The following is a 144179-nucleotide window of genomic DNA, read 5'->3' as shown; positions in this document are numbered from 1 at the left end:
CCTCCTCTCACACATTTAAGGGTGGTATTTTATGTTGTACAGGTGCCGGATGTCAGTTTGTGGGTTGGAGTTCCACGCCTATTGCACTTGGTCAGTCAATACAGGAACAGTTAACGCTGTTTGTGGACGACGCTGGAGTTGTCATCCGATGATGTCCCATACGCGCTCGATTGGAGACAGATCTGGCGATGAGTAGGCCAAGACAACATGTCAACACTCTGTAGAGCATGTTGGGTTCAAAAATGGTTCAAATGGCTCTGAGCACTATGGGCTCAACATCTTAAGTCATAAGTCCCCTAGAACTCAGAACTACTTAAACCTAACTAACCTAAGGACATCACACACACCCATGCCCGAGGCAGGATTCGAACCTGCGACCGTAGCAGTCCCGCGGTTTCGGACTGCAGCGCCAGAACCGCACGGCCACCGCGGCCGGCCATGTTGGGTTGCAACAGTGGTATGTGGACAAGTGTTATCCCGTTGGGAAACATCCCTGGGCTTCCTGTTCGTGAATGGCAGCACAACAGATCGAATCCCCAGATCCACGTAGCAGCTTGCAGGCAGGGTGCCTGGGATAGCCACAGGAGTGCTCTTGCTTGCTGCCATGCAACATCGCACCTGTGACCGTAGCCCCAGGTGCAGGTCCAGTGTGTCTAACACGTAGACCGGCTGGTTGCAGGCCCCCAACTGGCCTCCTTCTAACCAACACATGACCATCACTGGCACCGAGACAGAACCAACTTTCACCAGAAAACACAAAAGGCATCCACTCTGCCCCCAAATCGCAAATGACGGTGGTTTGGGGCCAGGCGAATGTATGCTACAGGGCGCCTGGCTTTGACCTGTCCTTGAAGTAACTGACTTGTAACAGTTCGTTGTATCACTGCGGTGCCAACTGCTCCTCAAATTGGTGCTGCAGATGCAGTACGTTACGCCACAGCCATACACCGAATACGATTGTCTTCTCTCTCGGTAGTGCCATGAGGTCACCCCATGAGGCTTGTCTTCTTGCGACCGTACATTCTTGAGACCACCACTGCCATCAATCAGGTAGAGTGGCTACATTCCTGCCAAGTCTTCCTGCAGCACCGCAGGCGGAACGTACAGTTTCTCATCAAACGATCTCACTGAAACTGAGTGAGGTATTGATATAGAGGCCGGCCGGTGTGGCCGAGCGGTTCTAGGCGCTACAGACTGGATCCGCGCGACCGCTACGGTCGCAGGTTCGAATCCTGCCTCCGGCGTGGATGTGTGTGATGTCCTTAGGTTTAAGCAGTTCTAAGTTCTAGGGGACTGATGACCTCAGAAGTTAAGTCCCACAGTGCTCAGAGCCATTTGAACCATTTTTATTGATATAGGCGTCTTTATCATCTTCCGCAATCCGCGGTCGCGTTCTCGCTTCCCGAGCACAGGGTCCCCGGCGGGATCAGGGATTTTCACCTGCCTCGAGATGACTGGGTGTTTGTGTTGTCATCATCATTCACGAAGATGGCGAGTTTGTACTGAGCACAGATTGGGAATTTGTACAGGCGCTGATAACCGCGCAGTTGAGCGCCCCACAAACCAAACATCATCATCTTTATCATCTTAAAGCCATTCTTGACTAACATCAACTCACCACGTTCAGTCTCAAAGAGAACTAACGATCACGACTGCTAGATCGTTTATTTAAAGCAAACCTGATTTACATTGTCATAGTGACGCTACTAACGCCACTCTTACGCGACTGGCGCGAAATTTGAATAGATATGTTCTTTCAGATGTAGAAACATGCCTACCAAGTTTCCTTTGTGTCAAATGGTTCAAATGGCTCTGAGCACTATGAGACTTAACATCTGAGGTCATCAGTCCCCTCGAACTTAGAACTACTTAAACCTGACTAACCTAAGGACATCAAACACATCCATGCCCGAGGCAGGATTCGAACCTGCGACCGTAGCGGTCGCGCGGTTCCAGACTGAAGCGCCTAGAACCGCTCGGCCACCTCGGCCGGCTCCTTTGTGTCGCACAACTCCTTCTTGGTGTTGCGATTTCTTTCTGTCAGTATATTTTAAGATATGCTTCACCTTAATTGACGTTTATATATTCGCCCGTGAACCATGTAAAGTTGGTGAATTACCTCAAGGGCAAGAGGGGTCATAGGATGTGAGAGGAACTATGTTTCACTGTATCTTCCAGTAAAGACAACTCACAGACTTGTGCGGCTTGTACTGATCAGCTGTTGTGGTATAAATTTTGACATGGAAGTAACATGGATTCGTGAGTACGCATTATGGGGACGATCGTCTTAAAATGCAATGCATTTTTGTTGCAAGAAATATGAAATTAAATTAACGCTGGTTTAATACAACACAATGAGTAGAAGAAAAATTACGTTCAAAACATTTAGTAAACATTTATGGTCGTGCCTGATATTGCTAAATGCATTTAAATATAAGTTCAAATATCGTTGTTAATCAATAATCTACTCAAACAGACAACACAACATTTCCTCAGGCAGTTATAGTCACAACTCTGTGGTTGCCGAGGGCAGCAGCAATCTGAAACAGAGAACAATCGATAGAAAGTGTTTCGAATAGTGGCGACTTTTAACGATCCGTACTTGGGGGTCGGCGTCAAACATTCCGCGCTCTTACTTTAGCTAGTCTGTTGGGAGCTCATAACGTACCAATTCAAGTAGGTTACCAGTTAATAATAGTATCAGTATACGTGCGGCCAGAACTGCCGCCGCACATGGTGAAACATCCCCTTCGAAAAATTTTACAAATGACAGTGATGGAAAACCTCTACGTTATTTGATTTTCAAACAGCTGAGCAAAACTGAACGTACTCAGACATTCACTAACCTGACACACAATATTTTTAGCGCAATGCAATGTGACTTTCAATAATCCCTACAAAAGAATGGCCCTGACTAATAATAACCTCTACCTTTCATGAATCAGTTACCTCACAAAAATCTTCGTTACTCGAACTACTTCAATACAGCGAGCGCCAATACTGCCAGCTAAGTAAAAGATTCTAACTACTGAAGGCACTAACTACTGATAGGCATAGTTGGCAAATGAAAGATTTTGATAGAGAACAAACAATGTATTTACCTTAATAATATTCAAAAGTCATGTATATCAGTTCATGATATACAGTATTACAAATTTACTCTTTCTGATGGACACGCGTCCAGATCGTCCGCTCTCAGAATTCTGCCATCTCTCTCCTCACATTCACCACTGCTGGCGGCTCACCTCCAACTGCGCAACGCTACACGCTGTTCACATCCCAACTGCCCAACACTACAATAGCAAATATTCCAACAATTCAAACCAGCCACAGACTGCACACAGCACAGTCAGTGATTTTCATACAGAGCGCTACGTGGCGTTACCAACATAGAAACCTAAACAGCCTACTTACATAGCCCCCATGCTCCCCACAAAAATTTTACAAATGGTTTAGGGCAGTGGCCAATATTTCATAAAATTTTTCATAATTACCATAACAAAGATATAAAATGCACACACTTATTGATACACTTTTGGTCAAAAGCAAAGATTTTCTCACAGTCCATGAAGACAGTCCTGATCATTCATCACAGTATTAATTACAATTTTATGCACAGAGTCTGAGCAGTAAAAGAAAATGCACTCGCAAGTAGTGGATTTCCATGCAGTCTTGAAGAAGTGGTGTTGTCCTTCCAACAGAAAGACAGTGCCGACTCTTGACATGCAGACAGGTAATGGCCCACAACAGAGCAAACCCACAGCAGAGCCAGTCGACGTTTTGGAGAATATTGGTAGGTAGGTCATCACAGAGCAGACCCACTGTAGTCCTGGTAGAGAGTATGGTATTGGTGGGCCATCAAAGGTGCAGACCCACTGCAGTGCTTGTAGAGATGGCAAGCAGCCAACTGTTGCGACTGTGCAGGTGCACAATCACCATCGAAGAGTCTTGCGGACAATATATCAACCTACGTTTTTGTTCATATTCTCTTTCAAAATAAATATTTCTCATTGTGCAATACTCATTTTTGCCCAAATCTTTTTCATGTAACTTCTCAATGCATTCTTTCCCAATTCTTCATAGTTAGTTTCATATACAGTCTACGCCCTCTTAAGCTAACTTAAATCTACTGAGCTCAGGTACATAAACTAAGGGACGAGGCAATGCAGCAGCACAAAACAATTAACACAAACCGCAATGACAAAAAAAATGCAAATTGGCGAAGCAAGCAGCAGTATATCTAAATTAGCAAAGCAAATGCAACATTACAACTGATATGAACCAATGTGCAGCAACACGAAAAATAAATCAGTAGTAAAACTGGCTTAACAGAGTAATACAAAGTGAAATTCAGTAGCACTATGCCTGGCAAACAGCAGCAGAAAATGCAGTAATTTATATCTAAACATGACAAAGCAACAAGCAGAAAAAATAGTACACTAAAGACAACAATGCAGATAAAGAAAATGTCTATTCATAAAGACAACAATGCAGATAAAGAAAATGTCTATTCATATCTTAATGTCTATGTTATAAAAGTGGTGCACCACAACAACTTATTCTACAAAAAAAATTACCAAGTGCTTGAAAAGAAAATTATGTATGCAGTTACTGTTATTAGTCCCTTCTTATTGTTCTTTTCTTTCCAAATGCTCCTGTTTTGAAGAATGTGGATCATAAAATTATTATTTAACAAATTTGCTGACAGAAAGTGTTCACATTAGCAAATGCATTTAATTTAATTTTATAAATTTCCCATCAATTCATAAGCATTTCAGTAAGTAGCACAAAGTACGAGCTCCACAGTATAATCATATGTTTCCAAGTAATGAGCGTGTCGTATTTGTGATGCTTTCTACAAAGGAATGTCAATAGCGAGGTTAGTGGCCTCTTTTTCCTCCACCTAATGGCTTTTTCTCCAGGCGACTGGTGCAGCTGGGCGCCCACAACGCATTACATCGAAATCTCTTAGCTTCCTTACCCAAAAATTTATGACAGCAGTTTCCGCTACAGTGACAAGTCTCATATAAAAAAATTTCACAGTTCAAGAATTTGCATTACAAATGTGTAGAAACGAAATCCTATAAATATAACAGTGTCCAAAAAGTTTTCGTGATACATTCACGCATATACACACATTTCATAACTCAAAGTATGATTCTTGGTTTCCAACATCTTTTTCTCACAAATCAGAGTCCCTAACCACTACTCATTATTCATATACATATAAACACGTAACCACATTCCTCATACATGGTAGCATCAACTTATTGATCATAAACATACCTCAACAGCGTAATACATATCGTCATCGTAATAATAACATCATAACAGATCAATCACATCTCAAAATCGTCGCAGTTTCTTTCAATAATTTCAAAAACTTCAATAAAGTCATCTACCTCAAACATACTTAAAAAATCATGACTCCTTACCAAATACGACATTCAAAGCTCTCATAGTATCAAATGAATATGAACAGTTCACAAAGTACAGACAAAATACAATTCATAAGTTTGAAGTTATCCAGCTGTGTAATTGCGTAAGAATGTGTCACTGATGTAGTAAAAAAAAATCTTTATCTCTCACAGTTAAATGATCAGATAGCTGTGTAATTCTGTGTTACAGAAATATGGTACCATTGTGTAAAGTTGTATAAGCAAATATCATATTAGCTATGGCTCCTAGCCTCATCATCAACAAAAGTGAAATGCTTTGCGTATAGATATCGTAGTTATTATGCTTATTGCCGTGATGAAGAAAGTACTGTACTGTAACGTATTGTTGTGCTATGGAAAAGGCTGTCTCATTGCAGCTGTACCATAAAAGGTACTACCAAAACATGTTTTACTTTCCAGAATAATACAGAAAAATCGTGCAGAAGTAAAACAGATACACTGCAGAAGCAACAGTGTAAACTGTGTCACACATTAGTAGTGTCATGATATAATCATGCAGCTGTTGAAGAAACCAAATACTAAGTCATCTTTAATCTCACAGAAAGTACTTCAAATAAAGAATGTCTTTTCAAGTAAATCAAAATGTTGCATTAAAATCTCATTAGCAGTATATGTTCAAAGTAAGTAAGTATGTAAGCCTTATAGTCGTTACATAATCGTGCAACTAACAAGCAACAATGTACAGGAGGAGGAGATTAGTGTTTAACGTCCCGTCGACAACGAGGTCAGTAGAGACGGAGCACAAGCTCGGGTGGGGGAAGGATGGGGAAGGAAATCGGCCGTGCCCTTTCAAAGGAACCATCCCGGCATTTGCCTGAAGCGATTTAGGGAAATCACGGAAAACCTAAATCAGGATGGCCGGAGACGGGATTGAACCGTCGTCCTCCCGAATGCGAGTCCAGTGTGCTAACCACTGCGCCACCTCGCTCGGTAAACAATGTACAAACAACAACACTGTGTCGTCTGTTCACTATAACAATGCATTCGTAATTACTGTTTAAATATATTCGTTTGGTTTTTGACTAGATAGTTAACTTCAAACATTGTTGCATGTTAACAGTTTCTAAGTGTGACAAAGCGTACTAGTAACGTCAAGTGAAAAATTTTATGGCAAAGACTAAGTTAAAAAGCAGATTATCTTTCAATAAACGGTTTTACATGTAAAATGTGGTGTAAACCTTTACTCTTCCTAGTATGCAGAGTTTCAACTTCAACGCAATTATCATGTCGTATACGTCGGATTCTGTAAGGTCCATTGTAAACCAGAAAGAATTTGTGACTCAAGTGTTTCTTCTTATGTGACGATGAATGAGCTTTAATGAGAACTTTCTGACCAATGTATAGTTTCTTTGCATTTGCTTTGCTGTGTAGCTTTCTCCTTTTGTCTGCAGCAGAACTTATATTTTTAATAGCCAAATCAATTATGTTTTTGTGTCAAAGTTTACGTGTATTCAGAAAAGGTACAAGCTCTCTGATTCTGTTTGGTGCTTCTTCATTCTTCAGTAGAAGAATAGGTGATAACGCAGTGGAGTCATGAGGCATTTCATTCAGCACATTTTGAAATAAGTATAAATATTTGTCCCAATACTGATGCTTTCTGTGACAATAAAGTCTGCAAAGCTTATTGATTTCTTTCATAATCGGTTCAGACGGGTTACAATGTGGTGAGTACAATGAAATAAAAACAGGTTTGATTTTATGATTCCGAAGCATGCGTGACCAAACAGCAGATCTGAATTGCGGTCGGTTATCTGAAATGAATTTATTTACATGTCAAACTTCATGTAAGAAATTTTTAACAAAGGCATTGGATACAGACCGTTCAGTGGCTTTACGTAACGGTGTGGAAGAAACAAATTTTGAAGTAAGAAAACGTACGAAAATCCATTCGATGTTCTGACGAGGGGTCCCAAGAGATCAACACCAGCAAATTATTTTAATTTAGAAGGAATGATAGGAAACAACAGAGCATGATGTGTAATAGTAGATGGTTTAGCCTTTTGATAAAGTTTACAAATAGACAAGACTCTTCGAATTCTCTTTTCCATATTGTTAAAATAACAAGTCGTCCAAAGAATATGATAAATACTAAAAAAGAGATAGAGGGGCTGGCCAGTACTTACCTCAGCTCAGTACAGCCGATAGATACACAAAAAACAGAACCGAAAATTTATGTTCCTAGCTTTCGGAATAAATGTTCCTTCATCAGGGAGGAGGGAGGGGGAAGAAAGGAAAGTGGATTTAGTTACTCACAACCCAGGTTATGAAGCAACAGGGGAAGGAAAACAGGGAGGCTAGCAAGGATGGAGGCATGGTTGTCAGAGGGAAGCCAAAGATATTCTACGGTAAGTACCATGCCAGCTTCAAACCAAAGAGGATGCATACAGAAGTAAAGAGGTATATAGTATAAAGATAAACACAATTATGTAGGATGAAAAGATGCATGAATGGCTAAAGAGGAAAGGGAAAGAGGAGAAGACTGTAGAGTAAATGGGAGAGAGGTTGTTTAACGTAGGTTCAGTCCAGAGGGATGGTGGGATGAAAAGATGTGTTGGAGTGCAAGTTCCCATCTCCGCAGTTCAGAGGGACTGGTGTTGGGTGGGAGAAGCCAAATGGCACATACGGTGTAGCAGGTTCCTAGGTCCCTAGAATTATGCTGGAGGGCATTCTCCGCTACAGGGTATTGGACATCTCCTAGGCGGACAGTTCATCTGTGTCCGTTCATGCGCTCAGCCAGTTTAGTTGTTGTCATACCAATGTAAAAGGCTGTGCAGTGCAGGCATGTCAGCTGATAAATGACATGTGTAGTTTCACACGTGGCCCTGCCTTGAATTGTGTATGTTTTACCAGTAGCGGGGCTGGAGTAGGTGGTTGTGGGGGGATGCATGGGGCAGGTTTTGTAGTGGGGTCGGTTACAGGGGTATGAACTGCTGGGTAGAGAAGGTAGTCTGGGAATATTGTAGGGTTTAACAAGGATGTTACGGAGGTTAGGGGGGGCGACGAAAGGCAACTCTGGGTGGTGTGGGGAGAATTTTGTCAAGGGATGATCTCATTTCAGGGGTTGACTTGAGAAAGTCATATCCCTGGCAGAGTAATTTGTTGATGTATTCGAGGCCAGGATAATATTGGCTGACAAGTGGGATGCTTCTGTGTGGTCTGGGCGTAGGAACATTGTTGTTGGACGAGGAGGAATGTATTGCCCGGGAGATCTGTTTGTGGACAAGGTCTGCAGGATAATTGCGGGAGAGGAAAGCACTGGTCAGGTTATTGGTGTAATTGTTGAGGGATTCGTCACTGGAGCAGATACGTTTGCCACGAATACCTAGGCTGTAGGGAAGGGAGCGTTTGATGTGGAATGGATGGCAGCTATCAAAGTGAAGGTACAGTTGTTTGTTTGTGGGTTTGATATGGACAGAGGTGTGGATGTGAGCTTCAACAAGATCAAGGTCAACATCCAGGAAGGTGGCTTGGGTTTTGGAGAAGGTTCCCATAGCCGTTCTCCTGATTTCTTTGTAGGCCTGTCCTTCAAAAGTGAAGTAATTATGGGTGAGGATGAAGTTGGTAAGTGTGATAAGGAACAAGGTTTTTGGAAGATCTTCGGCTGGGTGTTGGGACAGGTAGTGCTCAAGGGCAGAGAGACCATAGGTATGTGGGATGTTTGTGTAAAGGGATGTAGCATCTATTGTGACAAGAAAGGTTTCAGGTGGAAGAGGAGTGGGAATGGATTTGAGGCGTTCTAGGAAGTGGTTTGAGTCTTTGATGTAGGATGGAATTCTGCGGGTGATAGGTTGGAGGTGTTGGTCTACCATAGCTGAGATACATTCTGTTGGGGCTTTGAAGCCTGCTACAATGGGACAGCCAGGATGGTTCTTTTTGTGGATTTTGGGTAATAGGTAGAAGGTAGGGGTACGTGGCTCAGGTGGAGTGACTAAGTCTGTGGAAGCCGTTGTGGGGCCTTGTGAGGGCCCTTGGATTTTTAGGATTTTCTGCAGCTCAGTCTGGATGGAGGGAATGGGATCCTGGGTAACAGCTTTGTAGGTTGAGGTGTCGGAGAGTTGACGCAGTCCTTCTGCCACATACTCCACACGGTCAAGTACCACAGTTGTGGAGCCTTTATCCACCGGAAGGATGACAATAGAGAGGTCTGTTTTCAGCTCCTAAATGGCACAGGATTCAGCTGGGGTGATGTTGGGGGTTGTTGGAATGTTCTTCGAGAAGGACTGGGAGGCAACACTGGATGTGAGGAATTCCTGAAATGTCTGCAAGGGATGGTTTTGGGGAAGGGGAGGAGGATCCCTTTGAGAAGGCGGTCGGAACTGTTCTAGACAAGGTTCAACACTGGGTCTAGTAATTGGGAGCTGTGTTTGGGTAGTGAAGTGATATTTCCAGTTGAGGTTCCGGGTGAATGAGAGGAGATCTTTAACCAGGGCAGTGTGGTTCAATTTAGGCGCAGGGCTAAAGGTTAAGCATTTTGATAGAACAGATGTCTGTGGAGGAGAGAGGGATCTGGATGAGAGGTTTAGAACTGAATTGGGACTGGTGATATGTGGCATTTGACTGTGGTTATAGTTGAGATTTGGTCTGTGTGTGGTATGTGCTGGTATGGGGAGATTGAGTAGGGTGGCTAGGCTAGATTTGTTGGCTATGAGGGGGGGTTTGATGAAGGTTCTGTTGTGGTTGATATTTGTGAGGGATAGGGACTCCACTTCTTAGGTGTTGCACTAGCACTGTGGATAGTTTTTTCAGGTGGTGTGTGGCATGGAACTCAAGTTTGCAGCTGGCTTCTAGGATGATGTTCTGAGTGTGTTCTGCAAGAAAGGGTTTGAGAGGTGGAGGACTTTGAAGAGAGATAGGAGCTGTTGGGAGTGGTGGTGACATGAAGTAGTGTAGAGATTCAGGACAAGTTGGGTAAGGGCTAAGGACTGAAGGTTCTGGAAGTCCAGGAGAGACTGGTGCAAGGAGGAATTGCTCCCAGAGATGGGAACTTTTATGGTAAGTCCTTTAGGGGTAATTCCAAAGGTTAAGCAGGACTCGAGGAAAAGTATGTGGGATTGCAGTTTGGCTATGGTGAATGCATGTTTCCGGAATGAATGTAAATAATGTGGTATAGGATTAGGGAACATAGTGGGTAACTGGTGGGTAGGGAAATTAAATAACTAAAGTTACAATAGTAATCATAAGAAGGAATAAAACACGGAAAGAAGGACGAGAAAGAATGAAATTGTGTTGGTAATGTTCAATACCAAAGGAAGACCACTAAATAAGAAAAATACGGAAGAAGTTGACCAGACCAAGCAAGTATGTCCAGATTTAGGGGAAAAGGACACACGTTGCTCAAAAACAGAGATAGCGAGTGGCGAAAATGAGCTTATTAACAAAATCGTCAGGAATGCAAAGTACCCATAGCTTGTCATCAAGAGCGCAGCGTTTGAAGAGTATGTTTTTTTCTAACCAGATAATAGTGCCAAATCTCTGTGTGTGTCTTTTCATGCCATTTACTTTTGATGTCTCAAAATCGGATCTTTATCTTGTTCATGAGCAATGTCCTTTAAAGATGTGATGATGAAGTTTTCAAAGGCGACTTTCTGAATGTAAAGAATACTGAAATTTTTTTCGAGATTGCCGCCCTGTGTGTTACTTTTCTCAATCCCAGCCGGTACGCGTGACAGTGCGTCCGCAACAATGTTCTCATTGCCGGGAATGTAGACTATTGTGACATGTAATTCTTGCAGAAACAATGCCCAACGTTTTAACTTGTCATGATTTAATTTTGAAGACATAAGAAATTGTAATGCACGATGATTACTGTATACTTTTACGTACTTACTAGGAAGAAAGAAACGGAATTTGTTAAATGCCCAAACGATAGGTAAAGCTTCTAATTCAGTAACGGAATAATTTTTTTCAGATTTTGTTAGCACTCGGCTAGCAAAAGCAATGGTTTTCTGAACAGTAGTGTCATTTTCTATGGCTTCTTGAAATAAATGGGCACCAAGACCGACTTTAGAAGAATCCGTGCTAAGGTAGAAATCTTGTGACAGATCTAGATGAGCTAGTATTGGAGCACTAAGCAGCGCTTCTTTCAAAGAACTGAATTCCAACTGTGCCTGTTCGTCCCAGTTCCAGATAGTATTTTTTTCCAGTGAGTGGTGTAACTAGAATTTTCATATTCAGAAAACGACGGTAAAAATTTACGAGACTTAGGAAACTGCGGACTTGTTTTTTTGTTGATGGAACTAGAATGGCTCTGATTGCTTCTAACTTTTCAGGATCCGGCCGAATGCCTTCAGAAGAAATAATATGTCCCAAAAACTTCACCTTTGACCTACCGAATTCAGACTTTTCCAAGTTAACTGTAATACCAGATTCTGCAAAAATACGTAACAAACTGTTGAGGATGCGGTTATGTTGTTCTCATGAGGCTTCTGCTATTAGAATATCGTCCACATATAAGGTGATGTGACGTTTTAAGAACTCAGGTAGTATGGAATTTATCCCACGAATGAATGCTGCGGAAGAAATTTTCAAACCAAAAGGAAGTTTCCGAAATTGATAACAAACGCCAAAACAAAGAAAAACTGTGTATTTTCTACATTCTGGATGAAGTTCGATCTGATAAAAGCTGGATTTGAGATCAATGGAAGACAATACTTTTACACCATTAACATTTTGAAGAAGTTCTTCCAACGTTTGCAGCCTGTCTGTTACAGGAATGATGATAGTATAGATTTGTCTCGAATCTAAGACAAGCCTGATAGATCCATTTTTCTTCTCAACAACATGTAATGGATCGTTGTATGAGCTTACTGCAAGCTCAATAATGCCCTCGTCAAGCATAGATTGTATTTCTGTTCTAACACGGTCCCTATAATGTGCCGGGATTACGTATGGCCTAAAACAAAATTTAGTATGCTCACGAACGCAAAATTGGTATTGAAATCCTTTGATTGTTCCTGTTTTGTGAGTAAAAACTGTGGAATGTGCTTGTAAAATCTCAAAAACATCCTACCTATCAGTGTCATTACAATTCTCAATTGTTTGAATTTTATTGTGAACTAACTCATTACAATCAAATACGCCGTCGATTCATCCGTCTCAATACTTGCAGAGTGATTGTTAGTGTCAAGTTCCATCGAAAGTTCCGAACTGTTGTCTAACAGGAGGTAAAGCCGATTAATTTCCTCGTCATGGTTTGAGAGCCAATCTTCAAATTTCAAAGTTATTGACTTACCTTCTTTCTCTAAACTTATTTCAGCATCGTGAAAGTGTAAGATTGGCTCTGAGCATAATGGGTCTTAACTTCTGAGGTCATCAGTCCCCTAGAACTTAGAATTGCTTAAACCTAACTAACCTAAGGACATCACACTTATCCATGCCCGATGCAGGATTCGAACCTGCGACCGTAGCGGTCGCGCGGTTCCAGACTGTAGCGCCTAGAACCGCTCGGACACCCCAGACGGCAAAGTTTAAGATTGCTTTGTATTCTTTCAAAAAGTCTACTACCAATATAATTTCTGTTGACAATAATCGAACGATAAGGAAGTTCATAGAGAAACTGTGGCTTTGACAAAAGAATTCTAAGTTGGTTTGTTGGCGTACAATTTTTCCAAAGATTGCACCTTGTAATTTAATCTTACGTAATGTAAGTGTGGGGCAATCGTTCGATTTGTTGTATTTGCTAAAGGCTGTTTCACTAATTACTGAAATGGGACTGCCAGTGTCAAGTACTGCCATAAATTTTACGTCATTTACTGTAATGTGAATTACAGGATATGCAATCTTGTTAAGTTTTACGTCGTGTTCCTGGAGTAAGATGTCCCTAATGTCTTCCATTTTTACGTAATTACTAGCCATGGCAGCTATGTCGTCAGCTTCATAAGTACGTTTCGTGGCTGCCAGCGGTGTGAGTCATAGCCTACTGTCTCTTTGTTGGTGCACGTCGTTATTGGGATTAGGAGACCTAACTTCTATAAATTCACCTTGTTGAGAGGGCCCTGCCCTGTTTGAATCCCACCAGTTCTGCTGAAATTCAGATCGGTCGTTATGTTTATATCGTCTGTCATCATGTCGGTAATTTCTGTAATTTCTTTCTTGTTCGTCATGTGGTGGAGAACTTCTCCCTGAGTCGTAGCTGCACGGTGGACCGTTGTGTCTGAAGTTATTCTGTCTCCCTTGATAATAATTATTTTGGTTCCCATATTGTCTGTTTCTCTGATTGTCTCTGTCATAGTCATTACCACGGAGAGGTGATCTTTCCCTGTGATTATTATTACTCTGCCAGTGGTTGTCATATGGGTGGTCTCTGTTTTGGTCACGATTTGCGTTGTAAGAATAGCCTTGTCGTGTCCAGGTATTGTTTCTGTCGTCACGGAATTGTGACGGATGTGACCTGTAATAATTGTTTTCTTGTTTTCGTGTCCCGCGACTGCCTGTGTCAATTTCTAATTCTTGTAAGAGTCCCTGAGAAGCCTCAATGTCGTCTTTGCAACGTCCTACCAAAATAATAAGTCTTAAATGTTCAGGCAATTTGATTAAGCAAATGCGGATGAGTTCTGAGGGGCTGTATGAATTTGACAGGTACTGATTCTTGTGCAACATGTCTTCAAAATATTTCACAAGACTGAAAAATTCAGATGGTTCGAAATGTTTCATCATTATGATGCTACGTTTTACTCGGTCTTGTGTAGCTTGAGACCAATATGCTCAGAGGAAGGCATGATAAAATTCTCCTTCACTGTGACAATCGTGAATGACCGATCGCATTCTTACAGCTGGTTCATTCTCTAAATAGCCACACATAAATTCTAATATGTGCTCTAATGACCAGTTGGGAGGAAAACAATGAGGGAATCGATAAAGTCACGCTTGTGGATGAATGTCGTTGCCAGAATTCTTAAATGTTTTGAATTTACGTGTAGTAATGAACAGCTTATAGTCAAAGTCATCATGTCGGCGAGTCGTATATCGGTCATTGTTACGTCGTGTCGGCGGTTCCATCTCAAAATTCGGTGCACCTTGCTAATTTCTTTCATAATTTCCGAAATGCCTTGTGTTGTGATTTTGTGGCTTTTCTGTGTTGGAGCGCGAGTCTCCTCTGAAATAGGTAATTCTTGTATTACTTGTGCCAACTGATCTTGTACTTCCCGGATTTCTCTTTTGTGTTGCGTATTAATTTGATTCTGATTTTGTTTGAATTTCTTAACTTGTTCATACGCTTCTGTGTCAGGCAAGGCTATGGGTCTTGTGTCATTCAGATCATCATCTACCTTTGTAGATAAGTTAGTGAACTGATCCGAAAGTTCGGCTACTTTCTCCGACAATGAACTGATTTCCTCAGTGTGTTTTTCTGAACCAAGTTTCAGAGTGTCCATTTGTGTTGAAAACGCATTTACTGTGTCATTTAAGTTTTCCCGAGTTTTTGAAAAAGTGTAACCAAATCGGTAGATGCAACTGAGTCAATTTTAGCTTGCAAGGTGTCGTGATTTTCATGAATAATAGTTTGCAGTTCCTTTATGGCTGCTAGGTGATTCTGTAATGCATTTTCATGACGCGAAAAAATAGGTTGGAAATGCTCACAAGGTTGTGCTTTTACGTCATTACAGACTTTTTGACATTTCGATTCGATTTTAAGTAGCTCAGCAGTTAAACCTTCACGTGTTTGTTCAAGCGTGGTGTCTAACATTTGAAGCTGTTGCTGTGTTTGTCTCTGGTGTTGTTCCATTGTGTGTAACTTTCGAAGATTTTGTTCCATTGTGTCTAACTTTCGAAGATTTTGTTCCATTGTGTCTAACTTTCGAAGATTTTGTTCCATTGTGTCTAACGTTTGAAGCTTTTGCCCCATTTGTTGCATTAATAGTAATAACAATGCACTAATGTCTGAAACATGTTCCTCAGTGCTATTCGGCAGTGCATTTGAACCGACAATATTCGCATTCTGAAAAGCAGAAAATGTGTCTTGACTTACTTGAGAAAACGGTGAGGACGTAAAACCTGAATCTACAGTATTTGCAAGATTGTGTCCTGTCATTTCGGAATCCTGAGGCGAGCTGTTGCGGACCGATCGATCGATAATGCTTCCCTGTTCACTAATTGTTTCACTGTCTACGCCATTTTTTGGCGCCCGCTCCATTTCCCTATGCACAATTACCAAATTACTACTTTGAATGTCTGTTAATTCATTACACGGTGGTGCTGATAAGCTAAGCTCCTCGTCACTATCATTTCTGAATTTACTTTGGAGCCTAGTGTTACGTTTTTCACACGCAATAATTATCACGTATTTCACACGATAACAAGAAAAGCGCAATCTAAAGAGCAAAAATAAGAAAACACATTAACATAGCACTGAGAATAATATCTAGTTAATTGCAAGCGCAGCTGCGAAATATTTGGTGCAAATCTACATGCAAGCCATAACTGTTTTATTGTACAACAATGAAAAACTACAACTACAAAGGAAATTCTCTCTACAATTACGCTCTAGCAATAAACAATACCTACACTAATTACACAAACTACAAGAAAACGTCAGAAGATTCCAGTGAGGTATCCTGGGCCAAGAGTCGACATATGAAACATCCCCTTAGAAAAATTTTATAAATGACAGTGCTGGAAAACCTCTACGTTATTTGATTTTCAAACAGCTGAGCAAAACTGAACGTACTCAGACATTGACTAAACTGACACACAATTTTTTTAGCGCAACGCAATCTGACTTTCAATAATCCCTACAAACGAATGGCCCTCACTAACAATAACCTATACCTTTCATGAATCACTTACCTTACAAAAATCTTCGTTACTCGAACTACTGCAATACAGCGAGCATCAATACTGCCAACTAAGTAAAAGATTCTAACTACTGAAGGCACTAGCTACTGATAGGCATAATCAGCAAATGAAAGATTTTAATAGAGAACAAACAATGTATTTACCTTAATAATATTCAAAAGTCATCATATGTATATCAGTTCACGATATACAGTATTACAAATTTACTCTTTCTGATGGAGACACGTCCAGGTCGTCCGCTCTCAAAATTCTGGCATCTCTCTCCCCACATCCACCACTGCTGGCGGCTCACTTCCAACTGAGCAAGGCTACGTGCTGTTCACATCCAACTGCCTAACACTACAATAGCAAATATTCCAACAATGCAAACCAGCCACAGACTGCACACAGCACACTCAGTGATTTTCATACAGAGCGCTACGTGGCGTTACCAACATAAAAATCTAAACAGCCTACTTACAAATGTCAGTATTTGCTCTAGAGTAAAAAAGGTTGACGACCACTGGTCTTGATAATCTAAGGCTTGGAAACGATCGTGGGCCTTTCTGTTAATCCTATACAGACCGTTTGCATCGGAACAATGGTACAGACTAATTTTCTGGCGCTTGCGCTGAGAGATGGCTGTTGCTAAAATTGTGGTTTTCCTTTTAGGAATAATGCTGGTCAAAAGACGAATTCCTCGTCTTGCCGAGCGGTTCTAGGCGATTCAGTCCGGAGCCGCGCTGCTGCTACGGTCGCAGGTTAGAATCCTGCCTCGGACATGGATGCGTGTAATGTCCTTAGGTTAGTTATGTTTAAGTAGTTCTAAGTTCTAGGGGACTGATGACCTCATATGTTAAGTCCCATAATGCTTAGAGCCATTTGAACCATTTTTTTCTTTCTTCGTCTTGTATAATGCGGCGTAGTCAAGCTGTTTGACAATAACTTTGGTTAGATGGTGATTTCTCCAACGCCGATAAACATTCCTCCAGCAAGGATTTATTTTCGCTCAGTCCTCTCCCTTAACTGAATGATTAGCGGGTCTGACTGCCATGCGGCGGGTCTAAGTTCGATCCCTGGCTGAGATTTTCCCTGCTTGGTGATGGAGTGTTGTGTTGCCCTCCTCAGCACTTCAGCGTCATCGTCACACAGCTGGCCCAATGTGGCGTGAACTGAAAAGATAGCATCTCGGTGGCCGAAATTCTGCAGGGGTTGGAGAGGGGTGAGGGGGGGAGGGGGGTGTTCCCGGCCACCACTGCTATATGATCTTTTAATTTCGTACGCTACATTTACGGTCCTGATATAAAATTCAGTCTTGTGGTGGGCCGTTAGAACTCCTTTGTGCCGCCAGTGCCTCTAATGCTGAAATTCGTTCTGACGACCTTGAATGAGAGGCTAAGAGAGATGACAAATTTAAAAAGAACACCATCACTGACCGATTTTGCGAAAACGCGTTTTCCATTGTTAACTTTAATTAGTGTGCATAATAATGCACATAATGACCATTAGGAAAAACTGTTTTAATTTCTGCCTGAAAGTCACATTTACAACCATTCGTTACAGCTACATCATCGTATGTAAGTGCGATAATTTTGTGTGGTATATCTTTGAACAAAGAATCATAACATTAAAAAACGTGTTGTTAGAGCATCTACATTACGCCCCTGAACTGATAAACCCTCTGAACCTTTGATATGGACGCTATTCTTTTCATAGCTCAGGACTAGTGCTAACTATGTATTTTTGGAAACATATGTTGTTTCATCTGTCGTTAGAGCAGCAAGCTCAGTTTGCTTTATTTCTTCCGAAATAACTTCGTGGCAAGTTTCCAACATATAGTCCAGCAGCTCGTTGTCGATGGATTTTGATATCTTCTATATATTCTCTCACTGTACTGTCTACATCAGAAATTAAATCCGTTAAACCGTAAAAGACACTTGACTATTTAAGTGTTTCTGTCTCGTCAAGTCCTCTCTCAGCCAGTTCAAAAGCACCACAGAAATTTATACAATCAATAACTCTAGAAAAGATATGCCTGCTTTTTTTCTACCTACCTACTGTGTTTAACTATGTCGGCATGGTAGGTGCGACTTAATATTGTTGTGATATTAGCTTTACCTGTACTATGATCAAGTAAGTTTTTTATATGTTTACGATTTCTACTTTTTTTTAAGTAATGCATTAATATGTCCTAAATCTTTCACTCCCCTTCTACGGCAAACATCACTATTCCCAAATACCGACATGGAAAGCGAACGTCAAACCCGCAGATCCAACTGTTTTCATAGAATGTCATACTAAATTTCTTCGTATTTCCTAAGCTGTGGATACTTTTATCCCTTTGGGAGTAACTTTGGCCCACCGTTTAGATTTCTTCTCGCTAAAATTACATCATTAATATGGACTGTACAAGAGTGTCAGCAGTTACAATGTGTGAAGAATGAAGTAGAAGGCTGAGGGATCCATGAAAAAATACCGCATTGACAGCAATGGACTCTATGTTGATCATAACGTAGTTAATAGTTACTTCTTCCTGGAAGGTTCACAACAGTTAATCTAAAAATACAGTGAATGTAGTTTTGCATTCTGTCGGTATTAGGAAATAAGGTGAGAATTTGTCATTTGTGTGAAGTACAGTTTAGATAATATAATTAACAAATCTTTAAAATGGTGCATATTTTTGCAAAATATGGAGTTACTTTGGCCTGGATCAAAGTAATCCCAAAATGGAGATGAAGTGATCCCAGAATTTGATGGCGATTCTGAAAGTTTTTATGACGTGCAAGATGATGCCCAGCACCACAAAATGTTGAAAGGTAAATCAGCAGTTGGACAGTATGCTACAGTTTTATACAACGAATATTCCAGAATTGCGACCGAGGTGAGTAGTGAGGCTGCTAAAGTAAACTATGTGAAACAAAAAGTCCCACTTCAAATGCAAGAGCAAAAAGATAAACTGTTGTACCCCTGGGAGGATTTGAAAAGATCTTCCACCCTTTGCTAATAGTTATCATTTTGTAGCACGTAACTTGAAAATGCGTTCGTCATTTGGTGAAATATGCTACACTTGTATATTTGCTGCATCACTTTCTGAATAAAGTTCAATACTCCCTGTTCTTGCCTTCAACGTGGTCCTGAACGTCTACTCTAGAGATAGTAATTGAGTTTACTTTTTCCCAACATTATATTACAACTTTTTCATGAAAAAATGTCTGACTGGGTCTAAGTAGTCCCGAGCGCAGTTAACGTTGGCCTACTTTTTTATGGTACCACAGCAACAAACGTGATATATTTTGTTTAACAGCTTTTTTAACTTATGGTGCAAATCTTTGACAATACTAGGAAACTGTATTTGTAATTCTCTCCTTTCTTTTCTTACGAAATATAAAAATACTATAACTCTACCAAAGTAACGCTTGTTTAAAGTGCTAGCTTTCTTGACTACCGTCTATAGCCTTTTGAGTTAAAGTTTTTTGTAGATCTACCTAACTCTTCAATTCTGACTTTCTCCTCCAAAGATCTACTGAAAAAGGGCCTCTTTAGCAGATCATATACAGAAGTCGCCATGTCGCTTGCAGATACTCTACGTGCACTTAAAAAAAAGTACACCAAAAGATACTTCTTCAGCGAACTCTACTGAAGTGTTGCTGCAATTTTAATGCGATATTTACAGTGTGCTGTGGCACATTAGCACAACATAGCAGGCCGCCTTTGGTTCTGTCGCCAGCTAAGCGACCTAATGCAGTTTTGTTTATTACCATCCTTTGCATCTCTTACGTGATACAGGAACTGTCATAATACCACACAGCATTTGCACAGCACAGTTCTATAAATTAATAGAATAAATATAAAGTCAACATTTTACAGTGTATTAAAAAATTATACAATGAACTAATGCAGTCGTCTAATAGATGCTATCTGAACAAGTATATAATGATTTGACGTACATGCAGTACATTTTGAGAAACACGTTTACCACATCATTTACAGTTAAAATAATATACAAATAAAATGTTAAATTTGCAGCGAGAACAGCGCAAATGAAATGACAATGAAGAAAATACTAGTATTTGTTAGTGAGTCAGGGATTCAAAATATTCCTCCATGTTATAAAAAGCATTCATTTAACAGGTATTTTTTAATTTTGACCAAAATTTTCACTCTTCTTCGATTCCCTTGATGCAAACTGGGAGAGCTTTATTCGGGTTTATTCCATAATGTCTCACATGTTTTTGAGTTTTTGGTTTTCATACTCTTTCTATGGGCAGATTATCACTGACATGTATATTGTAATTATGGAAATCTGAATTTATGTGTAAACTACTCAAGTAAGTTTTTATACATAGTGCACTTTTGAATATGTACGAAGATGGTACTGTAAGTACACTACTGGCCATTAAAATTGCTACACCAAGAAGAAATGCAGATGAACGGGTATTCATTGGACAAATATATTATACTAGAACTGACATGTGATTACATTTTCACGCAACCTTGTGTGAATGCTCTGAAAAGCTCATCATTTGCATATCACAGCATCTTCTTCCTGTCGGTTAAATTTCGCGTCTTTAGCACGTCATCTTGGTGGTGTAGCAATTTTAATGCCCAGTAGTGTATTAACATGGGTGGGTGTCGGCTCAGTCTGGTTTGTATGAAATGGTGCTCAAGTGCATTGCTCCCTGCATGACAGTGCCCGATGTCAACATGGTTCCAAAAGCCACGCGCCAAAATGAGATTTTTGCGGGGATTCATATCTCTGGTTCTATTCATCACAGAGATAAGAGATCAAGTATTTTGGATAGCCTTTGGTCTAGCGACCATTTGTATGAGGTCTGTTCAAACACATCCGGAACATTTGTAATTTAGCACCAATGGTGTATTGCAGCGAAACGCCATTGGCGTTCCTGGACACGTCTATGTTTAATGTGTAACTGCCGGAAGTTTCGTTGTTCTATGTCTGTTATTGTTCAGTGGTGTATTGACTAGACGTTTTGTCACACAGTATGCGAATTTCGAGATAGCAGAGTTAGAGGAACAACGCGTCTGCATTAAATTTGGCCAGACACACACCAAGTTGTACTTACCATAACGGTTTACCACCGACATATTAACATGGGTGGGTGTCGACTCAGTCAGGTTTGTGTGAAATGGCGCTCAAGTGCATTGATTCCTGCATGTCAGTGCCCGATGCCTACATGTTCCAAAAAGTCACGCGCCAAGATGCGATTTTTGAGCGGATTCATATATCTGGTTCTATTCATCACAGAGATAAGAGGTCAAGTATTTTTGATAGTCTTTGGTCTAGCGACCATTTGTACGAGGTCTGTTCAGAAAATTCCAGAACATTTGTAATTTAGCGCCAATGGTGTATTGCAACGAAACGCCGTTGGCATTCCAGCACACGTCTATGTTTAATGTTGTATGTCTGTTATTGTTCAGTGGCGTATTGACTAGACGTTGTGTCACACGGTATGCGAATTTCGAGAGAGCAGAGTTAGAGGGACAACGCGTCTGCGTTAAACTTGGCGAGAGACACACCAAATGATCCAGGAAGCCCAAGGCGATGAGTGCTTAAGTCGTACTCGGTGTTACGAATGATTCACACGATTTAAAAATGGCCAGACGGAAGTTAAAGACGACCTTCCTTCGACGTCTACCGATCACGCTCAGTGTCAGGAACGTCAACGAAGTTGTGCCTGCCAATCAAAGACTGACTGTCCGAGAGATTTCAGAAGAATCTAACATTTCAGTTGGATTATGTCATGAAATGCTGACACAGCATCTTGGAATGCATCGTATTTCCGGCAAGTTCGTCCCACGGCTCACGAGTCAGTACCAGAAAGACCTTCGACTAGCAATCTGGCAAGGGCTTTTGGAGCGCGCAAATGGGAACGAGATTTTCCTTAAAAGAATCATAACTGTTGATGAGACGTGGGTCTACAGTTATGGTGCTGAGACCAAGGTTCAGTCTTCACAATAGGTCGGAAAACATTTTACAAGAGCATAGAAGCTCGTCAGGTCAGGTCAAATATCGAAGCCATGCTGATAGTTTTCTTTGACTTTGAAGGATTAGTTCATCATGAATTCGTGCCAGAGGGACAAAATGTTAATCGATGGTATTATCGAGCCATGCTGCGACACCTGCGAGAAAATGTGAGAAGGGAACGGCCTGAAATGTGGCGAGAGAGTCCATCGCTCTCGTATCACGACAACGCATCCGCACATTCATCCCTGCTGGTACGCGGCTACTGCAGAAAAAAACTAAATCACTGTGCTGCCTCCCCTCCGTACTCTCCAGACTTGGCCCCAAAGGAAATTTCTTTTTATTTTCAAAGTTGAAAATCCCGTTGAAAGAACGAAGATTTGCAACGCTAGACGAGATAAAAGAAAATTCACAGACGGCGCTTCGAGTGATCCAGCAAGAGGCGTACAAGACTGCTCCCAGAAGTGGAAACGGCGTTGGAAGCGGTGAATCAATTGTGGAGGAAAGTAGTTCGAAGGAGACCATGCACAATAAAAAAAAGGTAACTGCAGAAAAATTTTGTGGACAAAGTTCCGGAATTTTTTGAACTCACCTCGTATATCTATCGGAAGAGCGATCTGGGTCAAAATTTAAACATTACTTACTTTCTCCAGCCCAGGCAGATTGAGTAAATCGGTTGGTTGTTTTGCATTAGGTGTGGTCTAGGGCGGACATTAGGCTGCTTATAACAGAGCCATTTGCTCATTGGTGGTGCACGAGTAAACACGGACAAATCATTATTTTTGTGTATGGAAAGCGCCAACTGTGGAAATGGCCACTTCTATTTCTCAGGGAACTTCGAAACATTTTCGTTATCATTATCCGTTACCGATATCCAGAGATACAAAGTTACCGTACTTACGCAGAAAACCACAACAACCGGTTTTTAGCCGTTTTTGCACCGTGGGCCGCAATGAGCTAATAACTAACCATAACAAATGGCTGAAACTTTAATTTAATTCTTTATACATCATCTAGAAACGCAATTTTCCGGGTTTGGGAAATCTGTACCCTTTATCGAGGTACAAAAGAAAAACCAAGATTTTTTGCATACCAAAAGTACTACATAGAAAAATGTTTAAATGTGTGTGAATTCCTAAGGGACCCAACTGCTGTCATCGGTCTCTAGACTTACACACTACTTAAACTAACTTATGCTAAGAACAAGTGTCCGGGGGAGGACTCGAACCTACAGCGGGAGGGGCTGCGCAATCCGTGACATGGCGCCTCAAATCGCGCGGCCACTCCACGCGGCTACCACTTCCGAAGATGGGAACTTCTATAGCTTCTATTCACGGTAAATCGTTGAAATTTTTACCATATCTTGTTAAAATGAAGTTCTCTAGGAACCCTGAAACTTTTTGCTACGTCATATCCGTTACCGAGATTCAAGGTTCAAAATCAAATGGTTCAAATGGCTCTAAGCACTATGGGACTTAACATCTGAGGTCATCAGTCCCCTATACTTAGAACTACTTAAACCGTACTAACCTAAGGACATCACACACATCCATGCCCGAGGCAGGATTCGAACCTGCAACCGTAGCAGCAGCGCGGTTCCGGGCTGAAGCGCCTAGAACTGCTCTGCCACCGCCGCCGGCTCCGTAGGTTCAAAGTTACTTAAGCACTTAAAATATGCACGTAATATCCGGTCTGCGGCGTAAATGTGGTTTTAACTGACGTAGCGAACATATGGCAAGGGCTATAGGGTCTTTTCATGGGATCTGAGATCGCCCAACTACATTTTTAGCCAGAACTTTGTTACTAAAAACTTCATGACGTGCTTTCTCCATATAAAGGCCTCTTTACACCTATACAAATATGACTGAAGTGGTGCTGCAGTGGCAAAAAAATGGACTATAAAGGATCTTAATATGCCTCAAAAAAGTTAAAATGACTGCCAGAAATTATGTAAAATTAGAAAGACTGAAAATGCAATATTTCAATATAATATTTCTAATAACACGTTCGCTCCTTTAAGACACTAGTTACAGACCGGGCTTTTTCGATGAACTGCGATCGATGAGCAAAGTATCCAGAAAAAATGTGAAACACACGATTTTGTGTTAATATTATTTTATGAATAGTAATTTGTTATTTATGTGTGTCAGGGTATATAAATAAACTCTCAAAACTATACTGACCTACAGAATTCGTTTTATATAAACAGTGAAAGTAAGAGAAAGAGCGTGAAAATGCTCCTATCGGAGCATAAAAAAGGCGAGTATGCTCCTCTTTAAAAGACTCTGAAAGGTGTGTGTGGAACCAGTCGCATCACTCCCACATTCCGCCTTCCCCACCAAAAATTTTGGCATCCGATCACATTCGCACTTGCTTGTGCTGAAAGAGAGTAGCAGAGAGAGACAGGGACAGTGGAACAGTGGAAGAGAGAGGATACACTGCTAATGAAACATAAGAGAGAGGAGACAGTGGTGGCGGGAGAGACAAAAGTGAAAGAGAAAGGGAGATGGATGACGACAACAGCCAAGGAGTGGGGAGATATTGATGGTCAATGACAGACAGTGGAAGTAAAAGAGAAAGAGGTGGATTGGGGTAGAAGCAGCTGGATCAAGAGAGAGATGAGACAATGGAAAGGAAAAATACAGATCCGTGTTTGGTTTGGACCCTCCCAGACTGGCGAACTTTATCCTGTAGGTGTAGGGGAGGCCGAATTTTGGACTGAAATTATTAACATGTTATAGTGAAAAATATAGGTTGGACCCCCTAGAACAATGGCAGTGGAAAAGTAAGACAAAATGAGACAGTGTAACAGAGAGGAGACATTGGCAGTGACTTTAAGAGGGAGATGCTGAGTATGAAGACTTAACTACAAAGAGGGATTAAGTAATAGTATTTATAAAAAATTGAATGTTCCGTGTTGATAGAGCCGAAATTTTTGGTGAGGAAGGCGAATGAGGATCGAGGCAGCTGGTTCCCCACTTGTCTGTCAAAGTCTTTTAAAGAGGAACATATTCCCTTTTTCTGTGCTCCGACAGGTGCCAAAGGTTCGCTAGGAATTTGTTGGGTGTCAAGGACACTCGGTTACGGACGTACTATAAACTTCGCTATTGACAAGTAAGGTGACTGTGTTCTTTATTTGTACAAATGTTTTCTACTCATTACTGACTTGATGGCAGTTCCATGTTAAGTTGCCATTTGAATGGCAGTAGTTGTTATTTCCTGAGCCCATTTGTGATAATAGGTAGCCATTCTTATTCCTAATGTTCTGAGTACCAAGTATTTTGACTAGGCCAGTGGCCTTGCCGCAGTGATAACACTGGTTCCCATCAGACCACCGAAATTAAACGCTGTCGGGCTTGGCTGTCACTTGAATGGGTGACGTTTCATGTCTGTTGGCAAGTGGGGTCCAGTCAGCCACTGTGAGGCAAACTGAGGGGCTAGTTGGCTGTGAAGTACCCGCTTCGGGTACGAAAGCTGTCGGTAACCAGGAGAGCGGTGAGAGAGAGAGAGAGAGAGAGAGAGAGAGAGAGAGTTAATTTGATTATACTGTGTTTTTTAAAAACTCTGGTGGTTATTATTTGAAAAGTTCTTTTTAAGCATCTGCCTGTATTTGAAAGTAATAATGCACATTATGTAACTGTTTGAAAAAGACAAATGTAAATGGCACCAATACATCTGAATTTGAGGGAATATTAACTTTTTAATTGTGGCATTCTCAACTGGCCACCGTGAGAATTCAGTCTGATACGTTTCTGTGTAAGTAATTACGTTCTGAAAATTCTTTTAATGGCCATATTTCGAGTGTATTGTATTGTATTGTGTGGCTGAATGTGAGAGGAGTATCTTGATTTTGATTTGTCAGTTCAAATGCTACATGATTAATAAAAAAAATCCTGAATATTGTACACCTCTGAACCCGGAACCACCACTCACCAACATAATAACAGAATTTTCAGTAGACGCAACCTGTGTTGCAATTCTAAACACTGAAACAGTTTATGACAGTTCAGCTGCTGATATTTTGCGACACTGATCTGACTTGAACAGAACTGAACCCACCCAGAAGAAAAAATTATCTACACCCCTCTCGATGACTGTGGCCTTTTCTTATTTTAAGAATTATTTGAAAATGGCCTCCCCCCCCCCTCCAATGAACCATGGACCTTGCCATTGGTGGGGAGGCTTGCGTGCCTCAGCGATACAGATAGCCGTACCGTAGGTGCAACCACAACGGAGGGGTATCTGTTGAGAGGCCAGACCAACATGTGGTTCCTGAAGAGGGCCAGCAGCCTTTTCAGTAGTTGCAAGGGCAACAGTCTGGATGATTGACTGATCTGGCCTTGTAACACTAACCAAAACGGCCTTCCTGTGCTGGTACTGTGAACGGCTGAAAGCAAGGGGAAACTACAGCCGTAATTTTTCCCGAGGGCATGCAGCTTTACTGTATGGTTAAATGATGATGGCGTCCTCTTGCGTAAAATATTCGGATCTCCGGACGGGGACTACTCAAGATGACGTTGTTATCAGGAGAAAGAAAACTGGCGTTCTACGGGTCGGAGTATGGAATGTCAGATCCCTTAATCGGACAGGTAGTTTAGAAAATTTAAAAAGGGAAATGGATAGGTTAAAGTTAGATATAGTCGGAATTAGTGAATTTCGGATGCGGGAGGAACAAGACTTTTGGTCAGGTGAATACAGGGTTATACATACAAAATCTAATAGGGGTAATGCAGAAGTAGGTTTAATAATGAGTAAAAATAGGAATGCGGGTAAGCTACAACAAACAGCATAGTGAACGCATTATTGTGGCCAAGATAGATACGAAGCCCACGCCTACCACAGTAGTACAAGTTTATATGCCAACTGGCTCCACAGGTGACGAAGAGATTGATGAAATGTATGATGAGATAAAAGAAATTATTCAGACAGTGAAGGGAGACGAAAATTTAATGGTCATCGGTGACCGGAATTCGATAGTAGAAAAAGGAAGAGAAGGAAACGTAGTAGGTGAATATGGAATGGGGGTAAGGAATGAAAGAGGAAGCCGCCTAGTAGAATTTTGCACAGGTCATAACTTAATCATAGCTAACACTTGGTTCAAGAATCATAAAAGAAGGTTGTGTACATGGAAGAAGCCTGGAGGTACTGGAAGGTTTCAGATAGATTATATAGTGGTACGACAGAGATTTAGGAACCAGGTTTTAAATTGTAAGTTATTTTCAGGGGCAGATGTGGACTCTGACCACAATCTACCTGCCCGATTAAGGGATCTGACATTCCTTGCTTCGACCCGTAGAACGCCAGTTTTCTTTCTCCTGATAACAACGTCCTCCTGAGTAGTCCCTGTCCGGAGATCCGAATGGGGGACTATTTTACCTCTGGAATATTTTACCCAAGAGGACGCCATCATCATTTAACCATACAGTAAAGCTGCACGCTCTCGGGAAAAATTATGGCTGTAGTTTCCCCTTGCTTTCAGCTGTACGCAGTACCAGCACAGCAAGGCCGTTTTGGTTAGTGTTACAAGGCCAGATCAGTCAATCATCCAGACTGTTGCCCCTGCAACTACTGAAGAGGCTGCTGCCCCTCTTCAGGAACCACACGTTTGTCTGGCCTCTCAACAGATACACCCCTCCGTTGTGGTTGCACCTACAGTACGGCTGTATCGCTGAGGCACGCAAGTCTTCCCACCAATGGCAAGGCCCATGGTTCATGGGAGGGGGAGGGGGGGAGGCCATTTTCACATAATTCTTAAAATGAGAAAAGGCCACGGTCATCGAGAGGGGTGTAGATAATTTTTTTGGTTATGAACTGTAGATTAAAACTGAAGAAACTGCAAAAAGGTGGGAATTTAAGGAGATGGGAACTGGATAAATTGACAGAACCAGAGGTTGTAGAGAGTTTCAGGGAGAGTATATACAGGGTCTGTACAAGGGCGATGTTCTTGAGGACAATATTATGGAAATGGAAGAGGATGTAGATGAAGATGAAACGGGAGATTTGATACTGCATGAAGAGTTTGATACAGCACTAAAGATCTAAGTCGAAACACCACCCCGGGAGTAGACAACATTCCATTAGAACTACTGATAGCCTTGGGAGAGCCAGCCCTGACAAAACTACCATCTGGTGAACAAGATGTATGATACAGACGAAATATCCTCAGACTTCAAGAAGAATACAATAATTCCAGTCCCAAAGAAAGCAGGTGTTAACAGATGTGAAAATTAACGAACAATCACTTTAATAAGCCACGGCTGCAAAATACTAACACGAATTTTTTACAGACGAATGGCAAAACTGGTAGAAGCCGACCTCTGGGAAGATCAGTTTGGATTCCGTATAAACGTTGGAACACGTGAGGCAATTCTGACCCTACGACTTATCTTAGAAGCTAGATTAAGAAAAGGCAAACCTACGTTTCTAGCATTTGTAGATTTACAGAAAGCTTTTGACAATGTTGACTGGAATACTCTCTTTCAAATTCTGAAGGTGGCAGGGGTAAAACACAGGGAGCGAAAGGCTATTTACAATTTGTACAGAAACCAGATGTCAGTTATAAGAGTCGAGGGGCATGAAAGGGAAGCAGTGGTTGGGAAGGGAGTGAGACAGGGTTGTAGCCTCTCCCCGATGTTATTCAATCTGTATATTGAGCAAGCAGTGAAGGAAACAAAAGAAAAATTCGGAGTAGGTATTAAAATCCATGGAAAGGAATAAAAACTTTGAGGTTCGCCGATGACATTGTAATTCTGTCAGAGACAGCAAAGGACTTGGAAGAGCAGTTGAACGGAATGGATAGTGTCTTGAAGGGAGGATATAAGATGAACATCAACAAAAGCAAAACAAGGATAATGGAATGTAGTTGAATTAAGTTGGGTGATGCTGAGGAAATTAGATTAGGAATTGAGACACTTAAAGTAGTAAAGGAGTTTTGCTATTTGGGGAGCAAAATAACTGATGATGGTCGAAGAAGAGAGGATATAAAATATAGACTGGCAATGTCAAGGAAAATGTTTCTGAAGAAGAGAAATTTGTTAACATTGAGTATTGATTTAAGTGTCAGGAAGTCGTTTCTGAAAGTATTTGTATGGAGTGTAGCCATGTATGGAAGTGAAACATGGACGATAAATAGTTTGGACAAGAAGAGAATAGAAGCTTTCGAAATGTGATGCTACAGAAGAATGCTGAAGATTAAATGGGTAGATCACATAACTAATGAGGAAGTATTGAACAGGATTGGGGAGAAGAGAAGTTTGTGGCACAACTTGACCAGAAGAAGGGATCGGTTGGTAGGACATGTTCTGAGGCATCAAGGGATCACCAATTTAGTACTGGAGGGCAGCGTGGAGGGCAAATATCGTAGAGAGAGACCAAGAGATGAATACTCTAAACAGATTCAGAAGGATGTAGGTTGCAATAGGTACTGGGAGATGAAGAAGCTTGCACAGGATAGAGTAGCATGGAGAGCTGTATCAAACCAGTCTCTGGACTGAAGACCACAACAACAATGTGAAAAAACCGTGTGAAGATATCTGCAGCCATTTCGTTAATGTTATGCACCATAAACTGGCGGATATCAGGCACTACTTGGGCTTCATTCACAGTGGCACTGACAACGGTCATCAGATACCGCAGCCGCCACCAGAGGTCGCCCGATAACATCGGCCGACAGCTTGGTCACAATACGTCCGGTCTTCTTTGCCAGTTTTTGGCGGGGGTCAAGAATGTTACTTTAGGATAAGACCTAGTCTATGTCTGAACTAGGTTAGGTTTTAACCTGCAAGAATGGGACGCGTCTATGCTTGGAGACTAGTGCTACAGTGCCGCGTTTGCTGTTAGAAAGATGCCGAATGGATGTGAATGAGCTATATCTGTCTCGAAAAGAACGTAGCGAATATTGTAGCTACACTCTGTCCTCAGTTATTCGAATTACCAGACAAGTTTTTCGAATATACGAGAGTCGTCCATAAAGTAAGCTCCGTTTCTGTTTCTATCCGCGGCAGCGCTACGACCGCAGTCCCGAGCATGCGCGGCTGTTACTCTGACTCAACGAGAAGACATGTACGCCATTTTCAGATCGCTGCTTCCTACGTGTGCTTTGTTGTGCTTCTTTATGATGTCAGCCGTAATTGGGAATGGCGCCGCGTGTCAATGGTTAGAAGATGGGTCAGACTGTTCAATGAAAGACGTGATCAAGTGCTTGATGAAGAACGAAATGGACGCCCGTCTTTGGTAACTAACGAACTACTGCAGAGAAGATTAAGCACAACCGTAAGTTTACACTTAGTGTCCTTGTTATGGAAGTTTCGCATATCTCACGATCATTAATTCATGAAATTGATACTGAAAAACTGAAATTTAGAAATCTTTGCTCATGCTGGGTGTGCAAAATTCTTATTGAACAACCAAAAAAACAACGGATGGGCAGTGCACTTCAGTTTTTGACATGCTACAAGGCGATTTTTTTCCCCTTGTGTAGTCGTTGGGTCCAAAAGATACATATCGAACGTGCGATCGGAAATCGAACATACGACTCCAGTGGCGCGTGTTATGAATATGTTTACGTTGGTCACTACAGCAACAACAAAAGAAGAGCGTTACAAAAATACTTTTAATTGCAAAAGGAGACGACTTACCTTACTCGTCGTCGGTGGAAGCCCATTACGGTGGTCTGGATGGATAATTTGGAAAAGTTGAACCATGTATTCTTCCTGATACCCGTTCGTTTTCCGCACTGTCCGCAATGCAATTGTAACGGTATTTCAGCACCGAAACTGCTCTTACAAAGTTTTACACGGTTCGCACCACCACATTCTACACAGTCCCTTCTTTCCTCGTCCAGTAGTACTCCATATTTGCGACAAAAAGTCGAACAAGTTTCTACACTGGATGTACATGGAATTAGATTCTTCCATGGGAGAGAATCTGCTGAAGAAACGTCAAGAACACTAGACATCCCACTCACTAACGGCATAAATCGACTGGTTTTCCCTAGAAACTCACAAATAATCCCCGGGGGTATGTACGGGAACACCGGAAAACAGATAAAAATGACGATCACAAATAATTGATCACAAAGCCCACCACTGGAGTCGCATGATCGATTTACGATCGCACGTTCGATATGTATCGTTTGGACCCAGCGACTTGGATAGGCAAACATTCGTGGAAATTATCGGTTGCCTAGCTCACTGCACAAGTAGCTGCATTAAGGACCCAGACTACCAGACGCCGATCTCGTCGCCACCGCTCCCCGGGTAAGTGCCGTCGCTCACCTTTGTCAACAAGAATCTGTTGGTATCACCTACGGTATGGTTCCGAGGCGCGCAAGTGTAAACTGCCGTGTGAACTGGGAAACTCAGCAGGAAGTCAGTGATGACGGCCATTGGCTCTCCAGAAGGCAGCCGTCGACTGTTTGTAACAGAACATAGCACAAAGTTACAGTATTCGGTAGACACGGGTGCTGACGTGTCAGTCTATCCATCTGCCTGTCCGCCACGTCGCAAATGTGATGATTGCCACCTTTTCGCGGCCAGTGGCTCCACAATAACAACGTATTGTCGTGTCACATTTGTTTTGAACTTGGGCCTGCGGCGCAAATTTGAATGGCAATTTGTCGTAGCAGATGTGGCACACCCCATACTTGGAGCGGATTTTTTATCATTTTATGGACTCCTGCCTGACCTCCGTCACCGACGCCTTCTTGACACTACTACCAACCTAGCAAGCCAAGGCCTGGAAGGCATATCAGTACGAGTGGTTACTGTGAATCTCTATTTATAGAGCTCCTCAGACAGTTCCCAGAGATCACATGCCAGGCTCCCACGCTGGCACCTGTGCAGCACTCGACAGTGAACTATATTTTGACTACACCTGGGCCATCACTACATGCTCGACCGCGCCGCTTGACCACCCCAGAAACTGAAGACAGTTGAGCAGCAATTCTCGTACTTGCTAGCACAAGGAATCTGCCGTCCCTCGATTAGTAGTTTGTCTCCTCTGCACGTGGTGCCAAAAAAGAATAACGGATGGCGTCCATGCGGCGACTACAGACAGCTCAATGCCAGAATCATCCCATATCGTTATCCAGTCCCGCATATCGAAGATTTTACTTTCAAATGTACATGGGAAGCGAATATTTTCTACGTTTGACTTAGTTCGTGCGTTTTACCAGATACCTGTGGCACCTGATGACGTTGCTAAGACTGCTGTCTGCACGCAGTGCGGACTCTTTGAATTTACCCGAATGCCTTTTGGACTTTGTAATGATGCCCAAACGTTTCAATGGTTCATGGATGAAGTGACACGTGACAGACTTCTGTTATGTGTATATTGACGACGTTTTGGTCGTGTCAAATTCAGAGGCAGAACACCTATCACACTTACGACAGATCTTCACTCGTTTACGTGCTCATCAACCCGTCGAAGTGTATTTTTGGAGCAGCTGAAGTACAGTTCCCTGGCTACAATCAACGCTCAAGGCATACTGCCATCACAGGAGAAAGTAGACGCTATACTGAATTTTCCCCAGCCTACGACGTTAAAGAATTACGAAGATTTCTTGGCATAACCAATTTTTACCGTCGATTCGTTCGCAATCATGCCTTCCTAGCTGCATCACTGAATAAGTTCTTGCAAGGTTCACCGAAGCCAAAACACGTACTCCAGTGGGACAGTGAGGCCGAGTTGACATTTAACAAGCTGAAGACTGCCATCGCAGAAGCTACATTGTTGGCGCACCTAGTTCCGCAAGCGCCTCTCGCCCTGATGGTCGACGCATCTGCAATTGCTATCGGTGCTGCACTGCAACAGCAAATAGACGGACACTGGCGGCCCTTAGCCTTTTTCAGTAAAAAGCTATCGCCATCTCAACAGAATTGGTCCACATATGATCGCGAACTGTATGCTGCATATGCTGCTATTAAGAAATTTCTTCACATGTTGGAAGGACAGCAGTTCACTCTCATCACAGACCATAAGTCACTAACATATGCTTTCCGCCAGCGAGAAGGCATCGCCACGTCAGCTGCGACAACCTTGACTATATCGGACAGTTCACTACCAATATTAGCCACGTTTAAGGAGAACTAAATGTGCCAGTTGATGCATTCCCCAGGATCGAAGACATCACTGAAGGAGTTGATTTTGAAGCTCTCGCCGTAGCGCAAACAATCTGATAGTGAGCTCCGAGATTTGTTGGTCCGATGTAAAGGAATTAAAAGACTCTCAAAGTGAGCAACAAAATACAGTACAATATTTAACGTCGCAGAATAGATCCACAAATGTTGAGTTCAAAAGAAAGATGAACAGGTTACTGAATCTTTAACTGACCAAAGCAATAAGATCAAAAAAGAATTTTTTATTTGGTTACATCGAAATGATAGGCAAGTGAATGAATCATTTAGGAACGAGTTAAAAAATGTAGTCCAAAACGTGAATGTAGAGAAATGAATGACGATCTGAAAATAGAATTAGGTAGGATTAAATCTATTATTATGAAAGAAATTCCGAAATGGAAAGAAAGTGTCAGGGCTCTTGTAAGTAATCTACAACAGGAGCTATCAGCGGTGCGTAATGACGTAAGCGAGATTCCGGCTGTAGTAACAATCAGTTTATTGCTTCGCCACAACATGACATTGTTGCAATGAAAGGAATCATATTAGGCCTTCACCTTGCGAAACACTAGCTACGAATACTCGAATATTTTATCATCAGCACTATTGCAAGAAATTCTATTAAAACACCGACCGTACAAGATTTTTGTTTCTGATAAGAAAGTAGAACCCTCACCCAGTCATGTTTAGAAAAAATTTTCGTGGTGTTTTTCCAAAATCATGGACCCACACTTAAAAGATACAGTTTATAATATCACACATACAAGGGGATGGAGCCCTACGGAGATTGACAATAATTTAGAATTGTGATTTTTATTAACGATGTGAGAGAGCTTTCCTGGCACAGTATTGGTCACTTGCAAAATGTGATGCATAGCCCAGAATACAATAGCAAACAGGGAACACTGCATAGGTATGTCGAGAAATACATAAAGTGGGAAATGCACTTGAGGAAAAAGTTGTTACATGCCTCAGAAACTGACATGGAACAGTTCGTGTCACTTGTAGATTTGATAAATCTACTACATGAGGACACAAAACCGTGTAATCATGGCAATGGGAATAATTGCAGTGAAGAAAAAGAACATTATAATAAACATAAAAACTGTCATAACCATAACCATGATGGCAAAGGAAAGGGAGGTCATCACCGCAGCAAAAAATTTTAGGCAAAACAATGTGAACGAAGTAATAATAGACCACTATTCAGTAAGAAGAGAAAGCATAACAATAGGTATATTCTATGAAATAATAATCATAACAATAGGGTAGGTTATTGGCACAGTCAGCAACAGCTTAATTGGCAACAGAATCCCAAGCCACAGAATACAAATCAACAAAATCCTAACTATGGTCAGAGTACTTGTAAAAGTGATCGTCAAAACTGGGGATCATCAAACCAACTAGTCTGATTAACTGAAGTAATTTAAAGTAATCCAGTAATTGCAACAAATTTGCAAAACTAATGTTGATCATGCTGTGCCCTGAGGCAAAGGTCAAGGAAGCTGTATGGGGGCAACACACTGAAACACATTAAGTTAATAAGGTGCAATGACAGAACTGATATACATGAGTTACTAGCAAATTCAAGCCCTTGTCTTGAATGGAACAATACAGTAGTTCATCCTGCCTTTGCTGCAACGGTAGGTAGAGTACCTACCATTGTAATTATTGACACAGATGCTTCGGTGAACACGGTTTCCCTGAATTTTTATAAACAAGTGTTTGAGAATAAAAGATCTCTTCCACTGCCAGTTCAAAATTGTCATGTAGAAGGAGCTATTGATGCTAAGTCCAAGAATGTTGGCTGGCAGACACAAGTAAAGATTGGAACAGTGACACAAGAATTGACCTCTCTGTAAGGAAATGTTTTGTAAAGACAGGCAGAAAGGAACTGGTACTGGATTTGATTGAAACAGAAACTAACAAATGGCAAATATTGTCAGAAAATGAAGATTAGCTTTACAGGGATTGAGGTGCCACACACAGGTAGCCCAGCTGAAGGTATCCAAATCTAAGTGAATAGCATTGACATGAGAGCATTAGAAAGTGTACTGCAAGATAAGGTAATTGAGTCTTAGTGTCTAACTGAGGATCAACAAAACAGACTCAGTAGCTTGCTATGTAAGCTGAGAAACCTGGTGTAGAAAAAAGAATGTTAAGATAGTTGGAATTCACTCGTTCAATACTGATATTTACTTATAAAAAGTTATTCTACTTTCTTTTCATTTAAAAAGAGTCCCCAGTATATGCTCTTGCATACTCTTCAAACATAAAATTGTATTTCTTTTCTTCAGTTATGAGACTGAATTGCTGGGCAGTACTTGTCTTCAGGCAGTGAATGTGCAGTACTAGCAACAGCCACTGTAACAGCTAACAGCTCTCTTTTGGAGCACCAATATTCTGTTAACATGCACATAGGAAGCACATCCCCATAGTTCTATCCCATATTTTATAAGTGGAAGCATTATCCAGTAGTACATTATTTTCACTATTTTATTAGATAATGTTTTGGATAATTGGCTATAATAATGTACTACTTATTTTCCTGTAAAAAAAATTTCAAAGTTTACCCATTAAACATTTTCATCCAAGCACAAACCAACATTGTCTGTACGTGTCATTTCCATATATTATCCTTTAAACTGTAAAATGAGGCTAAGCTGCAGACAAGCACAATTAAAAGACACTTAACACATAAGCTTAAGCTTTCAGACATAGCCTTCATCAGAGAAAGAGAAACGCAAACCATTCATTCATTCCCACAAGCAAGCACACCTGTTGCACACATCTCTCTCTCTCTCTCTCTCTCTCTCTCTCTCTCTCTCTCACACACACACACACACACACACACACACACACATACATATACATACACACACACAGCAATTTGGATGTGTGCATGAGGTGTGCTTGCTTGCATGAATGAATAGTCTGCGTTTCTCTTTGTCTGATGAAGGCTGTGGCCAAAAGCTCATGTGTAAGCATCTTAATTGTGCCTGTCTGCAACTGTAAGCTAAGTTGCTTGCCTTTAACTCTAGTGATGACGAAGAAATTGAAGAAACGTATGATGAAATAAAAGAAATTATTCAGATTGTGAAAGGAGACAAAAATTTAATAGTCATGGGTGACTGGAATTCGAGTGTAGGAAAAGGGAGAGAAGGAAACGTAGTAGGTGAATATGGACTGGGGCTAAGAAATGAAAGAGGAAGCCGCCTGGTAGAATTTTGCACAGAGCACAACTTAATCATAGCTAACACTTGGTTTAAGAATTATGATAGAAGGTTGTATACATGGAAGAACCCTGGAGATACTAAAAGGTATCAGATAGATTATATAATGGTAAGACAGAGATTTAGGAACCAGGTTTTAAATTGTAAGACATTTCCAGGGGCAGATGTGGACTCTGACCACAATCTATTGGTTATGACCTGTAGATTAAAACTGAAGAAACTGCAAAAAGGTGGGAATTTAAGGAGATGGGACCTGGATAAACTGAAAGAACCAGAGGTTGTACAGAGTTTCAGGGAGAGCATAAGGAAACAATTGACAGGAATGGGGGAAAGAAATACAGTAGAAGAGGAATGGGTAGCTTTGAGGGATGAAGTAGTGAAGGCAGCAGAGGATCAAGTAGGTAAAAAGACGAGGGCTAGTAGTAATCCTTGGGTAACAGAAGAAATATTGAATTTAATTGACGAAAGGAGAAAATATAAAAATGCAGTAAATGAAGCAGGCAAAAAGGAATACAAACGTCTCAAAAATGAGATCGACAGAAAGTGCAAAATGGCTAAGCAGGGATGGCTAGAGGACAAATGTAAGGATGTAGAGGCTTATCTCACTAGGGGTAAGATAGATACTGCCTACAGGAAAATTAAAGAGACCTTTGGAGATAAGAGAACCACTTGTATGAACATCAAGAGCTCAGATGGAAACCCAGTTCTAAGCAAAGAAGGGAAAGCAGAAAGGTGGAAGGAGTATATAGAGGGTCTATACAAGGGCGATGTACTTGAGGACAATATTATAGAAAGGGAAGAGGATGTAGATGAAGATGAAATGGGAGATACGATACTGCGTGAAGAGTTTGACAGAGCACTGAAAGACCTGAGTCGGAACAAGGCCCCCGGAGTAGACAACATTCCATTGGAACTACTGACGGCCTTGGGAGAGCCAGTCCTGACAAAACTCTACCATCTGGTGAGCAAGATGTATGAGGCAGGTGAAATACCCTCAGACTTCAAGAAGAATATAATAATTCCAATCCCAAAGAAAGCAGGTGTTGACAGATGTGAAAATTACCGAACAATCAGTTTAATAAGCCACAGCTGCAAAATACTAACATGAATTCTTTACAGACGAATGGAAAAACTAGTAGAAGCCAACCTCGGGGAAGATCAGTTTGGATTCCGTAGAAATACTGGAACACGTGAGGCAATACTGACCTTACGACTTATCTTAGAAGAAAGATTAAGGAAAGGCAAACCTACGTTTCTAGCATTTGTAGACTTAGAGAAAGCTTTTGACAATGTTGACTGGAATACTCTCTTTCAAATTCTAAGGGTGACAGGGGTAAAATACAGGGAGCGAAAGGCTATTTACAATTTGTACAGAAACCAGATGGCAGTAATAAGAGTCGAGGGACATGAAAGGGAAGCAGCGGTGGGGAAGGGAGTAAGACAGGGTTGTAGCCTCTCCCTGATGTTATTCAATCTGTATATTGAGCAAGCAGTAAAAGAAACAAAAGAAAATTTCGGAGTAGGTATTAAAATCCATGGAGAAGAAATAAAAACTTTGAGGTTTGCCGATTACATTGTAATTCTGTCAGAGACAGCAAAGGACTTGGAAGAGCAGTTGAACGGAATGGATGGTATCTTGAAGGGAGGATATAAGATGAACATCAACAAAAGCAAAACGAGGATAATGGAATGTAGTGGAATTAAGTCGGGTGATGCTGAGGGAATTAGATTAGGAAATGAGACACTTAAAGTAGTAAAGGACTTTTGCTATTTGGGGAGCAAAATAACTGATGATGGTCGAAGTAGAGAGGATATAAAATGTAGACTGGCAATGGCAAGGAAAGCGTTTCTGAAGAAGAGAAATTTGTTAACATCGAGTATAGATTTAAGTGTCAGGAAGTCATTTCTGAAAGTATTTGTATGGAGTGTAGCCATGTATGGAAGTGAAACATGGACGGTAAATAGTTTGGACAAGAAGAGAATAGAAGCTTTCGAAATGTGGTGCTACAGAAGAATGCTGAAGATTAGATGGGTAGATCACATAACTAATGAGGAAGTATTGAATAGGATTGGGGAGAAGAGAAGTTTGTGGCACAACTTGACCAGAAGTAGGGATCGGTTGGTAGGACATGTTCTGAGGCATCAAGGGACCACCAATTTAGTATTGGAGGGCAGCGTGGAGGGTAAAAATCGTAGGGGGAGACCAAGAGATGAATACACTAAGCAGATTCTGAAGGATGTAGGTTGCAGTAGGTACTGGGAGATGAAGAAGCTTGCACAGGATAGAGTAGCATGGAGAGCTGCATCAAACCAGTCTCAGGACTGAAGACCACAACAACAACAACAACAACAAGTATGATTTTGTAACATTCACTTTTAGGCCCCGATTAATAAAATATTTAGTCACTTCTGATGTCCCATGTGTAAAAAAATGTGTTATCTCCTCCTCATTACCACCGCCATAAAACAGTAGAAAAACATTTTAGATGTCACAGGAGCATTTGATCTCTTCATCCATGCATTGAACTTGGAAGAACAGAGCTTGCAACATCAGCACACATCACTCTAACTACTGTCTATGTACCTAATAAATCATAAACATTAGAAAACACATATTCGTTCATTGAATTTTTGTTACCTTTTAGAAAAACCAACAACCAATAGAAAAACTTCTTCACTGGTCAGAAAATATCAATCTGAATTTTAAGGTCATCCATATTACAGGTAAATATTTATGAATAAATCCCTTCCAAGGCCTAGAAGTGATCAACACGACATCACAGAACATATCTTTCATAATGTGCCACTTGGTGATAACTATTCACTGAACAAAATAAAAGACATTTCATGAGGTTTCAGAGTTATAGCCAGATGACAATGACATCTTGTCACAATATTTTGGCTGTCAACCAGGCAGGGATCATCAGGTGATTTTTATCTGGAAGTTGCTGGTGCATGTTGCTATGTTAATAACAAAAACATTGCTCCATTTGAAATGCATAGGTGTGTGCACACCACTGATATTTTATTTTATTCTGTGTACGTTTACTACAAGCCCACACATATGGACCTATATTTGAATGAGCCTATCTGCCATCACACTTCACGAACTATTGGCATCCTTCAAATCCTGGTGCTCTGGGCACACATTGTGGCTGATAGAGGCAGCCTTCAAAGGAGCTGGAACATCTACAATCAATGTTCAAAGCCCATTGGTAATCTTCACATCAGATAGCCATAGTTTTAATGAGATGTAAGCATGCTTACTCTTGAGATTGTAATATTTTGCTTTCAGGTTATCAGGATCAGAGGGGATGATTAAGCTGCAACCTGCACGTCGAACTTTCCTAAAAGCCAGACACGTACGGCGTGACTGAAGTGTTTTCTTCACACTGAAAAGGTTATTCCACTTAAAGTCTGATGAACAGCAAGAGGGATACCAATGTGTTACAAACATCTGCTGACATCTGAGCGAAGTACAGCAATTCCCTTAACAAACAAGCAGGTTGGTCATTGGGTAGCTGCTTCCTTGATAACTCAGGAAAGCAGACAAACACTTGAAGCAATGCCTAGCAGTGTAATTTGCTGGGGAATCACTATAAGTAGAAAATGCTGACAGGTGTCACAAAAAGGGACCAGCATGAGATTGATGTGGGAGTTCCTGGATTACACATCAGCTGCCACAAGAGTGGAAATTTTCACCCTGTACAAAGACAGGGATGTGCGGTCACACTGGCTCAATTGTTCATTGAATGGGATTGGATGCTGAGCCCACCAATGACAGAAACAATGCAATGGGAAATTCAGTATCCTGGAGGACAGAGTAGAGGACTATTTAACAAAACTGCCAAGCAAGAGCAGCTTTGGGTTATCAGTGGTCAATCAGTGAGAGAGACATTGTGTGATCAGTCAGTATAGTAAGTCAGAGATTGATCAGTCAGGGAGTCATTAATGCAGAGGGAGAAAATCTGACAGGAGGGCAGTGTCAGTGTGTTTGCTTTTAGGAGCATGTCAACCTATTGCAGACTCAATTTTCAGACTTGGGGTCAGATTCCTGCATTCATTCTGATATCTATCATCACTTTGTGACACACTCATTTTCTGCTCCATGTCAAAGAGATCTTCCATGTGATCCCATGCTCGCACCTTTAAGCACCCAGCCACATCTCCTTGTCCAATGCCACCCTCTAAATATTATGATAACATTGCTTCTGCAAGGTAATCTATGCAGCCTACAGACACCGAGGGCTAAACAACAATACAGCATCAGCCACTGTGCCACACTATATCTGAAAGGATTAACGCTGGAGGTCAGGCAGCATGGAAGAAGGAAGGAGTTAGTTATCCAAGGTGTTCCCTCACAGCTACAGAACATGGAAGATGAAAATTGCTAACTTTCAACCCACAGCTACAGACACACTGAGGGGTGATCGATGAGTTGCACTGACATCGCATCTGCTGCAACGTGCCTACAGGTAAAACTGACCCCATTACCGAGTCATGTCTATGCTCAGTCAAACTGGCCTCGAGTTTGTATTTGTATTGTTAATCCAATAAAAATAAAAAAATAAAAATTCCATGGACTAATTGTTCAATCAATTTGTTTTCCTTAGACCTCATTTTCAGTTACACAGTTAAATTCAGTTTAGTTTATAAAATCTGGCTCCCAGTATTGCATGATTTTCAGATCAATTCCAATTCACAAGATAAAAAGGAGAAAGAGCTCTTCAAGCCCAGTACTCCTCCTGTATGTGGGTAATACTCTGTTCAAATCAGGCAGCATCCTAACAAAACACTATGTTAAAGTAACCTTGCACTCACAAGGATCTTTACTCATCTCAGCACAGTAAAGAATGATCTCTGTTTGTGAAAGGCTGGAGTTAATAGAACACCAGGTCAGTCTGCTATACCTACATTGGTCAGACCATGTGCACAATACAAGGTAACAATGAGGTTCTTCCTGGAATACAATTGTTGAGGAATCTGTGGAATATATTATTAATTGTGATGGTGGTCTTCAATCTGATAACACATAGAACCCAGTGATTTCATTAATATCTTCACAGAGACAAAATTTTACACCTAATGTCATATCCAGTGGAAATTAATTTTATATTTTGAGCACTGAATTCTAACTAACTCTGCAAGCCCAAAACTGAACAGCAGACAACATGTAATATCAACATTATGTATGCACCTGTTTGCACTAGATGAGAAATATTTGACAGAAGGCTAACTCAATGAAGGAAAGTCATGCAGCAGTAACCTGTAAACAATACCAGCACCAAATTTTTGTATAAATGAAGTGACATGAACCAGGAATATCCAGTGTAAATATCACCTGCTGCTTCACTGTTAGCCAAAATATCATGACAAGGCATTGACACCATAAGGCTGCAATCCCAAAACTTCATGGAGTTATTCATCATGCTAGAAAAACTTCAAAACTCACAATAAAGTACCCAGCATTAAGTCCAAACCTGATGTGTGAAGTAAATTAATAAATCTCAGTCTTCTGCAGAAAATATACAATTCTTTTCCATCACACGTTAATTTTACTAGTGTACAACTTGTTCTTAATAAGAAGATAATTGGTAACAGTGCTTTTGGTACTTCTACTCTGCAAACCATTTTATGGTGTGTGGTAAGGGATACTTAATTTACCACTGTCTTTTCCTATTTACAGTTCCAGTTGCAGACAGTACACACAAAAGATGACTGTTGGTAAATCTCTTTGTGAACTTGAATCTCTGTGATTTTATGTTCATAGTCTTTCTTGCAAAATATCATGGAGGAAGCAAATACTGGTTGACTTTTACAAATATACATACATTAAAATTTTAGGGTGATCTGTACCATGATGCACATCATCTCTTGTTGTGCCTGCCACTGAGTTCAATGAAATGATGAACATCTTTGTGGCACTTTTATGCTTGCCAAACAAACATGTTCTGTGAATTTTCTCTTACCTCTGTCAGTACTTTTTAAGAACCACAGATGGGGTAATACTCAAGTAACAGTCAAACAATGGTTTTGTAAGCTACTTCTTTCAAGGGTTGACTACACATCCTGAAACTTCTTCCAGTCAGTTTCAGTCTGACAGCTGCCTTTCCTACAGTTTAATCAAATGTGGTTGTTCCTTCTTAAATCTTTCTCTGTTCTTGCTTCCAAGAGTTTAATGCATTGACTGCCATGCAGCCACAACAAGCAGTTCTGCAGCACCACCACCAGCCTAATGGCAGTCTGTGTGTTAATGGATGTGACTGCTTTCAGTGGTTGTTCAGCATTCTTGTATTCAAACAATGAAGGGTCTTTTCACCTGTTTGCATAATATAGTACATTTGTGCATATTGAGGAATAACTGCCAATCCCTCCTCCCCAAGTCTAGCTTAATATAGAAAGATATGGTTATAATAGAAGGAAACATTCCACGTAGGAAAAATATACCTAAAAACAAAGATGATGTGACTTACCAAATGAAAGTGCTGGCAGGTCGACAGACACACAAACAAACACAATCATACACACAAAATTCAAGCTTTCGCAACAAACTGTTGCCTCATCAGGAAAGAGGGAAGGAGAGGGAAAGACGAAAGGATGTGGGTTTTAAGGGAGAGGGTAAGGAGTCATTCCAGTCCCGGGAACGGAAAGACTTACCTTAGGGGGAAAAAGGGATGGGTATACACTCGCACACACACACATATCCATCCACACATAATTGGTGTCTGTATATGTGTGGATGGATATGTGTGTGTGTGCGAGTGTATACCCGTCCCTTTTTCCCCCTAAGGTAAGTCTTTCTGCTCCCGGGACTGGAATGACTCCTTACCCTCTCCCTTAAAACCCACATCCTTTCGTCTTTCCCTCTCCTTCCCTCTTTCCTGATGAGGCAACAGTTTGTTGCGAAAGCTTGAATTTTGTGTGTATGTTTGTGTTCGTTTGTGTGTCTGTCGACCTGCCAGCACTTTCATTTGGTAAGTCACATCATCTTTGTTTTTTGGTATACTTAATATAGAAAGACATGCAGAGGATACACTTCTTTACTTCTCCACAAAGTACAGTATCATTGCAAACAGTGTCACAGAGCTCCTGATTATATAGACCTAAACAGATGTACTGGAAACAGTAATGGTTTTCTAACAAATCTAAAGCTACTTTTACATCTGAAGAGTCATCCTCATTAAAAGTGATACCAGTATGCTTTGTGCATTTTGCAATAAACTTCTGTATCCAGTCACAAAGTTGTTCTGATATTCTGAACGCACTAATTTTGTTAATTAGGCAAGAGTGTGGAACAGGGCATCAATTTGAGTGATTATATCTACTATCTCCTTGGACAAACAGAAAGACCGGTAAATGAATGTTGGAAACTACTGTGCACTCCACTGCAGGACTAAAGATTCATTCTTGAAAGTGACCTGGGTTTCACACGATTGCTAATTGTGGAATGTATGTGTATTCAGGGAAAAGTATTTGTCTTAGTCTGCAGTAGTAACATTTTTATTTTTGCTACTGGCTACCAGTTTTTGTACATAGTACTATTATCACAAGGTCACCCTGCGAAAAAATTACAGTACATAGTTAAAATAATAATGTAAGAAATATTTACAACACATTTTCTTCATATAAAAGCAAACATATGGCGCATACTGGAACTTGGAATATATATAGGTAGCCCCGTATGCCTTTCACGCAGTTGTCTTGCTTGCTTCCCAAGTCAGTTTGTCAAAAACCAAAAGTAAAAGCCAATACTAATGTTTAAACAGATGCAAGTTGTAGCCAGCAGTTAATAAAACAGAGCATAAAAGAATTTCCACTGTTTATCCCAGAAGTGTCTAGTGTCCATGAGTATGCTAGAGCTTTCTGAGGTGCCCCATCATGTTTCCTCCATGCCTTGTCACAGTTCAACAATCCTTTGTGGCCATGACAACCATTCCTTATATACACTGTGCAGTTGTGAGAAGGTGTGTTCATGGGCTTTGGTATTAAGAGAAGGCCACAACATTAATTCATAAAATTGTGTCGTGCTGTATATGTTACCCTATTGCAACACTTTGACCCAATACTTACTGGATTAAAGTGGCAGAATAGGATAACATTCACAGCATGAAACCCCACGGAGGCAACTCCTCACAACTGCAAAGTACATACAAGAAGTGGTTGCCACGGCCATGGTGGGTTGATGAACTGCAACACAGCATGGAGGAAACACATTGCATCGTCGTTGAGAGCACAAGCATACACATGGATAATGCTGAGATAAACGTGTAACTGGAAATTTGGCCAAAGATCATCAAATGACAGTTACAGAGTAATGCTTAACTGTACTCTGCCACTATTCCCCCTGTAAGCTGGATATCATTTCAATAAAAATAATTTTGGCTTTTCAATGTGTAATGTCATTATTATGACTCCACTATCTTGATTGTATGGTTCATAATCATATAATAATGATGATAGGTTTGTGGGGTGCTCGACTGTGCAGTCATCAGTGCCCTTACAATGTCCCAATCTTTGCACAGTCCAATTTTAGCCACATTCATGAATGATGATGAAATGATGGTGCAACACAAACACCCAGCCCCCGGGCAGAGAAAATCACCAACTCGGCCAGGGAATGAAACCGAGACCCTGTGATCCAGAGGCAGCATTGCTAGCCACTAGATCACGAGGTGCAGACTATAATTATATAATATTTTATAGTGAAACCATACACAAACATGGAATGCAGATATGGCTATCTAGATTTGCTATTCTACTTTTAATGTTTTATTACAGTGGGGACTGGTTTCTTTGTTTTATGTGATCTTATAAATTTCATATCTTATTCTGTTTTTATTCTTCAGAACAAACTGAGAGCAATCCAAAAGGACAAATGGCTATGAGAGAAGTGTGACGTACATGGGAGTACCTATTCAATTGCCTCCTGAACAATATCAGCAAAATGAATAACATGAATATCTTTAAGGACACAGAGAAATACTGGAGAAAAATCCATTGTATTGCATAAATGAATTAAATGAGCACTGCAAAGAAAAATAAATAATGTGGTAAGAAGTAACCATCAGTCAAGTCAAAGAACAATAAAAATGTATGTATATAAATTTAAACAAAATGGAAATATTCATGTATTGTGCAAAAGAACTAAATACAGGGCTATTACAAACGATTGAAGCGATTTCATAAATTCACTGTAGCTCCATTCATTGACATATGGTCACGACACACTACAGATACGTAGAAAAACTCAAAGTTTTGTTCGGCTGAAGCCGCTCTTCAGGTTTCTGCCGCCAGAGCGCTCGAGAGTGCAGTGAGACAAAATGGTGACAGGAGCCAAGAAAGCGTATGTCATGCTTGAAATGCACTCACATCAGTCAGTTATAACAGTGCGACACTTCAGGATGAAGTTCAACAAAGATCCACCAACTGCTAACTCCAGTCGGCAATGGTATGCGCAGTTTAAAGCTTCTGGATGCCTCTGTAAGGGGAAATCAACAGGTCGGCCTGCAGTGAGCGAAGAAACGGTTGAACGCGTGCGGGCAAGTTTCATGCGTAGCCCGCGAAGTCGACGAATAAAGCAAGCAGGGAGCTAAACGTACCACAGCTGACGGTTTGGAAAATCTTACGGAAAAGGCTAAAGCAGAAGCCTTACCGTTTACAATTGCTACAAGCCCTGACACCCGATGACAAAGTCAAAGGCTTTGAATTTTCGGTGCGGTTGCAACAGCTCATGGAAGAGGATGCGTTCAGTGCGAAACTTGTTTTCAGTGATGAAGCAACATTTCTTCTTAATGGTGAAGTGAACAGACACAATGTGCGAATCTGGGCGGTAGAGAATCCTCACGCATTCGTGCAGCAAATTCGCAATTCACCAAAAGTTAACGTGTTTTGTACAATTTCACGGTTTAAAGTTTATGGCCCCTTTTTCTTCTGCGAAAAAAACGTTACAGGACACATGTATCAGGACATGCTGGAAAATTGGCTCATGCCACAAGTGGAGACCGACAGCGCCGACTTCATCTTTCAACAGGATGGTGCTCCACTGCACTTCCATCATGATGTTCGGCATTTCTTAAACAGGAGATTGGAAAACCGATGGATTGGTCGTGGTGGAGATCATGATCAGCAATTCATGTCATGGCCTCCATGCTCTCCCGACTTAACCCCATGCAATTTCTTTCTGTGGGGTTATGTGAAAGATTCAGTGTTTAAACCTCCTCTACCAAGAAATGTGCCAGAACTGCGAGCTCGCATCAACGATGCTTTCGAACTCATTGATGGGGACATGCTGTGCCGAGTGTGGGAGAAACTTGATTATCGGCTTGATGTCTGCCGAATCACTAAAGGGGCACATATTGAACATTTGTGAATGCCTAAAAAAACTTTTTGAGTTTTTGTATGTGTTTGCAAAGCATTGTGAAAATATCTCAAATAATAAAGTTATTGTAGAGCTGTGAAATCGCTTCAATCATTTGTAATAACCCTGTACACTGTACAATATCATAAATGTATTATGCTGTAATCTGTGCTATAAATGCTCTAAGTTGTAGAAAATTGTTATTATATAATCAAAATGTCAAGGCCTGTATGTAACAATAAAAATGTATCACCTTAAATACATCAGATGGCTAAATAATAAAATAAATAAACTCTTTGCCTTTACAAATGTCTGCTTGTGTCTGTGTATATGCGGATGGATATGTGTGTGTGTGCGAGTGTATACCTGTCCTTTTTTCCCCCTAAGGTAAGTCTTTCCTCTCCCGGGATTGGAATGACTCCTTACCCTCTCCCTTAAAACCCATATCCTTTTGTCTTTCCCTCTCCTTCCCTCTTTCCTGACGAGGCAACCGTTGGTTGCGAAAGCTAGAATTTTTTGTGTGTATGTTTGTGTTTGTTTGTGTGTCTATCGACCTGCCAGTGCTTTTGTTTGGTAAGTCTCATCATCTTTCTTTTTAAATATAAAATAAATAAACAGATATTTTTTACACAGTGACTCTTAATAAGGAAAAACTGTTCAGAAGGGGGCACTCTTATCATTGCCAGCCACAATTTACATCTGTTCAAAGCTTATCATTGCCCTTCACTTTTATTTTTTGACATTTCTGCTTGTAGTGAGTGTGATGGCTGTATGAAAGTTGTACTCCATACTTTTGCTATTGTCGAGAAAATATTTTGTAAAGGTTTCTTAAATTACTCCTACTACTACTATTGTTGTAAGTATGTACTGTGCTTTTTATCTTAAGATGACTTGAGGATGGTATTGTGTATCTGAATTGGTAGCCAGTAGGCAAAATAAAAAGAAAATTGTCACTATACACTATAAGAATTAAATTTTTCTGCCCAGCTTGGTTGTTATTCTAACAGGGAGTATATTGTTAATCTTCTATGTGCATTCCTTTAGAGGAGCTATTCAGTCACTAGGAAGGTCATAAGAGTGTAAAATATGTTCAAAAACTCTAAAAAAGATTGACATCAGTGATATAAGATTATAGTTGTATGCATATGTTCAGTGACCCTTCTTGGAAATGAAATTGACTTATTCATTTTCCCAAGCACTTTGAACACTTCATTCCTTCAGTGGCTTATGAGAGACCATTGCTAAAGGGGGAGGGGGGGGGGGGGGAGAGTTATATTAAGAAACCTGTATAGAATTGTGTAGGTACCTTGCCAGCAATAGTTGCCTTTCCACTTTTGAGAAGTTTCTTTTGATTTTCTATTCCACAGTCATTGATATCTGGCACTTTCATGTCTGTATGCCGACTGGAAGTACATATTGCAGTGCAGTTTTTCCCAGTGAAATAATTTCAAAAGTTGAAATAATTAGTACAAGTCAGACAAAAGTTAACTATAATCACTGATTATTTAACTGTAATCACTGATTCCAGTTGTTAAGTTCTGTAGAAAAAGTAAATGATTATTGTATTGAGAAAGATTTTGAAGTGGTGATAATTAAGTTAATGATTGTATCTGTCCCACTTATTGTGGTAGGTATATATCGACCCCCTTCTGGTATCTTGAGGTTTTCCTGGAAGCACTGGATAGTGTATTGAGGAAGCTAAGCAAGGGTGGCAATACAGTAAATATTATAATGTTCGGAGACTTTAATATAAACACACTAAGCGACAGCCAAGAATGCAAAGGTTTAACAGACTGCATACGATCCTATGATATTAAAGATCTACTTGGTCATGTGCCCACTAGAATAACTGAGTCAAGCAGCAGTTCCATAGATCATGTAATGACCAATTATGAAAATGTTGTGTCAGCACAGGCTGTAAACAGGCACATATCTGATCATCTAGGACAATTATTAGTGATTGGTTGTCTTAATAAACTTAAACAAAACAAAAAAATATGAGAATATAAGATTATTTTCTGAACACATCATCACCTTGCTAAAGAAAACTTTGGGTCAAGAATTTTGGGAATCAGTTTATAGAGAAAGGAGAGTTGACAGCAAATGGGAAGTCTTTGTAAAAAATGTAACTAGACATATAGATATTACTATTCCAGCAAAGAAGATCATGTAAATAAAAATAAACTTCCAGTAGTGGATGAAAAAACGAAAAGACTCAAAGAAGGAATGGAGTATATGTATAAGCTACACAGAGAAACCAGTCTTGATTTATATAAAGACTATTATAAAAAATATAAATATGAGTATCGTAAGGAAGTAAGGAGAAGGAAAGTAGAACATATTACCAAACAGATCAGAAATTATGATTGTGTCTCAAAGTCGTGCTGGGCAGTAGTTAATGATATGAGGAACACTGATTCAAAAACTAAAATTAGTAATATAGAGTTAAGTATACATAATGATAATTTTTCTGATCCTTATATAGTTAGCAATATATTTAATGGTTACTTTATAGATGCTATTGAAAATGATACTTGCGTGAAGCATGAGAGGCAGTTTAAATATGATATGGAAAAGGAACGGGACTCTTTTAAGCTACCTACAGTAACCATCAAGGGCGTAACACAGCTAATTGACAGCCTAAAAAATAAAATATCAGCTGGATGGGATGAATTTTCTCCTTTTCTACTGAAAAAATGCAAGGGTGAGTTAGCCAGACCATTAGTCCATCTCATAAATTGTGTACTTGAAGAAGGCGTTTCCAAAGAAACTGAAACTTGCTACAGTTAAACCTTTATATAAAGAAAGGGAAAAGAAAGCAACCACAGAACTACAGACCAGTTGCCTTAACCTCAGTGTTTGGTAAATTAATTGAAAAAATAATGCTAGAAATCTTAATCGAGCACTATAATACGAATAACTCAATAGGAGATTTCCAACATGGCTTTAAAAGTGGTCAGAGCACCATATCTGCAGCAGTACAGTTTGTACACTGTCTGATGGAGAAAATAAATGAGGGTTACAAAATGGCAGGAGTGTTTTTAGATATTTCCAAAGCGTTTGACGGAGTCCATCATGGTGCTCTTTTAAGTAAACTTGCTTGTAGTGGTGTCAGTGGGAAACTGTTGCTCTCAATAGAATCTTACCTTAAATATAGACAACAATGCACAGAAGTTGTGTATGATAATGGAGAGGTAATAGAAAAAAGTAGATCAAAGATAATAAATATAAATTTTGGTGTGCCACAAGGCTCTATCTTGCGCCCCTTCTTGTTTATTTGCTACGTGAATGATTTCCCAAAAGTATTAGACACCAGTCATCATATTACTATGTATGCTGATGACACCTCTGGTGTTTGCTGGGCACGTAGTAATGATGGCCTAAATTCAGTGATACAGAATTTTGTTGAAAAAGCCCATTTTGAAAAAGAAAACCTGAGGGTCAATATTAACAAAACTAATTTAATTTATTTTAGGACAAGTGGCTCAAATAAAAATACTGTTGTAAATGAGGACATTCAGGAAAATACCTGTTCAGAATGTAAATTTCTGGGGATATATATAGATGACAGAATTTTGTGGAATCAGCAAATAGATCATGTTTGTGGTAGAATAACATCTAGTCTGTATTTACTGAAGAGATTAGTTCAGTATCTAGATACTGAAGCAATAAAAATAGCGTATTTTGGGTTGGTGTATCCCCATCTATCTAATGGAATTGTATTGTGGGGTACGTGTAGCCAGTACAATATAAGAAGGGTATTTGTATTGCAGAAAAGAGTTATAAGAACTATGGCAAAAGTAAGACCCAGAAATTCATGCAAAAACCAGTTTATTAATTTTAATATTATGACTATCTATGCAGTATATATATTTCAATCAATATTATTAGCGAAAAAAGACAAAAAAGTGATAAACAGGAATATGGAAATCCATGATTACGATCAAACTTTCATATGGTGAGCAGAAGATTGAATCTAACAACAAATACCCCATTCATTAAGGGAGCAATATTTTATAATTCTCTGCCAGACAACCTGAAACAGCTTTCTGGTAAAATTTTTACAAATGAGTTAAAAAATGGCTTACATTGAAGTGCCCATACAGTATGGTGCTGCATGATTTGACCTCAGGAATGCTATGTTAAATATACTTAAATGATCTTTTACTTAATAGCATGTAATCTATATATATTGTGTAACAATAATCTAAATGTAATTATTGTAACATTGCCCATGCATGTTAAATACATGTTTCGAGCTGTAAGATAAATAAATAAATAAATAAAATAAACAGTAAACACATTATGTACAGGAGAACTGCAGCAGTCAGTGTGTGTACTTGTTTGTTGTGCGTTGTGGTTTCCTCAGTCAGATTTTAGAATGAGTGAAAAAGCCATTGCAGTGCAATGTGTATTTATATTAACTTTTGTGTTAGGAATAAAATAAATAATAAAGATATTTTTATTTTGTTATACATAGTATTTTATTTGCATCATAGTTTACTGTCATATAGTCATTGGATTGTTTCCATATCTCCTGCCACAGCAATTGCATCAACTTCTATTTTAGCCGCCTGAAACATTTAAGAAATTAAGAAAAACAATGAGAAAAAACACACACACACACACACACACACACACACACACACACACACAGAGGTGAACTGAAACAGTTTTCACTGATCATTTACTCTGTACCTTCATCTCCTTAACAGATAATGAAAAGTTCCTTTTCTTAAAATACTTAGAAAGCACAGAAAGTGTAAATCCACTAGCAGATGTACTGCAAGATGTATATCAACAACATATCTAACCAATAAAGCTGTTTGCAGAATTCTGAGAATTGTCTACTATCTTTTAGATTAAATTGAACTACTTGCAGTGTTGCTGTCAAAACGCAGCCAAATTATTAAATTTTGATGAGGTTCAGTACATACAACTGAGTACTTACAGAATTTCACAAGTTATAAAAGTAGTCTGCTCAGTCAAATACAGGAAGTAGATCACATGAAGTAGTTGGTACTACTGATATATCACAGCTATAACTATAAAGCTCACATCTTGCAACTAATGAATTGCCTTCATTCAACTACATTTTTGGCTTGCATAATCAGTAGGTGATTTAAAAATGAAGAAACTAGTTTATTCTGCATAATTCTATTTCTTAATCACTTATGGGTACTATTTTTAAGACATCCAACAGGATAACATTTTCAGAATAAAAATGTGTTATAGGAATTAAATATGGTATTAGTTCTAGAACATCTTCCAGATACCTCTTCAACATAATCTGCAATGAACTTCTGCTGCTCTACTGACATCAATTGAGTGCATTTCATATCCAGTGTGCTAGTAATAAAGCATTAAATTATAAAATAACATTGGTATTTTCTGTTGCCTATTAAAGGCATTTGATTGTGTGACTCTGTATTATCCTAGATAAATTGAAGTTTTATGGGATTGATGGTACAGCCAACCAATGGATAATGTCATATCCGACCAAAAGAATGCAGAAAGATGTAGTTAGTAATTCAACCAATATAGCCTGGGGACATTACTCTGACTAAGGGGGGAGGGGAGGGGATGACAGGGCTCAACCTTAGATCCACTGTTGTTCCTCATATATGTAAACAATCTTCTGCCTAATAGATGAGTAGAATACTTTTTTTTCTGCAGGTGACACTAGTATTGTAATCAATCTAAGCCTGCATACAGAAACTGAAGAAACTGAGTAAACAATGTTCTTAAAAGTATAATTCACTGGTTTTCTGCAAATGGTCTCACTCTGAATTTTAATAAGACAACATATTCAGTTCTGCACATCTATAGATACCATACCACACCACTGATAAGTGTAAGAGTGAGGAAATAATAAACAGTCTGGCACTTCAAAATTTTTTGGTGCCCATGCTGATGAGAATTTGAACTGGAAAGAGCATGTTTTCGAGCTCCTAAAACAAGTTCAGCCACATTTGCACTTAGAATCATTACAAATCTTGGGAAGGAACAAATCAGTACGTTGGCATATTTTGCATAAAGATTTTCATTCCATAACGTCACATGGAATAATGTTCTTGGGTAACTCATCTTTCAGAGTCTTCACTGTTCAAAAATGTGATGTCAATATGTGGCGCTCATGCATGATCATTTTGTAGACATCTCTTTAAGGAGTTGGGCTTTCTGACTTCTGCTTTGCAGTATACAAAGTTTATTGTAAATAATCCACTGCAGTTCAAAAGAAACAATGATGTACCTAATTACAATATCAGAAGGAAAAATGACATTCATTACTACCCATTAACATCATCAAGTACAAAAAGCCATGCACAATTCTTCAGCTGCAATTTTTGTTCATTTACCCCAGAATATAAAATTCCAGATAGCAAAGTAAAATTAGAATGCAAACTGGGAAAGTTTCTTCTTGATAACTCCTATTCCACAGAAGAATTTCTTATAGTAATGTGTAAAAGGTAGTGGGTAGTAATTGGTCTTTTTTTTTTTATAAAAAATGGAACATGAAACTATCTAGCTAACTATGTGTAAAGGTCTTGTATAGGTGATTGTAATGACTGTACAGCAAAGTGTTGTGTTGTGCTGTATGATGAAAGAGTGGAGATGGTGAAACCTGGTGATGGCACATGCCTGCTCCTCACAAATAGCACCAAAGAGTTCACCAACCTTAATGTCCCTATATATCAGAAGAAATCACCAGCACTGCAACACACCCTCCCTCCATGAGACACTGTGTCTAGGTTTGGAACTTAATACAACACACTGGTGATCAGAAACTCCATGCCACCATCGCTCATCTTTCGGATGAAATTTTCTTCACCCATATGATTCAAATTGGCTACAACCGAGCTGAGCACCATTAGCAACCTTAACTACAGAGGCAGGTAAAATAATAGCATAAATATAACACTAGCATCAAAAGCAACCTGTATAAAGACTCAAGGGCTTCATATTAATACAAAAAGGAGACATATACACTCCTGGAAATGGAAAAAAGAACACATTGACACCGGTGTGTCAGACCCACCATACTTGCTCCGGACACTGCGAGAGGGCTGTACAAGCAATGATCACACGCACGGCACAGCGGACACACCAGGAACTGCGGTGTTGGCCGTCGAATGGCGCTAGCTGCGTAGCATTTGTGCACCGCCGCCGTCAGTGTCAGCCAGTTTGCCGTGGCATATGGAGCTCCATCGCAGTCTTTAACACTGGTAGCATGCCGCGACAGCGTGGACGTGAACCGTATGTGCAGTTGACGGACTTTGAGCGAGGGCGTATAGTGGGCATGCGGGAGGCCGGGTGGACATACCGCCGAATTGCTCAACACGTGGGGTGTGAGGTCTCCACAGTACATCGATGTTGTCGCCAGTGGTCGGCGGAAGGTGCACGTGCCCGTCGACCTGGGACCGGACCGCAGTGACGCACGGATGCACGCCAAGACCGTAGGATCCTACGCAGTGCCGTAGGGGACCGCACCGCCACTTCCCAGCAAATTAGGGACACTGTTGCTCCTGGGGTATCGGCGAGGACCATTCGCAACCGTTTCCATGAAGCTGGGCTACGGTCCCGCACACCGTTAGGTCGTCTTCTGCTCACGCCCCAACATCGTGCAGCCCGCCTCCAGTGGTGTCCGGACAGGCGTGAATGGAGGGAAGAATGGAGACGTGTCGTCTTCAGCGATGAGAGTCGCTTCTGCCTTGGTGCCAATGATGGTCGTATGCATGTTTGGCGCCGTGCAGGTGAGTGCCACAATCAGGACTGCATACGACCGAGGCACACAGGGCCAACACCCGGCATCATGGTGTGGGGAGCGATCTCCTACACTGGCCGTACACCACTGGTGATCGTCGAGGGGACACTGAATAGTGCACGGTACATCCAAACCGTCATCGGACCCATCGTTCTACCATTCCTAGACCGGCAAGGGAACTTGCTGTTCCAACAGGACAATGCACGTCCGCATGTATCCCGTGCCACCCAACGTGCTCTAGAAGGTGTAAGTCAACTACCCTGGCCAGCAAGATCTCCGGATCTGTCCCCCATTGAGCATGTTTGGGACTGGATGAAGCGTCGTCTCACGCGGTCTGCACGTCCAGCACGAACGCTGGTCCAACTGAGGCGCCAGGTGGAAATGGCATGGCAAGCCGTTCCACAGGACTACATCCAGCATCTCTACGATCGTCTCCATGGGAGAATAGCAGCCTGCATTGCTGCGAAAGGTGGATATACACTGTACTAGTGCCGACATTGTGCATGCTCTGTTGCCTGTGTCTATGTGCCTGTGGTTCTGTCAGTGTGATCATGTGATGTATCTGACCCCAGGAATGTGTCAATAAAGTTTCCCCTTCCTGGGACAATGAATTCACGGTGTTCTTATTTCAATTTCCAGGAGTGTACATGGTACATATGTATTTGACAATGTGTATGGCCATATTAAATGTGACACAGCTGAAGTAGTGGAGTTTAATACTTAATTCTTGGAACTCTTGCTCCACTGAAGAGTATTCACAGACATCCTTAAAATGAACATTACAAATTATTTTATAATTAATGTCAGCGTTGTACTAACATTATGAAATATTGCCATAAGTCAATTCATTGTCTTGCATTTAGAATGTATACTCCGATTTCTTTCCACAGCTAAGACAAATGGCATTCGGGTTGCAACATATGATGTGCCATAAAAGGCACATCATTTCTTGGATCATATAGTAGGTAGCAGCCTTTTCAGTAGTTGCAGGGGCAACAATCTGGAAGATTGATTGATCTGGTAACATTAGCCAACATGGCCTTGCTATGCAAGTCCTGCAAACAGCTGAAAGCAAGGAGAAACTACCATTTCATTTCCAAGGACATGTAGCTCTACTGTGATGTACAATTATGACATTATCCTGCCTAAAATATTCCAGAGCTAAAATAATCCTCCATTCAGATCTTTGGGTGCTGACTAAACAAGACAATATTGTCATCTGGAGAAACAAAACTGGTTTTTTGTGAGTCAGAGAGTAACGTTAGATCCCTTAATTGAGTAAGTAAGTTAGAGAATTTAAAAAGGGAAACTGATAGGTTGAAGTCATATAGTGGAAATGAGTTAAGTACAGTAGTTATCAGCACACTATCAAATAGCAGAATGCAGGAATAGGTATAACCAAGAAAATAGGAATGCAGATAAACTACTATGAACAGCATAGTGTATGCATTATAACAGCCAATACAGATACAAAGCCAACACCCACAACAGTATTACAAGTTTATATGATGACTAGTTCTGTAAATTAAGACTGAAAGAATATACAATGAGAAACAAAATTATTCATATAGTTATAGGGAACACAAAATTAATTATGGAGGAGGATCAGAGTTTGATAGCAGGAACAGGAAGAGAAGAGAAGCAGAAGTACCAGAAGAATATGGACTAGAAAGAGGAATGAAAACGAAATCCAATTGGCAGAATTTTGCACAAATTTAGTAATTGCTAATATTTGGTTTAATAATAATGGCAGAAGACTACACATGGGAGATACCTCGAGACACCAGATGGTTTTAGATAATGGTGAGACAGATTTCAAAGCCAGTTTTAAACTGTAAAACATTTCCATGGGGACAGATGTGGACTCTGAGCATAATTTATTGGTTTTGAACGGAAGATTAAAACTCTAAAGGTGCAGGAAGAAATTGAAAAGATGAGACGTAGATAAATCAAAAGATCCAAAGGTTGTTGAGAGTTCCAAACATATCATTGAGCAACAATTGAGTGAAATGGAGGAAATAAACACAATAGGAAAAGAACTGAGCTGATTTTGCAGCAGGCTTTAAGCAGCTTGCTGGACAGACAAAGGTCTGATCCATCTCTGGAATTTTTTAGAGAATGTTTACAATGAAGTCCCAAAGAATTATTATCTCTTTTGTATTTGAATAAATGTATTTAAATATATTATGAGAGCATCTGACTTCAAAATTAGACTTAAGGTCCCTAAGGTGCTCTGTGCACTATAACTACTGATATGAGTTATTCAAAGACAATTATATGGCATACTCTTCCAAATGTTGTTCTCAACAATAATTCTGCACATCAATTGCTCTACACTTGACACCATTTTTAACATAAATGGCACCACCACCTCTTTCTTTATTCTTTCTACAAAATGATGTTGCTAAAAAATAATTATTTATTACAAGTACCGTAAAGCACAGAATATGGGCATAATCTATACCTCATGGCTCATGGATATGAGAAAAGTATGGGGGGCTAAAACTGTACTGGAAGACCTAGGCATTAAGTGCAGTAAACATATTCAAATATACGTGTCACATAAGAAACAGAATTCAAATGCTGTTATTACTGAAATTAATTAGCCTCTAGTTCTATCACTATCATTATTTCTCCACTTTGAACAAACCATTAATTAGAAATGCAATTTAGTATCTCAGAAATACATACCAATGGTAACTTTGCAGCTTGATACGAAATACGAGCTGGGTACGGTTCCTTGAAAACTGTAAAAATTGAGAAATTTCTTAGCATTTGGTGAGAAATTAGTGCTTATTATTGATCTAGAAAACACATCACTATGAAGATCTCTTTACTGCCATTAAAACTGTGCAAAGGCAAAATTTTAAATGTTGCATTATCTTTGACATAATTGTTGTTCTAAATTGTTAAAAATGAGTAAAGGTTGCAGTTACATAAAACAAACCAGAGTATCATCAAGTATTGTTTTGCAACTCTTCGTACATATTACTGAAGACCTTACATACAGCTTTCAATACATACCTCACTGGAAACCACAAAAATTTGAGCAAAATGTATTGGATGTCTGCTTGTTCAAAAGACAGTAAATCTCTTGGAGCTAGTACTACAACTATTTTATAGCATAGAGTAATATTCAATAGACTCTTCAATCTCAATAACAATGCCTGCACTTGGGTTTCATAGGAGACAGTACAAACTACTTCATTGAGGACATGTTGCCGACTGATTTTTACTGGCCGATGCATTATCTGCTGTCTCGACTGATCCTTTTTTGCTCCTTTTCAGGAGCGCGTGCCTGAGTGCACGTGCCCGTGTGCGTACGCGCACTTGCACGGGCCTCTCTGTTGGCAGAAGAGCTGCAGTCCACCCACTTCCAGGTGTGTGCTGGAAAAGCTTTTGACATATGCAAGTGACATACATTCTTGTCCAGCTCTTTCTGAGTAGAGTGAATGCTAGTTGCCCGTAACCAGATGGAGTGAAACATGATGCTAGTATAAATATTAAAACATCTGCATGTCTTGACTTTACCGGATGATTAACAGTAATACAATTGTTGAAAAGTTGCAGTATTTTACTGCCGTCACCTGTCTGGAATCCCAAGAACATAGCAGCAACTGTACAAATATTTAAAGATTTCTTTACATTTTGTATAGTTCAAAAGATTAATCAGTAACACCAATAGCTAGTATTATTTCAGTCTGGAAGAAATGACAAATCAGCTGTAGGAAGCCATTTGAGCTATAAAGAAAGGGAAGACACCTAGACATTAATCATTTCTGTAGAAATACCAAAAAGTTTGGGGAAACATTATACAAAATGAACTTGAAAACTTATTTACAGAATGATTGTGGAAGAGACAGTTCTCCAAAACTGGAACAGTGTTATAGTTTACTTCACAAGAAAGGAGGAAAATAAGTCCAACACATGATGGATTATGCCTTAATCCCCTTGTAAGGAAACAAACACAAATATTAATAATTTACTAACATTAATTTTCAGAAACTTCCTGGACATTGGAATAGCTATTCAGCATTAACTTGTGAGAACAATGACAGAGATCAAGTGCCAGTACAAAGAGGACAGACTCCTAATATAACTGCCATGAAATGTCAACAATCTAACACCAAAGAAAGACTACCTAATAACTAGATCTGTTGTGAGAACATGACCTTGTGCACCCAGTGCAATATGCATGATGTTTTATGTAAATCTTGGTCTATTATTAAGATTATGAATGTACACATAATGAATGTGTATTGAGATGTATTTGTACAACATTCGATGATGGTAACTTATATGTGCCACAACCAATCATCAAAAATAAAATTGTAATTGGTGATCTTGGCTGTTGAAGTTTTTACTTCTATATGTCATATTACTCTAGATTGTCCCCAAACATTAACAATGTCAAGTGCAAACATGAGCTCAATATGGGCAAATGGTGAACCATGGTCGCAATAGATTGCAATACCCTAAATGAATACTTTAAAAACTGTGCCAAACCCAATTCTTCAATCAGTAAAAACAATTCTGATGGTTCAGATGCTGTATCTCTGCATAAGCAACAGGAACCAATAAACAAAAACTTCTCTTGATCAAAAATCACCCCTGATAACATCACCAAATCTATGAACAATCTCAGAAACTCAAAAACAGAGTATAAGTATTATTAAATATGCAGCCTTTGCAATCATATGTCATTAAAATATCTGGCAAACTGTGTTCTCAGTGAAGGTGTATTCCCTAAATGTCTGAAAATGTTTGATACACTCCCAGTCTGCAACAAAAATTCCAAACAATCGCAGAGCTATATTAACAGTTCCCTTTATATCAAAAGCCACAGAAAACCATATACATAATCAAATGTACAATCCTTCTGAAAGCAATGAATTATTGAGTAATAGCAAATTTGGCTTTTGAACTCAACTATCAACAGTGAAAGCAGTTTAATGTCTCTTCAGGAACATGAATGTAGGATATCAGAACATGAGATTCACACGTGAAACTCAGATTTTGTTGTTGTTTTTGGGGTACACGGTCATTCAACGGTGAGGTTATCAGCACCCTTAAAAATATTAAAGGAAACAAATATGGTAAAACTGGCACATTCACTTACCTCACTCACTGCGGCCCACACAATCATGCCATATCACACGTAAAACAAAGGAATTATAGTGACAGGTATTAACCTGGGATTAACACAGAAGTAAAGTGACAGGGAAACTAAAACAATGGCACAAGGATATGTGAGTGGCTGACTATTGACAAAAAATAGCATTAGTGAGCCAGTCAACCTGATAGCACATTAAGATCACCCCCGTAAAATTTGCAGAAACAAGTTGGACGGATCACAAAACCTTAAAACTCTTAACCACACTCATTTCAATTTTACTTAAAATATAGGGCAAATCTGACACTGCCTTTTGCTCAGAAAAAACACAGTCTAATAAAATGTGACATACAGTGATCTGTATGCCACAAGCACCACACGTTGGAGGGTCCTCTTGCTGGAGCAAGAAGCAGTGCATCAGAGGACTGTGGCTTATGCATAGGCGAGTAAGGAGGAACTCATCCCATCTCCATCACTGAAAGGAGGTATGCCATGACCACATAGTGAGCTTTACTAGACAACTTCTTATCTGTCACTTCCAGCCACTCTTCTTCCCATTTATGCATAACTCTATACCTCAACAACGAGAGGATAGCATACTGAAATAACTCAGTAGTTCAACATGCCTCCTTAGCTGCTTCGTCTGCCTTTTCATTCCCTGCAATACCCATGTACCCTGGTACTCAGCAGAAAGACACCTCCTACCCCAGCCATTGTAGTTGGAGGCAGGCATCCAGGCTATCCTGGACTACTTTATCTGCTTGGTACATTGTAGAGAATGAAGGGCACTCAGAGAATCCAAACAGTCATGGAACTTTGCACTCTAAGCTCATCTCATCTCATTTGCTCCAGTGCCCACAAGATCACATATAATTCTGCATTGAAAACAGTAAAGTCTCGAGGCAGTCAGACCTAGATGACACCATCAGGGAAAACAATGAAGCAACCAATGGAGCCCCCTTTTCAACACATCCCTTTTTGACACATCCATAAAGATATCAGTAGCTTGTGGTGCGCAGTTAAAATGTCATAAAATAATGTATTAAAAACATAAGCAGGAGTGCAATCCGTCTTGTACTGCAAATCTAAACTTACTATGTGCCTCTGCGGTTACCATGGTGGCAGGTGGTTAAAACCATCTATTTGAGATTTCACGTGCTACACACCAAGTGACTCCTGCAATGCTGCATGCATGCTCATGGACAGTTGGAGAAAAGGTGTTCCAGAGGTGGACGAACGACAGTACGGTATGCAGATGAAGTCCGAGCTGCAAGGAACTTACATGTCTGATGCACCATGAGGAGCTTCTGCGGGACAGTGAGCCATGGTTGCCCAGCCTCAGCACAGACACTGGGTATGGGGCTAGTCCTGTAAGCACAGGTGGGCAGCATAATCCACTCATGGTGATAGCATTAGTAATCTTCAGGTAGGAAGGCCTGACTGACCCATACACTATGCACCCACAGACTTGCATAAAAGCTGTATAAAACTGGAGCATGTGCAGCCTGTCTGTTTCCCAAAATGTATGGCTAAGGCACTTAATTTTCCATTCTCCTGTTCAAAACAAGCCCTGTTGACAGTGCATTTCAGTGGCTTTCATTCAAACATTTCTCCTTCCAGTAGGTGGATCCACAGTGGGAAGTGGTCAGTGGAATGAATATCAGTTGATTCCCACTGTGCTGAGTGTGCAAGGGCCAAAGAGCAGAAAGAGAGCTCACTGGCTGAGGGTGACCCAGTAGCAGCCAAGAAATGAGTGGAGGATGCATGTCTTCTGAGACATCATGGGGTTCTCCAAGACTTGACCCCTGGGGCAAGTGCAGTTCAAACCCTTAATTCATTATGGGCATTGAAACCACTCAGTAGGAGAAATGGGCAGGGAAGTTGTGCAATAAGGTCTGGGAGAGCCTCAGTCTACTTTATCTTGCAGAGGTAAACAGAGGGAGCAAATGGTGAACTTCTGGTCCACATGAACAGCAATGGCTACTGCTTGTAGGTTAGTAAGCAAGCAGAGAGCAGAGGAATGGTGTTTGTTATAGATAAACATAAAACCCCTTCTTTCACTCTGTGTTCAATAAGGTCATCCTTTGGTGAAGGGTATAACCCCATATTGCAGAAGTGTCAATGGCTTTAAAATGTGTTTCTTGTAAGCACAAGCACATGAGACATGCCTGTCCCATGGGTTTCAATTCCTCTATATGTGTCTTTAGCCCATTCATGTTCCACTGTTGTAGGGGAATCATTTATCAAGGGGGTAGCACTTTCATCCTCCTTTCTGCCAGGGGACACTGTTTTGGGGCAAAATTCATGCCCTAGGCCAACATCAAGCTCCACTGGCTCCAAAGATGGATCATGAGAAACTTGGTCTCAGTCAGTGGCTGAGTCTTTGCCTTTGTCCTTGATTTCCCCCCCCCCCCCCCCCCCCCCTCGGGTAGGCTTCAGAGACAACCACAGCAGTGGTAGTGGCCATACTGGACAGTGGACCAGACAAACTTTGGAGGAGCAGGGAGCTCTGCAATGTTGGCTGCCACTGCCTTTTCTGATGGTCTGGGAGGAATTATAGGCTTCAAAGTAACTGCAGCAGCACAAGTGCACTGACAAATGCAGGTGCTAGTGCTGACACTAGCAGCCTCAGGTCATATAGCAGCACTGGTTTTCTGAATTGGCTGTTTAACAACCAAAGCAAAGGAGGTAGTGAATGTGGGAGGCTGCACGGCTTTATAAATCTTTTTGGCTGGAGAATGGATAGGGACGGATGCACGAGTCAAGGAGAGGGATAGTAAGAGGCAGGTCTTTCAATAGTTGACTCAGCACCTGCACAATAAGATGCAAGGAGTTCAGAGGGTAGGGCATAAAGGGGTAGAGTGATTAAAGGGGGGGGGTGGAGTTGAAGTGGGGGAGGTAAGGTTAGTGTAGATTTAGGCCAGGAGGATTGTGAGAGTGCAGGATATGCTGAACAAATAGATGTGTAATTCTGGGAAACTAATGCTGGAGGGGTAACCAAATGGGTCGCATAGTGAAGCAGCTGTTTAAGTCAGCAGCTGGATGGTCAAGTTTGCAATTTGAAACAGTTTGGTGGTGGCCATTCATGAGAGTAGACAGTTTGTTACTTGTCATGCCCACATAGAATGCTACACAGTAATTTCAGCATAACTGATATATTACATGGCTACTATTAAATGTGGCACTGTCTTTTATAGGATAGGAAGTGCCTGTAACTGGACTGCAGTAGGAGGTGGTGGTGGCAACTGTGTGTTTGGGACAGGTCTTGCACTTGTGTTGACCACAAGGAAATGAACCATGGGGAGTGGGACTGGGAGCAGGATTGAAATAGGAAGACTAGGATATTCTGTGGATTGAATGAGTAGCAGCGCACAAAGTTGGATGATTTATGTGAGGTATCCCTCATCTCAGTGCATGACAAGAGGTAGCTGAAGACATGGTTGAGCTTTTCAAGGCTAGAGCACTACTAAGAGATCAGAAGTCTGCTACCTCTCATCGTGCCTTGAGATGAAGGATATCTTATTCAAAATCCTACACACATTTTCCAATGGTGTGTTCCACCTACTACACTGTGGGTATTCACATGTACCATTGAAAGTAGCTGCAAAAAATACAGCATTGTATGACATTTCATGAGATGTGTTGTGAAATACAGGTGTGTGAAAAACTGCCGCATCATGTATGATGTTTTAATTTATCAGTTTTTACTACTAATTCTGTTCACAACACATCTGGCATACAGCATCCACATACAGCACTTCATGTACCTGCAAAATTATATCATTGTATGGTGCATTGTTCAGGAGATATGAAGTCACAAACATTGAGCAATGTGGAAACTAAACTACAGGGTGAAATTTGCTAGAGATACAGGTGAAATGTGTACAGATATGCATGAAATACAGTAAATATTTGTGAAATATACTGACTGCAAAAAAAAAATTGCAACACCAAGATGGAATTGTGTGACAATCTAAAGTTGTTAGGTGTGTCTCTACATCTGAAAGATGATGTCTATTCACATGTTGTGCCAGTTGCATAAGAATGGTGCTAGTAGCGCCACTATGAAGATGTAAATTAGTTTTGTTTTATGTACACACTGTAATAGTTGTGAGCTTTAGTTATCTTTGAGACTGGACGTGGTGAGGCAATGTTAGAATATCATTAATGTGACAAAGACACCATTATCAACACCTCACAGAGTTTGAATGAGGTCATGTAATAGGGCTAAAAGAAGCTGGATTATCCTTCTGCAGCACTGCACAAAGATTTGGCAGGAATGTAGCCACTGGCAGTGGTGGTCACGAGAACGTAGTCACAAGAAGATGGCTCCGGACGGTCATGTGGCACTACTGAGAGGGAAGACAATTGTGTTCGGCTTATGGCTCTGGTGTGTTGTACTGCATCTGCAGCAGCAATCTGAACAGCAGTTGGCACCACAGTGATACAATGAACTGTTAAAAATTGGTTACTTCAAGGACTACTCCAAGCCAGATGCCCTGTAGTGTGCATTCCACTGACCGCAAACCACCACCATCTGCGACTTCAGTGGCGTCAAGCAAGAGCTCACTGGAGAGCAGGGTGGAGGTCTGTTGTGTTTTCTGATGAATGCTGGTTCTACCTCATTACCAGTGATGGCCGTGTGTTGGTTAGAAGAAGGCCAGCTAATGACCTACAACCAACCTGTCTGCATACTAGACACACAGGACCTACACCTGGAATTATGTTCTGGGATGACAGCAGGAGCACTCTTGTGGTTATCCCATGCACCCTGACTTACAAGCTGTACGTCAGCCAGGTGATTCAACCTGTTGTGCAACCATTCATGAACAGCATTCCAGGGGGTGTTTCCCAACAGGATAACACTCGCCCACATACCACTGTTTTAACCCAACATGATCTACAAAGTGTTGACATATTGCCTTGGCCTGCTTGATCACCAGATCTGTCTCCAATCAAGCATACATGGAACATCATTGGACACCACCTCCAGCATTATCCAGAAACAGCATCAAACTTCCATGCATTTACTAACCATGTGCGACAGACATGGAACTCCATCCCATAAACTGACATCCAGCACATGTCTAATGCAATTCATTCATGTTTGTATGCTTGCATTCAACATTCTGGGGTTACACTGGTTATTAATGTACCAGCATTTCACATTTGCAATGGCTTATATCGCACTTACATTAACTTGTGATCTTGCCATGTTAATCACTTAACTATGTTACCTACACAAATGTATTACCAAAACTTCATTACTCTACATTACTTATTTTTTGGTTTTGCAATTTTTCAATCAGTGTACAGGGGAAAACTGCTGGATTGTTTTCAACCAACGTTTGTACATATTTTTAATTATTATCTGGAAAGAAATGCTGTGGGGATAAGCAGCAGCAACATCCTATTGAAGTAGGTGGTGCTGATGGGAAGAGAGAAAGAGGAAGAGGAGATGGAAAGGGAGAGCAGGGAAGGAGACGGACTAACAGAAAATTGAAATAAATAGATAGACCTGGGAAGTGCCAGGTACTCAAATAGTAACATTATAAAATAGAACAACTTCACAATAGATATAGTGTAACTCAGTATTTAAATAAGAATTAGGTAAGAAGATTTGAAATAAAAAAGTCTCATCTCTGCAGTCCTAAAGGTCTCAGTATTTAAATAAGAATTAGGTAAGAATATGTGATATAAACAACTCTCATCTCAGCAGTCCTAGAGGAAATTTCCTGTTTTTTTTTTTTTAAATTGCAAAAATGTTCTTTTCTGAAGAAATTGTACTGTTTGCCTGTAGTTCAGATTCAGTAACTAATGGAAAAATAAAGAGAAAGTTTGAAATTAGCCCTCAAAATCAGTTACATGTAAGGCTTTAATCAATACAACAGCTGATTGAAATGCCACATTGCTGTACTAAGAATGGCCCTATTTGAGGAGATATGCCATTCTATTCCTCCAACCTTTGAACTTACTTAGCCAGTTATAGGGGACCTACAATTTAACACTGACTCTGAAGCACAGTACAACTCTACATTTTTCACATTAAGAAACACTGCCAGAGGTGAATGAAGTGTTAAGTGAGATTAAAATCCTGTGAGTGAACAAGGTTGAAACCCTGACCTACGTATTTGAAGTCTGGCACCTTACAACTCTGCCATCAAGAGACACTAAATTATAACACTAAAAATGTACAATCAAAAAGTACAGATTAACAAAGAAGCCATAGGACAAGTTGGTGAGTTTCTGTATTTAATGGCAATTATAATCAATGACTGGATGGGCAGCAGGGGAAAAACCCACAGGAGTAAAATGGCCTGTAACATTGATAAACTGCCGAGTTTTCAAAATGGAAGTTTCAATGTGACTGGAAAAGAAAGTTTTATCATTAGTTTGTACTTACAGCAGTAAGACAAGAATTATTAATTCAGGAATAGATCGTTGAAAATTACTACAGAAGACAGGAAGACAAACAAATGGACCAAAGAACTGGAGCATAAGAAGTGAATTCATGTTCAGAAAAAAAAAACAGAACACCTTGAATGACTAAAGAGAGGACGTTCATATTCACAGGCTACGTACATTAGTATGTTCTGTAGAAATGATTGGCATTTCAGTCACCTCAGTTCAGCATGTGTCCTGTTGCCTCGTAGTCACCGGGTCCACACTATGGGCCCTGATAACTTGTTCCATATGTGATGGGATCGATGTGCATAAGGTGCAAATGGTATCCTGTGGTACAGCCATGCATGCTGCATTCATTTGGTTCCAATGTTCATCTGTGGTGGTTGACAATGGGCCACAGAGATGCACCCATCATTTCATCATATCCCAACATTTTCATTTGGCAACAAGTCTGGTGATCTGACGGGCCAGGGCAAAGGCTGACATCCTGTGACCTCAAGAAGGCACATCTTCATGCAGCATCATGTGGTCGTGCATGGTCTTCCTGAAAAATGGCATCTGGGGTGTAGTGTAGAAAATTTATCACTATGGGTTGCAGGATGTCATTCACATAAGTCACACTGGTCACAGTGCCCTGGACATACACAAACTGTGATTTGCGGTTGTACCCAATAGCACACCACATCATAAAGCCTCAAGTTGGCCCAGTATGTTTTCTGCAAATGCAGTCACTGTGGTGCCACCCCGTCAGTTGCGAACCAAAATGCAACCATCATATTCAAGCAAACAGAACCTGGATTCATCCAAAAACAGTATATGATGCCATTTCTGTTGCCACTATGTTGTTCCATACACCATGGCCTTCTAGCATGTTTCTGCACATTTGTCAAAGATAGGCAGATACTTGGATGACATACACATAACCCATGCCATAATAAGTGTTGATGGACTGTGATCCCTGATAGTGTAAGGTGTATTACACTGTCCCACTGTTGAGCCAGAGCTGAGTTGGACACAGATCTGTCCTGCAATGCCATTCAGATGAGGTGTCAATCTTCTGGGTGGTGTGACCTTACCCATCTCATCAGGTTCTACGGCCTTCCGTGAACCATTCTGCACACACCCGTTGCACTGCCAAAACTCTTTGTCCCACATGAGCATCAGTTTCCTGGATGGATGCATAATATCCCCTCATACCAATAAGAGCACTTTTTCAGACTCACTAATTTGATGGTATGGTTTGTGCATACATTTGTGAAGCATCCTGCACATCTGCTCAAGTCACACTGATCCATTACCTTCAGTTTATAGCGACAACAAGACCGGCAGGAAAATTTTGCTGGCAGGTGGTCTTGCACCACGATATCTATGTTGACCTTCAACCCGTGGGCCGATATGGTTCAGATGCTCATTATTTCTGCAAAACATGCTAATGTACATGTCCTGTGATGATGTATGTCCTATCTCTAGTTGTTTAGGAACATGAGTGTAATTTTGAATGAAATGAGGTTGTCAGGAGATGTAGGCAGGTGAACAGATGGTAGAGGGACCAAGATAGTTATTTGATGTGTTCCATAAAATTATAAAACATTAAGGCAGTGACCTAAAGGATGGTGCATAGACAAAATGAGAAATTATGCTGGAGCAGTATGGATGCACATTGCACAAGTTTGTGATACATGGAGAAGTCTGGAGAAGACTACTTCAGCAGTGGATTAGCAGATGGTAATAATGATGATGAATATATTATTTCCACATGCATTTGTATTCTGCCCTCTGTTCAGCTGGGAGTGTACACACATTCTAGTTTTCTTGAGTAATTACTAATTAATACTTTGTTAGAATTTCCCCTTACACTATGAAGTATTAACTGTTTTCTTAACATGACTGCACAATTATACAACCAAAAGCTTCATCATTATGGCTAAAGTACCAATTTTAAAAGACAGTAAACAAAACATAATGCCAGTTTTTGGTGTTTTACAACAATGTTTTTAAAAGTTATAAAAAGTACAGTGTGGAGTTACTACTTACACTCTTTATAAACGTCACCCACTGCAGCAAAATCATTTATATCATCAAGAAGAATTGTTACTTTCACAACTGAAACATAAATCAAACTGTCAGTAACATTATTCCAAATACTTGGAAACTTATGTTAAGCTGTAACAATGCAGATAAATTATAATTTTTAATAAGCAAGTATATGTATTAACAAAAATTAAGATCAGATAAGGATCCATTACTTAAAGTGAGGATATGTCGTTGTCAAGAAATAAAATGAGAAAGAGATGGTAATAACGAGCTGAAAATACATCAAATGGTTAGTTTAAGGAACCATTCTTATATTCACCTGATGTGATAGGAAACTTGAACCAGAGAGAAAAACTATCCCTTGAATCCTGTCCTCCAAGATAAGAGTCTACAACTGCATTATCTTCCTCAGTGAGTATATTCATTGTTATATTCACTAACATACTAATCACATTTGGAGGATGTATCCACCTACAGAAGTTCGGCCTGTTATTTGAGAAGTGTGCTATATCAACCCAATTGTTAGTCACAGAATCAAACAAATTTCACAGTCGTACAGATCTGAGAAAGAACTAACAGAAAACTGACAGCTGCCAACAAGTTCTACAGCAGTGATGAACTGATGAATCATCAGCATTACATTAAACATAATCCATACTTTCTACCTTCATGAAAGTGTTGCACACATTACCCTGAGGTCAATATCCCATTACTACTGAATAATGATGCTGTGCTGGACTTAAGACTTTAAGAATGACTCCACAGTAAAATATATTCACTGAACATAGCAAGGGAAGGGAATATTAAGTGACATAAAATACCATGGTGTCAGTGATAGCACAGTGTGACTAATGACAGTGACCATTATATTTTGAATGCCTTTTTGTACAATATGTATTAGATATGGGAATCTTCAGCATGGAAAATATTATGCTGAGAGTCAATGTAAGAAGAGTCATGTGGAATACTGTGGTCTTGGTGATAAGATTGGAAAATATTTCTGGCTGCATCTAACCTGACATTGACAAGATTGGGGGGGGGGGGGGGGGGGGGGAAATGGGAAGGTAATCATAGAAACCCCATGTGTAGCTGAAAACATGTGTGCATTCAAGTAGTATTGTATTTCTTCACCAACCTGAAAAAATACCTATTAAATTTTACTCACACAGGAATTTGGTGTGTGACCATTTCCAGAAGAGACAAATTTTGTAGAATACAAATCAACATCAGGTGTATTTTTGCAGTCCCTGGATTATGAGGTTAAGATTATAAGGAAATTAATTATTTGCTCCAGTAATTTCCTGTGTATCTAACAGTTACAATTCAAAGAAAGATGATGAGACTTTCCAAACAAAAGCACTGGCAGGTCGATAGACACACAAACATACACACAAAATTCAAGCTTCGGTGCTTGTGTCTGTGTATATGCGGATGGATATGTGTGTGTGTGTGTGTGTGCGAGTGTATACCTGTCCTTTTACCCCCCTAAGGTAAGTCTTTCCGCTCCCGGGATTGGAATGACTCCTTACCCTCTCCCTTAAAACCCAAATCCTTTCGTCTTTCCCTCTCCTTCCCTCTTTCCTGATGAGGCAACCGTTGGTTGCGAAAGCTTGAATTTTGTGTGTATGTTTGTGTTTGTTTGTGTGTCTATCGACCTGCCAGCGCTTTTGTTTGGTAAGTCTCATCTTTATTTTTAGATATAGTTACAATTCAAAGTCAGACTAGATCCTCCCCTGAATTTTAGAATGGGAAAATTATTGCTTCTCTCCATAAAAATGGATACTCTATGGAACCACATAACATTGAAGAGATTTGATCCTGTGGAAATAATGCTGCTCTGCATGGGATAATCCTTTTGGCTTATTTCTCATTACTTTGTACTTCACTAGAGTAGTTATTGCACATTTTTTATTGTTCACAGATTTTCTTCTCTCTATCCTCGATGTCCTATCACTGAGCTGCATCTGGAATGGCTGGAGAGCAGAATGTGGGCTATATGGGTGAGAAAATCTTGAAAACTGGGTTCAAGTTTGTCATAATGAGAAGGTGTGCTTTTCTGAGTATAAGGATCATCAGTCACTGAATCCCTAGGAAAAAGTGCTATGCCCCAATTGCTTACTGCGTGCAATGAAATCTTCTGTAGGAATAATGGATAGGGGCACTGGTTCGGCAGCTCCATGATTGCATGATTGTCTAAGTGGTGCTGGATTGAATACATTACAATTAAGTATGGCGTACTCAGTCCAACAACAGCCACTTCTAGTTTATTAGGATAACATGTGAAGACTGGACTGTGTCACTTATAAACTCTGCTGCAACACCTTTGATCCTTTTCCCCATTTAGCTTACCATTCTTGTTAGAGGTAAGAGCCCTTTAGTACAAGAGAATCATATACCTTACAATTTAAGAATATCTCTTGCAGGTATACTCACATGGGTCTACATTATTTCCTCCACAGAGGCTCTTATGAAGGAGCCACTGGCTCTGTAAGCTTGTCTAATTACAACCCTCTTATGTGTGTGTTCCACTGTCACTTGGTGAGTAGATTTTTTATCTATACAATTACATTATTTTGTCAAAAATTGATTTTTCTCGTTGTTACAATAGTTTTGGAGTTATTTAACTGTCTGAGAGTCTGTCAGTGGCTGAGATAGATGACGCTTTCTGCAATATATGTATTCTCCCCATGGAACTAGCTGTAAAAGGGAATAATAATATCCACAATTACAATACTATAAAACAGAGAAGTGTTTTCAGTGCAGCCAACTGAATTTCTGTAGTGGTTAATAAACTGAATTTTCATTTGGAAGGAGCACATTTTAAATTCTCATGTGACCATCCTAATTTATGTTTTCAATGGTTTTCATCAAATTGATTAACATAACTGTGAGGATAGTTCCTTTGAAAATGGAACTGCCAATTTTCAAACTCATCATTGTCAGTGGCTTTTGCTGTGTGTTTAATGACCTCTTACAAGAAGGTTTTCAATAAGATACTAAAAGCTGAAGAAAAATGTTTGTTGGAAACATCAAACGAAGTCAGGAGCACGTGAAAGATAAGCAACAGAGAAACAGGAAAATCAGACAATATTAGCAAAAGCCTGAAGCTCAAAGTAAACAATGGAATAACAGAAAATCCTGTAGTTGTTGGCAATAGTTTCAACAAATACTTTACAGACATATGCCAAAGAATTACACAGAATAAAAAATATGACCCTCTGCAAACTGTATAGCTGCTTAAAAGTAAGAATGGCTCCACCATTAACTCATATTATTTGTATTCAACAACAGAGCAAGAGATTTTGAAAGTGATACAGGAATTAGAGGTGTTAAAAACACATGAAACAGCCAAACTGCTTGGCCACTTAATTCATGCCTGAAGAAAGGTAATTTCCCAGATACGATGAAAATAGCTAGGATCTTGCCATTGTACAAGAGAGGCGGTCTAACGAGCTTTGACAATGTCAGACCGGTTAGTCTATCCATTTTCTCAAAAGTGCTTGGGGAAAAAATCATATATATGACATTCATCATATTTCAAAAGGAATGGCACCATATAATGGTAGACAGTCTGGATTTCAGAAAGTAACCGTTTCAGCTGCATTTGAGTGTATAAATATAATCTCAGTGGGACTACATTAAGGCCAAAACCTCTTAGTATATTTTGTGACTTATGTGACAATTTTGACCTAGTTGACCATGATATTTTTAAAAGGAAACTTCACCACTATGCAATTAGAGAAACAGCTCTTAGTATCATTAAATAATATCTGCAAAATAGAAAACAAGCAGCAAAAATACAATCATAAAAAAGAAATATTTATTTCAATAAATGAGTCACAGTATACCACAGGGTAGCATACTGGAACCTCTGTTCCTGTTATGTATAAATGATTTACCTCTAAACACTGAAAGTGAAATGATTATTTCTGCAGATGATACCACTAACATAACCACTGACAAATTAACAGAATATTGTTGTTGTGGTCTTCAGCCCAGAGACTGGTTTGATGCAGCTCTCCATGCTACTCTATCTTGTGCAATTTTCTTCATCTCCAAGTAACTACTGCACCTACATCCTTCTGAATCTGCTTGGCGTATTCATGTCTTGGTCTCCCTCTACGATTTTTACCCTCCACACTTCCCTCCAGTACTAAATGGGTGATCTCTTGATGCGGCAGAATGTGTCCTATCAACAGATCCCTTCTTCTTGTCAAGTTGTGCCAAAATTCCTCTTCTAACCAATTCTGTTCAGTACCTCCTTATTATTTACATGATCTACCCATCTAATCTTCAGCATTCTTCTGTAGCACCACATTTTGAAAGCTTCTGTTCTCTTCTTGTCTATACTATTTATTGCCCATGTCTCTCTTCCATAAATGGCTACACTCCATACAAATACTTTCAGAAAAGACTTCCTGACAATTAAATCTACACTCAATGTTAAATTTCTCTTCTTCAAAATCACTTTCCTTGCTATAGCCAGTCTACATTTTATATCCTCTCTACTTTGACCATCATCAGTAATTTTGCTCCCCAAATAGCAAAACTCATCTACTACTTCAAGTGTCATTTCCTAATCTAATTCGCTCAGCATCACCTGATTTAATTCAACAACATTCCATTATCCTCATTTTACTCTTGTCGATGTTAATCTTAAATAATCCTTTCAAGACACTGTCCATTCCATTCAACTGTTCTTCCAAGTCCTTTGCTGCCTCGTCTGACAAAATTACAATGTCACTGGCAAACCTCAAAGTCTTTATTTCTTCTCCATGAATTTTAATTCCTATGCCAAATTTCTCTTTTGTTTCCTTTACTGCTTGCTCAGTATACAGATTGAATTACATCATGGATAGGCTACAACCCCCACTTCTCACCCTTCTCAACCACTACTTCCTTTTCATACCTGTCAATTCTTATAACTGCCATCTGCTTTCTGTACAAATTGTAAATAGCTTTTCACTCCCTGTATTTTACTTCTGCAGCCTTCAGAATTCGAAAGAGATATTCCAGCCAATACAGTCAAAAGCTTTCTCTGAGTCTACAAATGCTAGAAATGTAGGTTTGCCTTTCCTTAACCTATCTTCTAAGATATGTCATAGGATCAGTATTGCCTCACGTGTTCCAACATTTCCATGGAATCCAAACTGATCTTCCCCAAGGTCAGCTTCTACCAGTTTCTCCATTCATTTATAAAGAATTCGTGTCAGTATTTTGCAACTGTGACTTATGAAACTGACAGTTCAGTAATTTTCACACCTGTCAACACCTGCTTTCTTTGGGATTGGAATTATTATATTCTTTTTTAAGTCTGGGGGTATTACACCCATCTCATACATCTTGCTAACCAGACTGAACAGTTTTGTCACTACTGCCTCTCCCGAGGCTATCAGTAGTTCTAATGGAATGTTGTCTACTCCCAGGGCCTTGTTATGACTTAGGTCATTCAGTGCTCTGTCGAATTCTTCACGCTGTATCGTATCTCCCATTTCATTTTCATCTACATCCTCTTCCATTTCCATAATATTGTCCTCAAGTACCTCGCCCTTTTATAGACCCTCTATATACATACTCATTCCACCTTTCTGCTTTCCCTTCTTTGCTTAGGACTGGTTTTCCAACTGAACTCTCAATATTCATACAAGTGGTTCTCTTTTCTCCAAAGGTCTCTAACTTTCCTGTAGGCAGTGTCTATCTTGTCCCTAGTAATATGTGCCCCTACATCCTTGCTTTTATCCTCTAGCCAGCCCTGCTTAGCCATTTTGCACTTTCTGTCAATCACATTTTTTAGATGAAACTTCCTGGCAGATTAAAACTGTGTGCCAGACCAAGAATCAAACTCGGGACCTTTGCCTTTCGCAGACAAGTGCTCTACCATCTGAGCTACCCAAGCACGACTCACGCCCCGTCCTCACAGCCTCACTTCTGCCAGTACCTCGCCTCCTACCTTTCAAACTTTACAGAAGCTCGCAGGAGAGCTTCTGTAAAGTTTGGAAGGTAGGAGGCGAGGTACTGGCAGAAGTGAGGCTGTGAGGACGGGGCGCGAGTTGTGCTTGGCTAGATCAGATGGTAGAACACTTGCCCGCAAAAGGCAAAGGCAAGTTCGAGTCTCGGTCCGCCTGGCACACAGTTTTAATCTGCCAGGAAGTTTCATATCAGTGCACACTCCGCTGCTGAGTGAAAATCTCATACATTTTTTAGATGTTTGTATTCCTTTTCTCTTGCTTCATTTATTGCATTTTTATATTTTCTCCTTTCATCAATTAAATTCAATATCTCTTCTGTTACCCAAGGATTTCTACTAGCCCTCGCCTTTTTACCTACTTGAACCTCTGCTGCCCTCAGTATTTCATCTCTCAAAGCTACCCATTCTTCTTCTACTGTATTTCTTTCCCTGTTCTTGTCAGTTGTTCCCTAATGATCTCTCTGAAACTCTCTACAACCTCTGGTTCTTTCAGTTTATCCAGGTCTCACCTTTTTGCAGTTTCTTCACTTTTAATCTATAATTCATAACCAATAAATGTTGTCAGTGGCCATATCTGCCCCTGGAAATGTCTTACAATTTAAAACCTGGTTCCTAAATCTCCGTCTTACCATCATATAATGTATCAGAAACCTTCCAGTGTCTCCAGGCCTCTTCCACGTATACAATCTTCTTTCATGATTCTTAAACCAAGGTTATGCTCTGTGCACAATTCTACCAATTATCCCCATTCCATATTCATCTACTACTTTTCCATCTCTTCCTTTTCCTACTGTTGAATTCCAGTCCCCCATGACTTAAATTTTCATCTCCCTTCACTATCTGAATAATTTATTTTATTTCATCATACATTTCTTCAATCTCTTGCCCATCTGCAGAGCTAGTTGACATGTAAACTTGTTCTACTGTGGTAAGCGTGGGTTCTGTGTCTATCTTGATTACAATAATGCGTTCACTACATTGTTCATAGCAGCTTATCCGTATTCCTATTTTTTATTTATTATTGAACCTACTCCTGCTTTACCCCTATTTGACTTTGTATTTATAACCCTGTATTCATTTGACTAGAAGTATTGTTCCTCCTGCCACCAAACTTCATTCATTCCCATTATAACAATAACCTATCCATTTCCCTTTTTAAATTTTTCTAACCTACCTGCCCAATTAAAGGATTTGGCATTCCATGCTCCAATCCACAGGACGTCAATTTTCTTTCTACTGATAACAATGTCCTGCTGAGTAGTCCCCAGATATCACAACAGAAAGCAAATTGATCCTCAAGTATCATTCAGTGGCTTGAAACCAATAGACTCATTCTCAATAATTAGAAAACTAAAGCAATACTGTTCAGAAACAATAATAGAAGAAAAAGATGTAAATGTAGTTCAAAACAAAATTCTTAGGGCTAACTTTAGATTACTGTTTACTGTGGGAAGACCACATTGATATTGTGACTAGCAAACTAAGTGCTGCCATATTTGTTCTCTGAAATATTAAAAACACTATAGCTGGAGTCACGAATGACGGTGGTCAAATTTAGGCTCGTCCAGCATACCTATGTCAAGCATTTTCTGACACCCAATGAGCTTTCAGTAATGTTTTGAGCCATCAGCTGTGAATGTCGCACCCAACACTAACATTTACCGTGACCGCAGAGAGTTCTTTAGTGATTTTTATTCCATTTGTTGCAAGGTATCTTAGTTGATGGTTGTGCTAAGCAACAAATTCTACACAAGCAAGTGAGAGACATAATTTACAGGATACATGTTTACATCAAGCACAGAGGACATGTGTACACATACCGCAACTGTTGCTTGGAACCCACAACAATGTAATCCCCGGCCATTTCTCAATCTGCACAAACTGCTGTCATTTGTGAATCTGACTACAGTGGCAGATGACATTATGCAAATGATATATTTCTCATACTTTAATGCTATTATGACCTATGGCAAAGAAATATGGGATCAGTCGAGTGATGATTAACTGAAAAAAGTAGCAATCAGAGTAATGGCTAATGCAAGAACAGTAGACAGCTGCAGCTTAAAATTCTAACCATCTACAAAATGCATGTATACAAATTACTACTTTGTGTTTGGGAAAATAAGAACAAATTCATTAAAAATGAAGTCATACATTGTCAAGTTACCAGAAACAGTATGAAGTTTAGTGTTCCTGAACATAACACAGCTACACATGACAAACATTGCTTGTATGGCAATAAAACATTAAACTGTTGACTGCTGCATATTTCAAACATCAGCTTGAATGATAAATTTAAACAAACAATAAAACTATTCCTTGTAGAAAGTCCTTTCCACTCAGTCAGTGAATTCATGCTAAAAGCAAAAAATTGAGAATAGTCATACAGTGTAACAGAAGTAAAATGAGTATAGGCAGATTAATAGTAAATTCAAAATGTGTACTTACGTATCGTGTAGTAGAATTAAACTGTGTGTAGGTAGATTGTACAGTATTCCAAAATGTGCAATTCTCTATTGCTATTACTGTATTTAAAAACGAGTTTCTGATAAGTACTAAATGAGAATTATTTTGTATAACAAACATTGCAAATATATCCTTAAATCTGGTCCTTGCAAGTGCATCCAAACCAGCTCAATTAAAAAAAAAGTTAACAGGGCATTAAACCTTAATTTTCCTTGCTCTTTGAAAACTGATCATTAGAATTCATTTGAAAGTTGCTGCAAGAAAAATGTACGTTTAGTTACTCAATGAAGTAAAAATCACTCACATTATCATATTTTTCATCATTTAATACACTGATGCAAATGAGCAGCATAAACATACTTTAGAAGAAGGCGTTTTGGCTGAAGGGTCAAATGTATACCAGTCTTTTCCTTGTGTCCATCTGCTGCTCAATGTCTCCTTTATATGGTGAGCAGCAATCTATCCTTTTTGTAATATTGTCATTATTCCATCCTGGATTTTCCATTGTTGATTTTTATACATAAATATTGATTATATTTCACATCTTGTAAGCTGGCCTCCTCAATACAATTTACAAAATTACTGACTATATAACAATCAATCAACTTTTCAGTTTCAAAAAATTCTGATGTGTATATGACCACTGCATGATGGGATGCCTCACTCTGAAGAATTTTACTGAAATGGACCCTGCCCACAGAAACCTACACTATTATAGAACTTTGGTGTTTATGCTGTGTTCACCTTATTTAATTTATTACAGACTAGGTACATTATACAATTCAAAAAGTCTTCTCATTTTAATTTATGTTACAAAGTACCTTTTCCAAAGGATGAACCAGCTGCTTCAAGAATATTTCCCAGATTAGTAAATGCTGCTCTTGCTTGACCCACTACTCCATTATCTGCAAGTTTCTTTGTGTCTTTGTCAACTCCAATGGTGCCAGATACATAGACCATATTATCCACACATACTGCCTGACTGCAACAAACAAAGCAAAAATATGAGTGCATTTGAAAATCACAGACATACACAAGGTGCCTTAACTTGTAGGATCAAAAATATACCTTTGGTGGATGATTACAAACTGAATACAAATGCAGGTTCCTATAATGAGTCATTCTCCATCTTAAATAACCATCACGTACTGGCAAAAGTGATAAACTCTGTCATGGGGATATCACAGTGATTTTGTATTGTTTTTCAAATTAGAAACATAGTGTTGATGAAATTCTCAGCTATCTTATGATATGTAAGCCTCATATGCATTGAGCAAGACCTTGTACAAACCAAAATATTAATATTCAGTAACTGTTTCCTAATCTCTCTGCCATCTGTACTGAATTTTGGCTCTTAAGGTCTGGGACACCCTACACTATTACAGGTCCAATTAGGCATTGAGAATGGAACATTTGTTACTATTGTTATCTGTGTACTGAATGATGACAAATTTTCCAGGCTATACTAATTATAAATGTATCATGAGTAACAATTTGTTGAAAAATATACTTTACGTGATAACTGCTCCTCTTTTGAAATTATGAGAAATTATTTGCTGATAAGCTGTTCCTTTGAATAAATGGATTTTGTTTTGGAAAATGCTGCTTGCTGGTTCCACTACACAAACCTAAGTCAGTAAGCATACATTTATGTTCTACAATGTCCAGAATATGTATGATGGCCTGAAAATTTTGACTGCCCCTTTCTTTCATTACAGGAACAAGTTAGCCTTCTGGTAAAATGCTGGATATAATTGTTTCTGCATCTCATGTAATCAACCTGTAAATTTCAGGCTATTCATTTGACACACAACAACTGCAACATTTACCAGATGTTTAATTAATCCTTTTAGGACAGTTTTGTAGGTATACGTATTTATTTTCAAACAGATAAAATGAATGATTTTCTAGGTGCAAGGATCTTACAGGGCCCCTATAGTCAAAAGAATATTGAAAAATTCATTCATTTAATTCATTCTCTGATGTTGCCCTAAATTAAAGAAGTTCTTTTTATAGCATTCCAATATTTACTAGATTCAAACAATGCATTTAATAAATGTAATGGTACAAACTCAAATATAAAGAGAATGAAGCTGGATTTTGAAAGTATCATTATCAAATTTTAACCACAGGTAAAATAAGGTCAACAGATATGCAAACAAATCAGGAAGTTCAGTTTGATGTGCTGACTGAAAGACAAGAGTGCTGGCATCTTTCTTATATTTTTACTCTTTTGCTGTCATATGGAATTGTCTCCTGGAGCAGTGCACAAGAGAAACTACCAGATTACTGCTAACAGAGACTTCACACCAGCAGTCGAAATATGCAGTGTGGCAGGCAGAAAACAGTGCCTCCATCTCATCTTAAGGTTTTTTTTTTTAAGCTCCAACATGAAGATTTGATTTGATTTATTTCATGTTCCATAGGCCCAACTGTGTTGGGTTCACAAGGATGTGGAATGAGTCAGTTTTTACAGATACATTATGATAATCTTATAGCATATACAGACATTTGAGTACATAATTATATAAAAATTTATACAGTGAAATCTTTGAGCAGCAATACAGTAAAAAGAAAATACGTTAAAGCACTAAAGAAAACTGATACAGAGCACACACAGATACAGAGCTTAAGTTAAATAACATTCTTAGTGGCATTATGTCAACATGTACTATATAATATTAAAATTTTACAATTTATTTAGTTAAAAATTCATCTAGACTGTAAAAAGCTTTTTCTAGTAGAAATATTTTTAGTGTTTTCTTAAACTTACTCTTGTTATGAATCTCTGTCTTTATTTCAGAAGGAAGAGCAATGAAGAGTTTTGTTCCAGTGCAGTGGATACCCTTTTACACCAAGCTCAAATTTCTATGCTTGCTGTGTATGTCATTCTTCCTCCGTGTGTTATGCTCATGATAATTACTGTTTGGTTGAAATTTCTCTCTATTTTTACAAACAAAACACATGAGAGAAAAAAATATATTGACATGTAGTTGTGTGTATTTTAAGTTTTTGAAAGCTGTTTCCACACGAGTCTCTTGGGCGCAATCCACATATAATTCTTAAAGCTCGCTTCTGTGCAATGAACACTTTCCTCGCTAATGGCTGGTTGTCCCAAAAAATAATTCCGTACTCAATGAGAGAATGAAAATAGCCATAGTATGCCACTTTTGCAGTGTTAGGTTCAACACATGTAGTGACAACCCATAAAGCAAAGGTAGCAGAGCTAAGCCTCTTACAGATATCAATAATATGTGAAGAGCAGTTCATTTTCTTGTCAATGTGCACTCCAAGAAATTTTGTTGTTTCCATTCTTTCTATTGGTTGATTACCACATGTTACACTTACCTCTCTCTCTCTTTCTGTTTCTGTACAGAATTGAATAAAGCTGGTCTTACTGGAATTTAATGAGAGACCATTCACTTTTAACCAGTTAACCACATCTGAGAGTATGTGATTAATGAGTTCCTCAAGAATGTTGTCTGTTCTACTGCTCACAAAAATTGTGGTATCATCAGCAAATAATGTAAATTTACAAGGCAGGCTTGTACATGATGGTAGATCATTTATAAAAATTAGGAATAATAGTGGCCCAAGAATTGAGCCCTGAGGCACTCCACATGTAATTGAACTCCATTCAGAATCTGAAGTAGCGTCACATACCCCACTCGAGATATTCAAGACAACTTTTTGTTTTCTGTCTTGAAGGTACGACTGTAGCCAATTGCCTGCAACACCACTTATTCCCACTAATTTTGCTTTTTGCAAGAGAATCTGGTGATCAACACAGTCAAATGCTTTGGATAAATCACAGAAGACACCAAGTGCTAGCATTTTTTCATTAAGAGTTTCTAGGACTTCATTTTCAAGTGCATAGACTGCATCTTCTGTTGAATGGCCCTTTTGAAAGCCAAATTGGCTCTTGCTGAGAACTCCATTCTCAAGAGATGATCAGTAATTCTTACATGTATTCGCTTTTCTAGAATTTTGGAGGAAGCTGCCAGCAAAGAGATAGGTTGATAGTTAGTTAAGCTTTATCGCCCTTTTTGTACAGGGGCTTCACAACTGCATACTTAAGTCTACAGGAAACAACACCTTTCTGAAGGGAAGCATTGAAAATATGAAAGAGAATGTCCCTTATCCACACACAAGAATATTTCAATAAATTACTAGATATATTATCAACCCCTGCAGAGTTCTTACTTTTTAGAGACACGATGATTTTTTGAATTTCTTCTACAGTTACAAGATTAAGGTGCATTTCTGAAATTGTGTTTGAATATACTGCTTGACAAAAAGTTACACCTTCATCAACATTGGGCTTGCAACCAATCTGTTGAGTTACTGATAGGAAATGTTTATTAAAAATCTCAGTCACCGTTTTGGGGTTATCTACTAGGGTACCTTCATATCTGATTTTATTTACATCTTCTTTGCTTGTTGTATCTCTTCCTGTTTCTTTTTTTACAATGCTCCAAATTGTTTTTATTTGATTATTAGAATTATCTGTTTTCTTCTCATAATAAAGTGCTTTTGATTTCTGTATTAGTTTCTTCAAAATTTTACAGTATCATCTTTAGTGTTTCCATTTTTATACATCTTTACACAATCTTATTGCAGCATAAGTTTCCCTTTTGGGTTACATGACTGTTTTATACCTTTTGTAATCCAAGGCTTACTTACAGAATTGGAAGCACTGTTTCTGACCCATTTCTTGGGAAATATTTCTTCAAAAAGAGCACAGAATTCATTTATAAAACAGTTAAATTTTGTTTCAACATCATTATGGCTATATACTAAAGACCAATCCATTTGCTGCAACCTGTGGTTGAAAGTTACTTTTGCCTCTTCATTCATTACTCTTATGAATTTCCACTGAGGAAATTCTTTTTTGAACAGATTAACGTCATAAAGAGTGAGAATTTGTCCATCATGATCTGAAAGCCCACTTATAACCTGCCTGACAGTATAATTCTGATGTCTACTTACATCTAAAAAAATGTTGTCTATCATAGTTTGTCACTCGGATGTAATTCTTGTTAGGAAGTTTATTACTGGTGTCAGATTAAGTAAGGTCATCACAATCTCAAAGTCAATTTTATTCCTATTTTCTGTCAAAGTTTATATTGAAATCACCGAAAACTACAATATCCTTTGCTTTTGAAAGTAACCCTGACAGAAGGAATTCCATTGAATGCAGAAAAGTTTTCATGTCACCTGAAGGAGCCCTGTAGACAGCCAATACTATTATTGTGTCGAATTTAGTTATTATTTCTGTGGCACATGCCACAAATTGTTGTTCCACACAATATTTCTTAATATCTGTAGCTTTGTATACCACACTATCCTTAACATAAATTGCTACTCCATCTTTGTCTTTACTTTCCCTACAGTAGTATGTTACTAAACTATAACTTACTATAGATGGCAAGGCACATTTATCAGTAACATGGTGCTCAGTTAAGCACAAAATCTGAGCATTATTTATACTGTCCTTTCTACTAATGTTAATAAGAAGTGGATCTGTTTTGTTTAAGAGGCCCCTTATATTTTGATGAAAGAAAGAGATGCCTTCCTCTTTGTTTTTCATTCTATTAGTGCTGTTACCTGACTGAGAATCCACTGGAGTCTGTCTTGAGACAGGGGAGAGGGAACACTTGACACTACCTACTGTTGTCCCTTCTTTTTCTTCAGACCCACACATAAAAAATCGTTGAGATGAGAAGGAGGCTCAGCATTTCTTCTGCCCAACAGCCTTCTATTTGTTGTTGTCAATGGTGATGCTGTTTCTGACACTTCAAATGTTGGTTCTGCCACTACTACTCTTTTTCCTTGTGAACTTTGAGTCTTCTCGTTTTTCCTGTTTTTGTCTAAAACATATTTGGATGATGAGGAACTGTAGTTCTTTTGTCATTGAAATCGATGTCCACTGTTCTTTCTGTTAAAATTTCGTCTTTTTTTACATGTTTTGCTGGTGCTGATGATGGTTCTAATGCTTTTACCTTTTTTTTGAAGTGTTTTTGTTATAGAGTCAAGTGATGGTGATGCAATTATCATTTCGATTTTGAATTTATTTTGGTGGTTTTTTATTAGCTTGGTTATCAGGTTTGCCAGATATTCTTTCCCCAAGCCATTGAGGTGAAGCCGTGTTGCATGTGGAATCTACGTCCAATACTGCTTATATCAATGCATTTCACATTTTTAAAATGTCTGCAGATTTTTGCAAACTGATTGTTGGCTTTTTTTATTTCCCTGTTAACACATGACCATCTTACAAGATCATAGTGATGCGGAATATTGACCAGTATTACGTTAGTGTGAGTGAGGTTCCTCAGACTCTGTTTAAGATCGCGCGCTGCACTCACCATTTCATTTTTGTAGACGTCGTTTGCGCCTCCCAGAAGTACAACGAAGTCTTTATCACGCAGATTTTTTGCCTCTGCAGATACAGTAATTTTTTTAATTTCGCTAAGTGAGGTTCCCGGTTGAAAGCTAACGCACAAGTTGAAAGGCTCAAATGGCTCTGAGCACTATGGGACTCAACATCTTAGGTCATAAGTCCCCTAGAACTTAGAACTACTTAAACCTAACTAACCTAAGGACATCACACACACCCATGCCCGAGGCAGGATTCGAACCTGCGACCGTAGCAGTCCCGCGGTTCCGGACTGCAGCGCCAGAACCGCTAGACCACCGTGGCCGGCACACAAGTTGAAAGCTAACATACTAATCTATGCCAATTTAAATATCAATACAATGAATTCAAATATTGTCACCAATACTTACTTGAACGTACTGATCAATTAGCCCTATACTTGTTCAAAATCCAGACCTATCAGATCATCTCCTACAGAAGCAGATATTTACATAGAATAGCTGACAACATTAAATGCATATAAAAGGGTCTATTCAGAACCAAACCTATATAAACTTGCAGTTCAGTTACAATACCAAACTTTGGAGGAAGTGTATCCCAAAACAAATACCATATTTGCATGAATATAGGCTGTGTGTGAACATAGGCCACACCTAAACTTTTGGCATCAGATTGGAAAGTATTACCATGCACAGTGCCAGGACTATAGCAAACAGCCTGCATTGTGGCAAGCCACACCTGCTACCATTCCTGACAGCCACTATGCATATCTTCAACTTATTGTGGACCAGCAGTACATGATACAGCCACAAAATTGTGCTGGCAGCCTTACATAACTGAGCAGAGCAAAGCAACAATATTATGCTTTGTACTTTGGGCACAACAGTACAGATTTTGCATATTGAGAGATCTGGTGATGTGATTAATTTAAGAGAGTTAGGAACTTCAGAGTTTAGGGCATGAGAAAAACTGATCATTTGGTTTGTGAGTGGTGATGGGAAAGGAACATTCTAGTTACACAGTGAAATTTAAAGTTCAAGTTATCAGAAAGCACAAAACTGGACAAAAATTTGATTTTAATGAAAAACATGTTCATCAGTGATGTGCAAGTGAAAACTCTTACATAGTTTGAAAAGCTGGAGTTCATTTAGAAAGCAAAAGTGCAGATATCAGCCAAAGAAAAAGTCTTGCTTGATTTTGTAGCTGAAGACAGAAAATTTGGATATGCCATTACAACTGAATTGAAGGCTGCAAGTTAGCACATAAAAACATTTCCCCAATGAAATTTAAAGTTTCATATGGGTGAGTCCGGCAGTTTATGCAATTAAATAATCTTCCTGTTCACTGCAGAGCTCCAGTTGTGCAAAAACTGCTTCAAGCTTATGAAAACAGATTGATATCTTTTCAGCATCATGTGCTCTGGCTTCAACGCAAAAATTTATTTACATTACCAAATAGGTAATTCAGACCAAACACCAGTCTATGTTGATATGCCGAACTGCACTATAGTAAATAATATTAAATAATGCAGGGGAATGTAGTATGCACTGTGGTAAATAATGTAGCGGAACATCGTGTGCAAATATGTACATGTGGTGGTGAAAAGCAACGGTGCACAATGATGTTGAGCAGTACAGATGATGTGAAAATTGCCACTGTATTTGGTTTTTAATTTGAAACTCTTCCCCATGGGAGCAAGCTTCCCAGCTGCTATTATTCTAAGAGCTCATGATGGTGGGTGGATACAGAGGAACTGGTCCTACATTGGATTTCAGTGGTGTGGAATAAGTGGTCAGGAGCTCTTCTTTGCTCAGGATCAATGTTTGGATAGGTTCTGTGGGCACACTGGTGATCAAGTGAAACAAATACTGAAAGAAGGAAACAGTGACCTACTGATTATCCCTGGTGGCACGTCAAGTGTGCTGCACCCTTTGGATGTGTGCATCAATCATCAAGTTAGTATAAGACAATTATATAGAAATTATATCATGAACAAAACAACTTTGACAGCAGGAGGCCATTTGCAATGTGCATTTGTCAGTAGTATGCTGTTAAATTCTAGCTGCTTGGTGGTCCATATCAGAAGAACTTTTCCTGATAAGTCTCCAAAAAATTGGAATTTCCAATACTGTTGATGGGACTGAATATGGCCTTTGTGATAAGAGACTGAGCAGCATTCTGGTTCATCTATGAAGGGTGAAGAATCAGACACTGGTGATGCTGAGATGATCGAAAGTGATTGTGCTCGATTTGGGTACCAGTAGGTACAAATAAGCTGCCACAGTTTTGCTTAACAAAAGTTGCTATCCTTTTTCAAAAAAGCTAATGTATTTGCAAACAAGATATAAGTTTTTCTGCTCTTTTCTTCTTAAATCTCTGATGGGTTACAAAAGTAACTGCAACAAATTGTAATGGTATTAATTTCAATCAAAAACATATGTGTATATGTCTTTTGAAATTGACAGTTAATGATCAAAGAGGGAAAATCTCTATTATAGGTCACATCATGATTTTTCAAGTGAATTTTAGGAAAAAGTGTGGCCTATATTTGAGCAGAAATGGTATTAACAAAATGCTTCATAAATTCATGGTACTATTTACATTATGCTACGAAGAAGCATTTCCCAAAAATGTGTACTCCTCAGATAAAAACATTTGGGTGACAAATGGTGTCAAAAGATTTGAACCTCAGGTATTTGGCATACATTTAAAATGAACCAGGTTTTTTGGAATTTTCCAAAAAAACTGGAACATTCATTCATGGAAAGGTACTCCTAGCCAGAAAAAAAATTACAAACACAAAACTGCTGAAGGCAGAAAACAAAAGCAGTGCAGCCTGGAACATTAATCCTACTCCCAACATCACCACTGCTGAAGCCCAGGCTATCCATGATCTGAAGGCTGACCAATCCATCATCATTCTTCCAGTGGACAAAGGTTCAACGACCACGGTCCTTGATCATCGGGAGTATGTGGCTGAGGGACTGCGTCAGCTTTCAGACAACACTACATACAAAGTTTGCCAAGGTAATCCCATTCCTGATGTCCAGGCGGAGCTTCAAGGAATCCTCAGAACCTTAGGCCCCCTACAAAACCTTTCACCTGACTCCATCAACCTCCTGACCCCACCGACACCCCGCACCCCTACCTTCTACCTACTTCCTAAAATTCACAAACCCAATCATCCCAGCCGCCCCATTGTAGCTGGCTACCAAGCCCCCACAGAACGTATCTCTGCCTACGTAGATCAACACCTTCAACCCATTACATGCAGTCTCCCATCCTTCATCAAAGACACCAACCACTTTTTCGAACGCCTGGAATCCTTACCCAATCTGTTACCCCCAGAAACCATCCTTGTAACCATTGATGCCACTTCCTTATACACAAATATTCCGCACGTCCAGGGCCTCGCTGCGATGGAGCACTTCCTTTCACGCTGATCACCTGCCACCCCATGTAAAACCTCTTTCCTCATTACCTTAGCCAACTTCATCCTGACTCACAACTTCTTCACTTTCGACATACCAACAATTAAAGGGAACAGCCATGGGTACCAGGATGGCCCCCTCATACGCCAACCTATTTATGGGTCGCTTAGAGGAAGCCTTCTTGGTTACCCAAGCCTGCCAACCCACAGTTTGGTACAAATTTATTGATGACATCTTCATGATCTGGACTCACAGTGAAGAAGAACTCCAGAATTTCCTCTCCAACCTCAACTCCTTTGGTTCCATCAGATTCACCCTACTCCAAATCCCATGCCACTTTCCTTGACGTTGATCTCCATCTGTCCAATGGCCAGCTTCACACATCCATCCACATCAAACCCACCAACAAGCAACAGTACCTCCATTATGACAGCTGCCATCCATTCCACATCAAACGGTCCCTTCCCTACAGCCTAGGTCTTCGTGGCAAACGAATCTGCTCCCATCCAGAATCCCTGAACCATTACACCAACAACCTGAAAAACCTAAAAACAGCTTTCGCATCCCGCAACTACCCTCCCGACCTGGTACAGAAGCAAATTACCAGAGCCACTTCCTCATCCCCTCAAACCCAGAACATCCCACAGAAGAACCCCAAAAGTGCCCCACTTGTCACAGGATACTTTCTGGGACTGGATCAGACTCTGAATATGGCCCTCCAGCAGGGATATGACTTCCTCAAATACTGCCCTGAAATGAGATCCATCCTTCATGAAATCCTCCCTACTCCACCAAGAGTGTCTTTCCGCCGTCCACCTAACCTTTGTAACCTCTTGGTTCATCCCTATGAAATCCCCAAACCATCTTCCCTACCCTCTGGCTCCTACCCTTGTAACCACCCCCAGTGTAAAACCTGTCCCATGCACCCTCCCACCACCACCTACTCCATTCCTGTAACCCGGAAGGTGTACACGATCAAAGGCAGAGCCACGTGTGAAAGCACCCACGTGATTTACCAACTGACCTGCCTACACTGTGAAGCTTTCTATGTGGGAATGACCAGCAACAAACTGTCCATTCACATGAATGGACACAGGCAGACAGTGTTTGTTGGTAATGAGGATCACCCTGTGGCTAAACATGCCTTGGTGCACGGCCAGCACATCTTGGCACAGTGTTACACCGTCTGGGTTATCTGGATACTTCCCACTAACACCAACCTGTCAGAACTCCAGAGATGGGAACTTGCCCTTCAGTATATCCTCTCTTCTCGTTACCCACCAGGCCTCAACCTCCGCTAATGTCAAGTTGCCGCCGCTCATACCTCACCTGTCATTCAACATCTTTGCGTCTGTACTTCTGCCTCGACTGACATCTCTGCCCAAACTCTTTGCCTTTACATATGTCTGCTTGTGTCTGTATATGTGTGGATGGATATGTGTGTGTATGCGCGAGTGTATACCTGTCCTTTTTCCCCCTAAGGTAAGTCTTTCCGCTCCCAGGATTGGAATGACTCCTTACCCTCTCCCTTAAAACCCACATCCTTTTGTCTTTCCCTCTCCTTCCCTCTTTCCCGATGAAGCAACCGTGGGATGCAAAAGCTTGAATTTTGTGTGTATGTTTGTGTTTGTTTGTGTGTCTATCGACCTGCCAGCGCTTTCGTTTGGTAAGTCACATCATCTTTGTTTTTATATATAGACACACACTCTCTCTCTCTCTCTGCATTGTTTCTTATAGTGAACATCACACTGAAGATATATAATATATGAATTCATAATAATATAAAAACAAGAATACTTTTAAATATTAATGCTGGTCATAAACAGCAGAAATTTACTAACTGACAATAGGTTAGTTTGGAAAGATAATCAAAACACATAATTTAGTTTGTGAGGGATCACATTCAAGAAAGTCTTGTATGCTGTAGAAGCAATGCTTTATAAGAGTGCAATTAGGTATTTTTTAATTTTGTTGGTTCTGGAATACTTTCTACTTCATTTAGGAGATGGTGTTCAATTGATTCCCATACATTTAACACTATTACTACACAGTTTATGAGAGTGGGGAAATAGTCTAATTTTTCTGACCTTGTGTTATGGTGTGACTGTCCATATTCCTGTGCAGTCTATTGATGTTTTGTTTCATCAGACAGAGCAGTTCAAACACATATTGACCAGGGAGAGGCAGAATGTTTAATTTTTTGAAGAGTGGTTTACATGTTCCTCTTTGCTGTTTGTATAGGATTACTCCAATTGTTTTCTATTTCTATTGTTTTTATTTTTTTTTAGTCTACATTGTTTTGCTGATTCAGTAATATGAACCAAAAAAATAATTTCATAGTATAGTACTGCATGGAAAAAAGAGTATAACATATGCATGTCAGTGTGCCGGCATTTTGCTCATCTCTCACTGAATGGAGCATAAAGCAAATTTTGCTTATACTGGAACTAATCACGTCAATGTGTTTTTTCCACATGAATATGTCAGTGATGTGAATCCCTAAGACATTTGTCTCATTAACAGATTCTACACTACAAGCATAGGCTTTCGCGGCCATTGTCACAGTCAAAATTTTTCTGGGTTTGTGACAGTATTGTTAATATGTAAAACTACGGATATTTAGGTCACTGTTGAAAGTGACTTTCTTCAGGGTGTTTTTGTTTACTGCTGAATGAGAAAAATGTTTCTTGTATACCTGCAGATGTCGCTGTTACGTCATTCCGACAGGTTGTTAAGGATGAAGGAGAGGGATGTTAGAAGTTCTTTATTGGCGCTTTTGTTATTTCTTTTCCTTGGTGAAAGCCAGATGTTTTGATTGGTGTTTGCAATGCTACCTGTGATTGGTGGAATCTGCAGTTGTGACACGGCATTGTTTTCCTGCTTTCTTGTGCTGGCTGAGGCATGCCAGCACTCTGTAAACCTGGGGCCTCTGAGGTCTCCTGCACATGTGTGTGCATTGCTTCACATGAGCTGTCATCCTGTAATGATGTTATTCCTGGCAGCCAATATGTTTGAAGTCTGTTCCCATCTTCTCTGTTCATGATGGCAGGTCACTTGGCTATTTCTATTGCCTTTCTAATCTTTCTTCTGTAAGTAAGAGGTGGCTTTGCCAGTACATGGAGTTTACAAAATCAGGTGCGAACAGGATTAGCGTATATAGGTGAGACAGGGTGACCCATTGATTGTGACCAGGCCAAATATCTCATGAAATAAGCACCAAATGAAAAAACTACAAACAACGAAACTTGTCTAGCTTGAAGGGGGAAACCAGATGGCGCTATGGTTGGCCCGCGAGATGGCACTGTCATAGGTCAAACGGATATCAACTGCGTTTTTTAAAATAGGAACCCCCATTTTTTATTACGTATTTGTGTAGTACATAAAGAAATATGAATTTTTTTAGTTGGACCACTTTTTTCACTCTGTGATAGATGGCACTGTAATAGTCACAAACATATGGCTCACAATTTTAAATGAACAGTTGGTAACAGGTAGGTTTTTCAAATTAAAATACAGAACATAGGTACATTTGAACATTTTACTTCTGTTGTTCCAATGTGATACACGTACCTTTGTGAACTTATCATTTCTGAGAACGCTTGCTGTTACAGAGTGATTACCTGTAAATACCACATTAATGCAATAAATGCTCAAAATGATGTCTTGTCAACCTCAATAAATTTGCCAATACATGTAACAACATTCCTCTCAACAGCGAGTAGTTCACCTTCCATAATTTTCACACAGGCATTGACAATGCGCTGACGCATGTTGTCACGCGTTGTCAGTGTATCATGATACCAAATATCCTTCTACTTTCCCCACAGAAAGAAATCCGGGGACGTCAGATCCAGTGAAGGTGCAGGCCATGGTATGGTGCTTTGATGACCAATCCACCTGTCATGAATTATGCTATTCAATACCACTTCAACCGCATGTGAGCTATATGCCGGACATCCATCATGTCAGAAGTACATCGCTATTCTGTCATGCAGTGAAACATCTTGTAGTGACATCAGTAGAACATTACGTAAGAAAACAGCATACATTCCACCATTTAGATCACCATCGATAAAATGGGGGCCAATTATCCTTCCTCCCATAGTGCTGCACCATACATTAACCCGCCAAGGTCGCTGATGTTCCACTTGTCGCAGCCATCATAGATTTTCCATTGCCCAGTAGTGCATATTATGCTGGTTTACGTTACCGCTGTTGGTGAATGACACTTGGTTGCCAAATAGAATGCATGCAAAAAATCTGTCATCGACGTGTAATTTCTCTTGTGCCCAGTGGCAGAACTGTACACGATGTTCAAAGTCGTCACCATATAATTCCTGGTGCATAGAAATTTGGTATGGGTGCAATCGATGTTGATGTAGCATTCTCAACACCGAAGTTTTTGAGATTCCCAATTCTCATGCAATTTGTCTGCTACTGATGTGCGGATTAGCTGCAACAGCAGCTAAAACATCTACTTGGGCATCATCATTTGTTGCAGGTTGTGGTTTATGTTTCACATGTGGCTGAACACTTCCTGTTTCCTTAAATAATGTAATATCCAGCGAATGGTCCGGACACTTGGATGATGTTGTCCAGGATACCGAGCAGCATACATTGCACACACCCGTCGGGCATTTTGATCACAATAGTTGTACATCAACACGATATCGACCTTTTCTGCAATTGGTAAATGGTACATTTTAACATGGGTAATGTATCACAAAGCAAATACCATCTGCACTGGCAGAATGTTACGTGATACCACGTACTTATACATTTGTGACTATTACAGCACCATCTATCACAAAGCCAAAAATGTTGTCCAACTGAAACGTTCATATTTCTTTCCATACTACATGAATATGTAATAAAAAATGGGGGTTCTTATTTTAAAAAAAGCAGTTGATATCCGTTTGACCTACGGCTGTGCCATCTACCGGGCCAACCATAGCGCCATCTGGTTTCCCCCTTCAAGGTGGACGAGTTTTGTTCTTTGAAATTTTTTTCATTTGATGCTTATTGCGTGAGCCATTAGGCCTGGTCACTATCAATGGACCACCCTGTAGATATCTGAACACTGAAGATATATCTGACTAAGACAACACACCAAGTCAGTGGTGGCAGAACACTGGAATGAGTGCAGCAAACATATTGATTTTGCTGAAACTTGTGCATTGCTGAAGCAGCCTCTTACTTTCAGGAGGAAGATTAGAGGGGCAATAGAAATAGCCAAGCAACCCGTCATCATGAATAGAGAAGTCAGGTACCAACTTCCAATGTCTTGGCTGCCAGCAATAACAGCATTAAAGGATGACAATTCACCTGAAGCAATACACACTGATGCACGGGAGACCACAGCGGCCACAGATACAAAGAGTAGTGGCACACTTCAGCCAGCACAAGAAAGCAACAAAACAATGCCATGCCACAACTGCCTCCTGGTTTTCCATTTGCTGATTTTCACCCATTACAAGCAGTAATGCAAACACCAATCAAAATGTTGGGTTTCCACCAATGAAAATAAATAATAAAAACACCAATGAAGAACTTCTAGCATTGCTCTCCCTCATCCTTAACAGCCTCTCAGAATTATGTAACAGCAACATCTGCAGGTATATATAAGATACAGAGTTTTCTCATTCAGCAATAAACAATAACACCCAGAAGGAGGTCACTTGCAACAGTGACCAAACTGTCTGTAGTTTTATATATTGACAATATGGTCACAAACCCAGATAAAATTTATTAAATTCTACACTGATTCCACTTTTGTTACTGTAGGAAGCTGGGAGTTTTGTTCTGAATGGTATGGAACTTTAAGCATACTGCTTTTTTTTTTTTTTCTCTCCCTCAATGAGCCCAGTTGGGCTCTTTTTCTATTAACTGCTGACTGGAGAGATTCATCTGCATTTGAGATCAGGACATCATCAGTGAAGAGAAATATCTTACTAGTGGGTATGGTGGAGAGAAGGTCGTTTAAGTAAACTAGAAATAATAAAGGACCTAAAACTGAGCGCTTTGGCACACCACATTTTGTGACTTATGTAGACAAGTACATCCCATTTAGGATTCCTGATTGACTATTTATGTGGACACACAGTGCTCAGTCACTGATGTAATTGCTGAACCAGTCATGGGCAGTTCCCCTTATCCCATAAGAATCCAACTTTTGCAAAAGTATGTCGTGATTTACCATGTCAAAAGCCTTTGTGAGGTCAAGAAGAACACCTATATCTGGGCATTTCTTGTCAATGAGATGTAGAGTAGTAACAAGAAATTCATAAATTACAACAGCAGTGCTTTTATTTTCTTGTTAACATAACTGAGCAGAAGAAAGATTTTTTTTCAAGTATTTTGCTGAATACAGACAGCACTGCAACTGGATGGTAGTTGCTGGGATCTTCTTTAGATCCCTTTTTGTGTATGGATACAGCTTCTGTTATTTTAAGTTTCCTTGGGAATATTGCATCTGAAAAGCAAGCATTTATTACACGAGACAGTGGCTTTTATTAATAAGTTTGCTGTATCTGTGGAGCAGCAAGCAGGGATTATGTCTTCTGCTGCTGATGTTCTTCTTTATTTTACCACGAATTATCTTTTCTGTCTCTGCATTCAATGTTGGTGATAAAAATATTGTATTGATACAGGTATTGAGGACTGATTGAGGGGGGCAATTACTTTTTAAATGATCTGTTAGTTTTTCTACAGTTGCAATAAAGTAGGAGCTAAATTTCTCAGCTACTTCATCTTGGTTAGTAATTAATGTTGCATTTACTTTAAGTTTAATGTTACTAATGCTACTTCTATTCCTACCTGTTTTGCATTGATTATTTGCCACATGCATTTGCTTTTATTGTATGAAGATTTCAGAAGACTTTTTTTCAGTGAAGTAGTGCTTTAATTTTTCACTTTTACCAAGGTTATCTTGCTGAGGAAGAAAAGCTATCTCCTGCTCTTTGCTGAGGTTGCTCTGTTGTTACATACACTCCTGGAAATGGAAAAAAGAACACATTGACACCGGTGTGTCAGACCCACCATACTTGCTCCGGACACTGCGAGAGGGCTGTACAAGCAATGATCACACGCACGGCACAGCGGACACACCAGGAACCGCGGTGTTGGCCGTCGAATGGCGCTAGCTGCGCAGCATTTGTGCACCGCCGCCGTCAGTGTCAGCCAGTTTGCCGTGGCATACGGAGCTCCATCGCAGTCTTTAACACTGGTAGCATGCCGCGACAGCGTGGACGTGAACCGTATGTGCAGTTGACGGACTTTGAGCGAGGGCGTATAGTGGGCATGCGGGAGGCCGGGTGGACGTACCGCCGAATTGCTCAACACGTGGGGTGTGAGGTCTCCACAGTACATCGATGTTGTCGCCAGTGGTCGGCGGAAGGTGCACGTGCCCGTCGACCTGGGACCGGACCGCAGCGATGCACGGATGCACGCCAAGACCGTAGGATCCTACGCAGTGGCGTAGGGGACCGCACCGCCACTTCCCAGCAAATTAGGGACACTGTTGCTCCTGGGGTATCGGCGAGGACCATTCGCAACTGTCTCCATGAAGCTGGGCTACGGTCCCGCACACCGTTAGGCCGTCTTCCGCTCACGCCCCAACATCGTGCAGCCCGCCTCCAGTGGTGTCGCGACAGGCGTGAATGGAGGGACGAATGGAGACGTGTCGTCTTCAGCGATGAGAGTCGCTTCTGCCTTGGTGCCAATGATGGTCGTATGTGTGTTTGGCGCTGTGCAGGTGAGCGCCACAATCAGGACTGCATACGACCGAGGCACACAGGGCCAACACCCGGCATCATGGTGTGGGGAGCGATCTCCTACACTGGCCGTACACCACTGGTGATCGTCGAGGGGACACTGAATAGTGCACGGTACATCCAAACCGTCATCGAACCCATCATTCTACCATTCCTAGACCGGCAAGGGAACTTGCTGTTCCAACAGGACAATGCACGTCCGCATGTATCCTGTGCCACCCAACGTGGTCTAGAAGGTGTAAGTCAACTACCCTGGCCAGCAAGATCTCCGGATCTGTCTCCCATTGAGCATGTTTGGGACTGGATGAAGTGTCGTCTCACGCGGTCTGCACGTCCAGCACGAACGCTGGTCCAACTGAGGCGCCAGGTGGAAATGGCATGGCAAGCCGTTCCACAGGACTACATCCAGCATCTCTACGATCGTCTCCATGGGAGAATAGCAGCCTGCATTGCTGTGAAAGGTGGATATACACTGTACTAGTGCCGACATTGTGCATGCTCTGTTGCCTGTGTCTATGTGCCTGTGGTTCTGTCAGTGTGATCATGTGATGTATCTGACCCCAGGAATGTGTCAATAAAGTTTCCCCTTCCTGGGAGAATGAATTCACGGTGTTCTTATTTCAATTTCCAGGAGTGTATATTTTTTTGTTTTTAAAGGGGAACAGCAGTTTAAATAGTAACAGAAAATGTTTAAATGTTTCTGATTTTTCGTCTGCTGTTTGATAGTGGTATACAAGATTACAGTTTTCTGTTTGAATATGGTATGGTAAAAAAAAAATTAAGGTCATTGTTTTGACAAATTATTACACAGAGCAATGTTCTTGAACGTTGTGTTACCATCTACAGTTATTTTAAATATTCATTTACATTTTAACAGCTATTATTTGGTAAATATTTTTTTAGCCTGTGGCTAAAAGTGTGGGAATCATTCACATCTTTTATTTCCTTTTGGCAGTCTATGGTACAATTTTATTCCATGGTATAAGACACTATCTTTTTGGCTTGTTTCTTCTGTTTAGATGGGTTTGGTTCCATGGTCGTGTATTGTTCTGTTTGTGGTGTAGAGATTATGATTTTTCATATATAATTTATGTTGTGACAGATTTATTCACATGGAACTGTCTGAATTTCTAGCATTTGAGTAATTCTTTACATGTGCTCTGTTACCTGTTACTACTATTTGTACACTCCTTTCTGTATCTTTGCCAAAATTCTCACTTGTTCTGTCCACTACAATTGACAGTCTACATTCATCCCCAAGAATATGGTATCAGTTACACAATCTCAATTTTAATGAAATATTATTGGGATTTTTATTTCGTTAGAAGTTTATAAAGTTTGTCTTTTTCACATTTAAAGTTACTCTAACCTTAAATGACCAGTTGTGGATGTCTCTGAAATGTTCATTTGATTTTTCTGTTAACTGTGTCAAATTTTTGTCTGTCTTCATTATCATGTTCTCATTACCAAGCAGTATTTTTCTCCATACCTGACACTCTGTGGGAAATGATTTATATACATTGCTCAACAAAAGTTTGCATTACTATCATAAAATTTTGGTCTATGATACTAGAGGTCTCACTGACCTGGGCACTTCATGCATTATCCAGCATTAACATTAATGCATTAGCATATACTGCATATACTGGACAGTACTTACTACTGGCATGCTTTGTGGCCATTTCCAAGTCATGTAAACATGCCGTTGATACAGCAGCTCAGCACTTTCAATGCTGGATCGTTTCCACCAACGGTCTGCTCACAGGTGCCCAACATCAGCTGCCAGAAATACTGAAGATGACAATGCGAGATCGCTCCGTAGTCCAGCAGTGTCTCGGTATCTTCAAAGATGCAATGTCAACCAAATGCGTTGGCCAGCACTGTCTCCAGACATGAATGCAACTGAGCATGCATGGGAACTGTTAAAGGTGGCCATTGCACAGTGCCCGAATCCAACTGATCTTCAGAATCTCACTGGAACTGTCATTGAGGAGTGGGACCCTATATACCAAGATAAACTTGATGGTATCATCCAGATTATACCTTGCAGAGTGGACGAACTCATCCATGTGCATAGAGGACATACTCACTACTAAAGACATAATCGTCATGTGAGAAAGATTTTCACTGTCTTTGTCTTGCAACATGTACACTTAGAGAGCCCACTTTGTTTTACAATGATTTTTTTTGTAACTAACCAAAATCATTGTCTTCAGAAGGGATTATTTTTATTTTGATAATAAGATGTTGTACAAACCACAGTGTATGTACTATAAGAACTCATTGCAGTAAACTATGATATTCCAAACTTTTGTTGAGGTGTGTATGTAAGGAAGAGGACTGGGCCCAATACACTTTCCTGGAGGACGTCTATATTAATATATTTTGAATCTGATAAATGATTTACTACTTTTAGAAATATGAGATTTCAAGTTGTTGCACCCAGTTTTCCATATAATTTAAACAAGTTCTTTGCCATACCCCTTATTTCCAGCGGTCCTAATTTGTCTAATACACTGAAGTGCCAAAGAATCTGGTACAGGCCTGCATATTCAAATACATAGGTATGTAAACAGGCAGAATACAGCACTGCAGTTGGCAACGCCTATATAAGACAAGTGTCTGATGCATTAGTTAGATCAGTTACTGCTGCTACAATGGCACTTTATCAAGATTTAAGTGAGTGAACGAGGTGTTATAGTCAGTGCATGAGCGATGGGACACAGCATCTCCGAGGTAGCGATGAAGTGGGGAGCTTCCTGTACAGCCATTTCACAAGTGTACATTGAATATCAGGAATGCAGTAAAACATCAAGTATCCAACACTGCTGTGCCGGGAAAAAAAATCCTGCAAGAAAGGGACCAACAAACACTGAAGAGAATTGTTCGCCATGAACAGAAGTGCAACCTTTCCGCAGATTGCTGCAGATCTCAGTGCTGGGCCATCAACAAATGTCAGCATGTGAACCATTCAACGAAACATCGATACGGGCTTTCAGAGCCAAAGGCCCACTCATGTGCCCTTGATGACTGCACAGTACCAAGCTTTATGGCTTGTCTTGGTCTGTCAGCACTGACATTGGACTATTGATGAGTGAAAACACATTGCATGGTCGGCCGAGTCTTGATTCAAATTGTATCAAGCGGAAGGACGTGTACAGGTATGGAGACAACCTCATGAATCCACAGATCCTGCATGTCAGCAGGGGACTTTTCAGGCTGGCAGAGGCTCTGTAATAGTGTGGGCCGAGTGCAGTTGGAGTGCTTTGGGACCCCTCATATGTCTCTATGCGACTGAAACAGGTGACACATGCGTAAGCACACTGTCTGATCACCTGCATCCATTCATGTCCATTGTGCATTGAACGTACTTGGGCAATTCCAGCAGAACAATGTGACACCCCCACAAGTCCAAAATTGCTACAGAGTGGCTCCAGGAACACACTTTTGAGTTTTAACACTTCCGCTGGCCACCAAACTCCGCAGACATGAACATTATTTAGCACATCTGGGATGCCTTACAACGTGCTGGCTGTTCAGAAGAGACTCTTACGGATTTATGGACAGCCCTGCAGGGTTCATGGTGTCAATTCCCTCCGGCACTATTTCAGAAATTACCGAGTTAATGCCGGGTCATGTTGTGACACTACTGCATGCTTGCGGGGCCCTGCATGATATTAGAGTGTATCAGTTTCTTTGGCTCTTCAGTGTAGAGAGTTGTGTAATAAAACCTGTGATCATTTGTGTGCGTGTTGTGTTGTCGCCCCAGTCTAGAGCTTCAAGTACAACTTCAGTAAACTGTGCTATAGCTGGCTTCGTACTTCTTGTGTGCTTGAAACGAACAGTACATAGCACAAGAGGTTGTATTTATTCAGTATTTCTTTAATCTATTTTCCATATGGTTCTTATTGTTTTGGGAATGCAAGATAACGAAGAAATTGGTCTGTAGCTTTTTACATTTTCTGTATCACCATTTTATTTTTGCATTGGTATTACCGTACTTTTGCTTGTTTCAGATATTCATGAAAGCAGCGCGATGTGAAAGAGTCATTGATTATTATTGTTAATGTCGTTTTTATGTTGTTTATACATTTCTAATCTTTATTTTATGTTAATATACGACACATTATCTCGGCTCCGCTAAAACTGTAGCTCCATTACAACTCAGTGTAACAGGTAATATACTTCTGTACACCTGACAGGGTCAACAGTGGCCTGAATTCAAGAAATTTATGCAAACTTTTCATTGTTGAAGTTCCTGAACATGAGCCGTCTGCGCTCTAAATGCACTGAAATGAACAACACTTAGTGACTGAATGAGGTTTGTTTTATTTTTTATACGAAGTAATACAGTCGTGCGACAACATTGACAACAACCGATAAAATGAATATACGTTTTACCTCAGTGACGAATTATGAATTATATCCGAATAATATTGCATACGACATTTCTGAATGAAAATGGGTATAGTCAGATTTTTGACATCTTCGTCTCCAAAATCAGATAATCGTGACGCAAAATTTTCAGAGCTCAGACGTTTTGTACCGAATTGTTGGCAGTATGGCGAGAAAAAGCTGGTAATTTCCAAGAATGATTGCCTATCGAAGTTGCGGTGTCCAAACAATACATATTGAACATGCGATCGTAAATCGATCATGCGACTCTGGTGGCGGGGGTTGTGATCAATTATTTGTGACCGTCATTTTTATCTTTTTTCCGTCGTTCCCTTAGTTGCTCTACATTACATACCTGCATTACATATTCGTGAGTTGCTAGGGAATCCCAGACGATTTATGTCGTTAGTGAGTCGGATGTCTGGTGTTCTTGATGTTTCTTCGGCGGATTCTCTTACATGGAAAAATCTAATTCCATGTTTATCCAGCGTAGAAAATTGTTCGACTTTTTGTCACAAATATGGAGTACCACCGGGCGAGGAAATAAGATGCTATGTAGATTGTGGTAGTGCGAAGTGTGTAGAACTTCGTAAAAACAATTTCGATACTGAAATACCGTTTACAATTTCATTGCGGACAGTGCGGAAAACGAACGAGTACCAGGAAGAATATATGGTTTGACTCTTCCAAATTATCCATCCAGACCGTCGTAATGGACTTTTATATGATGACAACACCGACGACGAGTAAGATAAGTCGTCTCCCTTGAAAATACAAGTATTTTTATAACGTTCTTCTTTTGTCGTTGCTGTAGCGACCACCGTAAACATACTCATAACGCCCGCCACCAGAGTTGCATGATCCATTTACGATCGCACGCTCGATATATATCGTTTGGACCCCGCGACTTCGATAGGCAATCAATCTTGGAAATTACCAAAAAGCTTAACCATATGTCAAGATCTGAAGCATCTGACTTCCAGTTGAAGTTCTTATCAAAAGAAGCACCAAATTTTTACGAATTTTCGGTTTCATTTATTGATTTACTCTCATGAATTCGGTGATAGTCCATGGCAGAGTAACTTGCAAGAGAGTATTCATTACACTTTCAAGAATTCAGGTTACTCCATTACGTAAGGAATGCAGTACCGACGCAATTATGTCTTACATGAAGTAAGCATACGAGTCAGTAGACTCGAGCAGTTTACCTGTAGGCGGAAACAGGCGGCGCCGCCTTCGCTGTGCTGATGATCTTCCTGACAGTCTTGGACATGCCGGCAGCGAGTGCTGGTGATCGGCAGGCTAGCAGCTGTGCGACTGCTCCAGTCAACAGTCGGCGGCAGCTCTGCTGGCATAACATTACGTCACAACAGGGACCTGTCGAGGTCACGGACTGCACTGCTATCGCGCCGCTCGTCGCTGTCGTATTGCCAGCACGCGCAGTGATAAACAGGCACCAGCGATGATACAACTACTCGCCGCTGCAGTTACACATGCGTTCAGCCTAAAAGAGCGACATTTATTTTTAATGTTACAAACTGGCAACAAGCCGAGAGATGTGTCCACAGAGCTTACGAAATGTTTCAACAATTTATAGTCAATCTTATTTTTATTCAATCGTCATGCTGCCAGCAATATATGAAGTTGACTGGTTAGTCAAAATTTTAATGTGATTTACTTATAGAAGTTCTAGTGAAAATATGCAGCTTACATCTGCTCTGCAAGCTGCCTAACGGTGTGTGGCGGAGCATGATTTTGGTGGTGCTATTTTTCCATTTGCGAACCGTGCGCGAAAAGAATGATTGTAGGTAAATCTCTATATTAGGTCTAATTTGTCGAATTTCCTCGTCCTGGTCATTTCACGAGGAGTATGCTGGAGGAAGTGATATGTTGCGCGACGCTTTCTCACACCGTACTCTCACGGAATATCAACAGTAACCCACTTGATAATGCACAACGTTCTTTCGTAGCGTTTACCACTGGAGTTCGTTCAGCGTCTCCGTAATGTTACTATCGCTTCTATTCGCCCAGCCTGCTCAGGTCGCTCGGCATTCGTACAACTATACGAACATCTCGGAGTTGTCATCTTGGCCGCTGTGGCGCTAGCAGCAGTAGACCCGCGCTGGATAGACATGAGAATCAACTGCGCAAATGGATTAAACATCGTGCTTTTTCGTTTCCTTGAGTAGATTTGTGACATTATATTGAGTTGTCATAAAGAAATTACGTTGGATTTATTCCATTACACGGATGTATGTAAATGCAGTAATTTATTATGAGAAACCACTACAAAGCTTGCACAAATCCGATGCACATTTCGTGTTTCACATATCTTCTCTAATTTCCAATATCATTGGCACATCTGCTCAAATTAGTTATTTCTTATGATCTTACCGTTCATTTACATGAACACAGTGATGTTACGTTACAGGTTTCAGTTTACTAACTGCAATGGTGTAATGCTGCGTTACTTTTTGCAGGAGCCAACGTGGTAAAGTGAAAGGAGTTTCATTTCACGAATTTTTCAGCCAACGTGATTACAAAGAATCATGGCTTAAAGAAATATCTGGAACAGATTTCGCAACAGTAAACTCTAGATCTTATTTCTGACTATCGATATGTATTAAACATTGAGAATCAGCAGGACGCTGTTGTTTCCTTGGTTTTTTCCCTTTTTTATCTAGCTTTATAAAGCCAAACAAGTCAAATAAGAAAGGAGGTCTATTATCAGATCCATGGTCAAACCATTTCTTCATGTGTCTGCTCGCACAGGTATCACGGCAATAATAATAATTACCGTTGTTCCCATTACACAGTATCCAGAGTGACATTTTAGACGGAAGGAAAGGTGATGAAAATAGAGCAAAATAAATTGGACGGTTTAAACTTTTAGGTCTTGAAAAGAAACTCAGTGAAACCACTCAGTAGTTGGAGTATTATAACAGCAATTGTCACAAAGCTTTGTCACATATAATTAAAACAGCAGAGTAAGATCCATAAAATGTAAAATCTTCATTACTTCTTGTGCAAATAGCCAACTTCAAGAAATATTCTCCCAGATGGACAGATTGTATTATAGAACATAGTATAGCGTGGAAATCAGCATCATCCAAAGCATTCATACATGCTGCAAAAATATCTCACAATTGCCTTCTACGAGCACACTGTCCCGCTATTTGGACGACACTCGTGCTAAACAGGAGTTTGTAAAAGAGAGATTAATCTTAGAATCTAAACGTTTGAATGGCGTTGAAAGATTCTGTTCCTTGATATTGGACGAACAGCAGTGAAACAACAATATGACACAAAGCTGGATACTTTCTTTGATCATAAACGACACCTTTTAACAAAAGCTCTCAGAACACTAGCCTCAATACATGCGAAGTTACGAAAGAATAGCAGGCAAGGAACAACATAATTTGACAGTGTTGTTGTCAGAGAGATCGAGGAGTGCGGATTTCTTATACAACGCCTAGTTACTGACAATCATAAGACCAATGCAAATATGATGAGACGCCTTTCCAGTGGTAAGACTAGAAGTCACAAATTACTCAACCAGATGATCTAAAAAAAGCTGAAAATTACTTCTTGCGTTTGATCAATGCCATATTTTAAAAATATAAGAAACATGCTTTTGGGGAAGACCGTCTTTGATGGAGAAGACGAAATAAGTGGCTCACACATGAAAAATCTCTGAACTGCAAACAAATCATGTCGTAAAACCTGTCCACATAAAGAAAGTATTTGAAGCGAGCGAGGGGTATACTTTCTACACCAGTAATAACAGCTCTGTAATATGTCTAAACAAATTCCGTACAGCCAAAAGCCCATTTGTTCCAAGTCTGCACAGCGACCGTATATTTCATGAAAATGATTCAGAAATGGTTCAACATCCATCATGTTCACAGCTATAATAAAGCTAAATTTTGTCCTGATACGATTCATTTTTTCAACACAGATAATGACAGGATTCATTTGCTGGAAAATGAGTTCCTTCCATATCTGGAGAAAGTGGAAAAAACATGCCATGAGCAAGGAACTGGGTTCCTCAGCAACAAGACTTACGAGGCAATTCGGTTGACTACGTGTTCTACAGTACTGTGTATTCCACAGTTATTGTCGATGGGTTTTCATTTCGAGCTAACAAAAAGTAGAGTCTATTTAACAGCGATTCTCTAGAAATGTTCCTTAGCACTTTGAGGAGAACCTAGGCAACGATGACATCCCAGGGTTCAAGAGCTGTAGTGCCTGCTCTCAAGAGAACCTTGAGGACAGGAACTACTTCGTAACAAAGAAATCAGAATGCTCGTGAGATGAATGTTATAAGCTGCAACAAGTCGTATGAGCCAGTTGCATCGGAAGTGATACTGGAAACTAGCCGTATGTTTGCTATTGTGGGACTCTTAGCTGATATGCATGTTAGGGGGCAGAAGCAATATGTTATGTAAACAGACCTAAATGGGTTTATACTGAATCTGCACAAGGCGTGTAAAGAAATCTTGTAATGGCCCTGACATAAATCCTATGTGTGGAGGCAACTATCATATAATTTATTCACTAACTCAATTGATCAAAGTTTCCCTCCAAAAACGATTATGGGAACGGATTTTGGCGAGTGTGACTGTTTAACTGATAAGTTCCGTCCTAAACAATTACATTTATTTTCATTAAATGGAACACAATATCGATCATGAATATGTACAAGGAAGAATCACGTATATTAACGTAAACCAGACATGTAAATAGTCCTCATCTGACAGAGGTGTTGACAAGAACCTATCACAAACGACACTGCATGGAATCTAGTGTGCATCGCTACTGTGAGAAGGGGGAGCAAAGAGAACATGTGAAATGTACACTATTGGCCAATAAAATTGCTACACCAAGAAGAAATGCAGATGATAAATGGGTATTCATTGGACAAATATATATACTAGAACTGACATGTGATTACATTTTCACGCAATTTGGGTGCATAGATCCTGAGAAATCAGAACCCAGAACAACAACCTATGACCGTAATAACGGCCTTGATACGGCAGGGCATTGGGTCAAACAGAGCTTGGATGGCGTGTACAGGTACAGCTGCCCATGCAGCTTCAACACGATACCACAGTTCATCAAGAGTAGTGACTGGCGTATTATGACGAGCCAGTTGCTCGGCCACGATTGACCAGACGTTTTCAGTTGGTGAGAGATCTGGAGAATGTGCTGGCCAGGGTAGCAGTCGAACATTTTCTGTATCCAGAAAGGCCCGTATAGGACCTGCAACATGCGGTCGTGCATTATCCTGCTGAAATGTAGGGTTTAGCAGGGATCGAATGAAGGATAGAGCCACGGGTCGTAACACATCTGAAATGTAACGTCCACTGCCGTCAACGCAAACAAGAGGTGACCGAAACGCGTAACCAATCGCACCCCATACCATCACGCCGGGTGATACGCCAGTATGGCGATGATGAATACACGCTTCCAATGTGCGTTCACCGCGATGTCGCCAAACACGGATGCGACCATCATTATGCTGTAAACAGAACCTGGATTCATCCGAAAAAATGACGTTTTGCCATTCGTGCACCCAGGTTCGTCGTTGAGTACACCATCGCAGGCGCACCTGTCTGTGATGCAGCGTCAAGGGTAACCGCAGCCACGGTCTCCGAACTGATAGTCCATGCTGCTGCAAACGTCGTCGAACTGTCCGTGCAGATGGTTGTTGTCTTGCAAACGTCCCCATAGGTTGACTCAGGGATCGAGACGTGGCTGCACGATCCGTTACAGCCATGTGGATAAGATGCCTGTCATATCGACTGGTAGTGATACAAGGCCATTGGGATCCAGTACGGCGTTCCGTATTACCCTGCTGAACCCACCGATTCCTTATTCTGCTAACAGTCATTGGATCTCGATCAACGCGAGCAGCAGTGTCGCGATACGATAAACAGCAATCGCGATAGGCTACAATCCGACCTTTATCAAAGTCGGAAACGTGATGGTACGCATTTCTCCTCCTTACACGAGGCATCACAACAACGTTTCACCAGGCAACGGCGGTCAACTGCTGTTTGTGTATGAGAAATCGGTTGGAAACTTCCCTTATGTCAGCACGTTGTAGGTGTCGCCACCGGCGCCAACCTTGTGTGAATGCTCTGAAAAGCTAATCATTTGCATATCACAGCATCTTCTTCCTGTCGGTTAAATTTCGCGTCTGTAACACGTCATCTTCGTGGTGTAGCAATTTTAATGGCCAGTAGTGTATAATACCGACAAACGAGTGGGTAATGGGATGCAGTACCACGATATCCCCTAAGGAGGCAATGTAATTCTACTGATGCCATTGCTAAGAAACCTCAATTCGAATATTGGGCGACTGAAAATCAACTAAAACTACAGGCCGGAACTGCATATACTGCAGACACTACTGTAGACACTACGGCGAAAGATGGATGATGACAGCTGATGACAGCTGCTACTCGTGGTCGGCTCCGCTGCAAGGAGACGGGCTCCGCCTTGGAGACCGATGGAAGCATGAAAAAAACTAAATGCTTGTCCGATATCCGGGCAAGTACTACTGCGAATGAAATTAACTCTGCGGCATGGATAGCAATGTGGGCGACCGACTCCTGCGGTGGCCAGAAACCAACAGCCTCAAATTCTCTTCCACCCAGCGCCCAGTTAGCGACCGCTCTGCTTCGCCAGAACTCTGTCAGTCGTCGCCGATGGACAAAGCTTCCGCCAGTTGTGGCCTTAGGACAATTTGTCGAAGCTCTCACCACGTTACTCCGTCAGCCTAGACTTCAACACCATCCCTTCCCGCCACTTCCCGACGGTGACTGCAAATGTGTGCTGACTTGACAGTCGAGCAGCTTATCATACGAGTATTGCCAAGAAAGTAATGTACCGCATTTTTTCTTCAACAGTTCTTTATTGAACATAATGAGAATTACACACACGAAAGAATGGTGTTTTATCTACAACCCCTATTTTTCCGCATAATCTCCATCCAGTACTATGGCCTTCCTCCAGCGCGAAACAAGGGCGTCTATGCCCTGTCGGTACCAATCCTTGTCCAGGTGGTGCAGCCAGTGCTTCACTGTGTGAATCACCTCCTCATTGTTCTCAAAATATCTTGCACGAATGGCATCCTTTAATGGCGTGTCGCTGCAATATTTCAGGTACGACAGCTGTGAATGGTCTCCCCGACCGCTGCAAATCGTGGAGCTCCGCCGAACCGCCTTCTGATGACTTCAGCCTCCATGCCCAGTGACTAACTGTACTTCTGACAACAGACGCCCCATTGATTTTGCACAGGCGTTTGTGAATATTCCCAAAGTTCCTTTCTCTGCAATGAGAAATTCAATGATGGCACGCTGCTTTTATCATACGTCGCCTACAGACGCCATTTTGAAATTGTCCTACAGCTATGCTATCTGTCGGAAGTAATGGAAACTTGGCACGCTCACTCAGGAGACTTCAAATATGAGGGTCACTCCAAAAGAAACGCACACTATTTTTTTAAATTCATCTTTTATTCTACATGTTTGAAAGTTTTACAGTGTGTAGATACATCCTATAGGAACAATATTTTCATTTCTCCATATAATTTCCATCCTTCTCAACTGCCTTACGCCATCTTGGAACCAGCGCCTGTATACCCGCACGGTAAAATTCTGGACCAACCTGTTGGAGCCACTGTTCGGCAGCCTGCACAAGGGAGTCATCATCTTCAAACCTTGTTCCACGAAGAGAGTCTTTCAGTTTCCCAAAGAGATGATAGTCACATTGAGCCAGGTCATGAATGTAAGGCAGGGTTGTGTTGTGTTGGGGGAAGAGACCAAACTACGAGGTCATCAGTCTAACCGGATTCGGGAAGGACAGGGAAGGAATTCGGCCATACCCCTTCAAAGGAGCCATACCGGCATTTACCTGGAGCGATGCAGGGAAATCATGGAAAACCAGGATGGCCGGACGTGGGATTGAACCGTCGTCCTCCCGAATGCGAGTCCATGTAAGGCGGGTGTTTCAGTGTTGTCCGTCCGAGTTTTGTGATTGCTTCCATGGTTTTATGACTGACATGTGGCTGTGCATTGACGTGCCACTTTTGCCGATGTGGTCTAACACAACTCAGTCGAGCTTGACGTTTCTTCAGTGTCATCACATATGCATCAGAATTTATAGTGGTTCCACTTGGCATGATGTCCACAAGCAAGAGTCCTTCGGAATTGAAAAACACTGTAGCCATAACTTTTCCAGCAGAAGGTGTTGTTTTCAATTTTTTTTCTTGGGTGAATTTGCCTGATGCCACTCCATTGATTGCCTCTTCGTCTCTGGTGAAAAATGATGGAGCCATGTTTCATCACCTATCACAATTCTTCCAAGAAATTCATCTCCACCATTCTCGTACTCTTTGAAAAGTTCGTTGAATACCGTTTTTCTTGTTTCTTTGTGAGCCACTGTCAACATCCTGGGATCCCACCTGGCACAAACATTTTCTAACGCCAACACTTTCAGTATTCTGCAAACACTTCCTTCCCCTATTCCAACGTAACGTGACAATTCGTTCACTGTGATGCGTATGTCAGCAGTCACCAATTCGTTAACTCTCTGCACATTGTCAGGAGTGTGTGCAGTACGAGGCCGTGCCCACTTTCATCACGTAACCTGCTTGCCCACCGACTGACTGTACTGCGATCGACAGCAGCATCTCCGTACCATTTTCAACTTCTTGTGGATGTTTCCCACTGTCTCGTTTTCACAGCAAAGGACTTCTATGACAGCACGTTGCTTCTCACGAACAAGTTTAGCAGTCACCTTGAAGACATGCTATGACGGCGCCACTCACGGGAACAGGTTCGACTAAGTTTGAAAACAAGCGGGAAGGATGTATCTACACATTGTAAAGCTTTCACACATGCAGAACGAAAATTGTATTTTTACAAAAAATAGTGTGCATTTCTTTTGGAGTGACCCTCTTAATACGAGTACATACGTAACGTTTCGCCTTCGTAGCTTTGAATTCTGCTGAAAAAAAAAAAAAAAAAAGTGGTGCGCTACTTTCTGGGCAACCTCATAGCCTGCGCCAGGAATTTGCTCGAGAAGCTTTTCTGGCTACGGGCACCAATCGAACATAATAATTAGGGTGCTACGTGTGACGCCATTCTGTCTGCTGTCCCGTGGAACTCGGTGACCATATCTCCAAACGTCCAAAACAGTAGCATAGCCGTGGCACCGAGCTAACACATTCCTGCCCAAAACGTATGGCTTTCGCGAGAAAACTGCCCCCAGCCATTGTAAAAATAGCGAGCGTTTATCGGTCTGGTCCCTGAGACATGACATCAACGGAGAAAGCCGCCTGCCACGTATTGGGGCTCCGCTCGCAATTCCCAGTGACCGGATGTTCCCACCGCCTTTTGACCGTTCGCTGCTATTGTGAGCGGTTGGGCTCCTCACAACTCAAAAGTTACCTCTTGTCTCCGACCTGAAATGGGCAGAATTACGATTTGCATGCATCCTACTCCCGATCACGTAAATACCGCTACGTAACATCCGATTACCTAGTTTGCATGACAGTGTAATGCAGTAGCAAAATGACGTTAATTTTCCTGCATTCAAATTCAGATTTCAGAAATCCAAGATAGGCTGGTTTGATGGCTCCTAATAAGTGTATGAAGAGGGCAGAGGGCTTGTCGTCTTGCAATACCTAAGACCCCATAAACAGTGAGAAAAATCCTGCAGAAACTTAATGGGCTCCAAGGTACGGAAAGACACTCCGAAAAGTTTTCTTGCTGATAGTTGTTTGATGATAGTGTAATAAGTAATAATGTTATCGTCATTTCAAATTAAATCTGATGTCTTTATTTTGTTGCAGGTCTGGAGATAGTATCTATTAAACCTGTTTCGCTTGCTTTTCTCTGTGGTTTCGCTGCGAAGGATATTAGAGGTGAGTTAATTGCAAATCGTGCCGTAGCCTAGTTCTTCATTAATGTTCATTAATTTTAAACAAGATGAGTGTAATGTCTTCTTCTGTCCTTCAGAATTATATATGTGAAAAGTGAACTCGGTATGTGATTCCATGTGTGAAGCTGCCAAATTTGTCAGTACCCAAGCTCGCACAATTTTAACTACGCCAGTTCTCTGTGTTTCAAACACTTCGAAGGTTTTACACTGCGACTCAAGTGAGACTTCAGACGATTCTGCGAAATCAGGCCAGGTAATCTGCAAAGTTATTATACCAATCATAATAAAAAAAAACATTGGAGACGAAGTGAGTGAACGTTTTGAAAGTGTAAAATATTTAAAAAACAAGCCGGTCAACTGAAAAGTAATCCGACTGCAACTTATGTGGCAAGTGCGTGTAGTGTCGCTTCGGCAGAATAAGGCTCCGTTCACCGTGCCACCGACAACGGTCGGCAGACACTATGGCCACAGGTCGCCCTATAACATCGGCCGATAACGTGGCCACGGTGCATCCGATTTCCTTTGTCAGTTTTTGGCAAAGGACGTTAGGTGAGGTTAGATTAGGATAGCATCTAATCTATGTATGAAGTACATTAAATTTAAACTCTTAGGGTGGGGGAGAGGGCATGCAGCTTTACTGTATGGTTAAATGATGATGGCGTCCTCTTGGGTAAAATATTCCGGAGGTAAAATAGTCCCCCATTCGGATCTCCGGGCGGGCACTACTCAAGAGGACGTCGTTATCAGGAGAAAGAAAACTGGCGTTCTATGGATCGGAGCGTGGAATGTCAGATCCCTTAATCGGGCAGGTAGGTTAGAAAATTTAAAAATGGAAATGGATAGGTTGAAGTTAGATTTAGTGGGAATTAGCGAAGTTCGGTGGCAGGAGTAACAAGACTTTTGGTCAGGTGAATACAGAGTTATAAATACTAAATCAAATAGGGGTTATGCAGGAGTAGGTTTAATAATGAATAAAAAAATAGGAATGCGGGTAACCTACTGCCAACAGCATAGTGAACGCATTATTGTGGCCAAGATAGACACGAAGCCCATGCCTACTACAGTAGTACAAGTTTATATGCCAACTACCTCTGCAGATAATGAAGAAATTGATGAAATGTGTGATGAGATAAAAGAAATTATTCAGGTAGTGAAGGGAGACGAAAATTTAATAGTCATGGGTGATTGGAATTCGAGAGTAGGAAAAGGGAGAGAAGGAAACATAGTGGGTGAATATGAATTGGGGGAGAGAAATGAAAGAGGAAGCCGTCTGGTGGAATTTTGCACAGAGCATAACTTAATCATAGTTAACACTTGGTTCAAGAATCATAAAAGAAAGTTGTATACATGGAAGAATCCTGGAGATACTAGAAGGTATCAGATAGATTATATGATGGTAAGACAGAGATTTAGGAACCAGGTTTTAAATTGTAAGACATTTTGCAGGGGCAGATGTGGACTCTGACCACAATCTATTGGTTATGAACTGTAGATTAAAACTGAAGAAACTGCAAAAAGGTGGGAATTTAAGGAGATGGGACCTGGATAAACTGACTAAACCAGAGGTTGTACCGAGTTTCAGGGAGAGCATAAGGGAACAATTGACAGGAATGGGGGAAAGAAATACAGTAGAAGAAGAATGAGTAGCTCTGAGGGATGAAGTAGTGAAGGCAGCAGAGGATCAAGTAGGTAAAAAGACGAGGGCTAGTAGAAATCCTTGGGTAACAGAAGAAATATTGAATTTAATTGATGAAAGGAGAAAATATAAAAACGCAGTAAATGAAGCAGGCAAAAAGGAATACAAACGTCTCAAAAATGAGATCGGCAGGAAGTGCAAAATGGCTAAGCAGGGATGGCTAGAGGGCAAATGTAAGGATGTAGAGGCTTATCTCACTAGGGGTAAGATAGATACTGCCTACAGGAAAATTAAAGAGACCCTTGGAGAAAAGAGAACCACTTGTATGAATATCAAGAGCTCAGATGGAAACCCAGTTCTAAGCAAAGAAGGGAAAGCAGAAAGGTGGAAGGAGTATATACAGGGTCTGTACAAGGGCGATGTACTTGAGCACAATATTATGGAAATGGAAGAGGATGTAGATGAAGATGAAATGGGAGATACGATACTGCGTGAAGAGTTTGACAGAGCACTGAAAGACCTGAGTCGAAACAAGGCCCCGGGAGTAGACAACATTCCATTGGAACTACTGACGGCCTTGGGAGAGCCAGTCCTGACAAAATTCTACCATCTGGTGAGCAAGATGTATGAGACAGGCGAAATACCCTCAGACTTCAAGAAGAATATAATAATTCCAATCCCAAAGAAAGTAGGTGTTGAGAGATGTGAAAATTACCGACCTATCAGTTTAATAAGTCACAGCTGCAACATACTAACGCGAATTCTTTACAGACGAATGGAAAAACTAGTAGAAGCCGACCTCGGGGAAGATCAGTTTGGATTCCGTAGAAATACTGGAACACGTGAGGCAATACTGACCCTACGACTTATCTTAGAAGAAAGATTAAGGAAAGGCAAACCTACGTTTCTAGCATTTGTAGACTTAGAGAAAGCTTTTGACAATGTTGACTGGAATACTCTCTTTCAAATTCCAAAGGTGGCAGGGGTAAAATACAGGGAGCGAAGGTTTATGTACAATTTGTACAGAAACTAGATGGCAGTTATAAGAGTCGAGGGGCATGAAAGGGAAGCAGCGGCTGGGAAGGGAGTGAGACAGGGTTGTAGCCTCTCCCCGATGTTATTCAATCTGTATATTGAGCCAGCAGTAAAGGAAACAAAAGAAAAATTCGGAGTAGGTATTAAAGTCCATGGAGAAGAAATAAAAACATTGAGGTTCGCTGATGACATTGTAATTCAGTTAGAGACAGCAAAGGACTTGGAAGATTAGTTGAACGGAGTGGACAGTGTCTTGAAAGGAGGATATAAGATGAACATCAACAAAAGCAAAACGAGGATAATGGAATGTAGTCGAATTAAGTCGGGTGATGCTGAGGGAATTAGATTATGAAATGAGACACTTAAAGTAGTAAAGGAGTTTTGCTATTTGGGGAACAAAACAACTGATGATGGTCGAAGTAGAGAGGACATAAAATGTAGACTGGCAATGGCAAGGAAAGCGTTTCTGAAGAAGAGAAATTTGTTAACATCTAGTGTAGATTTAAGTGTCAGGAAGTCGTTTTTGAAAGTATTTGTATGGAGTGTAGCTATGTATAGAAGTGAAACATGGACGGTAAATAGCTTGGACAAGAAGAGAATAGAAGCTTTCGAAATGTGGTGCTACAGAAGAATGCTGAAGATTAGATGGGTAGATCACATTACTAATGAGGAGGTATTGAACAGAATTGGGGAGAAGAGGAGTTTGTGGCACAACTTGACAAGAAGAAGGGACCGTTTGATAGGTCATGTTCTGAGGCATCAAGGGATCACAAATTTAGCATTGGAGGGCAACGTGGAGGGTAAAAATCGTAGAGGGGGACCAAGAGATGAATACACTAAGCAGATTCAGAAGGATGTAGGTTGCAGTAAGTACTGGGAGATGAAGAAGCTTGCACAGGATAGAGTAGCATGGAGAGCTGCAATAAACCAGTCTCAGGACTGAAGACAACAACAACAACAACAACAGGGGGGGGGGGGGATGTCACGACGCCTCAGTGCTTGGATACCGAGTGCTGCATTGCGGCTTCTGTTGTTAAAGAGACGCCAAATGCATGTGAATGAGCTTCCCTGTCAAGTAAAGGACGTGGCGAGTACTGTACTCTCTGTCGTCAGTTACTGGAGTAACCAGACAAGTTTTTTGAATAAATGGCATGACGGGAGAAACGTTCTGTTACACACTCGTGATAATTCGTGGCGACCTTGAAAAGCAAATTATAAACACACTGTTCTGCAGTATTTGCTTAAAGTTGTACGTCAATTGACCTTCAATGACGGTCATTTGGCACACGAGTGAAAGACGAGCAAAAAGTGTAGCATAAGATACTCCGATAATCTACAGCGCTTAAAAATGGGAATACATACCATACACCACATTTGCAAAGCACTTCATATTAACAGAATCACTAACCTACTGAGATAACACCCCAGTAAGCAGTAATAATAATTTGTAGACAACTGATGACAACCTACCACAAAAAAGACCCAATACAGTAGCTATAAGCATTTAAGACACGCCACCCTTTTCACTTGAAAAAATTATATTTTGAGGTTATAATCTGTGCCTAAAATTTCCAATAAAGATTTTGACTATTTGAGATTTCGAATAAACTTGCGATTTCAATCCATAGATTCCGCACTATGTCACGATTATGATATGTTCATCCATAGGATGCCACAAACTCACTCTTTCTTGGAATAAACTTACAAATTTGTCACGCTCCATATTTCATGCGCGAGAACGTTGGTCGATTTGACCGAAGAAAACAAACTGATTTGAATTTCACCGATTGTCGTCCGAAGTCTGTCCGTTCGGGAGATAAGATCGGCTATAGTGTGACTGTGCACGTAGCAAGTCCTCTGGTCCAGACTGTATACCAATTAGTTTCCTTTCGGAGTATGCTGATGCATAAGCTCCATACTTAACAATCATATACAACCGTTCGCTCGACGAAAGAGCTGTACTCAAAGACTGGAAAGTTGCACAGGTCACACCAATATTCAAGAAAGGTAGTAGGAGTAATACACTAAATTACAGGCCCATATCGTTAACGTCGATATGCAGCAGGATTTTAGAACATATATTGTGTTCGAACATTATGAATTACCTCGAAGAAAACGGTCTATTGACACACAGTCAACATGGGTTTAGAAAACATCGTTCTTGTGAAACACCACTAGCTCTTTATTCACATGAAGTGCTGAGAGCTATTGACAAGGGATTTCAGATCGATTCCGTATCTCTGGATTCCCGGAAGGCTTTGGACACTGTGTCACACAAGCGGCTCGTAGTGAAATTGCGTGCTTATGGAATATCGTTTCAGCTATGTGACTGGATCTGTGATTTCCTGTCAGAGAGGTCACAGTTCGTTGCAATTGACGGAAAGTCATCGAGTAAAACAGAAGTGATTTCTGGCGTTCCCGAAGGTAGTGTTACAAGCCCTTTGCTATTCCTTATCTATATAAACGATTTGGGAGACAATCTGAGCAACCGTCTTCGGTTGTTTGCAGATGACGCTGTCGTTTATCGACTAATAAAGTCATCAGAAGATCAAAACAAACTGAAAAACGATTGAGAAGAAATATCGGAATGGTGCGAAAAGTGGCAGTTTACCTTAAACAACGAAAAGTGTGAGGTCATCCACATGAGTGCTAAAAGGAACGCGTTAAACTTCGGTTACACGATAAATCAGTCTAATCTAAAAGCCATAAATTCAACTAAATACCTAGGTATTACAATTACGAACAATTTAAATTGGAATGAACACATAGAAAATGTTGGGGGGAAGTCTAATCAGAGACTGCGTTTTATTGGCAGGACACTTAGAAAATGTAACAGACCTACTAAGGATACTGTCTACACTACGCTTGTCCGTCCTCTTTTAGAATACCGCTGCGCGGTGTGGGATCCTTAAAAGATAGGACTGACTGAGTACATCGAAAAAGTTCAAAGAAAGGCAGCACGTTTTGTATAAGCGCGAAATGTGGATGAGTGTGTCACAGAAATGATACAGGATTTGGGATGGACATCATTAAAATAAAGGCGTTTTTCGTTGCGACGGAATCTTCTCACGAAATTCCAATCACCAACTTTCTCCTCCGAATGCGAAAATATTTTGTTGACGCTGACTTGCATAGGGAGGAACGATCACCAAGATAAAATAAGGGAAATCAGAGCTCGTACGGGGTGGTATAGGTGTTCATTCTTCCCGCGCGCTATACGAGATTGGAATAATAGAGGCACTTAAATGTGATTTGCAGAGAATCCATGTAGATGTAGTTGCGTACTGATTTGAAAGATCGGCCGTCTCAGGCAGATGGATTCCTTTTCAAAATATTATGTACTCTCTCACCTCTGCAAGTCCTAGCAGTTTGTAATGGGAATTTCCGAACACCCTGTAGAATTCCCACCACTGGATAGGAACTTACAGAAATATGCTTTATTAAAACAAGCTAAAATCTGCGTCTAATCACGCATGCGCGACCTACCATCGTACTATCTGGCGACGGAATGACTCACTGTCAAGCTGGCCACGGGATTCTAGCCACCTACGTAACTCTCCGGTCGTTAGCAGGTAATGTCCGGAACACACAGAGCTCACTCTGTGACCATAAAGGGAATAAATTAGGCATGGAACACCTCGTACGTACAGACGCCACCAGCACTTGCGATCGCTGGAAGCTGGGACATAATTAGGCGCCACCGCCCGAAGGGTGCTGCAGTAGGGCAGTATTACACACACTATAATATTTTTTACTACGCATCTCTCTAATTCCGGGGAAAAAAACACGGCAGTGTTCTTTGCTTGCTGGAAACGCTTTGATGTGTGTTATTTCCTTGAAGTTCGTTTTTTAACACTCAGTAATTTGAAATTCATGTTATTATATTACTTGGCAATTTGTAACGTTGCTGGCTGCACTTTCGAACTTATTTGGCAGCAGTAAGTCATTCGTTGCTTTCGGAAATGTAAAAAAAAGTGCTGTAACATACTCCTTAGGCACTAGTGACTAACACTGTTGAAGGCTTACTCTAAATGAATCGACCGAGCGTGGTGGCGCAGTGGTTAGCACACTGGACTCGCATTCGGGAGGACGACGGTTCAATCCCGTCTCCGGCCGTCCTGATTTAGGTTTTCCGTGATTTCCCTAAATCAAAGGGAAGCAGTGGTTGGGAAGGGACTGAGACAGGGCTGTAGCCTCTCCCCGCTGTTATTCAATTTGCATATTGAGCACGCAGTGAAGGAAACAAAAGAAAAATTCGGAGTAGGTATTAAAATCCATGGAAAAGAAATAAAAACTTTGAGGTTCGCCGATGACATTGTAATTCTGTCAGAGACAGCAAAGGACTTGGAAGATCAGTTGAACGGAATGGACAGTGTCTTGAAAGGAGGATATAAGATGAACATCAACAAAAGCAAAACGAGGATAATGGAATGTAGTCGAATAAAGTCGGGTGATGCTGAGGGAATTAGATTAGGAAATGACACACTTAAAGTAGTGAAGGAGTTTTGCTATTTGGGGAGCAAAATAACTGATGATGGTCGAAGTAGAGAGGACATAAAATGTAGACTGGCAATGGCAAGGAAAGCGTTTCTGAAGAAGAAAAATTGGTTAACATCGAGTATAGATTTAAGTGTCAGGAAGTCGTTTCTGAAAGTATTTGTATGGAGTGTAGCCATGTATGGAAGTGAAACATGGACGATAAATAGTTTAGACAAGAAGAGAATAGAAGCTTTCGAAATGTGGTGCTACAGAAGAATGCTGAAGATAAGATGGGTAGATCACATAACTAATGAGGAGGTATTGAATAGAACAGGGGAGAAGAGGAGATTGTGGCACAACTTGACAAGAAGAAGGGACTAGTTGGTAGGTCATGTTCTCAGGCATCTAGGGGTCACAAATTTAGCATTGGAGGGCAGCGTGGAGGGTAAAAATCATAGAGAGACCAAGAGATGAATACACTAAACAGATGCAGGAGGATGTAGGTTGCAGTAAGTACTGGGCGATGAAGAAGCTTGCACAGGATAGAATAGCATGGAAAGCTGCATCAAACCAGTCTCAGGACTGAAGAGCACAACAACAACAACAGTAGCATGGACAATCTTGTCTATGGACCTAACCCGTGCTTATGCATCGTCTGCAGTAAACGTCCGAGAATACATTATTTCATGTGAGTACACCAACAGTACGAGTTTCTGTGATCGATTTCCATATTAAATAATTAAAATTGCAGACTGATAATAGTTGCATTAGATCCCCAGCTGTCAAACACAGTTTACTCATAACAGTAATAGTTTTACGAACCATCATGCAGTGCAGACAGAGCCATAAACGTATTTCTACAGCTTTTTTTAAAATAATGTGGCACTTATGGATAATGCATGTATCGTTTACTTGAAGCTATTACAATATTCCGTTGTAACACTTCTTTTAGCTTCGTCCAGTTCCACATAATAGCAAGAGTGTCCATTAAATTTCGGGCATGCAGCCGCGCAAATAAAATTTCCTCAAGTCTTGTGACTCGCTCTGAAGATGGGCGGACGATACGCGGCCGAAATATCAGTAGAGGAAATTTTATTTGCGCAGCTGCATGCCCGAAATTTAATGTATTATTCATTACGCCGCGAGAAGTTGAAAATGCATAACAAGAGTGTATTTGTTTATTTAAAAAAATAATAATGAATGACTGTAAAATGTCAATCATTAAAACCATAGGATGGAAAGTGTTAATAGGCTATCAGATAACGTTGCCAGGTTGCCCTGATGAATCAGCAGCGATATTATATGATACTTGGATTATATTTGTCCTGACCACATCTCTGGCTGTCTTTTCCCAGTGTCCGTTAACTTTCGCCCAAAACAGACAATAGCATATGTCTCAAAAGCAGTAAATATCTCACCACTGATATTGTTGGAGATAACCAGAAAAACAGCTTAAAAATTAGGCAGTCACTGAGCGATAGAATTAGTTGTTAATCTAAGTCATGTAGCTAAAATGTGCGCTACCTGTGTCGTGCACAGAGTACTTTTATCCTCAATCAGCGTTCTTGTGATTTCATCTAGAGTCTGTATGTGATCCATGTGCATCGCTTTTTGTTTATGGAATCATGCCATTTTACACTGCATACAAAAGTTTTATGATTCCAAGTACATATGACTTGCAGCTCGCATGTTCTGGGAAAGGATACTACAGCATTCAGAATCCAAACAAAAAGTAGGCCTACTCTACAAACCACACATCACAGTAATAAAACGACTCGCGTTAAGAGGACTTAGTGCATGTCAGTAACTTTATCTTTGTTTTCAAGTGATAAGAGAGCTCTCCCAACCTTTAGCACAGGTCTTTCAGTCAGTTTGGGAACATATGATGTTGTGTTTCTAATAGTTCTCTTCCTATGTAGAGTTTTTCCTATGTACAAATAAAGATATCCTGTAGTGCCGTTTTTTATCCGGGTTTTGCCATATTTTACACAACGTTTCCATTTTTTCTATATTTTTCTATGTTTTTCCATATTTTCCGTAGATCTTCCAATTTTTAGGTTTTTTCACTTTTTCATATTTTACACATTTTCCATATTCCGTATATGTACAAGTAGATATGTATTCGAGGCCTGTTTAAAAAGTATCCGACTTTGCCCTGATGGGTTTGGGACCCTAATTCCCTTCAAAGTAGGCCCCTTTTGCTTGCACATACTTAGCCCACCGATCCTTCCACTGCTGGAAACATCTCTGGAAGTCTTCATTTGGAATGATGTTCAGCTCCGTCGTCGTATTCCGCATTATCTCTTCTCTACTCTCAAAATGGGATCCTTTCAGTGGTGTCTTCAATTTTGAAAACAACCAGAAGTCTCAAGGAGCCATGTCTGGAAAGTACGGAGGTTGGCGAACGGCTGTAATTCCAAGTTTGGCCAAGAAATTTTGGATCAAGTGCGATGAATGTGTGGGGGCGTTGTCGTGATGCAGTTGCCAGTCTCGCCGTTCACATGTCTGGCCTTTTGCGCCAAACTGCTTCACAGAGTCGCCGGAGAACATCTTAATAGTTCTCCTTTGTCACTGATTGTCCGTCCAATGTGTATTCGTGATGCACAATTCCCCAGAAATCAGAGAAGACAGTCAGCATTACCTTGATTTTGCTTTGCACCTGCCACACTTTCTTCGGCCTTGGAGGCTCGGGATGCTTCCATTGCGACGATGTCTTTTTGTTTCTGGGTCGCACCCATACACCCATGACTGACTCTTCTCCAGTTAGCATGGTGTTCAGAAACCGAGGATCAGTGTTGGTGGTGTCTAGAAGGTCCTGTGCAACGTCAAAACAGAAGTCTTTTTGTTCCGGTGACAACTTGGGCACGAATTTCGCAGCGACTCGGTGCATGTTCAAATTATCACGCAAAATTGCATGTGCAGAATCTTTACTGACTCCAACCTCTTGGGCAATCTCCCACACGGTCAAACGACGATCTGCCGTCACCAAATTTTGCACCCTCTCAACAGAACCTGCACTCCGAGCAGTTTGGGGCCTGTTAGAACGCTGGTCACTCTCCGCTGATGTGCGGCCATTTTTGAATCGGTTGAACCACTGCTTAATTTGTGTTACACCCATCTCATCTCCAAACACCTGTTGAATATTACGAATTGTTTCACATTGAGAATCACCAAGCTTTCGGCAAAATTTGATGCAGTATCTTTATGACACGTTCAGTCATCTTGAGAGAATCGGTAACCCGACGAACACGTGTAGCTCACTCAGCGACCGACAGGCAATGACTGACGCGCTGGAAGGTGGGGACAAAATTCATGCATGCGCATAAAGGTCTCTCTCCTTTACTGTGTACAGTGGCGCCGCGCTATCGTCTCTATTTTGGGCGGGAAAATCAAAGGTCGGATACTTTTTAGACAGACTCGCACATGCTCTTAGTGCTTACCTTACCTAGTGTGGGTTGTTATTTTTATTATTCAACTGTGATACAGAGTCTGAATGTACTTGGATTGCTGTGGTAGTGGAGTGACACTTTATCCATTTCTCGGAGACATGGTCAATCTAAGCAACAAAATTAAAGACTATTTACTTTTAAATACAAACACACACACACACACACACACACACACACACACACAAAACGCAACACAACAAAAAATTGCTGACATACACTAAGTCCAATTACCTCAAGATGATTTGTAAGACACACTTTATCTGGATTCTGAATGCTGCGGTATTCTCTCCCAATACATGCAAGCTGCAAGTCATGTGTTTTTGCTATCGTAAAATGTATGGATGCAATGTTACGTGGCATGATTTCAGACATGGGAAGTGATACACATGGATCACATAGAGACGCTACTACAGATGAAATCACGAGAACGCTGATAGAAGATAAAAGCGCTCTGTGCACAACACAGATACCACACATTTTATCTACATGACTTATATTAACAACTAATACTACTTCTTGACGTTTGCCTAAATTTTAACCCGTTTTTTGGTTGTTCTCTCCAACAGTATCAGTGGTGGGAAGTTTACTGCTTTTGAGACTGTTTTGAAGGAGAGTTAACGGATATTGGGAAAAGACAGCTGGAGATGTGGTTAGAACAAATACAATCTAAGTACATATAATATAGCTGCTGATTCATCAGGGCAACTTGGCAATGTTATCTGATGGCCTATGAGCATTTTCCATCATATGGTTTTAATGATTATCATTTTACCATCAGGCATTATTACTATTTCTAAATAAACAAATACACTCTTGCTGTGGAACTGGTCGAAGCTAAAAGTGACTGCTATAATAGAGTATTGTTAGATTCATGTAGACGATGCACGTGTAATCTATAAGTGCCACATTATTAGAAAAAGCTGTAGAAATACATTTTAGGCTTTAAACAAATAAAAATAAAATAAAATAATATAATAATAATAATAATAATAATAAATTGTAATAATAATAATAATAATTGTTTGGATAAGTAATTGAGAGATAAAGCTTGTTTCGCCTTTAAGATTGGAATTGAATTTCTTAATGTTTTATAAAATCTTACGTAGCATTGTTCATTGAGGTCACAGAATAAAGTAAATGCAATTTACGCCGTGAATTTATCGAGCTTCGCACATCTGAAGATGTGCGGAACGTAGCCAGGGCTCATTATATATTTTTTGTAGACAAAGTCTGATATCTGATCTCAGCTTCAATCATGACAATGGGGTGACTAAAACTACTAAAACAGAGAAAAGCATACGATTAAATAAAACATGTATTCATTTCAACATATATATTACGACATGAATTACCCTTACGTAAAATTCTAGATAAGTAATTGCAGATAATTCACAAATGAGAGCGACTTATTAATTCTGCTCCTCTTTTCTGCAAATAAGTATCAATAAGGCTAACTTTGGAGCCACACAAAATATTATGTGCTTCTAGGACAACGAATGACGTAAGAGTGCTGATGCCTACTGGCTGCGACAAGAGAGCGGTGTTAATTCCTTTGTTTTGCTTTCTCTTGTCTTAAAACATCGATACATATAATCTAAGTTCAGTAAATTAAATATCGTCAGTGCTGGAGTGCAAGTGGTTCATCAAAGGCTCCATCCACATCACATCATAGTGTGTATTACTGTACGACTGTATATGAGTAAACTGTGTTTCACGGGTGGGGATCTAATGCAAACTATTATCTGTCTCTAATATTAATTATTTAACTTGGAAATCGATTACACAAACTCGTACCTTTGGTGTAATATAAAATAAAGTATTCTCAGACGTTTACCAAAGAGTATGCATGAGCATGTTTTAGGTAAAAATTGAGGGCCGTGGTCTAGATTGTCCCTATTACTATTTTGTCTAAATACACGTCTTAGTTCTGCTTAATACTTCGTCCATACATTATGACGACCCACCATTCAAGGGTAAATTACCTCATTCTTCCATAAAGCTGTTGGGGTTGCACTGTGTGTTCAGTTGCGAGTGGCACCACTCATTTTATACAGGGTGTTACAAAAAGGTACGGCCAAACTTTCAGGAAACATTCCTCACACACAAATAAAGAAAAGATGTTTTATGTGGACATGTGTCCGGAAACGCTTAATTTCCATGTTAGAGCTCGTTTTAGTTTCGTCAGTATGTACTGTACTTCCTCGATTCACCGCCAGTTGGCCCAATTGAAGGAAGGTAATGTTGACTTCGGTGCTTGTGTTGACATGCGACTCATTGCTCTACAGTACTAGCATCAAGCACATCAGTATGTAGCATCAACAGGTTAGTGTTCATCACGAACGTGGTTTTGCAGTCAGTGCAATGTTTACAAATGCGGAGTTGGCAGATGCCCATTTGATGTAGCCGTGGCGCGGTACGTTTGTATCGAGACAGATTTCCAGAACGAAGGTGTCCCGACAGGAAGACGTTCGAAGCAATTGATGGGCGTCTTAGGGAGCACGGAACATTCCAGCCTATGACTTGCGACTGGGGAAGACCTAGAACGACGAGGACACCTGCAATGGACGAGGCAATTCTTCGTGCAGTTGACGATAACCCTAATGTCAGCATCAGAGAAGTTGCTGCTGTACAAGGTAACGTTGACCAAGTCACTGTATGGAGAGTGCTACGGGAGAACCAGTTGTTTCCGTACCATGAACAGTTTGTGCAGGCACTATCAGCAGCTGATTGGCCTCCACGGGTACACTTCTGCGAATGGTTCATCCAACAATGTGTCAATCCTCATTTCAGTACAAATGTTCTCTTTACGGATGAGGCTTCATTCCAACGTGATCAAATTGTAAATTTTCACAATGAACATGTGTGGGCTGACGAGAATCCGCACGCAATTGTGCAATCACGTCATCAACACAGATTTTCTGTGAACGTTTGGGCAGGCATTGCTGGTGATGTCTTGATTGGGCCCCATGTTCTTTCACCTACGCTCAATGTAGCACGTTATCATGATTTCATACGGGATAATCTACCTGGGCTGCTAGAACATGTGCCTTTACAAGTACGACACAACATGTGGTTCATGCACGATGGAGCTCCTGCACATTTCAGTCGAAGTGTTCGTACGCTTCTCAACAACAGATTCGGTGACCGATGGATTAGTAGAGGCGGACCAATTCCATGGCCTCCCCGCTCTCCTGACCTCAACCCTCTTGACTTTCATTTATGGGGGCATTTGAAAGCTCTTGTCTACGCAACCCCGGTACCAAACGTAGAGACTCTTCGTGCTCGTATTGTGGACGGCTGTGATACAATACGCCATTCTCCAGGGCTGCATCAGCGCATCAGGGATTCCATGCGACGGAGGGTGGATGCATGTATTCTCGCTAACGGAGGACATTTTGAACATTTCCTATAGCAAAGTGTTTGAAGTCACGCTGGTACGTTCTGTTGCTGTGTGTTTCCATTCCATGATTAATGTGATTTGAAGAGTAGTAATAAAATGAGCTCCAACATGGAAAGTAAGCGTTTCTGTACACATTTCCACATAACATATTTTCTTTCTTTGTGTGAGAGGAATGTTTCCTGAAAGTTTGGCCGTACCTTTGTGTAACACCCTGTAGACAATGGCGCTGATTAATTAATACACACCACTAAATTTCCTCCCTTAGCATGCATTTTGGTGAGCAAAATAACACCACGCATACAGAAAACACACGAACGTTGCTTGTCGTCACTGGAACCACTCCCGCACCAACCTGCCAGGCCCTGTGGTATCCACAACACAGCACAGACACTGGGATAGGCGTTTACAATTTGAGTGCAAGTTACAAGGTATGGCCAGAAGACCACAGGACTATAAGTGTTGTCATATTGGTATTTACCCTAAGGTTGGTTGGTTGGTTGATTTGGGGAAGAGGATCAAACAGTGAAGACATTGGTGCCAATGGGTGAGGGAAGGATGGGGAAATAAGTCTCCCAACACCCTTCACAGGAACCATACTGGCATTTGCCTGAAGTGATTTAGGGAAATCATGGAAAACCTAAATCAGGATGGCTGGACGTGGGATGAATTGTCGTCCTCCTGAATGCGAGTCCAGTGTGCTAACCAATGTGTCACCTCGCTCAGTTTATCCAAAGGTTTTTGCTAGTTCAGTATGAATAATCATCATCAAAAAAGGCATTTCTTGTTGGTAGACATTATAATCATATCGCTATACCAAAACGTATTCCAGTGTTTGTCCTAAACACATAAGAATACTAAGACAGACTGACATAGGATCTAAACCACCACTTTCCAGAGAATTAAAGCAAATACATATAGGATGACAGTTGACATGTGTGGAAGTACACACATTCCATGTAATCAGGACAGCTAATTGATTATGAAATTATGTGCGGTATGTCTATGGTTTTAATTATTTGACATGGAAATCGGTTAGACAAACTACCAGTGATGCTATCAACTGTATTCCAGACTATATATCTTTGTGGAATTCTACTTTGCACATCTAGATGGCGGTCTGTTCATTGTAAGCAAATTACATTTCAAAATCTGTATGGGATGTGTCCGCATTACAATCACGTAGGTTTAATGGAACATTTGTTAATGGTGGGACGGGCTGGATGACTGACGATTTGTCTATGTGGGAATTGATTTTCATCCAAGACACTGGGGTCATTTGCTTTCCAACCAACATTGGAGAACATGTTGACTTTTTACCGTTATGCACTCACAACTATGGCTTGCAAAAGCTTCACCTTCCCATAGGTATTTTGCTAGTGATACAGATGTGACAAAATCAAGTAGGAGGCTAGCGACCGTTTTAGTCATGGATCTACAGCGTGTTTCAAAAAGAATCATTCGAGTTATAAAAATCATAACTATTGTATTATTTGAGATATGTGCGTGAACAACGAACTGTTGGAAAGGACAAACTCTCGAATTTCACATGGTTTCCGGTAGGTGGCAGCAGTGGCACCCACTTCAGTTCTAGTAAAAATGGCATTGGGACAACAGAAAGCGTTTTGTATTCTACATTTTGCGCACTGCGGGTCAGTAATATCTGTTCAGCGTGACTATCGTATTAGATATGATGGGGATCCTCCTCCAGCACATAGCATTAGACTATGGCACGAACAATTCCGAGAAGCAGGTTGTTTGTGTACAGGCAAATCACCTGGCCGTCCCCGTGTGTTTGAAATACGTCCAACGCATCCGTCATTGTTTCACATGAAGCCGCAGGAATCCGTGCGCTATGCAGTTTGATAGGTCAACATGCCCTGCAAGCTCTTCGTGAAGGTGACAAGGAATGACGTGTGGAGTTCTGTAATTGCGTTCTTGACAAGATGGAGAATGACGGTTTTCTTACAAGCTTAGTGTTTAGTGACGAGGCAACATTCCATTTAAATGGAGAGGTGAACCTTCATAATTTTGAGAATATGGGGTACAGAACAACCACATGAAGTTGCACAACATGAGAGAGAATCTCCAAAATTTAATGTACACTCCTGGAAATGGAAAAAAGAACACATTGACACCGGTGTGTCAGACCCACCATACTTGCTCCGGACACTGCGAGAGGGCTGTACAAGCAATGATCACACGCACGGCACAGCGGACACACCAGGAACCGCGGTGTTGGCCGTCGAATGGCGCTAGCTGCGCAGCATTTGTGCACCGCCGCCGTCAGTGTCAGCCAGTTTGCCGTGGCATACGGAGCTCCATCGCAGTCTTTAACACTGGTAGCATGCCGCGACAGCGTGGACGTGAACCGTATGTGCAGTTGACGGACTTTGAGCGAGGGCGTATAGTGGGCATGCGGGAGGCCGGGTGGACGTACCGCCGAATTGCTCAACACGTGGGGCGTGAGGTCTCCACAGTACATCGATGTTGTCGCCAGTGGTCGGCGGAAGGTGCACGTGCCCGTCGACCTGGGACCGGACCGCAGCGACGCACGGCTGCACGCCAAGACCGTAGGATCTTACGCAGTGCCGTAGGGGACCGCACCGCCACTTCCCAGCAAATTAGGGACACTGTTGCTCCTGGGGTATCGGCGAGGACCATTCGCAACCGTCTCCATGAAGCTGGGCTACGGTCCCGCACACCGTTAGGCCGTCTTCCGCTCACGCCCCAGCATTGTGCAGCCCGCCTCCAGTGGTGTCGCGACAGGCGTGAATGGAGGGACGAATGGAGACGTGTCGTCTTCAGCGATGAGAGTCGCTTCTGCCTTGGTGCCAATGATGGTCGTATGCGTGTTTGGCGCCGTGCAGGTGAGCGCCACAATCAGGACTGCATACGACCGAGGCACACAGGGCCAACACCCGGCATCATGGTGTGGGGAGCGATCTCCTACACTGGCCGTACACCACTGGTGATCGTCGAGGGGACACTGAATAGTGCACGGTACATCCAAACCGTCATCGAACCCATCGTTCTACCATTCCTAGACCGGCAAGGGAACTTGCTGTTCCAACAGGACACTGCACGTCCGCTTGTATCCCGTGCCACCCAACGTGCTCTAGAAGGTGTAAGTCAACTACCCTGGCCAGCAAGATCTCCGGATCTGTCCCCCATTGAGCATGTTTGGGACTGGATGAAGCGTCGTCTCACGCGGTCTGCACGTCCAGCACGAACGCTGGTCCAACTGAGGCGCCAGGTGGAAATGGCATGGCAAGCCGTTCCACAGGACTACATCCAGCATCTCTACGATCGTCTTCATGGGAGAATAGCAGCCTGCATTGCTGCGAAAGGTGGATATACACTGTACTAGTGCCGACATTGTGCATGCTCTGTTGCCTGTGTCTATGTGCCTGTGGTTCTGTCAGTGTGATCATGTGATGTATCTGACCCCAGGAATGTGTCAATAAAGTTTCCCCTTCCTGGGACAATGAATTCACGGTGTTCATATTTCAATTTTCAGGAGTGTATTTTGGCAAGTTTCACGGAATAAGCTGTATGGTCCATTTTTCTTTGCTGAGAACACTATTACAGGAAGCACATATCTCGATACGCTTGAGAACTTTCTTTTCCAGCGGTTAGTGACTGATTCGAACGACTACATTTATCAACAGGATGGGGCACCGCCACACTACCTTCTGGAAGTATGCGAATTTTTAAATCAAAGGATTACTGAATGATGTGAATTTTTAAATCAAAGGATTACTGAATGATGGTTCGGTCGCACAGGATCAAATGATTCAACCTTACATTGCTGGCCTCTAAGGTCACCAGACCAGACTGTATATGATTATTTCTTGTGGGGTTTTATAAAAGAGTCGGTGTATGTGCCTCTGTTACCAACAACAGTGAATGAACTGAGACATCACATAACAGCAGTTGTGGAAGCTGTAACTCAAGACATGCTCGCTGCAGTGTGAGAACAATTTGAATACTGTATATGCTGTGCGTCTCAAGAGGGGCATACTGATCACCAATGAAAAGGTGTGAAAAAACATTTTGAGTTTCCTGTTGATCAAAAAACAAAATTCATTGTATATGTTTATTAGTTTCAGAAATATAGACATGCCAAATCGGATGACTTTTTTTGATACACCCTGTGTAGTTAAACTGGCTAGGTCGCATAAAAAGCCATACAGCACGGGAAGAATGACTTTATTGATCATCATCATTATTATTATTATTATTATTATTATTATTATAGAGTACCCATGACGCATTTCGGTATTATTTTCATCTTGAGAAATGTAAAACAGAAGTATAACAAACGAATTGGTACGCAAAAATACATTACAATAACCTTTTTAGATATCAATAACCAAACAAGATTAAATAAAAGTGAAAACACAATCCATTCCAATCCATCCAAGTGCGAAGATGGTGTTATCAGTTGTGTACGTAACATGAGACAACAGACTACATTGTATTCAGACTCCATATATATATATATATATATATATATATATATATATATATATATATATATATATATACTCTGCTGGCGACCAGTTCCTCATTCTGAAGCTCATCCTATAGTATTCTGTTGTCCCGACGCCAAAAATCATCAAGATTCCGACCTTCAACCATCTACATCCATGAAATGTTCCCATTATGAAATCACAAAGGCAGGACTTAACGATCTTTTACGGGACACAGATCTCTCTCAAACAAACTCGGAATTACTGAGTTCTAAGCTTCAAGATTAGCATATATTAAATAAAGATGTACAAATAAGTTAATTTAGTAAACGACAAAGCCGTTTTGTAGACTATTTTGCAGAGAAAGAAGACATCGTATACTGCTGTCATGTAAATGGTCTGTTTCATGCACTGGGACGTGAACATAATCCAGCAGAGAGGTGTTTGTTTATTCACTCGTCCAAAGGAAGTCTCAAAGCAGCGCTACTCCATATAGTCCATGTTTGTCCATCTGTTCCTGAAGCATATTCTACAAATACAAAAGAAACGCACGAGGTTATGAGTGCTATAGTGAAGTTAATTGAATACAGTATATTAAAATGGTACATTTGTGGAGATCCGAAAATCATTGGGATATTAACAGGCATGCAACTACTAGACACTAAATTCTGCTGCTTTGTCTGCGAATGGAACAGAAGTAGCAGAAAAAAAATCATTACATTTGTAAACACTGGCCTCCAAGACAAAACTTCATTCGTGCGCATATACTGACTGATATCGGTAGTATCGCGTACACAAGGTATAAAAGGGCAATGCATTCGCGGGGCTGTCATTTGTACGCAGGTGATTCATATGAATCCGAAATGTGTCTTTTTTCACCATTGCACATTAAACTTGGTCGAATGAAAATATTTGTAAAGGCTTTGAACAAAGAAGGAGTGGCTGTCTTGCACGTCAGGAACAAACTGAAAAATTTAAGTGAGAGAAAGGTAAATGAAGGTGTTTCTATTGGCCCACAAATTAAAGCACTCATTCATGATGCAGAGTGTGGAAATAAACTGTCAGAAGAAGAAAAAGTAGCGTGGCTGACATTTAAATTAGTGTGCTCGCGTTTCCTTGGAAACGAGAAAACTGAATACTGTGATGATCTTGCTGGTGACATGGCGAAATGCTTTTCTGTTACAGGTTGAATTATGTAATTAAAACTACACTTTTTGGATTTACACCTGGGCCTATTTCCTCAAAACCGTGGCGCAAGAAGTAATAAGCACGGGCAAATGTTCCATCAACACATCTCTGTGATTGAAAAGCGTTTCGGTGGACGATGGAATGGACGTAAGTCAGCTGAATATTGCTCGTCTTTCATCAGAGACTCGCCCCCAGATGACTACAAGAGGAAACAGTAAAAAGAACTCATTCTAGTGTATGTGCTTTTTTATAGTTTTACATTTCTCTGTGACCAGTTTGCATAAATATGAGCAGTAGGTCGCCTACGAAAACGATACGTGATGGACCATTTCGCTTTTCAGATATGAATCAAGCTCTTTTTGCCATACAGAATCACTTATTTTCATCTAAAGGACCCAAAAAGTTCAAATTTGTTTTGCACAAAGGAAATTTAGAAGGAAGTTTAGGGTTTTTAACGTCCCGTCGACATCGAGGTCATTAGTGACGAGGCACAGCTCGGTCTGTTTCGCGGGTGGGGAAGGAAATCGGCTGTCTCCTTTCAAAGGAACCGCCGTGCTTTTTCAAACGAACCATTCCAACATTTGCCTGGAGCGTTTTAGGGAAATCGTGGAAAACCCAATTCAAGATAGCCGGAGGTGGGCTTGTACCGTCGTCCTCCCGAATGCGAGTCCTGTGTGTTAACTATTCCTCCACCTCGCTCCGTGATTTGTTTTGCAGTGCAGTCCATATACAAAGAGAGGGAGAATGCCGTTTCTCGCCCTGCCCCCCTTTCTCTCCCACTTACTCCTGTTATTACACCAGTATACAGGGTGATCCATTGATCGTGACCGGGCCAAATATCTCACGAAATAAGCGTCAAACGAAAAAACTACAAAGAACGAAACTTGTATAGCTTGAAGGGGGAAACAAGATAGCGCTATGGTTGGCCTGCTAGATGGCGCTGCCATAGGTCAAACGGATATCAAGTGCGTTTTTTAAAGTGGGGACCCCGATTTTTTATTACATATTCGTGTAGTACGTAAAGAAATATGAATGTTTTAGTTGGACCACTTTTTTCGCTTTGTGATAGATGGCGCTGTAATAGTCACAAACATATGGCTCAATATTTTAGACGAATAGTTGGTAACAGGTAGGTTTTTTAAATTAAAATACTGTACGAAGGTACGTTTGAACATTTTATTTCGCTTGTTCCAATGTGATACATGTAACTTTGTGAACTTATCATTTCTGAGAACGCATGTTGTTACAGCGTGATTACCTGTAAATACCACATAAATGCAATAAATGTTCAAAATGATGTCAGTCAACCTCAATGCATTTGGCAATACGTGTAACGACATTCCTCTCAACAGCGAGTGGTTCGCCTTCCGTAATGTTCGCACATGCACTGACAAAGCGCTGACGCCTGTCGTCAGGCGTTGTCGGTGGATCAGGATAGCAAATATCCTTCAACTTTCCCCCCAGAAAGAAATCCGGGGACGTCAGATCCGGTGAACGTGGGGGCCATGGTATGGTGCTTCGACGACCAATCCACCTGTCATGAAATATGCTATTCAATACCGCTTCAACCGCACGCGAGCTATGTGCTGGATATCCATCACGTTGGAAATCCATCGCCATTCTGTCATGCAGTGAAACATCTTGTACTAACATCGGTAGAACAGTACGAAGGAAATCAGCATACATTGCACCATTTGGACTGACATCGATAAAATGGGGGCCAATTATCCTTCTCCCATAATGCCAAGGTTCCCTGATGTTCCACCTGTCGCAGCCATCGTGGATTTTCCGTTGCCCACTAGTGCATATTATGTCGCTTTACGTTACCGCTGTTGGTGATTGACGCTTCGTCGCTAAATAGAACGCGTGCGAAAAATCTGTCATTGTCCCGTAATTTCTCTTGTGCCCAGTGGCAGAACTGTACACGACGTTCAAAGTCGTCGCCATGCAATTCCTGGTGCATAGAAATATGGTACGGGTACAATAGATGTTGATGTAGCATTCTCAACGCCGATGTTTTTGAGACTTCCGATTCTCGCACAATTTGTCTGCTACTGATGTGCGGATTAGCCGCGACAGCAGCTAAAACACCTACTTGGCCATCATCATTTGTTGCAAGTCGTGGTTGACGTTTCACATGTGGCTGAACACTTCCTGTTTCCTTAAATAACGTAACTATCCGGCGAACGGTCCGGACCCTTGGATGATGTCGTCCAGGATACCGAGCAGCATACATAGCACACACCCGTTGGGCATTTTGATCACAATAGCCATACATCAACACGATATCGACCTTTTCCGCAATTGGTAAACGGTCCATTGTAACACGGGTGATGTATGACGAAGCAAATACTGTCCGCACTGGCGGAATGTTACGTGATACCAAGTACTTATACGTTTGTGACTATCACAAAGCGAAAAAAGTGGTCCAACTAAAACGTTCATATTTCTTTACGTACTACACGAATATGTAATAAAAAATGGGGGTTCCTATTTTTAAAAAACGCAGTTGATATCCGTATGACCTATGGCAGCGCCATCTAGCGGGCGAACCATAGCGCCATCTGATTTCCCCTTCAAGTTAGACGAGTTTCGTTCTTTGTAGTTTTTTCGTTTGATGCTTATTTCGTGAGTTATTTGGCCCGGTCACTATAAATGGGCCACCCTGTATACTGAGGCGATAACGATATGCACATATACTGATGGCGGTAGTATCGCGAACACAAGGTATGAAAGGGCAGTGCATTTGCGGAGCTGTCATTTGTACGCAGGTGATTCATATGAAACGGTTTGCGACGTGATTATGGTCACAAGAGGGGAATTAATAGACTTTGAATATGGAAAGGTAGTTGGAAGTAGACGTTTTGGACATTCTATTTCGAAAATCATTAGGGAGCCCAATATTCCAAGATGCACAGTGTCAAGAGTGTGCTAAGAATACCATATTTCAGGCATTACCTCTCATGACGGACAATCCAATGGCCGACAGTCTTTATTTAACGGCCGAGAGCAGCGGCATATGGATATAGTTGTCAATGCTAACAGACAAGCAACACTGCGTGAAATAACCGCAGAAATCGATGTGGGACATACGACGAACGCATCTGTTAGGAAAGTGCAGCGAAATATGGCGCTAATGGGCTATGTCAGCAGACGATCGACGCAAGTGCCCTTGCTAACAAGACGACATCGCCTGCAGCGCCTCTCGTGGGCTCGTGACCATACCGACTACACGACAGGAAAACAGTGGCCTGGTCAGATAAGTCCCGATTTCAGTTGGTAAGAGCTGATGGCAGGGGTCGAGTGTGGCGCAGACCCAACGAAGCCAGATCCAAGTTGTCAAGAAGGCGCTGTACAAGCTGGGGTGGTTCCATAATGGTAAGGGCTGTGTTTACACGGAGTGGACTAGGTCTTCTAGTCAAACTGAACCGATCACTGACTGAAAATGGTTATAATCGGCTATTTGGAGACTATTTGCAGCCATTCATGTTCCCAAACAACCATGTTATGTCACCGCACCACAATTATTGTTCGCGATTGGTTCGAACAACATTCTGGACAATTTGAGCAAATGATTAGGCCACCCAGATCGTCCGACGTGAAGTCCATCTAACATTAAAGGGCCACATTCGAGAGGTCAGTTCGTGCACAACATCCTACACTGACAGTACTTTTGCTATTATGGACGGCTGTACAGGCAGCATGGCTTAGCATGTCTGCAGGGGGCTTTCAACAGCTCATTGAGTCCATGCTACGTCGAGTTGCTGTGCTATGCCGGGCGAAAGGAGATCCGACTCGATATCATGATTTTTATCACCTCAATGTAATCGCACGGCGTATATTAGCTTCTGCAGATATAAAAACTCATAGCCCGTTGCCATAGGGCTATTCGAGAACAGTAAGCAACGTCACGGAACTGGGTATGACTTTCTATCTTTCCTTCAGTCCTGTATCTGCACTGGACAACACGAAACGGATGACCCCTTAACACTTGAAAAATAGGTACGATGGGTTGACGACGACGTGCGGAATTCCCACCAAACCCTGGAAGCTCATCAGTATCATTAGTATGGAATCTGATGGACACATATGCGGACAACACAGGCACTGATGTTATATGAACAAACTGAAGCCTTAAATTGTAGAAAATCGCCCTGTTCGATAAAAGGCACGAAACTGTTTTGTGCTTTATTAAATAAAAATAATTCGAAAGGCCAAGTGAAGGTCAAAATAAGAAATACACGAATTATTCTTTTTTTGTGGGTAGAAGAACAAATAAATTCGTTCGTACAAATTAATTAAAAAGTAAATAATCATCGAAATTTGAACTGGAAAATAAATATCAAAAATAGTTTTTCATTCTAAAACAGCAGTTATTCTTGATTTGTTTTTCTCCGTAACTTATAGAATAGTAAATGATTTAAATTAGGATGCTCATTTAATTTTTATTAAAAAACGGAACATTTTAAAAAGTTAAAAAAATCGGGATAATTTTGGAGAAAAACGGGATACAAATTGTATTGACAGATATAATGAACGTGGAAGTTTACCTTTGCCTTCATGCATTCAAATGATCCCAAATGACATTTCACAATTATTATGCTGCACTCTCATGGTAATTTTCACTTTTACGTGCTTTATCAAGAAGTGCTGCCGCCCGGAGTGGCCGAGCGGTTCTAGGCGCTACAGTCTGGAACCGCGTGACCGCTACGGTCGCAGGTTCGATTCCTGACTCGGGCATGGATGTGTGTGATGTCCTTAGGTTAGTTAGGTTTAAGTAGTTCTAAGTTCTAGGGGACTGATGACCTCAGAAGTTAAGTCCCATAGTGCTCAGAGCCATTTTGAACCAAGAAGTGCTTTTTCGTTTGAGCACTCATGCGATGTTTCTTCATCTGAAGGCGATTCACAATGCTACACCGTCTACCACGTCCAAAAGCAAACTTTTTACATTCTAGAGTTTCTCCACTGCCAGTGGTAGAAGTAAACTCACTTTTTATATGGTTGTTAAAATTACACTTTCATTTTGGCACGATGAAACTGTAAACATCAATCGGTGATACCCATGGAGGTAAATGGTTCTACTAACGGTCCAAAATATTAACAGTAAATAAACGAAGATTGTAGAGCAAGTTGTACAAGTATGTGGTTGCGCAATGCGCAGCAAATTGTAAATGAAACATCCGGTAGCGTAGAATACTTTAGCTAAGCGGAATCACAAAAATGGAAACTTTGAGCCTCGTCCCCCCCCCCCCCCCACCTAAAAAAAAAGAAAAACTTTCGGAAAAGCGAGGCATTTTTGAGAAAAATGGGACTGTCACTGGAAAACGGGACGAATGGATACCCTAATTAAAATAGGTCAACGTAAGACTTCCTACGGAGGTATGAACATAGTTTATTTAGTTACTTTCCAGAGAGCTGCAGTAACGAGTTATATAATTTTTTAAATAGAACATTATTTTTATCTATCTTTTAACTGATATATTTAAACCAACAGTGTACAAAATTACTCTGCCATAAATCAGATTCCTGTCCGTTCCAGTAAAAGATCTAGAAACGTTCAAAATTTTACGGTCAGATGCAACAAGCTGTACATAATGGATAACTGGCTGTTTTCAGATGAATATTGTGATGGTGAAATGTTCATTTGTGTGAGGTGTTCAAACGAGTGCCTATTTTCCGGAGTGCATAACTCGGTGTGCCTTCTAAACTCCCCGTGGACTACAGTAAAAATAATATTCTATTTAAAAAATTATAGCTCGTTACCGTAGCTCTCTGGAAAATAAGTAAACTATGTGCCTCATTCCCCAGCGAGAGAACGTTTCTTAAGTTTTCTTCTCTAAATAAACATTCCTTTCGCTTAATATTTTGTAAGTCACTAAGAAAAACAGCTTATTTGAAACACCATGTATCTGCTTCCACTTACGACTTCAACAAAATTTTAGGGAATATAGACACGCTGTTTATACAGACGTATCATACCAAAAGTAAAATGAATTACTGATGTAGTACAGGACAACAGACATACTTTAGTGTTTGAATCCATACCAAATCTGTCTTGCAGGAGATGTAACGTACTTGCGGAACGAATTCAAAGGAGGACTGCACGAATGACAGTTTTGTTTGATTCACGGAAGAGTATCGCAGAAATACTAAAATACTTGAATTGGCACACGTTTGAAATAGACGCCAATTATCCCGCGAAACTCTCCTTATAAAGTTTCAAGAACCAGTATTACGTGAAGAATCCAGAGACATTCTTCAACCTTTTACGTGCCTCTCCCATAGTGACCCTGAAGACAAAATTAGAGTAATTACAACACACAAAGAGGCATTTAAGCTGTCATCCTTCTCACGCTCCGTACGCGATTAGAGCTGGAAGATACCGTATATTGTTTAGTGTACTGTGAAGTACCCTTGCCATGTATTTCACAATAGTTTGCAGAGTCTGTATGTAGATATAAAATATTAGCCTCTAAAGCGCACACAAATTGGGATATTATAGAATAACACTGGAATCTGCTACACACTTGATGTGATTCTAAAATATGTTTGCTTGCAACGTGAAGTCAAAGAGTTTAGTATGCCAATATTGTGACAAAATGTTACAGAAATACGATGACTGGCTTCTCGAGAACACATGAATCAGAGTTACAGGTTTTATACGCTTTAAATTTTTTTCAGTCACAGTGGCTCTATATATCAGTTTCGTCCATTTATATTCTGATTACGTTATTGGAGCACTGAGATGAAAAAACCAACAGCAAACTGATGTAACTACAAAAACGCAAGCAACACGGAATCTCTGTAATGATTTCTGAAGGTTATAGAAACAGAAACCATGTAGTCCGCGTGTAATTAATCGTTTAGGATGAACTAAATCAGGTAATAGTTATGAAGCGTAGACAATAAATGTATCTCTTACATTACACTTAAAAACTAGAACATTGTAATATATGGCAATTTCACATACTTTAATTGTTGCGAGTTAGATGACATAAATATCGCCGTTAAACCTGGATCTCGTACGACATTCTAAGCTTTCAAAATAAATATTCGCTACTGTAACGATAATAATCTGACTGAAACGCTGACAAATGACAAACGACTATGGCATTTTGTGAATTTTTTCTGTTACCATTCGGAGCAGAGAATTTTACTACGAAGTTGTGAAAAACGATGTTTGAGGTAAAATCCATAGCAAAACATTCGAAATATCGAGGCTCGCAAGGACCATATAGAGAAATTCAGTTTGAAAATCTGCCGGAATAACAGAGTGAGAAATTGTGCCCCTTGGCTCAGTTTCGTTAGGCGACCTTTAGGATGAGTCTGCTCTTATCACTTCCGGTAAGCTCAGAGATAAGTGGACCACGACCTCTGTTAAATTTAAGTAGTAGACTGCTACCGCATTCGTCTGCTGACTACACGGCTGTCCTTTGATTCACAGAAACTGCTGGTAACTTGTGAACTATAACGTATTACGAATTACCGAAATATTGAAAGTAGGACATGAACAACAGATCACACATTTGAAGTATTGTATCCTATGGTTCAGCAGAAGCATAACTATCATCATTTTTTTAAGTATATAGCCAGCACAAAAACATTCATGTTAGTTGTTTTCCCTCATTAACAACAATGTTGTCTCTCTATTATAAACTTCTTATGATTTTTCATGAATATTTGCACAGCAAAACTTGGTTAACTTATCAATACATAGCGTTTCTACTGTACCGAGGTTTGCAGCATGTATAGTGAAACGCCAACCAACTTTCTTGGAACAATCTTCGTTGAGACCGGGTCCGCTCCTGCGATGAATTGTTAAACTGATTTAATGCCGCATACAGCTGTCATTTTTTCTTTGTTTGTTGTACAATTTCGGTCTTGGACCATTATCAAGTATCTTTCGAAAAAAAGAAAAAAAGGAAATCATCGACAGAACATTTTGCTGTACATTGTCTCTGCACACAGATGGCATGTAACGCGGGAAAGTGAATGGCGTGTGGGCGAGTCCATGTACTGCAAAGGTTGTTTCGATTACGCTGCAGAAGTTTCTCTGGGAAGTCCTTACACATGGTCCATGCAGCCCCGATCTCTCTCCATGCGATTTCCGTATTTTTGAGCCTCGAAAAATACATTCGTGGTCGTCGGTTTACAACGGCCAAAGAGCTTCACGCCTGGGGTACACTCATGGCTCCGTAGGCAACCGCAAACATTTTTCCGTGATGGCATCGACCATCTTGTTTCACAATGGGATAAACGTATTAACAATTATGGTGATTACTTTTGCAATAATAAGTAGTTTACTTACTTTTTTCTGTCTTTTTTTCATTTGGCTGTCACTTATACACTGAAGAGCCAAAAGAACTGGTACACCTGCCTAATATCGTGTAGGACCCCCCGAACAGGCAGAAGTGCCGCAACACGACGTGGCAAGGACTCGACTAATGTCTGTAGTAGTGCTGGAGGGAACTGACACCATGAATCCTGCAGGGCTGTCCATAAATCCGCGAGGGTACGAATGGGTGGAGATCTCTTCTGAACAGCACGTTACAAGTCATCCCATGTTCATGTCTGCGCAGTTCGGTGGCCAACGGAATTGTTTAAGCTCAGAAGAGTGTTCCTGGAGCCACTCTGTAGAAATTCTCGACGTGTAGGGTGACGCATTGTCCTGCTGGAATTGCCTAAGTCTGTCGGAATGCACAGTGGTCATGAATGGGTGCAGGTGATCAGACAGGATGCTTACGTACATGTCACCTGTCTGAGTCGTACCTAGATGTATTAGGGATCCACTGTCACTCTAACTGCACACACCCCACACCATTACAGAGCTTCCACCAGCTTGAACAGTTCCCTGCTGACATGCAGGGTCCATGGATTCATGAGGTTATCTCCATACCCGTACACGTCCATCCGCTCGATACAATTTGAAATGAGACTCGTGCGACCAGCCAACATGTTTTGAATCATCTACAGTCCAAAGTCGGTGTTGACGGGCCCAGGCAGGGCGTAAAGCTTTGTGTCATGCAGTCATCTAGGGTACACGAGTGAATCTTCGGCTCCGAAAGCCCATATTGATGATGTTTCGTTGAATGGTTCACACGATGACACTTGTTGATGGCCCAGCATTGAAGTCTGCAGCAGTTTGTGGAAGGGTTGCACTTCTGTCACGTTGAACGATTCTCTTCAGTCGTCGTTGGTCCTGTTCTCGCAGGATCTTTTTCTGGCCGCAGTAATGTCGGAGTTTTGATGTTTTGCCGGATTCCTGATATTCACGGTACACTCGTGAAATGGTCGTGTGGGAAAGTAGCCACTTCATCGCTACCTCGGAGATGCTGTGTTCCATCGCTCGTGCGCCGACTACATCATCACGTTCAAACTCACTTAAATCTTGATAACCTGCCATTGTAGCAGCAGTAACTGATCTAACAACTGCACCAGACATTGTCTTATATAGGCGTTGCCGACCGCAGCGCCTGATTCTGCCTGTTTACATATCTCTGTATTTGTATACGCCTGCCTATACCAGTTCCTTTGGCGCTTCAGTGTATATAAGCAGCGCAGCAAAGAGAGAAGCGTTCAAACAACGAGAGACCGCAAAACGTGGAAATCCATTCACTTAACCGTCTCTGGCAAAGAGTGGATTTTTAGAGTCCGTCTTCAAGGAACGAGCATCTCGGAAAGGGTGAAGCTTTTTGGCTATTCACGTGCTATGGAAAGTGCTTGAAGAGAGGCTTGTCCACTCTGAAAACCAGGACAAGTGGCAGTTTTTGGCAGACCTGAAGAGAACAACGCTGGTGCAGGCCTAAGTGTTTCACAGTTCATCGCATATTATTGAATACGAGGCTCCCAAATTAATCCGATGACATGGACAGTTACGATTGGAGCGGACATAGGATAATCGAAATTGGACCGCGGATCAATGGAAGTATTTTGTTGCATCAGGTTGATGGTCGTCTCCAGAATCCGGATACACCGTCGTCCAATCAAACGGCTGCTCAAAACATACTCCGCCCAAGACGCGGGCCAGGGAGCAGTATGGGAGACATTCACCTGGGCTTCCGTGAGACCTGTGGTAGTAACTGAAGGCACCATGACAACTGCAGTCTACTTGGATATTAACGGGAACCACTTGCATCCCTCCATGACAGATGTCCTCCCCGATGGCGATGGCATCTTCTGACAGGATAAATGTCCGTGTCACAAGGCCAGAATAGTGCTACAGTGGTTTGAGGAGCATGATAGTGAACTCACGTTGCTGCCTTGGTCACCACATTCTCCTAATCCGAACCCGATGGAACATCTGATCGTGAGACGGTATCGAGCGCCAGCTTCGTGTTTACGAACTATTGGCTGGTAACTTCTGGGAATTGCGCGACTTGTGCGTAGATATCTGGCGCCACATACCTCCGGAAACCTATGAGTTGTGGAACCCACGGCACACAGGATCGCTGATTTATTGCGTTGCAAAGGTGGACCAGCACGCTATTATCCAGTAGTCATAATGTTTTGGCTCATAGTGCATATTCGACTCCGCAAATGCGATAGTCTTTGCGTCGTTGCAGTCTACCACGTGACCGTGTATTGCAGGCGTCACCACTGGACAATCGCTGCATCACACGGTACTGATATCTGGTGGTATACGTGGTAAGTGCCTATGTGCAGGTGACGGATTGCTCCTCACTGCTGTTTAGTTTGGTTTGATATCCTTCTATTAGGAAAGTTTATGTAGAATGAAATGCGATCCTAGGTGTACCTGCCATTCTCTCTCACAGGTAATAGATGCAGTGGCCTCTGTCTCGTCGTGAGCAGCCTACTGAATACCTTGAAATGTTGCAAGCCGTCTGGCTTGCCTCCTTTCATTAATAAGCTGACACTCTCTGCTCCTTCTCGTGATTGGAGAAATGAGGGAGACATGATTTCATCACTTTATTTAACTCTGGTTACGAGACTTGACTTTGAGTGATGTATTTGGTGAAAGTGCATGGGTTGTCTGTCTGAAATTTGGTCGCTTCAGCCAAAGGAATACCTTGCAGTTCGTTTCTCCAGGAGCTGTGGAAAGGCTGATGGACACAACACTGGTAGCAACGGAGAAGTCAGTTCGCAACACGAGGGGTAGAGCCACTCGAGTATGGCTTGCAGGACTCTCCTGTCTCTCAAAGAAGGACGAAATTTTCGGTTTTGTGGCGTACGGTACTGTCCGGTGACCGGCTAGCGGGTTTGAGTCTTAAGTGGCCCGCCACTTGATTACATCTGGAGAGAACTCACTATTCTTGAAGAGGCCAGGTCTGCTGCTACGGGAGCGGGACCTGGTGGAATTCCCGTCGAGTTCGCTTGGCGTGTTGAAAATTTTGAGTTGTATAAACAACGCTCTGATTCGCCTATCGCTTCTTGACGTCAGACGGCTATTTCCGCAACAAACTTTCAGAGGAGAGTGGGCTCTGATTGGCCCTCTACTTGATGTAGTCCGTGGTGGGAAATTATTTAACACTGCATTCGCACGCAATTGGACAGAAGTATATAAAATTTTGCCTCATTCGAGCTTGTTGCTGTGCAGGCGCAAACGGAGGAATGTGGTGTAGGGTTGCGTGATCGAACACGCTCCTTGGTCGGTCGTCTTAGAGGAGACTTCACATGCTCGATCGCTGAGGGGCCGATCATTCTGGTGTTCTTCGCTTCGTCCGGACGACTTAGCGCGATCCGCAGATTCCGAGGTGGTGCAGATCTCGTGTTGACCCACATCTTGATGTCCATCGAGACGATAAGAGTTTAGTGAGCATACTCTGCAGCATCAGATCGGTAAGTTTGTTATTTTATAAGACTGCACCGATACCACAATGCCGGAATTCAGATTCGTGGGGTATATTCACATCATTGAGGGAATGTGCGGCTTGAATTCGTTATCCTTTCCGGGACGTCATACTTGCTCTGATTACTTCTCTACCGCGTTCATTCGATATTGTCAATCTGTTGATTTTATTATGTATGAAGACGAACTTTTGCAATAAATCACCAATTTATTTTGATTTGAATTCCATTTAAAATAGGTAGTGTTCCACTCATCTCATTTTAATTATCAGTTGTTTTTAAAATACACACATCAAAAAAAGTTTTGCATCACCTCGGTTCCGAGAGTTCCACAACCTGTACAGAAAATTGCAATAGTGATCAACATAAACATCATTTCCGACCTTTTTATTGCTCATGAAAGCCACACATTGCATGTTGTTCCACCATACAGTGAGACATTCAGAGGTGGTGGTCGAGATTACTGTAGACACTGGTACCTCTAATACCCAGTAACACGTCCTCTTGCATTGATGCATGCCTGTATTCGTTGTGGCATACTATCCACAAGTTCATCAAGGCAGTTTTGGTCCAGGTTGTCCCACTCCTCAACGGCGATTCGGCGTAGATCTGCTGTGGTCATGGCTCTGAGCACTATGGGACTTAACATCTATGGTCATCAGTCCCCTAGAACTGAGAACTAATTAAACCTAACTAACCTAAGGACATCACACAACACCCAGTCATCACGAGGCAGAGAAAATCCCTGACCCCGCCGGGAATCTAACCCGGGAACCCGGGCGTGCGAAGCGAGAACGCTACCGCACGACCACGAGCTGCGGACTCGGCGTAGATCCCTCAGAGTGGTTGGTGGGTCACGTCGTCCATAAACAGCCCTTTTCAATCTACCCTAGGCATGTTAATAGGGTTCATGTTTGGAGAACAAGCTGCCCACTCTACTCGAGCGATGTAGGTTATCCTGAAGGAAGTCATTCACAAGATGTGCGCGATGGGGGCGCGAATTGTCATCCATGAAGACTAATACTTCACCAATATGCTGCCATATGGCTGCACTACCTGTCGGAGGATGGCATTTACGTATCGTTACGGCGCCTTCCATGACCACCAGTGGCGTATGTTGGCCCCACATAATGCCACCCCAAAACAGCAGGGAATCTCCACTTTGCTGCAGTCGCTGTACAGTGTGTGGAAGGCGTTCAGCCTGACCGGGTTGCCTCAAAACGCGTCTTCTACAGTTGTCTGGTTGAAGGCATACGCGATACTCATCGGTGAAGAGAACGTGATGCCAATCCTGAGCGGTCCATTCGACATGTTGTTAAACCTATCTGTACCGCGCTGCATGCTATCGTGGTTGCAAAGATGGACCTCGCCTTGGACGTCGGGAATGAAGGTGCGCACCATGCAGCCTATTGCGCACAGTTCGCCGGCCGGTATGGCCGTGCGGTTCTAGGCGTTTCAGTCTGGAACCGCGTGACCGCTACGGTCGCAGGTTCGAATCCTGCCTCGGGCATGGATGTGTGTGATGTCCTTAGGTTAGTTAGGCTTATTAGTTCCAAGTTCTAGGCGACTGACGACCTCAGAAGTTAAGTCGCATAGTGCTCAGAGCCATTTGAACCATTGCGCACAGTTTGAGTCGTAACACGACGTCCTGTGGCTGCTGGGAAAGCATTATTCAACATGATGGCGTTGCTGTCAGGTTCCTCCGAGTCATAGTCCGTAGGTAGCGGTCATCCACTGCAGTAGTAGCCCTTGGGCGGCCTGAGCGAGGCATATCATAGACAGTTCCTGTCTCTCTGTATCTCCTCCATGTCCGAACAACATCGCTTTGGTTCACTCCGAGACGCCTGGACATTTCCCTTGTTGAGAGCCCTTCCTGGCACAAAGTAACAATGCGGACGCGATCGAACAGCGGTATTGACCGTCTAGGCATGGTTGCACTACAGACAACACGATCCGTGTACCTCCATCCTAGTGGAATGACTGAAACTGATCGGCTGTCGGACCCTCTCCGTCTAATAGGCGCTGCTTATACATGGTTATTTACATCTTTGGGCGCGTTTAGTGACATCTCTGAACAGTCAAAAGGACTGTGTCTGTGATACAATATCCACAGTCAACGTCTATCTTCAGTAGTTCTGGGAACTGGGTTGTTGCAAAACTCTTTTTGATGTGTGAATAATTATTAACTGACTTTATAGCAATTCTTTACCTTATGACCACGTGTTAGGCCCAAATTACAGATAGCGTATTTTCATTGTGTTAAGTGTATCAACATTGGGTCTTAAGGGATATGTCGGAGTCTAGATAGTCTCTGACCCTGATGACGATATCACACGTCGGGTACTGCAACCTGTATTTTCAGAAAGATACAGTCTGCGCCAGCGACTTTTTGCGGAAACTCCTTGCCTATTATGATAAATGCTGCATCTGTGAGATCAACTTGCCTCATTCCACTTGGTGTCCTGTGAGATGGTGTGAGAAGAAATTTCACGCCGTCCTACTACCAATATCCGAGCATTGCGGCGGTTGTTGACCCCCTGCACATTTTGGTGTGCTCGTGTCCGTCCAGTCGTTCATTAATGTATATTGTCACGTCCAGTACCCAGGTAGAGGGTACCAGTCAGTTTTCCACCATCCTTACCTAGCGGAAAAACCAACGGATTTTTTAAATATGGGTTTACGTTTAAATGGACGTGGGTTTACGTTTAAATGGACATTTTATTTAAAACTTATGATTAATCATCTATTTTGTAATGAGTTAAGGGGAAGCAAGTTAGATTGTATACACTACGTCAGCTTTATTCAACTGTATTCGGGAATCCCTGCATTCGGGAGCCAAAACATTTGTTCAGGTGGGAAGTAGGCACTTTTAGCATATATATCAACTGTCCACTTGAAACCTGAACCTTGCCGAGGTGGGTGGCTTGCATGCATCAACGATACTGATAGCCGTATTGTCGCTGCAACCACAACGGAAGGGTCTCTGTCGCGAGGCCAAACATGGGGTTCCTGAATAGGGGCAACGGTACCTGCAGGGGTAAAGTCTTTAAAGAATTTATTCTCATTATCAAACGGAAATATTCACATAGGTATTTTATGAAGTGTTTATACGTGTGTTGTTCTGTCCCTCTTGCTCTGCAGGTATTATTATGATCAACTGCAATTTGACATATTTCCTCTGGGCGTATTTCCGAAACATCACATAAAATAGCTGTATAAATATTTGTACTTGATCACGAGAATAAATTTTCTCAAAGCTTTGTGCAAATCCTTAAAAAAAGGAAAAAATGCGTAAATGGTACACTGTTTCGTTCATTAAATCATAAATGCTATTTCTGCTAAAGATGATTCCATGGATAATTAAGATTTTTAGCAACAGGCGAAAGCTACTCAATGTAATACTCAGATACCATAGTGTACCATTTTCGTATTATTCCAAAAACACTTGAACCAATAAAAATAAATCACCTGATGAGGAATTCATTATGGTTACGGTAAGTTAGGTTATTTGGAGTACAAATAAACACATTTATTTCACTTACGTATGCTCTGAACTTTCTTGACCTTTCACACATCCATCTCCTTCCACATCCCTTTTTTAAATATATATGTAAGCTTAGCATCATCCACAGTGCAGGAAATTAGAATGCAGCTGATTGCTGTCGCTATTTCTTTGTAAATTTTCAACCACTTACTACAGTTTTTGTAGTCATCATGCTTTGTGGTATGAAGAATTTCGTATTTTTCATACTTTACAACGATCACTGTGGTGGTAACCACGCACCAAATATAATTCGTCATTCTATATAATGCACTAAAGCGAGCGAAGCAAAAAGTAAACATTGGCCTCACTCTATCATTTATTAAAGGTCTTTGCTAAAAGCTTCCCTACCACATTGTCGAAGAATTGATCCAAGGGCCACGGTCTGTTCCTTAGTTATATCACGCAGCCAGCCAATAGCAGCAAATAACGCTTACTGCGCAACCTTATTTTTCTACAGACCTTGGAAACACTGAAATGGTCATATAGACACATGTTGCAGATGTAACGCACACAAGCATTCATGATTAGTTCTAACCGTCTTGTGTTTTCACTATTTGTGTCCCGTTCAATAACACC

General features: G+C 40.9%; 1 protein-coding gene across 1 annotated transcript; it reads right to left on the bottom strand.

Moving 5' to 3' along the window:
- Nucleotides 1-51375: 51375 nt before the first annotated feature.
- Nucleotides 51376-100058, bottom strand: LOC126175781 (2-iminobutanoate/2-iminopropanoate deaminase-like). Its single transcript, XM_049922753.1, has 5 exons — nucleotides 99850-100058; nucleotides 77489-77649; nucleotides 68234-68302; nucleotides 57373-57428; nucleotides 51376-51490 (listed from the first exon to the last, which is right to left on the bottom strand). The coding sequence occupies exons 1-5, from the start codon at nucleotides 99999-100001 to the stop codon at nucleotides 51431-51433; spliced, it is 498 nt and encodes a 165-aa protein (XP_049778710.1). The 5' UTR covers nucleotides 100002-100058; the 3' UTR covers nucleotides 51376-51430.
- Between the last annotated feature and the right edge of the window lie 44121 nt (nucleotides 100059-144179).

Source organism: Schistocerca cancellata, chromosome 3 (genome assembly GCF_023864275.1).
Source record: "Schistocerca cancellata isolate TAMUIC-IGC-003103 chromosome 3, iqSchCanc2.1, whole genome shotgun sequence".
Lineage (NCBI taxonomy): Eukaryota > Metazoa > Arthropoda > Insecta > Orthoptera > Acrididae > Schistocerca > Schistocerca cancellata.
The sequence above is the reverse complement of the archived record's forward strand: the minus strand, read 5'-3'. Positions and strand labels throughout refer to the sequence as shown.

Excerpts from the sequence above, each read along its gene's own strand:
- LOC126175781 (XM_049922753.1), bottom strand. The coding sequence starts at position 100,001 with ATGTTATGCCAGCAGAGCTGCCGCCGACTGTTGACTGGAGCAGTCGCA. Across the intron at positions 68,303-77,488 it reads TGGTTCATCCTTTGGAAAAG|TTGTGAAAGTAACAATTCTT; the intron begins GTACTTTGTAAC and ends TTTATGTTTCAG. Across the intron at positions 57,429-68,233 it reads GGGTGACGTTTATAAAGAGT|TTTTCAAGGAACCGTACCCA; the intron begins GTAAGTAGTAAC and ends CAATTTTTACAG.